The sequence below is a fragment of the Marmota monax genome, unplaced genomic scaffold (genome assembly GCF_021218885.2).
Source record: "Marmota monax isolate L192 unplaced genomic scaffold, Marmota_monax_Labrador192_F-V1.1 WCK01_AAM20220418_F8-fsc00029, whole genome shotgun sequence".
Classification (NCBI taxonomy): Eukaryota; Metazoa; Chordata; class Mammalia; order Rodentia; family Sciuridae; genus Marmota; species Marmota monax.
In genome coordinates, this window is record NW_026693024.1 from 11,340,128 (window position 1) to 11,475,562 (window position 135,435).

The following is a 135,435-nucleotide window of genomic DNA, read 5'->3' on the forward strand; positions in this document are numbered from 1 at the left end:
GTCTTGAGCCTAGTTGGTACAAGACTTAGCATCTGTTAAACACCTCCAGAGTAGAAGGGATCTCGAATTCCCTTTGCCCATAGTCAGATCAACTCTCCTTCTACAGCATATACCTTCTGGCCTTCAGGTCAGCCACCTCAGTCCAAGGGATCTCCGTGCAAGGTAAAGCAATAAAACAGGACACAATGCTCAACTTCAGGACAAAAAAAACACATCGTTTTAAATAAGGAGCACAGTCAAGACTCACTGAAGTTTCTGCACTGGCTTTTATTTATTTATTTTTCAGAACTGGCTTTTACAAAGGCCCAATTATTTCCTCTTAGAAAATCAACAGTCTGAAAAAGGCAAATTTTTTTCCATGCTTAGGAATCTTTCTGTTCAGTTGAGACAAGTTCATGTCCACTGTCTTCCACCGTCACACCAGCTTTCTTACAGAGCACCCAAGGGTCAGTGGAAAACAAACATCTAGTTCTAATTGACATTTTCTAGACAAGATACAAATGAGAAACCTTGCATGAAAATTTAGTGTTACAGAAAGTCCACAAAACAGAGTAGCTAATGTCACCATCAGTTAAATTTAAGCCCAACTTATATTAAACCTGTTTTCCTGTGTCTTGGAGAACAACTTGTTCTACCAAGATAGTCATAGCATCTCTTCTGGCATTTATTTAAAGTAACACACTTCCAGGAATGGAGGTGCTGATGAGTTAGTGTACCTCATAATCCATCATATCAATAACATTGAGGTACTGTAAGTTTTTATTTACATCCAGAATCCAGAACATTCATGGAAGATGTTTTTTTTTCCTATAAAAACAAAAACAAATGCAGTTAATGTGGATAGATACTAAACACCTTGCTTCACTCTGGGGTCTCATCTGGGATGTCCGAGTAGACTGTATCCAGAGGCTGCCAGTGACAATTCATGAGGGAATCATAGAGTTCTTCACTTCTCAACATAAACTCCTTGTTTAATTCTTCAATATTCAAATGAAGATGTGAATCTGCAAGAAGACAATAATAGACACGAAGAAAATAGAGTTTTACAGAACACGTACTGGAAATGGCTGGAAACTAGAGAGTTTGTAAAAAGCACAAGCAGGAAGAATTACACTAAAGGTTGACTTTTTAAAATTTTGTGTGATCTTTCAGTACGACGTGAAGATAGAAATTTAAGTTATAGAAGCAGCAATATCATCAAACTCAACATAAGTGGTGGAGGAGAAAAATGGAGATTCAAGTGATATTCTAGAGATGAATTCCATTCGGGGAAACAGGGAAAGAGAAGGTCACGGGTAAACCCCGAGTTCTTGGCCTAAGCACCTGGGTGGACAGTGAGCCAAACCGAGGGTTCCTAGGATCCTGCTTTGAGAAAATAAACATGCCACTTTATCTGCTTATTTCACAGATGAAGTGAATAAATTTTGTATAGTAACTAATTCAAAAGCAAACGAAGACTTGGGATGGCATGGTGTTACCACGAAGGCATTAGATCTGGGTTTGCCGTCCAGATTGTCAGATTTCCAAAGGTATCTAAGACTTTCAATGTTACAGATTTTTTTTTTTAACATTATCCTTGTTTTATTTTTTTGTCCTTGTACTAAATGTAACTAAAGAAGCCCTTTCTGTTTTAAAGTCTAAATGCATTCCAGGACTTATCCTTTGTATGCCTGATAGGGACTGAATGCCTGTGTCCCCACTTCCTCCCAAATTCATATATTGAAGATTTAATCCTTGATATGGTAGAATTTGGAGATGGGGCCTTGGAGATATAATTAGCATTTGGTCAGGTCATAAGAGTAGAATCCTGGTCTAGTGCCAATAGTGCCTTTATATGAAAAGACACCAGAGAGCCTGCACAAAGCAGAAGTCATGTGAGGACAGTAAGAGGATTGTCACCTGAAAGCCAGAAGAGAGTCCTCACCAGAAACCAAACTGGCCAGCACCTGGACTTCCAGTTTGGAGAGCCGTGAGAGAGTGAACTTCTGTTGGTTAAGCCACCCAGCCTAGAGCTGTCCTCAGCTGTAATGCAGCACCCTGAGTTATTAATCATTTTATGACAGAGATCATCAAATAGGCATTGGTGGCTGTGTTGTCTGATTCTTGATTTTGGGAGCTTCCTAACATTTCTGAGTCATGTAACCTTTGAGAGTTTCTAGTTGTGAAATTATGTTTCTATTTTTAACACCTGAACTTTCTGAAATTTTCTTTCTAAAAGTCATGCCTTAGGTTCCATCCTTCAGGTTAAAGGCACTTCTCTCTCCCTCACTCCCTCCCTGTCCCCACCCTCTTCCTCTCTCTCTCTCTCCCTCTCTCCCTCCCTCGCTCCTATAACCTGTGGACAAGAAAACAGACACAGTGTGGTCAGCTACAAACCCCATATTCTGTGGTCTAGGTGTTGGCCACAGCTCTAACAGAAGTCTATGAAAGCAAACTGCTTACATCTTCCCTAAACCCGTGGGCCTTCTAGACCTATGCTGCTGTGAGGGGGGTGGGAAGTAAAAAAAATTCCCTCTACTTCTGAGAATTTGATAATTGAATCTATGAAGGAAAACACAGTAGGCAGATTAACAGGAGAAAAAGCATACAAACTGATCACATGCATGTGTGGGGCATCATATCAAAGAAAAGTGAATACCTAAAAACACAGTGAGATCTAGAAGCTTTTTTATACTTTTTTTTTTTTTTTTTGCTGGAGATTGAACCCAGGGGCACTTAACCACTGAGCCATATCGCCAGCCCTTTTTTATATTTTATTTTAAGACAGGGTCTTGCTGAGTTGCTTAGGGCCTCACTAAATTACTGAGGCTGGCTTTGAACTCATGATCTTCCTGCCTCAGCCTCCCAAGCTGCTGGGATTACAGGCATGCACCATCTCACCCATCTATATACCTTCTTTATAGGGGAGAAAAAAGGAAGTAGACAACTTAGAGGAAAGTAAATAATTACTGGGAAAGATAAATGGGCCCTTAGAAGAATGTCTGGGTATGGTGTCTATCTTCAGCCTCCCTTCCTGTGATGTAGGTAAGCTTCTTTGGTTGATCAAATTCCTGGGGAGGAATTTCCTTTGGAGGATCTGTCCCCAAGCAGATAAAGGAAGTTCAAAGAAAGCCTTTCCCTGCACCTGCTGCTCCCCAGGTGCCCTTGGCTTGAAGTAACCAGCTCAACAAAGCAGCATATTTGCCAAACTCCTTCACTGTTCAACACAATAGCCACTAACAACAGGTGGCTACGGAATAAGGGACACAGCTATCCATGCATGGGATATGAGGATAAAATATACACCTCATTGAAAGATGATAGTTTCCAGGGGTTAGGGGAAGGAGGAAAGAGAGATTATCACTGGATTTGCTTTCAGTTTTACAAGATGATGAGAGTTCTAAAGATGGAAAGTAGTAATGGTTGCACAAGATAATGAATCCACTTAATGCTTAAGAATGTTTAAGGTGAAAAATGTAATATTATGTGTGTTTTACCACTATAAAAAATTGGAAAAAAATATATTACATTTCAAAGACTTGGCAGAAAAATGTAAAAGTCTCCTTAATTCTTTGTATTTTGACTACACATTGAAATAATATTTGGGATATTATCCTACTCAGTTTGAGCTGCTATAAAAGAACCATAAATATGGATGACTGATTTCTCGCAGTTCTGGAGACTGGAAGCCAAGATCAGGGTGCGAGAATGGTCAGGTTATGGAGAGGGTCCTCTTCTCAGTGGCAGACTGCCAAGATGTCATTTCCTCCCATGGTGGAGAGCAAAGAGCAAGGAACCAGGTTCACTAGTGACTCTTATAGGGGCACTAACCTCATGACCCCATCCAAACCTAACCACCCCTAGAAGGCACCATCACATGGAGGGTTAGGGGTCCCTATAATAATTGGGAGGAGAGACACAAACATTCATTCCATGACATAGTTAAGTAAAAGAAATATTATTAAACTGGGTGTGGTGGCACACATTTAGAATTCCAGCAATTTGGGAGGGTGATGCAGGAAGATGGCAAGTTCGAGGACAGCCTCTGCAACTTCACAAGACCCTGTCTCAAGTAAAAAAAGTTTTTTTAAAAAAAGACTGGGGACACAGCTGGGTGGTAGAGTACCCCTGAATTCAATCCCAAATAACAAAAAGAAAGAATAAAAAAGAAATATTATTAATTCTACCTGTCTCTTTAGTGTTCTTAAAAGTTCTAGGAAATTTTAAATTATCTATCTGGATGGCTTGATGTTTTGTGTTACATTTCTACTGAGGTAGAATAAGAAACAGGTATAAAGGAGACATAAAGGAAGGACAAGAAAATAGGATGTTTTAAAATATTTTTTTAGTTGTACATGGACACAACACCTTTATTTTGTTTATTAAATTTTATGTGGTGCTGAGTAGTTAACCCAGTGCCTCACATGTGCTAGGCAAGTGCCAACCTCAGCCCCAAATAGGATTTTAATTCAGAAGTTCCACGTGGTTTCCTAGGCTCACTTCCTAAGCCAGTTTCTCTTACAGTTCTGTTATTCCCAAATTTCTGTGAAATCTGTAAATCTATCTTGGCATTGTTAATTAACCCTCCAATAGATAGATGTGACATCTTGAGGAACCTATAACTTAGGGAACTTTTCAGTAATATCTTTTGATCCGATAACAAAGACCACTTCAGCCTGGGGACCCTGAGAACCTGTCTTGAGATCACTGGACTAATATCACTCCCACATACCTTTCCATACCTACTCCTCACCAAGTTTCCTTTAAAGAACAGCTGGGAACCCCCAAAACCTCTCCTCTTTCTTGAAATAGCCCACAATCTCACTTGAACATATATTCCTTGCTTTAACCCAAAGGTCTTTCTCTCTCTTGACATTGCCCTTATTCTCTCTTAATTATATGTATCTGCTTTCCTAAAAAAACCTCTGTCTATGCCTTTGACTGGCACTTGCTGAAATGTTTTTCCATCAACTATGACAAGAACACTGCTATTTCTGAGTTGAGCTCTACCTTGTTTCTGAGAACTCTTTGGACCTTTCTTTAGAGACATTTCTTTTTTTTTTTTTATGTCATCACTGAGCCATGCTACTTCAGATCTATGACTAGCTAACAGTTGGTCATTAGGTGCCAGCTTCTGCTAAGACACTTAAGAGCGATTTAGATATCACACATAGTGCACGCCTATAATCCCAGCTGCTCAGGATGCTGAGGCAGGAGGATGGAGAGGTTAAAGCCAGCCTCAGCAATTTAGTGAGGCCCTAGATAACTTAATGAGACTCTGTCTCAAAATAAAAAATAAAAAGAACTAGGGATGTGGCTCAGTGGTTAAGTACCCCTGGGTTCAATCTCTGGTACAAAAAAAAAAAAAAAAGAAACCACACTTAGCTACCCTATGAGAGGGGTATGAATGTCCCTGCTTTAAAGTAGGGGAAACCCATACACTGGAGATTTGGGGGGATTACAGAGCTAATCAGTGGGATCTGAGTCCTGGCATTGTGGATTCAGAAAGCTCACTCTTCCTATAAGCTCTTCTGCTATTATTTTTAATGTCTGCATAGCTAACGAAGGCATGGAGAATAGCTCATACTTTAACCCCAAAGAAACCCCCAGCAAGCTAAATAAGTAAATATGTAAATTAAAGTACTAAAAACTAGAACTGCCCAATAGCATGTAAAGATTTATTTTAAACAACTATTTCCTGTCCTTAAAATAAGTACTTTGAGTACCTACTCATCTGAAAATTCTGTTTGCTCCCATCTTTGATGGGGATCACAAAGGCAGTGTGTGGGTTTGTCAGGCAGCAGCTCATGTAGGAGAAAGGGACCAGAGAGACATGTGACAAGAATCGGGCAACAGCGTTCTCTGTATTTCTCCTCTATGTCTCTTTCCCATTACTTAAAATACAAGCAAAATATTTTCTTTCCTTCCTCAAAAAGGACATATTCAGAAAACTGGGTCCTTCCCTGAGTAGAAAAACTTTGTTCTTTTCAAAGTAGAACAATAGAAACCACCACCTGCCTGTCATTTTAGAACCACCTGCCATGCTCCATTTTATGCTGAGACTGGGTGATTTATAATAAACAGAAATGTATTTAGCTCATTTTCTGGTGACTGAAAAGTGCAGGATTGAGGGGCATCGCCTGGCCAGGCTCTGCTTGCAGCATCATCCCATGGCAGAAGGACAACAGGTGACAAGGATTGGCTCATCCTTATGTCATGAATCCACTCCCACAGTAACTGCATCAACCCTTGCAGAATCCTCAAGATCCGGTCACCTCTTAAAGGGCCCACCTCCCAACACTGTTGCTTTTGAGTTTGGGTTGCCAATGCCTAAATTTTGGCAGACACCATTTGAACTCAGCAGAACGCAAAGTCTAAACGTATGGAGGGAACGGATCTTAAACTACACACTGTTGTCTTAGTTTTTGGAAATGTCTCCATTCCCTCCATCCTTCAGAAACCCCCTCAGGGGTTGATCAGCTGACATTGATTCTATAGAAACAGATTCCCCAAACAGGACAAATTACTGAAGAGAAAGGCATCAGCAACTTGTGCTGGAATGTTCCAGGAAGATCTCAGTTTCCAGCAAGCTGAGTGGGTGAAGAAGCAAGAAACATGGTTAAGTTTTGTTTTCAATCACGGTGACACAAGGTTCACATTACCTTCTAGTGGGTCCTCATCTTGGTGTTCAGATGCAGCTGTGGTTTCCTACAAAGAAAAATGGGTATCTTAAGAAAAAAAGAAAATTATAAAGATTGAACATCAATACATGCTTTCTTGGGAAAAAAATATTTAGCTCTCAAAAATAAAATTTAAAAGTCTAAGCTCCACTAAGCACATTTAGGTTGAATTTTGATCAGAAGAATCTTTAAATATTATAATACTACAATTATGAAATGAGTGAACTGAGCCAACAGAAGAAAAGTCACTAAGGAGGGACATGCCTGGCAGAGGCTTCTGGCCTGTCTGGAGCTTCTGAAAATTGACCATTTAGGTCTTTGGCTGGATCCCTGGGCATCCTGACTTCTTATTCCTAAACTAGATGGCACTCTCTCCACCTGTACCCCAACTTTTGTTCCAAAACACAACCTGCAGTCTCCACAAACACATTTTCCTCATGACCCAGACCCATGGTTCAGCTAAGTTTGGGGACATTAAAGTTTTCAAGGAAATGCAGAGGCTGCAGAAGAGCAGACCAATCAATCATGGTTTTTACCCAAGAGAAGTATATTCCAGAAGCACTCCTGAAGTCAATCTCTGTTGGTTAACTCAGACTCTACTGGCGCTTCTGGAGCAGCACACATGTTACTGACCCCTTCTACACACCTGCTGGGAACTTTCATTTTCAGGCATGTGCAGCTATTCCAAGGAACTGTCCTAACCCAGAAATTAACTCCTGTAACAATGCTTAATGAAACCTCCCTTGCTAATAAGAAAAAGGTGATATTGAGAGCCAAAGATCTCTCTCTTCAGTGCATCTAAAAGTATGTCACCTCTTCACTCTGAAATATGTCTTGGTTTGGAAAATAAAAGATATAGTTATCATAAATCTAATCACATGATCTGTGTCTTTTTTCTACTTGGAAATGGCCAATATCACCAAAATCTGCTTAAAGGAGGTCTTTCCTAAAATATAAGGTCCAGGTCTCACATGTCCTCCTTTTCAATGTGTGCTCTGATAAACATGAATCCTAAATGGCCAGGGTGGGATAAGCAGAAACTACCTGGAGACAGAGCATTTTTCCCATCCAGGTCGTCCTTAAAGAAAAGTGCCTATATAAATGGTTGGAGGTAGCCTAGAGAAGTTGTGCTGATGGACCCCAAAGACCTGAGAATCATTCTGAACACATTATTTCCTCTGATCTTGGGCAAGTCACCATGTCAAAATGTAAAGGAGGGGCCTCTTTGGGGTGTTGGACTAACCCATGAATTTGGGGGGCTAAGGACCAGGCAGAACATGGTGGGGAATAAAATTATAGCATCTCGTGGAGAATACATGTCATCAGACAAGACCAAAATAAGGTCTTGGGAGTGAGAAACCCACCACAGAGCCTTCCAGCTTCCCCTTCAGGAATACCCACGAGGATGACTGGCAGATGGCAGTGTGGTAACTAGTCACTGACAGTATATTTATAATAATTAAAGGAACAAGTGCATTCTATAAGTAATAATTCAGCTAGACAAAGGGATCAAAAAAATCCAGAAGGGGATCAGAAAACTCTAAAATGATTAGAAAAATGGAGGGAAGGGTTAGTAGGGTGAGGGAAAAAAAGGATGTTAATTTTTTTTAATGTTCTCATGATTGGAAGAGAAATTTTTAAAAACAATTTCTGAAGCTGATGATATACTCATACCCAGATCTCCCTATTTAAAGATACAAAGGTAACCACTAAGAGGAAAAGAAAGGAAGATGTGAAAGAAAGCGCACTACACTTAAAGTTATGATTTTTGTTTTTTTGTAAAAAGTGATGCAATACTGAACATCTGCTAAAAAGGAGAAACCCAAACTGAGTTTAAAAAAAGAGATGAGAAATCTAAAGAGAAATTTTTACATAAGAGGCGCCTAAAACAGACTAAAAACAAAATTGAAAATGAGAGTTTGGGCAAAAAAGATGCAAAGCAAATGTAAATTTTAGAAACCAAGGGTCTAGATAGATGTTAAATTCAATTTTGATGTTAAGGCCAAGGCCATCACCCAACCACCACAAACCCAGAAGGAAAGTCCATAACCTTTTGAGTGTAAAGTGTGAATTTCCCTAAGTAACTTATGCAATCAAGCAAAGGGGACACCCCTCAACCAGAAAAAGTAGAGAAAGGACAGCAACAAGGTCATGGGACACAGACACCAGTGAACATTACAAAAGATGTTTGCCCTGAACAGTAGGCCCTGCCTCCCTTGCCTGTGAGACTGGCTAATCACACACAGATCCAGGAGAAATAAGCACAGCCCACCACGGTAAGGGAAAAGGAAGGCTTTTTCATGGTTAATCTCCTGTTTAACATTTTGAATGTTATATCCTTTAGTCCAGCCCTTCCTCTTCCAGAGAAGTTATTCTTAGCGAAACAAAACATTCAGGAACATGTTTGAAAATAGGTTGAAGGAAATTTTTTGAAGCACTGAAAACATTTCAAAAGTCAGATAAAGGATGAGATAAAAACACAGAACATCTAAATGGGAGATTTTAGGGTTTTTTCTTGGTGCTGTAGATTGAACTGCATGCTAAGCACAAGCTCTACCACTGAGCTGTACCCCAGCCCCTCGATTGGGGATTTTTAGAAAATTTTAAAGAAAGCTCTCTGCAAACAACGTATAAACAGAAGCAAGAAACAAGCCATATGTATACTATATTCTTAACCAAAGCACCCCACCTGACCCCCAAAAAGAAACAGGGCCTAACCTCACTGATTCAGCAAGAGTAAAGGGGAAAGATCTAAAAGACTTAGATCTACTCCAACAGGGCTCCCCCCCCCCCCCCCCCGAAGTGGAGGGAACGAAGAAGAGGGAGGGTATGGAGAAGATTTTCCTTACTAGAAATATGTTACTCTAGCTGGGTAGAGTGGAGTATGCTTGTAATTCCAGCAGCTTAAGAGGCTGAGGCAAGAGGATTGTGAGTTCAAGACCAGCCTCAGCAATTTAGTGAGGCCCTAAGAAACTTAGTAAGACCGCGTCTCAAAATTTAAAATAGAAAGGGCTGGGGATGTGGTAAGTGGTGAAGTGCCCCTGAGTTCAATCCCTGGTACCCCCCCCCAAAAAAATTATTCTAGTAATGGCAATATTAAAATGTTTCTAAAGGGTGCTCATATTTTCTGTTATAGTCAAACAAATCCCAAAGCTACTTCTTATCCTTGTTTAAATGTGAAAAGAGTAAAAATCTATTTGGGGATGATAATATACAATTTAGAGGGCTTGGGGTGTAGTTCAACGGTGGAGTACTTGCCTGGCATGTGCAAGGCCCTGGGTTCCAGCAACACACACACTTTAGTACCAAGAATTTAGGTCAAGAGTTCATAAGCTCATTATTTTGTTTCCAGAAAAGAGCTTTCTTTTCTCTTAAATCACTTGTAAGTCAAAATTTCTTAGGTTATGCATATGGCCAAATATATACAATTTGAGGAACATATACAGATCAACATGTGCAGAAGTTTTCAGGGACCTTTTATATCAATTATACCTCAAAAAGCCTGTTAATTTCTTTCTCCTTAGGTCATCAGTTTTACTGTCTGGTATTAAAACAGAGAGCCAGTCAGGCACCATAGCATGTCTATAATTCCAGCAAATTGGGGAGGCTGAGGCAAGAGGACTGCAAATCTAAGGCCAGCCTCAGCAACTTAGCGAGACCCCATCCCAAAGTAAAAAAATAAAAAGAACTGGGGATGTAGCTCAGTGGTAAAGTGTCCCTGGGTTCAAGTTCAAGTCCTAGCACCAAAACCAAACCAAAACAGAACAAAACAAAAACAGAGAGCCAAAGTCATGGGTGTGAGACTTTGACATGAATGTGTCAAGAAGGAAAAATGATGTTTACACCATTGCGCACACAAATGACAAGATCCATTTCAGGGAGGGTTACCTGAGGCATAAGTGAATTTCCAGCTGGGTGTTCAGAAATCTTGGGTGCAGGAAAAAGGCTGGGTCCATTCCCCCTCACTGCGCAGCTGTAGCTGTAGCAGGAAAGAGGATAAGAGAGCTGTGGCTGCTCATATCGGTCACCACTACGGTAACCCTGGCCAGTGTGGGATTCTGGCTGCCCACTCTAATAGCAGAGGAATGACAACCATGCCAACCTAGGCAGAATCACGCACAATGCCTTTTTCTTTCAAGGAAGTTTCAGGTAAGAATGATTTCTACTTCAATTGTTCAAAAACACTTAATGTTCAAAGCAATTAGTCTATCAGTTGCCAAAAGTATTATATTAGTTAGAACGTAATGGCTTTCATTTCCATTTAAAGTAGGAGAGGGGAGAAACTCACACACCTTTTCCAGCAGCAATAATAGTTATTTTGTTGAGATATGGTAAAACTTGCAAAATTCTCCCATCTGGCCATTTATCTAGAAACTTGACAAAGGAAGACGGAAATCCACAGTTTGATTCCTGTGTCAAAAATTTCAGCATGTGCTAATCCTTACAAACAGTTTTTACAACCTATGCGTCATTACATTGAGTGGCAATTCCTGCTAGGCAATTAATTTCTTGACTTTCCTGACAAGGGGGCAAGGGTGTGGTAGAGGCAGGGTGCACTGGTGTCAGCTGGGGAAACTTCTGCAAACTCCCTCAATTCCAGCAATCAGCCCCCTTCCCAAATGGCAGGCCTGGGAAGCCAGCAAAAGCGTGTGTGTGTGTGTGTGTGTGTGTGTGTGTGAGAGAGAGAGAGAGAGAACTATAGAGAACCTAGACGTCTCCACAGCACCCTTGCCATAGGTAAGAATCACTTTTAATAACTAAAACCTTAAGACAACTACCAGAATCTGATATTCTTTCCCCAAGTTATCTTCGATTAGAACTGGCATTGAATGATCTTTTTAATCCCCTGCAGGTTGAAATCATTATCCTAACCAGCTGCAAAATCAAGAGGCAGAGAAGTGTATATCACACACACACACCCTACATTAATGCAGGGACAGGATAAAATTTTAAAGAGGCCAGTCATGGTGGCGCACACCTATAATCCCAGCAGCAACCCTGAGGCTGAGGCAGGAAGATCAAAAGCTTGAGGTCAGGGAATTTAGTGAGACCCTGTCTCAAAAGAAAAAATAAAAAGGGCAGAGGGTATAGTTCAGTGGTAGAACACCACTGGGTTCAATCCCAGAACTATTAAAATAAAAGGGTCTGTGGATGTAGCTTGGTGATAGCCTCTGAGTTCAGTCCCCAGTGCTGCAAATAATAATAATAATAATAATGTTTTAAAAAATTAGAGCAATATTTCTGTTGTTCAGTTTTTGTTTTTTTAGGGCTGAGGACTGAAGTTCAGGTCTTGTGCATATGAGGCAAGTGTTTGCCACTGAACTAAATCCCCAAACTCCAGCAATTTTTTATTTTTATTTTGGTTCCGGGATTGAACTCAGGGGCACTCAATCTCTGAGCCACATCTCCAGCCCCATTTTATATTTTATTTAGAGACAGGGTCCCACTAAGTTGCTTAGCACTTCGCTGTTGCTGAGGCTGGCTCAAAATCCTCCTGTCTCAGCCTCCCATGCAGCTGGGATTCCAAGTGTGTGCCACTGCGCCCAGCTCCCGAGCAATTTTTAAAAGGTGAAAACATGATAAAGCAAGTGGTATTTCCAAACTTTAATGTGCATACAAATTACCTGGGCATGCTGTTTAAAACACAGGTCCTAAACCATCCAGATTTGGAGTGGAGCTTCAGCATCTACATTTTTAGCCAACTTCCAACACTTTGAGTAGCAAGGTGTGAAAATTTGACATAACTTTGGGTATAAGTAAGGCACTTATGGTTGGGCCATTCCCTGAAGCTTGTCAATAGCTATTCAAATGCTTAATGTAGTCTATATTGACCTATTATGTGAAAAACAATAAACATGATGAATTCAGATTATGTAGCTATTCATCAATTATTTCCTTAGCTCCCACCATCTGCAAGGCAGGACTAAGGGCAATGGTGGTAACTGGAGTTTGTATTCTAGCTGATCTCTCTGTCTTCAATAAATTTTATTGATCAGCACCTGTGGCTGACATTGCTAGATACAATGAGTTTTTCTTTCTTAATAAAAGAAATCTTGTTTTACTTGGGGCATAATAGATCCAAGCAATGCATATTCTTTCCTAGCTCCTGCCTTGAAGCTGGATATGGCCAGGTGGACTGAGGAAAGCTATGTGGACAAAGGATATTTGCTTAGATGGGAAGTCTCTTTGTCCTCCATCCTGTTCCCAGGCTTAATGCAGATATTACAGATATGAAACTTGGAGCCTTGAAGTGACACAAGGAGGAGTTATACACAAGAACATTGGGTTCTAAAGGTTTATTATTATTATTTTTGGCTTAGTCAAACTTTACTCAGGCTTCTGGCCCTTCTCTTAGGTCTATTTGTACACACAATTATAAAATCCAGTGCTAGCAAAAGAACCCCACTAAAGCAGTTTAGCCAGAACCCCTCATCCTGGATATCTGATCATGTGCATTATCTGATCTGATTCCTCACCCTCCTCCATCTCCCAGATGATGTCTGATCACCCTGGCTTGTCTTCAACAAGGATCCTGTTAGATGGGTTTAGCCAGAAGCCCCCTCACCCCTAATGCTTCATCTTAGTTGATTTTTCACCCACTGATCCTCACCTTGCTTCTTAACTATAAATTCCTACTTGCCAATGTTGAATTCAGAGTTCAGTCCAATCTCCTCCACTGCTAGGTGCGGTTATAGGGGTCCCTATACTAAACACATAATCCTGAACAGTGCTTTTGCAAGTATCAGTGAACATTATCTTTTAACAGTCTGGAAGACATACAGGTCTGGCTCCCTAACAACTAAAACTGGTTTCTTCCACTATTATAACATAACAATAAACAAAATCCCTAACTACAACAGCTTAGATAACTAATAAAACATATTAAAGGTTCTTTCTGTAAAAAATTTATTTTTTCCTTATCATTTTAGGACTAGTCTTATTTTATAGAAAGAAAATCAGAAATGTGACTATGAATGGGTCAGAGTTGAGGCCACAGCTAGAATGTGGAAGTTGAACATTGATAAGGTGTAAGGAGGTTGAGGAAGGTAGAAGCCAATGTACAATGTTAAAACCACCCAAGATGACAGGAGCTGGGGAATAGATGACTGTGAGCAAGGTTCCATGATGAGAATAGGCATTTAGGGGCCCTGGAAGTGAGTGATAGAGTACTCACAAATGTTTTACTCTTAAAATCCTCAACTGCAAACCCTGTGTACTCCCATGAAGCAGGTGAAATAAGGTTATATAGGGGTGGACAATAGACACTAAGATGTGTCCAGGGAAAGTTGGCTACTGTTATGGTTAGGATCTGCAATGTTCCTAGAGGCTCCTATGTTGAAGATTTGGTCCCCAATGCAGTAATGTTCAGAAGTGGGACTTTGGGGAAGTGACTGGATCATGGGGCTCTGACCTCATCAATGGATTAATCCACTGTTGGGCTCATAGCTGAATGGACTATTGAGAAGTGACAGAAATATAGGAAGTGAGACCTAGTTAAAGGGAGGTTCTTGGGGAGTCCTCACCCTTTTTTCTCTCTCTCTGCTTCCTGGCTGTCAGGAGGACAGCACCTTTCCTCCACCACACCCTTCTGCCAAGTTTCTGCCTTGCTATAGGATTAACAGCAATGAAGCCTGCTGATTATTGACCGAAACTCTGAATCCTCCCAAAATCTTTTCTCCTGTTTTCCACAAGTATATTGTCACAGCAATGAGAAGCTGATAGGCACCACCATCTCTGCTTCCTTTAGCTGTAAAATACAAAGATCAAAGTCCTCCGGAAATACAACCACAGGCAACCCCGCAGTCCTGCAATTTAAAATTACTACTTTTCACATTAAGAAAGGAAGGTATTTGGACAGGAATATTAGACTTTTGATACTTCTAAAAGAGCTGATTTTTCTCCACTCTATCCAGCTTTTAGCCTAAGATATCCACCTTACCACCACCACCACCACAAAAGGAAACTAGCTGGTTCCTTGCCAAATCAAAGCCAGGTGCTCAATATCTACCTGTTGAATGAATGAACGAACAAATCATTACATGACTCAAGTTGCAAAAAAACCTTTTCAATCAGTAATTTAAAATTTGGAAAAAAAATTTTTTGTTGTTTTACTGTTGATTACAGAACTTTCTATAGTTTGTTATTTTTTGGCAAATGGCAGCTTTCATGAGATTAGATTTTTTTTTTTTTAACATCCTTTTGGAAGAAAACAGGTTTTAAAGGAAATAAGCTCAGTTCAAATCCAGTTGAACAGATGTGTAATTTTGCATTGTTCTTCTTCAGTGAATATTTCAACCTGAGCAAGTTATGAACATACTACTGCCATGGCTGTGGATGAAATGAAATGCTGCTGCTTTGTACTCTGTGGAAGAGAATGTTCAAGAGAAGGAAATGTAAAAAGCAGCAGCAGAAGCAATAGTGGCTGATACTTAGTTGTGTGGCCTTGAAAATGATTCTGGACACATTTCAGCATTTATAACCAAAGACTGAGTTAGGGTGTTTACCCTTCAGGAGGCATATCTTTGAAAATGTGATGAAATTTTATCAATATTCTCCTCCTCAAATTTATAGGCACATTTTGCATATAATTACAAGGGATTCAAAACCCCTGAAATTTTTCCACAACCTCTCCCTGCCTGCTATCTTTAGCATTGTGTTAAACACTAAGTTTTCTTTTTTAAAATATTTATTTTTTGTTTGTAACTGGACACATATCTTTATCTTATTTATTTCTATGTGGTGCTGAGGATCCAATCCAGGGCCTCCCATGTGCTAGGCGAGCGAGCACTCTACCGCTGAGCCACAAACCCAGCCCAATTCTTAAGTTTTTTTGAACTGATTATGTTCATGATTCTCTAACAGTTTAAAGAGGAAAATCACTTTGTTGTGTTTATGGTGCCTATGCTACAGTCTCCACTGTAGAATCAACTATATTCTAAGATTCCTGGTTGAAGCAAAAGATGTTTTTTGAGTTGTAACGTACTCTAAAACTTAACAAATATTTCTACAGGTAAAAATCTGACAGTAAAAGGTGCTATAATCTTAAAATTTGTGGGAGGCAATGGGTTTGAAGTGGGTACTTGACTAAGTCCCACAGACCAAACCAATAGAGTTTAATCACAGTAACCAAGTTTTGGTAATTGGAGGCCTTACAGTCAATCAACGGATTAAGTTATGATAAACAGGCCAATCAGTGGACTAACCTATAACTAATTATTTTTCATGTCCCACAACCATTTTCCTATTATTGCTGTCTGATCACGTTGCTTGGAATTCTCAGAACTTGCTCTAGTTTTGGGACCTGCCCAATCTGCTAATCACAAAAACTACTACACTTATTGGTCTAAATAATTTTCCTTTTAACAACAGTAATTATCCTGTGTGCTAACTTAAAATTAGTTTCAATAAATATTAAGGAGTACCATTACTTCTCAAAAAGCAGTTGAGACTTCTTTGGGGGAAATAAGGCAGGGTGAGGGACATTCTAGAAGCAACACTTTAAAATATGTGATATTGAAAATTTTATTAAAAGTTTCTTTTCCCTTTTTGCATGAGAGACTACTACTATTGCATTAACTGCCATAGAGTAAGATGCCAAAAGTCATGTTTAAGATAAAATGAGACTTCAAAGAAACATCCTTACTCATTATCTGTCCCATGTCAAAGAGATACTTTCCCATTCCTGGGATTCTAGTAGTGTTCTGGAGGATGTCATTACAGTAAATAGAAACTAAAGTCAAATAATTTGACTTTTTGTAACAGTAACATTAGTATCAACTCAAGGAAATGCTCTGTAACAGTGAATAGATTCGTTTGTTTACAGCATTTCAGTGTCTTGAGTGATTACAGGTGGAGTAGCCAAAGTTGGCAGAATACAGGCCCTTCCTGGCGCTGCCATGACAAAGCATCAAAGCGAAATCGTTCCCACAAGACCCAAACATGCATCACTTAAGATATGTACTGAGTTAAATAGGTATGGGCAATTCAGAACACCAAAGAAAACAAAAACATTAGGAAACAAAAGCCTCTAAGCACTGAAGGATTTATTACCATTCAAAGGGGGTGGGGTTGAAGATTAGAAATGGACTTACGCAAGATCCCCTGTCAAATGAACCTGCTATGGGAGTTAGAACTGTAGGATCTAACATTTACGCTAATGGGAGCTCGTGAGAAAGCTGCAATTCCCAACACATCCCTAAATCTCTACTTAAACCTTACGATTTAAAACCTCAAACGTAAAATGCTTTTGTAAAACGTTTGCCCTTAAACTGGAAACAGGTGGGAGAGGGAGGTGGTAACTGAAATAAACGTCAGATTTCCTTCTAGACTCTTCACCAACGATGACCGTGCCCTCCTCCCTCGAGTCATCTGTTCTTTGTACCCTTCAGGTGCGGGGTCATCCTCCCTCTCCAAGATGCGCCATAACGTTGGCCGATCTGACCCCGGGGTGAAGACGCGCGAACCAAGCTAGAAGGAAAGGTGTGCCGCGCGGCAGCACCCGGCCAGGGCCGGCAAGAACCCCGGAGGCCGACTTCTAGGGCCCCAAACTGAGTCCTGAACGCTCACGCCTGTGGCTACGACCCCGGCGCTGGCACCGCCGGCTCCGGGAACCGCGAAGCTCAAGTCCCACTTTCTCGTCCTGTAACGACCAAAAACCTTCTTCCACCGCTGCCTGCACAAAAACAAAATCTAACATCTTATCACTGCCCGTGAGGAAGCATCGAGATACTGATCACACCACAACACACAACACGCGATGCAAGTAGACCTCCCACCCGCTAGGAACCGGCCCCGCCCCTTCCTGGGAGTGGCGGAAGTGAGGGGCTTGCGCAGGGTACGCCCCGTCCCTACTCCCCTAAGATAAGCCGGATTCAAAGCTTCTTAGAATTGGCCTGCTTGCTCCTAATATTTTTTTATCCTTGAAATGAGAACATTAGCACATGGCATCCTCCTTTATTCGTCGCTTGGAAAGGTCACGTGATTTCTAAACACGTCCACGGATACAGGCGCTTAACAGGCACCCTACCATGTGACGTAAATTGGAGCGCCTGCGCAGGGAGGACCTCGCTTTGCTTCCGGTTCCGCCAGCTTTCTAACGCCGCGCAGGGTTCCCGGGAAAGGCACGTGCGCGGCTGAATGGAGCTGGTCGCCGGTAGCTATGAGCAAGTCCTTTTTGGGTTCACAGTACATCCGGAGCCTCAGGCGAGTGGCGACAAAGAGGTGAGATTCGGCGAGTGGAGGGACTGCGGGAGGGGGGGGGCGGGGAAGGCCAGGTTCCCACACAGCCGAGGTAAACATGCCCGCGCTTCTGTTGATCGTCTGATGTTCACGGATGGAAGCTTGAATAAAAGCCCATCTTTTAAAACAAAATAGACATTTTGCAACATGAAATAGCATTTTCATATTATAGTAGATAAGATGGCTAAGGGAGAAAGTAAAAAAGTTGACTTCAAAGAAACCGACAGTGGTTACCAGAGGCTGGGAATGGGTAGGGAGGGTATCGGGGCGGTGCAGGGGTGCGATTGGGCGGGAGAAATGTCTTCCAGTGTTTTTTGGTGTAGCAGGATAAATATAATTGACAACAATTGTGTACTTTAAAGCAACTAGTAGAGAGGATTTCGAATATTCCCAACACAAATACGTGATGCTTGATTTGGAGTATGCCATTTACCCTGATTTTATTACACAACGTATACAGTATTGAAGTGTCACGCTAAATTTTCTAAATTTAAAATAAAGACAGTATCCACAAAGGAAGGAAGCTGGTGTTTCTGTACGTGGTGAGTTGTAGTTTGTAGATTTAAGTTGACAACCAGTGTATGTATTCAGGATCCAGTGAAAGAATATTCTGCTCTTTCATGAAGTTTCTGTCCTGATATTTTAGAAAATGTTAGGTCTGTGGGCTGGGGTTGTGGCTCGAGGGCTCACAGTGCTTGCCTCCAATGTGTGAGCACCATATGTAAATAAAAAATAAAGGTCTATCAACATCTAAAATGAGTAAGTAAATGAAATTTTAAAAAAACGTTAGGGCTGGATCAGGATCAGCTCTTTGTAGATTTAAAAAAAAAAAAGTAATACCAATTCCTTCATTTATTGGGTACTGTTATGCCAGATTCGTGGGACCCCAATAGACCTCCAGGAGCCGAATCCAATGCAAGCACACAAGAGTCTTTATTGCAAGCTGGAGCCTGGACTCTCAATCGTTCCCAGCGCAGCGGTCCCAGGGAGTGAGTCCCGGTCCTTTGTTCAGTGAGATTTTATAGGTTTTGGGGGGATACTCTGTGCATCACAACATCACACAGCAAATCATTCCATACCGCGGGAAAGTCAAACAACAACTCTTAACATTGATTAGCACATTCAATGGCAGGAACAATTTGGGTAGGGGTGATTGGTTAATGCAAGAGAGGGATTCCTTTGAACTGATTGATTTAGGCCACGAGGGGTGTACGTGCTAAACTACATGGTTTCCCAACATGTTATCAACCACTATAAACTACTTGGGGGTCATCTGCCATTCCAGGTATTTTCCCTGTCTCATGCTGATTGGAGGTTACTAGGGGGGTTGCTATGGGTCCTCACCTAGCCTAACTGAGTTAGGGACACCTGGTGCCACGGATCTCTCCTGTTATTTACAGACAAACAACTCAGCAGGGTGGGTATGTGCTTAGGAGTGCTCTGTGGGTTTTTCCAAGGACAAGGGTCACACCCCCTTCCTTAGGACAGTCCTTGAGGTAGAAGCTGCTGTTATTTTTTCATTTTTAAAAATGGAGTCACGTTAGTTTCTCAGTACTTAATGTAGGTAAGGAGGCAGTTGAAAAGAAGCCAGAAGTCCAGATCCTGCTTTAGGGACCTTCCTGACAAGGAATGATAGAGGAGGGAGACAAATACATGGAGAGAAATTGTAGCAGATATATTTTAATAGATGTAGGAATAAAGAATTGCTAACACAGTAGTCAAACAGGTAGATAGGACTATGCCTGGGACTAGAAATCTGATGTCCTAACTTCTAGTTCAGAACTATTTTATTCCTGATGCAATTCCGGGTATCTCCTGGAACCCGTATCACCGAGTACTTCTTTCCTGTGTTTTCTTTGTAGTAAAATTGTTTACTATGTTCCAAATACACAATAGTCCTCACAGCAACCCTCAGAGGCAGATAGAGTCATTCTCATTTTAAGATGAGGAAAGGGAAAGTTCCTTATGGATAGGTTAAGTGACTACTCAGGGCTACACAGCTAGTATGGCAGAGTTGACACAAAATGTCAGGGACCTCTATATGTATGATCCTGCATCAATCCCCTAACCATTGGCCATTAATGATTCTAAATCTAGATAGTAGCCTATATAACTAGTATAATTTGTGTGATGCAAATAAATGAAGGTTATTTGATTTAAAGCCATAGTAGCTCCTCCTGGAGCAGAAAAGGCCCCTTTGCCCTGACTCATGGAAGGAGTATCTGTTCCTATAGGTCTTTAGGACTGATTTTGCAGTAATACATCTTAATCATGTACAAAGAAGTTTGGTGGCTTCCCCCCTCCCCCTTTGATTTGTTTTGCTAATAACCTTCCCCCCCGCCCCATGTGACTCCTTTAATTTAAGAAGCATGTGTATTCTATCATTCTTTGACTCAACCAGCCACACTTCTCAACCCAACACAAACATGGCAGGAGGCAATAAGTTCCTGAGACCTCATCACTGGCGATTCTCTAGGGCTTAGGCTGGTATTAATGGAAACGTCTTCATACTGTTTTTCTCTTAACGTGTTTACGTCTCTCCCACTGAGGTGGAAGCTCTTTAGTGTAGGGACTTTTGTTCACTGCTAAGTTAACTACCTAAAGTAGTACCAAGCATATGGTAGATAATCATTATTTGAATAAATAAGTTCAAATAAAATTTTAAATATTTGAATAAATGAGTCATATGGAAGGCTCACGTGTAGATATAATAAGAGTTTAAGATTTGGGTGGTATTTTAAAGTACCCAGTCCTGTCACCATTATTGGGTTCTGGAGTCGTAGTACTCAGTATTGCTTCTCACCTCCTTGTATTCCTTATTCACTTCTCAGGATCTTTGTTTTAATCCATGTCATTGTGTAATATTTCTCCATTTGTAGGATCCATTGGTAGTTTTTATGGATGGAGGAACCTGTGTTTCTAGAGAACTGTGATGTGACTGGTATTGATCTCCTGTTTTACTCAGCAGCAGCAATGGACTCCTGTGGCTGACTTCACTCATCATGCTCACACGGCCTCCTTGTCAGCAGTGGCTGTGAATAGTCGTTTTGTTGTCACTGGGAGCAAAGATGAAACAATTCACATTTATGATATGAAAAAGAAGATAGAACATGGAGCCTTAGTACATCACAATGGTGAGAAGTTGTATCCTTTAAGATAATGTGGAGGTTTTATTACTGTATAGACTTCTGTTGGACTGTTTGTTATGTGTCAGCAGATTCTGTTCTAGGAGATACAGAATTGGGATCAAAAAGGTTGCTCACAGTCCTATTGGAGTAGGTTACAGTTGTCCTATTGGGAGGTAGATGGTCTCTTCTGTATTTTAGTCCTGTACACCTAGAGCACCACACTGTTCCCATTGACTGTTGTAGGTGTATGAAACTAAAATAGAGGAGGCAGACTTCCCTGCACTGGAGTTGAAGTTAAGGATTAGTACTTAACCATTCGTGGTTGGATTTACCACACCGACTGAAGATGCCTGGGAGAGTGGCAAGATCAGAGGGTGGAGAGACTGAATAGGTAAATTTTTTTTCCCTCAGTTCCAAACATTTTATGTTGTAGTCACTGAGTTTTCCAGGGGAAAAAGATAAGGGACTTATTGTGTGTTCAGGAGGGAAAAGTAAAGGTGAAACTCAAAATATTAGAATTGATTAGCTACATATTAGTTTGGGGAAACTCAGCCAATGAGGTTGGTTTCCTGCAAAGAAAGATAGAATGTGTTCCCCTTTTCCTCACCTCACTTTGATATATTTCAGAGGTCACTGGGCATTGATTTTTAGCACTTAATTTGGAGTGATAAATGTTTGCCTTCTTCACATTCCTCACCCTTTGACAGGTGTCATGCTCCTCAACAGAAGCTAGGGTTTGAGTGATTTCAACATAAATTCCTTTTTCCTTGTGTCTCCCAATCCCAGTTCATACAAGGAAGGCTTCTTTCTTAGGCTTAGAAGAAATATGCTAAACAAATCTGATCTGTTCAAATCAATATTCAGAATAAAAAAAAGATTTACTTGCAGTTAGATGGGGGAGGAATGAAGTAGGATTCCTGGTTTCCTCTCTTCCTTGCATAATTCCTGGAAACTCCTTTTTCTAACATTTAGTATTAGATAAGCTCTTTTCTAGGGAGCATATGAGTCATGGGCAGAAGGAGCAGAAGATGTGGGAGAGCAGCATTTCCAAAGAAGAAATAGCATGACAGGGAGAGAGGAAAGTGGTTAATGGCTTCTACTTTTAGAAGAAGGTGTACATGAACCCACATATTAGTGCTTCTGTCACGTGCAAAATTATTCATTGGAGGTCTCTGGTTCTTTTCAATATAAAGTGTATAAAGAATTGACCGGCAGGTATATAGATGGGAAATGTGACCCACAGGTTTTCATTTGAATTCTGTAAAGAACCGTATAGTAAATATTTGTGGACCATACAGCTTGTGTTGCTGCTGTGCAGAAGCAGTCCCATATGCTCTAACTGAATGAACTGGGGCTGTTTTCTAATAAAATTACATTTGCAGAGCCAGAATACCAGCCACAGTTGGCGTACAGGCAGCAAGTTTTTGACCCTTGAGCTATAGAGAGCAGTAGAGTAAGGTGAGGTGACACAAATGTCAAAGGAATAGAGGATTTTACTTGAGGGTAAAGCTGTAATGATATGGACTACTTTGGGACTAGAATTTGATGTAACATGTGCATACGATTTCTGGAATTTAAAAGATGTTGGAAATGTGTGGGAGATCCAGGCTTCAGTTTTGGTGGAGGGAAGGAAGTATTGTTAATAGGTTGAAATGATGATAGAAAATTTATTTACCCTGGGAAGGAGTTTCCAGAGGAATAGCTGGAAAATGATCTTTTTATAAAATTGTTCTAAATTATTCTCATGGCAGTGAATGAGCAGAGTATAAAGTCAAATCATGGTAATTCTAGGTCAATAATGATTGAATTATAGCTGATATAGATAACTTGTTATTTAGAAAGTGCGAATCATGGCTGTAAATTTTTTTCTTTGTTCTTTCCTCTAAATTAGCTGGTTAGGCAGTTGGTTTTGTTTTATTTCTGCTAAAATTATCCTGGCTAGCCATCTGGCTATGATATGATTATGGAGACAAAGTAAGAAAATGAACCAGTCCAGTTAGCTTAAATCTGTAACTAAAGCTGAAAGAATCTCAGATTATTTGCATAGACTTAAAACTGTATGTCCTTGAGCTGGGGTGTTTTCTCAGTGGTAGAATGCTTGCTTGGCACAATTAAGGCCTTGGGTTCAATCCCTAGCACTAGGAAAACCAAAACAAGCCAACAAACAAAGAAACTGTATTTTCTGGTATGAAACAATTGAACTATTTCATCTAACACTTGAAGATTATTACTAAGTAATACTTCAAGTATTACTTAACTAAGTGTAGATAAGATGAAGTTTACTTTATAATACTAGGACATTGTATGGTTCTCCCCGCCCCTGTTAGGTAAGCACTTACATTTACCTACATCCCCAGCCCAGTGTAGTACTTAACTGGAAATAAAGTTTGTATTAAAAATGAAGATAATTTTGCCCATCTTGGTTTTTCGACAGGTACAATAACTTGCCTGAAATTCTATGGCAGCAGGCACTTAATCAGTGGAGCAGAAGATGGACTCATTTGTGTCTGGGATGCAAAGAAATGGGAATGCCTCAAGTCAATCAGAGCTCACAAGTGAGTTGGCTCTTTTCCATTGGCATTCTCACTGTGCCAGTCAAGTTGGGGCCTAACTTGTTGGTTTCATTTTAGAGGACATGTGACCTTCCTTTCTATTCATCCATCTGGCAAGTTGGCCCTGTCTGTTGGTACAGATAAGACATTAAGGTAAGTAATTCTCAAAAGCATCTTTATGTAACTTTTACTATGTCAGTTGGCTGTTGTTTCTGTATTGTTCCACAGTTTCACCCATTAAAAGATATTGAGATACAAAGAAAAGGTAGAAAGTTAGCGAACTGTTTCATGATAATAGGATAAAAATGGTCCATATTAAAACATGCTGTTATGCTTCAATTGTCAATAGCTGTGAAGTGAAGAGCAAGGTGCTCCCAAAGAAGAATGTTTGTGGAGGTGAAACCTTTTGAAAATAACAATTGATATGAAATAGTAAACAGCTATGAGAATGGAATGAACTTTAATCCTACTTGATAATAAAAAAATTGAAGATGTTGCTAAACTAAAGAAGGCAGGCCCTTTAAATTGCCAGTATTTAATAAATTTGATCAAAGCTTTATCATGCTTATGCTTTTCCATTTAGTATGTTAATTGATATTCATACCATAAGCAAGTTTCTTATTTTGCAGAACTTGGAATCTTGTGGAGGGAAGATCAGCCTTCATAAAAAATATAAAACAAAGTGAGTATTTTTGTTTGAAATATATTTTACAGTTACTTGATAGGTATGAACACATGCGCATGTGTATACATTTATATCCTGCATTATTATAGTTGCCTCTGAAAACAAATGTTTTAGGTTACTTCTACCATTTTAGATCTGAGTTCTTGTAGCTCTGTCATGCACCAGCTGTATTATCTCAATAATTCTTTGAATTCACTTCATTGTCTAAAACTTAACTTTCACAATGTATTCCTTAAGTTTCTTGGGAAGATCAAAAAGGAAAATGAGTGTGAAAATACAGTGCAAATACTTAATATTTTTACTATTTCTCATTATTTTTAAAATAAGTAAATTTGGCTTTTTTAACTTACAGATGCTCACATAGTAGAATGGTCCCCAAGGGGAGAGAAATATGTAGTTGTTATACTGAATAAAATAGACGTCTATCAGCTTGACACTGCATCCATTAGTGGCACCATCAAAAATGAAAAAAGGATTTCTTCTGTTACCTTTCTTTCAGTAAGTTATCAGAAATCAGTGATGGAAGTTTATGGAGATGGTCAGAACTGCTTATGACTTTCTGGATATTATTTTCTGTCCTAGGACTCTGTCCTTGCAGTGGCTGGAGATGAAGAGGTTGTCAGATTTTTTGACTGTGATTCACTAGTGTGCCTCTGTGAATTTAAAGCACATGAAAACAGGTATTTTTTTCCCCAACCTGTGTGTATATGTGTAGTCTCAGTAAATGTTATACATGGAATCATTTTATGAAGCAGAATGTTTTTATGAACAACCACAGAGATAATCAGACATATGTGTATACAACTTCTGGAGTTTAAAAAGATAGTGGAAAATGTTATCTTCCTGGATTTTGTAATGCAAAAGTGGAGAAGGTGTGATCAAAACTAGTCATTTGCATTTATTTCAGATAAGTCTGTTAGACTTGGAGCCTGAAATAAGCATATTTGAAAAATCGTAAACTAAGTAGTCTTGAACTTTGTCCCTGGCCACTCTTGTCCTTTTACTTAGTCCCCCTTGTCCAATTTCTCCTTTCCATGCTATATTTTTCTCCTAAAGGAAAAAATGAAATACTATCATTGAATTCTCTCTCTTAATGCAATAGATATTGAGTCTCAGAGTAAGTAGTTCATTAACTTGCCGAGATTACTCCAGAGGTAAGGAGCTAGTCCAAACCCAGTTCATCTGACTTGTGTCCCTGCTTTTTCCACTGTAATTTTGAAAATTTGATGATAAAAGTGAAAAGGTGACAATGGTTATATATTAATGTGGTCCATCTGCATTTCTGCATGTTCTTCTACTTCTCAAGTTTTAATTCTCATTTTTGATTGTTTTTAGAAATCCACCTTAGTACTCAGAGTCCTGCAGTCAATGTATAGGCCTTACTTTTCCCCTGTATTGGAAATAAATCACATTCAAGGAAGCCATTTCAAATGTATTTCTAAAAGAATATTTAGTCATTTGTTTGTTCATTTGTTTCCACAAGTATTCATTGAACATCCAATTTGTAGTACTGTACTAGGATTGTTTTGTTTGTTTTTTTGTGGTGCTTGAGGTGGAAACAAGGGTTTCATGCATGTTAGGCAAGCACTCTACCACTGAGTTATAGCTCAGTTCTGCACTAGGTATTTAAAAATGAACAAAAATGACAAGACCTTACACTCTTATGGCTTTTCTATTGTATGAGGCAATAGGTTTCAAACAAGTAGATCTTTATAACAAGGGTAATTTACTTAGATAGGCTGATGAGGGGAGAATTTCAAGGGTTAAATAAGTCCTTAAGAATTATAAAAGAGTGAGATGTTTTTGTTTCTTGTTTATTTTCTCCATGGTCCCGAGAATGGAACCCAGGGCCTCATGCATACTGATGTTAAGATATACTCCCCAGCTCCAAGGAACTGAGGGAGGAAAGAACTTAATGTATTTTAGGAACAAGTAGAAGACCTCCATGACTCCATCAGAGTGAGCAAGGGAGAGGATTTTGGGGATCAAATGGTGCTTGGGTTCATTGGCAGAGTGAGGAATTTGAATTTTATGCTGTGTCTTTGCAGATTTTATTCTGTTTACATTGTGGGGGGGGGGGTGGAGTGCTGGGGATCAAACCCAGGGCCTCTTGCATGTGAGGCAGGCAAGTGTTCAGTCACTGGGCTATTTTGCAGCCCGTTTTGTGTACTTCTTAAGGAAAATTAAAGGCAAACAAACTAGTTTATAAAGAGCCAACTCATAGACCCACTACCAGCTTTAGCAGTTGCCACTTTAGGGCCTGTATGGCTTCTTTCATATCACCAGCTACTTCCTCCTCTCCCATATTCTTCTAAAGCAGATTTTAGTTTTGGGGGGCTTTAAGCCTGAGAGTAATAAGATTTGATTTCATTAAAAGAAAAAAATAATAAAGAAAACTTAGGGGGAAGAAATGGAAGCAGAAAGGCCAAATAGGTGACCTCCATAATGTAGAAGAAAAAAGCAGTTTGGAAGTAGTGGCACTGGAAATGAAGGAATTGGGTGCATCAGAGGGAACCTTGATCATCCTTCCTACTGTCTCCTCACTGCACTTCTAAGAGGTGCTTGAGGTGAGGGTTTTGTTATCATTACTTCCTGAGATTGTTTATAGTTATCATTTTGATTTATTCTTTTTTTTTAATATTTATTTTTTAGTTTTCGGTGGACACAACATCTTTATTTTATTTTTTTATGTGGTTCTGAGGATCGAACCCAGCGCCCCGCACATGCCAGGCAAGCACACTACTGCTTGAGCCACATCCCCAGCCCTTGGTTTATTCTTAATCAAACAGTCCATTTTAGCCTATAGTTGGCCTGAAAACAACTCACTGACCAGAGGGAATGTGTGGCAAAATTACATTTTAGGGCTTCATTGAGCAGTTTGCAAATACTGAAGCATTGGAAAAAAAGAGACTAGCTTATAAGTTTTATAATGATGATCACACTCTGGAGAAAAGATCTTTTATGGCATTAATATTTCTATCCTAGGGTAAAAGACATTTTCAGTTTTGAAATTCCAGAGCATCATGTTCTTGTTACAGCATCAAGTGATGGTTTCATCAAAATGTGGAAGCTAAAGCAAGATAAGGTCAGTATCTTAGTACAACAGAACATAAATACACTGTAATGCAAGTCTTGCTGCTAGTGCCATTTTAAGTTGAGCGGGGTGGAATTTTTTAAAGGATAAAGACCATAGATGTAAATTTTATAAATTTCTTCCAGGAATGATTGATATTTATACTTTTAGAGTTAGGTTCCCACAGAGCTGCCTTAGGGCTGGCATTTGTGAATCTGAGCTCAGGATCTCAGACCTCCCTCTGCATTCTATCTACTTGGTCTTTTTTTTTTTTTTTTTTTTTTTTTAATGTATTAGGGTCCTCTGTAAGGTATTAGGTGGGAGGACTACCACTACTGAAAACAATTGGGAAGGTTTTAGTCTATTATGGAACTAACAACAGCTTAGAACCAAATAACTAAAAAATTCAATTTCCTTCTGTAGATCTAGTTTATTATTTTTCATTCTTTGATATCTATTCTGTGGATATGGTTTATCAAGTGTGAGCACTGTGCAAGCCTCTCTGTTAAATCTAGAAATGAATAAGACATAGTCTATTTCCTTAGAATCTGTAATTTCTGGATACTTCTCAGAAATTGGCTCTGTGAATAACAGAATTGAACCAATCATGAATCAAAACAATAGATTATTTCTAAATAGCATGTTTTATGCTCAAGAAAATACTGGCATGCATCTTGTAATGGTGGGGTTATATTCCACAAAGTGCGTTGTAGATTTTAGCATTTTGTGAACATCGTGGAGTATATACAAACCTGAACGGTAGAGCCAACCCCAGAGCTAGGCCCTGTGGCATGTACCATTGTATATGTAGTCTGTTATTGATTGAAACCTTGTTTTGCTGTGTATGATTGTACAATAAATTTTAAATTAAGGTAACTTGGTTCTTTAAAATAATTATTCAGAATTCCTCTGTTAGATATGAGTTTCCCCCCCTTCTGTTTTAGAAAGATCCCCCATCTTTGCTCTGTGGAGTGAACACAGATGCCAGGCTGACGTGTCTTGGAGTATGGTTAGACAGAGGAACAGACACAAAAGAGAGGCCTCCTCCAGCAGCAGGGCCTTCTTCTGGTAAGTGAAATTGGTCATTTAAAAAATTCAAATTCTGTTACCTTTTGAATTGTTGAAGTGGCGGATATCCACACAATGTCACTTTATTGTGAGCCTGTTTAATTCATTAATAAACGGGGAAAACAGTCTAAATGTGCTGTCTCTTGTGTTTTGGTTAATACAGAACAGTCCGAGATCAGCAAAAAGGACTCTGGTGACGTGGTGCAGCAAGAAGACACATTAAAACCTAACTCAAAGAAATGCGTTTTAAGTGGTGACAGTAATAAGCCAGTGAAAGGAAATAGCCTGTCGGCCAGGAAAAGGAAGATGGTAGAAATGCAAGAAAAGAAGAAGAGAAAAAAGAAAATATAACTGATGCACTGAATCCCAGATTGATTGATTCCCAAAAGAACTCCTTTTTTTAATGGACTCATCTTTTAAATATATCTAAATATTATTTTTTTCTGAGTAAAGGCAAGGAATTTCTTTTTCTGGAGAAAATGTACAGCTTGGAAAACCACTTTTAGGTGTTTTTTTTAATGTGCTAAAATTATTTTTGGCACCTTTGGCCTACATGTTATTAATTATATAGAGAGGCATATATGTTAATTATAATATGTAATTTTTATTGTGTATAAAATAAAGATCTTTCCCCAAATATGGCAATTTAAAATAATGTGAAATCTTGAACATAGTGTTGGAGATCCAATCCAGGGCCTTGAATATGTTAGGCAAGCACTCACTGTACCTCTTAAGCTGCTGCACCCCCAGTCATCTGAACACATTCTTTACTAGAGATAAATAAAGATTATTTTTCAAACTATTCTTCCAAGCAGTGAATGGCAAGAAAATTTAAGGGCAGGAAAATGACAATTCCCATAATTTTTGCATCCCTTTCAGGTATCAAACTTGACTTGGCTAATCTAACCAAAGTGGTCTTAGAAAACTAAATGTGCAGTTTACTTTCAGATTCTAAGGCACTGATTTATTTCAGTCCAGCTCCAGTGTCACATTAGTCTTGGTTACTTTAACTTTGTAGTAAACTTTGGAATCCAGGAGTGTGATTCCTGCAACTTCGTTTTTGAAAATTATTTTGTGCCTATTTCATCCATTGGATTTCTGTAGGGCTTTTGAGATCACCTTGTCATTTCTATAAACAATCTTGATAGCATTTCAAAAGGAATTGTATTCAATCTATAGATCAAGTTTGGGCATATTGCATGTCAAAACCTGGCCAAAGGACATCATTTATTAAGTCTTCCTTGTTATCTTTCAAGAATGATTTCAGCTTCTAAGTTTTGTATTTTTGTTAAACTCTTTTTTTTATGCTATTGCAAATTGAATCTTTTTTGTGATTTCATTTTCAGATCATTTGTGCTAGTTGTCTCATTTTAATATGCTGTATTTTCATTTAGTTCAATGTATTTTTTTCTGTTGAATTTTTCTCTATGATGCATAGATTATTTTAAAGTTCTCAATTTCCTGTTATTTTTCTGTTTATTGATTTAATTTGATTCTATTGTGGTTTGAGAACATACTTGATATGACTGCAGTTCTTTTAAATTGGTTTCATGGCCCAGGATGTTATCTGTCATGGTAGATATTTTGAACCTGTATCCTGCTGTTGTTGGCCAAAGTGTTCTGTAATGTCATGAGATCGTACTGTTGATGGGGTTAGGTTTTTCTATGTCCTTGCTGATTTTCTGTCTACTTGTTCTGTCATTATGAAGGGAGGCATGTCAATGACTCCAACTTTAGCAGTTGTGGATTTGCTGATTTCTTCTGCCAAGTTCCACTGGTTTTTGCTTCACATTTTGTGCATCTCTACTGGGATACATAGCACATTTAGAATTTTTACTGTGTTGGCGTTTTGATTCTTTTTTCATTATGTAATATCACTGTCTGATATTTCTTGGCTCTCATGTTTACTTCAGCTGATATTTTCCAAACTTTACTTTCAGCTGGCCTATACTTTTACATCTGAAGTTTCATAGGCAGCAAATAGTTGTCTCCCTCTGCCCACTTCCCTTTTGGAGAAATGGTTTTGGTGTTATCCAGGCTGACCTTGAACTCCTGGGCTTGAATGATTTCTCTTGCCTCATACTCCTGAGTAGCTGGGACTGTAGTTGTATGCCACCACACCCAGTTTGAGTCATTTATTAATGCATTTTGATAGTATGCCTTTTAATTGTTATATTTTTACCATTTATATTTGTGTTATTAATAATGTGTTTAGACTTAAGACTGCCATTTTAATTTTGTTCTGTTTTTTTTTTTTTTTTAATTGACTGCGCCCTACCCCACACACCCAGCCTGCACCACCCCAACTGGGGATTATACCCAGGAACACTCTTCCACTGAGTCATATCTGCAGTCTTTTTATTTTGTTTTGAGGCACAGTTGCTGAGTTGAGCAGAGACTGGCCTCCAGCTTGTGATCACTCCTGCCTCCACATCTGATGGGATTACAGATGTGTACCACTGTACCTGGCCTTTTCTCTGTTTTTACTTTCCAGTAAGTTACTTGAGCAATTTTTAGAATTCCATTCTTGTTTATCAATATGGGAGGTTTTTTGGTGGGGGGTGCTGGGTACTAATTGAACCCAGGGTCTTGTGTATGCTAAGCATGTACTCTGCCACTCAGCTACCTCCTTACCCAGTACCCAATGTGGTATTGAGTATATCTCATTTTAGAGTTTTTTGTCCCCCTAACACTCAAGGATAGTACACAGCTAACTTATCACAGTATATTAGTGTTATCATTTTATCAGTTGAGTATAAAAACGTTGCCTCTTTTTTAAAAATTATTAGTTGTTCAAAACATTACAAAGCTCTTGACATCATATTTCATATATTTGATTCAATTGGATTATGAACTCCCATTTTTACCCCGTATACAGATTGCAGAATCACATCGGTTACACATCCACGGTTTTACATACTGGCATACTAGTGTATGTTGTATTCTGCTGCCTTTCCTATCCTCTACTATCCCCCCTCCCCTCCCCTCCCCTCCCATCTTCTCTCTCTACCCCATCTACTGTCATTCATTTCTCTCATTTTTTTCCCTTTCCCCTCACTTCCTCTTATATGTAATTTTGTATAACTCTGAGGGTCTCCTTCCATTTCCATGCAGTTTCCCTTCTCCCTTTCCCTCCCACCTCTCGTCCCTGTTTAAAGGTAATCTTCTTCTCATGCTCTTCCTCCCTGCTCTGTTCTTAGTTGCCCTCCTTATATCAGAGAAAACATTTGGCATTTGTTTTTTAGGGATTGGCTAGCTTCACTTAGCATAATCTGCTCTAGTGCCATCCATTTCCCTGCAAATGCCATGATTTTGTCATTTTTTAGTGCTGAGTAATACTCCATTGTGTATAAATGTCACATTTTTTAATCCATTCATCTATTGAAGGGCATCTAGGTTGGTTCCACAGTCTAGCTATTGTGAATTGTGCTGCTATGAACATCGATGTAGCTGTATCCCTATAATAAGCTCTTTTAAGGTCTTTGGGGAATAGTCCGAGAAGGGGAATAGCTGGGTCAAATGGTGGTTCCATTCCCAGCTTTCCGAGGAATCTCCATACTGCTTTCCAAATTGGCTGCACCAATTTGCAGTCCCACCAGCAATGGAAAAGAGTACCCTTTTCCCCACATCCTCGCCAGCACTTGTTGTTGTTTGACTTCATAATGGCTGCCATTCTTACTGGAGTGAGATGGTATCTTAGGGTGGTTTTAATTTGCATTTCTCTGACTGCTAAAGATGGTGAGCATTTTTTCGTGTACTTGTTGATTGATTGAATGTCCTCCTCTGAAAAGTGTCTGTTCAGGTCCTTGGCCCATTTGTTGATTGGGTTATTTGTTTCCTTATTGTTTAATTTTTTTGAGTTCTTTGTATACTCTGGATATTAGGGCGTTGCCTCCTTTTATACCCTGTATGTTACTCGTAAATTGTCTTGTAAACGTTTAGAATTGCATTAGTGCCATAATTTTGCTTTTAAAAAGCTGGAGAGGAGAAGGAAGACCTATTGTACTTACACGATTTTAGCATGTTCTTCCTTCCTGATGTTCCAAGATGCCTTCTTTTGTCACTTCGTATTTCGAGAACTCCCTTTAGCCATCCTTAGGGTAAGTCAGCTGATGTGAAATTGCCTTAATTTTCCTTTATCTAAGTATGCTTTGATTTCCTTTTATCACTGGAAACATTTTTGCTGGATGTAGGATTCTGAGTTGACAGTTCTTAAGCTGTTCCCTCTTGCCTTCATGGTTTCTGATGAAAAAAAAATCATTTTAATTGTTTTTCTTCTGTATTTTCCTCCTATTGCTGCTTTCAAGGTCTTTCCCTTGTCTTTAATTTTCAAAAGTTTAATTAATTGGTGTTTTGCTCTGGATTTCTTTGGATTTATTTCTTTTGTATTTTTTTTAAGACAAGGTCTCACTATGTTGCCTAGGCTGGTCTCAAACTTGGGAGATCAAGCGATTTTCCTGCTTCAGCCTCTTAGGTAATTGGGACTGTAGGTGTGCACCATGCCCCTTTTATCCTTTAACCAGTTTTGCTCATCTTCTTAGATCCATAGATTTGTGTCTCTTGCCAAATTTGAGAGGTTTTTAGGCATTGGTTTAAGTACCTTTTCTACTCTGCCTTTGTTCTTTTGGGGACATTGACATAATAAATAGACCTTTCCTTGTGGTCCCTCAGGTTCTTAAGACTCTGCTCATGTTTTTTCCCCAGGCTCTCTTTTCTGTGTTGTTCAGATTGGGTGATTTCTGTTGTTCTGTTTTCTCTATTGCTGATTTTGTTCTTTGTAACCGCCCCCCCCCCCTTACTGTTATTGAGCCCATCCAATGAGATTTTTATTTTGGTTTCAATTTTAAAATTTATACATGGTTCTGTTTCTTTGCTAAGACTTTGTATTTCTCTGCTGATGTGTCTGTTATTACTGTTGTTTCGAGCATGCTCGTAATTGCTTGTTGATGTATTTATCATGGCTGCTTTGAAGTCTTTGTGAGATGATAGTATGTGGTTTTCACATTGGTATCTGTTGATCGTCTTTGGTTCTAGGCATATTGAGTGATTTCTGTGGGAACCTGGACATTTTTTAATTGTGTTTTATATATCTTATTTAAACTTTTTGTGTTAATTGATTTCCTCTGACATTGCTTAGGAAGGAGAAGAGACATACTGCCAGCTGCAGGTGGAAGTGAACCTTTTGGTGACAGCTGAGCTTTCTTCTCTAACCTTCACTGCCCCCTGGAGGTAGAGAGGTTCCTCACTAAGTTCTGAGTGGGGCTTGGGGCTTGGGCTTCACTTTGGTTTCTACTGATACCATAGTCATGAGGGGGTCTTGATATCAGTTACTGGGAATGGAAGGATGAACCAGCTCTCTGCTTGGTCTTCTGACACAAGCAGGAGTGTTAACAGGCAGGCACCTGTTGACATGCGTGGGTAGAAGTCTAGAGCCTCCCCTCCCCGCCCCACACACCCACCTTTGCTAGAAGTTGATGTTGATCCATGAACTCTTTGTTAATTGAAATGCCTAGATCTACAGGGTGGAGATAGGTAGTGTGTTTGCTGCTGCTTTAACAAAATACTTGAGACCTCATAATTCCAGCCCCCCAATCCCATGCTGGGGATTGAACCCTGCTGAGTAATTTTTAAAGAACAGAGATTGGCCAAATCTGTTGATTCTGGAGTCCCAGAGGTCCAAGAGCATGACAGTTTGGTGCTCATGCTGCCTCTTGGTAGAAAGCAGGAAGCCGGTGTGTGCGCTGAGGAAAACCAGGAGGCTGCCTTGCTTTAAAGTAGCCCACCCTTGAGGTAACTAACCCAGGTCAGAGAGTGAAGGCAATTTCACAAAGACTTAATCACATTTTAAAAACCACATCTCCCAGCACCACCAACCACAGTGGCAGTCAAATTTCAGCACTGACTTGCCTTTTGGTTTATATGGTAAAGTCAGCTTAATTTTTGCAAATTAATTATTCTGTTAATCATTGGCCTTTAAAATTTCTGATAGTTTCAAGATAGGTTCAAGACTTGGGGAAAACATAGGATTGGAAGAGGTTGTTTTTTACATTTTTGGGGAAACAGTTCTTTGAGAATTGGAGAGTTGCTGCTTTGGAATCCATGTTCTCATGCCCAATTTCTGATTCAGAACATGGGCTATAGAACAAGTTGCAAAGTTGGGTGCAGGAGTCCTGGAGCAAGAGAGCCTGGGTTCAGCCCTGGGCTCTTTTTCTTACTGTTATTTGCCTCAGTTTGACCAACTATGGCAATGATAATCCCTCTCTGCCTCGTGGGATTGTTCTTGGGATTAAATATATCAGTATGTGTGAAGCCCTTAGAATAGGGCTTGGCACATTGTCAATACTCAACAAAGGCTGCCCTTTTACTACCATTATCATTATAGTAATGGTATATTTTGTCATTTGGAAAAAATGACTCCTCAGTAGGTGTTAAGTACTTGTATGTCTGAGATACCAAAGGGTGAGGAGCTGCAATGGGGGTGGTATGATTAGAAATCAAAAAGAGATAACATGATAAAAGTTCGGTATTGTTATAAAAGGTGAGTATGATTTTGAAAGAGGTTCTGTAGACTTAGGGATTTTTAGTACGTTAATAACAATGTAAATTGGAATCTGTTGTGTCAAGAGATTTTGTAGCAATTCTGAACGCCAATTTCCTGCCATTTGATTACAACTTTAAGCCCTTTCCTGGTGCATAGAAGTGAGTTGCACCTACCATCAGATCCCAGTTTATTTAGGGGGCCCTTTTGTTCCAGTCTTCCAGAATCTTGGTGGTCTCAACCATAATCATATCCATAATGATAGAGGGATGGTCTCATTGGAAATGGGAACTATCACTGCACCCTGAACTATTAAGAGTACAACCCACTGACGTTAATCATCAGTGTTGCACAACAATTACCACTACCATTTCCAAATTCTCATCACCACAGGCAGCAGTTCTGTAACCATTAGGTAACCATTCCCATTCCCCTCTCCACCCAGTCTCCTAGTAACCTCTGTCCTGCTTTCTGTCTCTATGGAGTTGCCTTTTGTGACTGCTTCATATAAATGGGATGATGCAGTATTTGTCATTAGCATTATTTCAAGGTTTATCCATGTTGTAGCATGTCTCAGGTCTTGGTTCTTTTTATGCTGAATTATATTCCATTGTATGTAGATACCTTACTTTGTGTATCAATAGATGGACACTTGGAATGTTTTTGGCTTTTGGAAATTATGAATAATGTAATGAACATTGCCATAAAAATATGTGAATGAGTCCCAGCTTTCAAGTCTGTTGGATATATACTGAAGAGTGGTATTGCTGGGTCACATGGCAATCTTAGGTCAAAATGTTTGGAGAAATTGCCAGTTTTCTGGAGTGGCAGTACAATTTTACTCTTTGACCAGTTATGTGTTGAGAGTTAACAATTTCTCTACATCCTCACTGGCACTTTTTTTCACCTAAAAAAAATTATTATAGCCATCTTACTAGGTGTGAATTGGAATCTCAGTGTGGTTTTGATTTGCATTTCCCTAATGCCTAATAATGTTGAGCATCTTTTCATGTGCTTGTTGGCCATTTATATATCTTTTCTGAAGGAAGAATCATCTGTTGAAGTCCTTTGCCCATTTTTTTTTTAACCTGGGTTGTTGTCTTTTCATTTTTGAGTTATAGAAGCTCTTTATTCTGTACACTGCTTTTAAGATCTATGATTTACAAATATTTTCTTCTCTATTACCTGTCTTTTAATGCAACCCATCTATAATTGTTCACATTCTTTTTAAACATCTTGTTGGCAAGATAGCCCACTGTCATTGCTTTCTCATGCACCTTGTAACTAGTACATAGCTAGTCTAATGAAACTAGACTGAAGTCACGCCAGTAGACTTGTGAAGGACAGGACTAGGTTCTCCTCCCAGGCCGCATATTTGATGACAGCTTGTCTCTTGCTATTTTACAAGTCACCAGCATAAAACCTAGTTACTAAATATATTTGTTCCTCTCTTCTGCCTTAATGCATTCATTAGGTCTTCTCCTTTGCTCCTGAATAGGGGTTGATAATCTAATTATGTGGCTCAGATTGCATTATTTAACTTAGGCTTTGACAGGTAGCAGGATTTTGGTGTTTTTTGTTTTTTTAATGTTGCATTTAAAAAAAACGTTAGAAAGTGCATTTACTTTTGAGAAAATTAGGTTCTATTAAAGCTTAATATGTTTGTAAAATACATAGGAAAGCTTTTAGGGTGTGTTAAGCATAAATAGATAAATGGGTTAAGATAAGTAGTAAATGGAGCCTGTGGTATACATAAATAGGACTAGGTCTAAGGTACCCAGTACTCCTACTAGACACTCAATATATGTGAGATATCCAAGCCCTCAAGATTTATAACATTACTATTCAAGAGGCACTGAATAGTCAAATACATAAAAGGTGAGTAACATTAGTCTTGAAGTCTTAATTAGATCACTCATTCTGTCCCCATGTGTCCTGTGTACAAAAACAAAAAAAAAAAAAACAATAAAGCCCATGGGTGCTCCACAGGCCATCAGACAAAGGGCAGCTGTTTGCCAGTCTTATTCTCTGATATAGCAAGTGTGTGTGGTTGGCTCGGGACACCTGAGGGTCTCTGCTCAAATCCCCTCGTCTTCAGATCTGTCTTCAGAAAAGCTGATGATACAGAGCCATGCTGGGGAAGGGGTGTGAGGAGGATGGAGGTCCAAAGACACTGTGGAACTCAGGATTTAGATAGCAGGCCTCTTTCACCAGGCTTGCAAACACACTGATGGCATTTGTTTATACCAGTTTTTCCATAGTTGCTTCTCCCGTTTTCTGGCTTTTTTTTTTTTTTTTTTTTTCGTATTGGTGATTGAAACTTCACCACTGAGCTACATCCCCAGTCCTTTCTATTTTTAGATAATGTCTCACTATGTTGCCCAGGCTGGCCTCGAACTTGCAATCCTGCCTCGGCTTTTGAGTCACCTGGGCTCCCTTTTTGTTCTAATTGATTTAATAAACTATGTGATTTAAACTTCTCAATCTAGTCTGTGAGTCTTTGTATTCAGTGTCCTCTGGGGAGCCTGCCTGGTAGTGTACTTGAAGACTTCTGTTGCATTTCCCATGTGACAATTCATGTCAAAGTACAGAATTCATGTTGGGGGTGTCAGGTCTCTGTCAGGCATGTATGGTCTGTATTTATTCCTAACCATCTACTTTGATATTTGTGTAGAAGCAAATTTTCATCATAAATCCTCTCCTTCCTGATATTATAATGTCCCATATGCCATCTCCATCTTCCTCTTCCAGTGTTGATTCAGTAGCCATGTGTTGAGTATTCACCAGGAGTGCCAGGAACTATCCTAGGTCCTGGGAGCTGAAAGGAAAAATAAGATCCTTGCCCAAAGGTCAAAAGCTAAGGAATAGCATTAATGTATTCCGTGCAATGGCCTGGGGTGATCAGGAGCAGCTTGATTGATTTTTTTTTTTTTTTTTTTTTTTGGTACCAGGGATTGAACTCAGGGGCACTTGACTACAGAGCCCCATCCCCAGCCCTTTTTGTATTTTATTTAGAGACAGGGTCTCACTGAGTTGCTTAGCACCTTGTTTTTTGCTGAGGCTGGCTTTGAACTCATGATCCTCTGCCTCAGCCTCCCCAGCCACTGGGATTACAGGCCTGTGCCACTGAGCCTGGCAGATGAAAGGGCATTTTTGATAGAAGGAGCACAGTGCTTTTCTCAGTTCTGAAAGACGCAGCTCGAGAAATTAAAGCCCTCTGGCTATCCTAGACTTCAACAAAGCGTGGCCGTGGATCTGTAGAAGCCATAGGTGTGTGACCAAGACCAGGGAAGTGCTAAGAATTCTGAGATGTCCTCAATTAAGTTGCAAGCCAGAGAATGCAGGGAGAAGAGAAATAAGGTCATTTTAACTCACAGCTTCAAGTAAAATTAAAAAAAAAACCTGCTACACATTTTTTCCCCCTGTATGCTGAATATTGCCCAACAAGGCCACATCTCATTCTACTTTTGGAACTAACCAAGGAGTAGCAAAACTATTCTTTATGGACCAACCTTCTATCCTAGGACTTGGCACACTTTGTTATCCTGTCCCTCTTATGTATAGCCAATGTGGGTTCAATGTAAATGATTTATGTTTCTTCTCAAAATTTTATCATAAAACACCCCGACCCTTTAGGTGCAGTGAACATTTTCCCAGAGGCTGTTTGGACATGTTGCTGGTGGGTTAGGGAATTTTTTCCAGGAGGTCCAAAAACCTTTTGCCTATCATCTGTGTAGCTCACTTATTTATTTTCAGAGACTTCTTAGTATCAAAAGTTTAAAGCAGGAAAAGGCAGGGAGAGGATGCAGCCAGGGTAATCTCTCCCTCTTGTCCCTGACTTTGCAGGTTGTCTTGGTTCTTCCCTCTGCTGACTACCCCTTCTCACTCTGCATCTCCTTGTCTGTCTGGTGCATGTTTATCGAACACCCGTTCTGTGCCAAGCCCTACATTAAATGCTGCATACCAGTTTTCCCTCTCATGGAGTGGGGAGGTGAACTTTGCCATGAGTAAGTCAGCATGTTAGGAGGTCTGTGCCACGAAGAAAAATATACTGTGGAGGGAAACGTAATTGAGTTGAAGGTTTGTTTTTATGTTGTTGGGGATAAATGCCAGCTCGACACGTGCTCTGCTACTAAGCTACAACCCCAACCCTCAAGTTGCATTTTTATTTTTAGTATTTTTTAAAATTGTTTTATTTCCTAAGTAGCATTTTAATTTTTTATTTTATTTCCAAAGTTGCATTTTTTTTTTTTAATAGATGATCAGGAAGGGGCTCTGCTGAGAAGGTGACAGTAAAGATTTAAAGTGGATGAGGGAATGAGCAGGGAAGTTACCTGGGGAGAGGATTCTGGGCAGATGAATCCTCCAGGAGCCAGAAGGCTGGGGCAGCAGGAGCAAGAAGGAGAGAGAAGATAGGGCTGAGTCATGCTCAGGGCTTCCTAGGCCATGGCATAAGATAAAGGACCTACTGAAGAGTTTTAAGCTCAGGAATGACAGAGTCAGACTTATAACACGAATGCTGTGGACACTACTGCAAACACACTAAAGAAGTTAGGACTGCTCTGTCATTTAACAGTGTGACTTTGTACTATCTGCCTCAATTTCCTCCAAGAAGAAAAGCAGGAGCTAATCCTAGTCCTTACTGCATAGGGTTGGTGTTAAAATTAAATGAGTTAATCTATATAAAGCATAGATTAGGATGGCATGTGCATATGCTGATATTACATGGCTTCAACATTAGATCAAGAAGCATGTGCCAGACAGGTAGATTGAAAAAAATAGGTGATTTTTTTTCATACTCTTTACTAATTTCTTGGAGCAAAGTTTATTGAATGGATCATTTTGCTTTTCAAACAAAGCTATAAACTACTTCTAAAATTGTAGAAATTGAAATTGTAGATACTTGATAGCCATGAACCGATTTGAAACATTGCAATTTGGGACTTGTTTTGGATTTTTTTTTTTTTTTTGGGGGGGGGAGCTGTTCATCTGTAAAGTCAAAATATTCAAAGCTTCAAAAATGATAATGCTTAAATTGAAGGTTATGAGATTATGCATATCAATAATGGTAAGGGATGAAGGAGGGAGAAGTCATGGACGACACTAAATTTGTGTGTACAGTAAACGAGTGAATGAGTGTGCAGGAAACGCAGAGAAGGAAATCTGTAGTAGGAATAAAGAGAAAGCCATGCTGTGGACTCGTGACCCACAGATGTATTTAACTTACTCGGTCTCCCCCTTAGGTTTCTTGCGTGACCTCACTCCCTAAAACAAACAGAAACACTGCTGCGAGCCTCATTTCTCAGCCCAAGGCCACCACGTTCTCTGATGGTTGAAAGCGGCCCCTCACGGTTATCGGTCCTCCCCGATACCCGCATCTGGCTCACACCTCCGTTAATGGGGCCTTCAGAGTCCAGCCTCTGCTCTTCTCCTGCCTCCACCTTCAGCCCTGCCCAGCGCACTTGACCTGGCGCAACACGCGTGTTAAACGCTCAGTCTCCGGCTTTAGTCCACTATAGTTTGGAGCTGGGTACTGGCCTTAACCCGCCCGGCGCAGACCCAACTCCCCAATCTCCAATCCAACTCCCCAGCACAGCGAGAGCCTTAATGCCCCGCCCATGCCCCGCCCCCTGGACTCCTCCCCCTGCGGTCCCCGAACACTGCGCGCGCAGCCACTTCACGCTTCAAACTCTGCCCCGCCTCCGGGAGGTGGCGCGCGCGCGCAGAGTTCTGGCCTCAAGCCCCGCCCCTTCCCGGGCCTCGCCCTAGGCCCCGCCCCACCCCGCCCCCAGACGCCCAGCGGGCGCCGCGACGTCCCGAGACCTTGGTTCGGACCTGCGTCTACTGTCCCTGCTGCTCGTGCGCCTCGTCCGCCGGTGCAGACCTTCGCGAGAGCTGCTCGGGTACTCGGGGATTATTCTTTTTTATCCCAGTTTTAAGTTTTGGGAAGACGCTCTCCTGCCAGCTGCTTTTCGCCCCCACCATCCTGGCGAGAGCTTTAGGCCGCGTCTAGGTGCTTTTCTCCTTGCGCATTTTCTGCTTTCCTTAAGATGGGTTGGGAGTCCTCCGGGCTCCTGAGCTCCGAGCAAATGCTCACCTGTGTAGCGCTGTATTGTTTCGTTTCCTGGAGATTCCCCCCGCCCCCGCATTTCTTAAAAAAGTGCCACTTCAAACCCATGACACGGCCTGACCTTTAGGCCTCCCCTTTCTGTGGAAACTTAATTCTTTAAACAGGACAAGAGGGGTATGCGTTGCTTTCAGTCTCGTTAGGCTCCATGAATGCCAAACGTTTAAGAAAGGTAGGAGTTAACTTTTTTAAGGGCGCAGCGTTAAAGGTAATTATGGCTCGAATTTCCGTCTTTTATCGTCCCCTCTTCACAGTCTAAGGAGCAGTGAGTTAGATCCAAAGATTCCAAGTTTTACAAGCCTTGAGTATTGAAGTTCTTGGGGGCAGAGACGAAAAGTAGCATCCCACTTGTCCGCTAAAGAAATTAAAAAATAGTTGAACTTTAGGCTCAAAGAGTATTGGCTTTCTGAGTTAATAATAATGGTTAACTCATGAAAATGGTTAAATCGGGTATCTGTCCAGAGAATCTTGCTCACTTTCTTGTGGGCCTGTTAGAAAGGAGCTTGTTGCAAAAATGGTTGGCATTGAGGTAGTGTTTACTGTGTGTCGGACATCGGACATCCTGCAGTGCTCACAACAGCTTTAGGAAATTAGTGCCATTGTTATCTTCATTGGAACTGAGGCTTGGAGAGGTGTAGCCTGAGACCCAGTTAGCTACCAAGGTCTTGAGCTGGAACTTGTACTTTCTTCTGACTGTTGGAGATCCAGGCTTTTAACCACCTCTGATCCAGCCCCTTCTTCACAGGTGCAGGCCTGGAGTAGTCTTGGCTGATTGCCTTGAGAGTGCAATGCAGAAGAACACTGGCCCAATGTAAGTGCACAGTCAACGGCAGTGGAATAGCCAGGGCCTTCTAAAACCAGAGTTCCATCTGAAAAGAGCCCTAGAGTGGACTGCCTGGGAGCAGTATGGGGTATGAGTGGGTCACTGAACACATGGCTAGGAGCCTGGATTTGAGTCCTAGCACTGCCACTGACTAGTTGTGTTGACTCAGTCATTCACCTCTCTGAGCTTTACTTTGACTTATATAGTGGTAAGATTTGTCTGGAACCATGACTTTAATGATTTACGTGGTTTTTGTTGTTGTTGTTTGTTTGTTTTAAACATAGTTGACACTCATTTCTCCGTCTTTTATTTTCAGGGTGCCTTTACATTATTTTGGCTTTGGCTATGCAGCACTGGTTGCTACAGGTGGAATCATTGGCTATGCAAAAGCAGGTAAGAACTGTCACGTAGCTGCTTAAATTCTTCACGTTGTTTCATTGGAGAGTGAGCCCCTAGGCTCTCAAAGCAGCAATGTTGTGGGGCCACTTTGCCTTAGGCCCCAGAGCTTGGGTGCAACCAAAGGAGTCAGACTTCTGTACTTGCCTTTTGTTTATCTGGCCAGGCTGAGCCAGGCCTCTTGTTTTTGCTTCTTTATCTAACGATAAAGGCAGGGGTGGTATGGGTTGTTATTATCGTTGCCTGCCATACATCAGCCTTGACCCCAGAATGCCATCTCTGCTCCTTTCGAGTAGGATGAGACCTCTGGTCTTCACTTACTCTTTTAAGTTTTGTGCTGGGGCCAGAACCCAGGGCTTTCTTTGCTCGTGGTAGGCACATACTCTGCCTCTGAGCTGTAGCCCTCACATAATCATTTTTGAAGTCTCCTCATTAATCTACATGGGGGGGTATCAGTATGCTTGTTTGCCTGTGTCCCCACTTGGCAAGCATGCACTGGGATTCTTATTCTCTCATTCTCATTCTCTCTCGTTTGTAGTTGATTGACCCTATTTCCCTTTTGTGATTCTCATAAAGTCCCGCCTGTGCACAGCCTGTAGTGGGTTGATCAGCCTGTAATGGCTGTTTAAGAAAAAGCCTAACCACAGATCCACCTAGGAGGGAAGGGCGCTGCTTCCTTTCTTGGATGGAGATGACCATTTCTCCTTAGATTGGAAGAGCCCTACTGTTAGAGGAGAGCAGAATGGGGCTTGAGACCCTGACTTCTCTGGTAAGATGGACGTTTTCCTGCTTAAGGACTCCTTGGTTAAGAACCATGTGAAGAAAGCTTCTCTTGCTCTGCTCCCCTGGAGGCCAGGGGAGACTGGTTGATTTGGCAGATGAACCAAATGTCAGACATCATAATACAGCCATGTGTTTGCTTCCCTCCAGGTAGTGTGCCATCCCTGGCAGCGGGGCTCTTCTTTGGAAGTTTAGCAGGCCTGGGTGCATATCAGCTGTCTCAGGATCCCAGGAACATTTGGGTTTTCCTAGGTATGTCTGCCCTGATGTCTCCATAGAGCATGTCTGTATCCATTCTTCGTTTTACCAGAAGGCCCTGGTTTGGTGGGATGTGGCAGATTCTTCACACTCACAAGTTTCCTGTCTCTGCCAAGGCCTAGGCAAATTTTAAAATGGGGATTTGTGCTGGTTTCTGTTTATCTTTCACGTATGGAATATGGAGAGCGTTTCATGTCTATCTTCCCTGAAAGACTAATTTTAAGCTTGCACAAGGTAGTATGTATCTATTACTCACTGCAGCTGGGTATTAACCACAGTCGGCTTGAGCATTATTGAATTGTCTGAGGTAGCTTTGCATCCATGTTGCATTTTCCTATTTGAAAATCGCCTTGCTCTTTAGCGATCGGCTAATTGTGTAAGACATAGGCCTTGCCTTCAGGAAGCTCTCGGATCTAAGGAAGTCAGACACAGATGTAGAAATGTGGAACTGTGAGCAGTCCAGGCAGGGAGGAGTGTGGGGAAAGGGAAGATTACTTATCAGGGTGGCTTTGGACACTTATTTGTTGGGCTCCACCCAGGTGTCAGACACTGCGAGGATGCGAGTGCCTCCACAAGCCCACAGTGTATCAGGTGCTGCTCTGGCCCTTATGAGGGTGGGAGGGAGGACAGGCATGTTCACACAGTGGTCTGTGCACATCTCCCTGGGGAGCTCCCTTCCCAGCAATGGCTGGCTGGAGACAGGCTGGGAAAGGAGGATGTGCCTGGGCTCGGCTCTGCTGAACAGCTTCCTCATTCATGCTCTGGACTGACTGTGAGCCTGCTCTCCCCCATCTCATCCTCCACTCCCAGCACTCACCTCCTACCTACTTAAGGGAAAAACCAGTGGCCTCCGGGTGGAGACTGCCCTGCCTCCGTGAGCCTCCAGGCCTCCCTTGCCCTGTTCCCCTCCTCTCCAGGGCAGTCCCTCCACCTGGGCTCTGATCTCCTCCCTACTTTCCAGACTGTGCACTATCAAGAGTCCCTCCTGTTATTTGTTTTCCCCCTTTTTGGTGGATCCCTCTTATTGGTGCTCAAATGTGCTCATCTCTCCCCCATTTAAAAAAGCAAAAGGACCTCTGGTGACCCACTTCCCTTTACAGTTGCTGGCTTTTCCTTCTTTTTCAGAAACTTCTCTAAAAATCCATTTGTACTTCATCTTTATTTCTTTCCATCTCACACGTTGTCAACCTGCTTCAGTCCCCATTTTTATCCCCCTTGTCCGTGGAATGGTGTCCCTGAGGCTGCCAGTGACCTGCATTTGTGCAAACTCTACTGTCAGTCCTCGTTTTACATGGGCTGTTGGCTGTTCCCAGCACGTGTGACCTGTCATTTTCTGTTCCTGATTTTTCCTTTTGATCTTCTCATTCTCCTGTGTACCCATCTTCCTTTCTATCCATTAAATACTGATTCCTAAGACCTGGCTCATTTTGTCTTCTTTATACTCTCTTGACTTGACAATGTCATGGAAGATCGTTCATAAACACCAAAGACTCACAGGGAGTCACCAATGACGCCCTCCTAGCTGTGCTCCCATGTCAGCAGCTAGCTGGCTGAGTGGTCTTTAGCTGTCTCAGGGCATCTGCCTACACCTGGCTGCATGATCTCACTCACTAGGTCTTCTCTTCCTTTATTTGGGTCTTGGTTCTTCTCTTCCCGCAGCCTGTCTGGTATGTACTGGCAAGTCCTGTTAATACCAGTAGTACCCTAAATTGTCCCCTTCTCTATCTCCACGGCTACCTTCTTACCCCCAGTTCTTCCCACCTCTTGCCTGTATTCCTGAAGGAATTGCTTCATTGATACCCGTGTCTACCTTCTGGTTTCTCTACGGTTTGTTCTCTGGACACAGCTAGAATTATATTTTGGGCCTACAACTCTGCTCACATGTCCCTCTGCTTAATAGCCTTGAAGGGCTGCTTGCTGTTAGGAGTAGGACCACAGTCTGGTGTGGCCTTTGGGTCTGCAGGTGGTCAGGCCCCTCCTCCTCACTAGCCATGTCTTCATGGGTGCCACAGCCACTTTTTGTTTCCTTGAGTGCACCGCGTTCCTCCTCCCCACAGTGCCTGTGACACGCTCTTTCCTCTGCCTTGCCTGAGCTCCCTGAAAGCCTGGTCCCCCATTATGTTATGTGTGTAGCATTAATTGTACCCAGAATACAAATTTTACTTACTTTTTGTATGATTCTTGAGTGTGTGTGTGTGGGGGTACTGAGGGCTGAACCCAGAGTCCCTCTACCTTTGAGCTACGTCCTCAGCCCTTTATTTTTTTGAGACAAGGTCTTGTTAAGTGGCCGAGGTTGTGCTCCCTGTGCCTCAGCCTTCCTAGTAGCAGGAGTTCCAAGTGTGCGATGGCTGTTACGTGGCTGGCTTGTGTGATTCTTTACCCTGGTTACCCCTGCAGACTCGAGACTCTCTGAAAGGGTAGAGACCCTGTTGATACAGTTGCCTTCTCAAGCACCAAGTGCTCTGCTTAGCAGTCGTCAGTGTTTGGATAGATCCCCAGCAGAAAGATGGAGAGGGAAGAAACACAAGGCATGAAAAAATCATGTAACATTTTGGACAAAACTAAGGCATTTATGGCTAAAGTGTGCGTTTTGCAGAAGAGTTTTGGGAAATTGAGGCCAGAAAGGCAGGCTGGGCCCAGGTTGTGAAGGGTCTTCTTTGGTCAGAATTTGTGCCTAGACCTTTAGAATGAGGGCAGCTGTGGAGCTGGCCCCGCCTGAGGCAGGAGGAGAAAGTGCAGGATGGAGTCAGGGCTTGAAAGCAGGGTGGGACTTTTGGCACTCCAATGCTCTTCTAGAAGATGCAAAGACTTTTGACTCTCTTTCACCAGCTACATCTGGAACCTTGGCTGGCATCATGGGGATGAGATTCTACCATTCTGGGAAGTTCATGCCTGCGGGTTTAATCGCAGGGGCCAGGTATGTTGCCTTCTGTTGCTCTTACTTACCAGGATGCCGTTCAGTTTATTGCCAGAGCTACTTTATACATTCAGAAATTTACATGTTTGAGTAAATTTTACCTGATCCTAGATGTCAACTCAAATTAATTCATACATAAATAGGACAGGCTTCAAGAGCAGTTATTGATTTATATGTCACAACGGTCTAAGGATCTTCATTCACTATGGAAATGGTTTTGCTTTTAAATTGCTCTCTGGTGGTCCAGGTGCCTTCCCACGGTGCAGAAGCCTCAGGGTAAAGCTGTGACTGTGGCTGCCACGTGGCTTTCAGCCCGGGCTTCACATTTCTTGGTTGTATACTTGTTCTTTGATACTGAAAATACTGCTAAAAGGAAATTCTGATGGACTCCTCTGTTTTGTAATCAACTTTTATTATCAAAAACAAACACAATTGTCTTAAATATTGTAGTCCTTGCATATAATAAAGACATCCTGAAGGCAAGGGAATTTTAAAAAATCTGATTCAGAAAAAGTCATGGTCCCCATCTTTGGTCGTAGTACGCTGTCTGTCAAGCAAGGGCTGTAAACCGACTGGAGATTTTGCACTAATTAGCTCTGTGACCTGGGAGAGCTTGATTTCTCTTGCCTTCAATTTCTTCATCTCTTCATGTTATTGGCAGTTGGATTGGAACCACATGCTGTTCTCAGACCTAAGTGCAGTGTTGCTGTGTGGTGCTGTTTCCTTTTTCTGGTTTCTTCCCAGGGAGGATTGTTCCACCTTGGTACCTCCCTTCCTGTGCAGCTGTGAGGGAGAGCTGTGACCTGCAGAGTACTAGTCCCTTAAAAAATGGTCACCTGTTCTGTCCTTTTCCTGATGTTTTTTGTTTGTGTTTCTTTTGAACAGTTTGCTGATGGTTGCCAAACTTGGAATTAGTATGTTAAATAGACCCGAACCATAGGGTCACATCCCAGCTTCGACTCACGAAGAATTAGAAATCTCCAGACTTCCACTGTTCTCAGTGTATTGAGGGAAAGAAGTGCAGCACATTTACACGCTCTGACATTTTACTTCAAAAAACAAACCAAAACAACACCAAATTCGTTGGGGGGAAAAATTAGTCATTACTGTCACAGCCCTTCAAAGGTGGCGACGATATAGCACAAGAGCTTACTGGCTCCTTTGTATGGTTCAATTCATTGATGAAATCAGGGTGTTAAATGTGAGGTGTCAACATTGGGAGTCCTGAAACCCAGAAGAACAGTATGAAAAAGTGTCATGGTGAGATTTCAGATGTGTGTTCTTTTTTCATTTTACAGCACAGCCCTACTCTGAGATTATGTAAAATGAAATATCAGTGAAAATAAATTTTACTATAAATAACATTTTCTTTGGTGTCTTCTTTACCAGAGCTGTCAGAAATATAGAAGGAGATTGGAGATTGGATAGAAATATAGAAGGAGATTGGAAATATAGAAGGAGGTAAATGTGAAAGTTTTTTAATTGCCCATTTTGAATAAGGACCAAGGATAGTTATTTTGGTATACATTGCCTGCGAGTTTGTTTTAATAATGATCTCTGAGGATTTCTAAGATAAGAACTATCAGAAGGAAAAAAAAGAAAAAGAAAGAAATTTTGCCTAAGTAGTTCATCTATAAATGTGAAACTGAAAGACCTATCCAGAGCTTGAATTACCTAGCATTGGACATAGTGACTGGATACTGGCACATTTTATTTTACTTTATTTGAATATGTTCATTATTGAGAATTAACCTACTAACCTTATCCCCTGTTTGGTTTTCTTTCTTTTTTTTTTTTTTTTTTTTTATAGTTTTGTTTTTTTTTAATTACAGTGCTGGGAATTGAACCCAGGAACATTCTACCTTTGAGCTACTTCCTCAGCTCTTTTCATTTGAGACAGGGTCTTGCTAAATTGCCCAGGTTGGCCTTGAACTTGGCAATCCTCCTGCCTCAGCCTCCTGAGTAGCTGGGATTATAGTCACACACCACCAGGTGGTTTTTCCCTCTTTAAAAAAGGAAAGGCTAGCCAGGCATGGAGGCACACACCTAATCCTGGCAACTTGGGAAGCTGAGGCAGGAGGATCACAAGGTTGAGGCCAGCTATAACAATTAAGCAAGACTCTCAGCATCTTAGACCATCTCAAAAAATTTTTAAAAGGGGCTGGAGATGTAGCTCAGTGGTAAAGTGCCCATGGATTCAGTCCTCAGTACCAACAAAAGGGAGGTGGGTACTTACTTCTCTCTTACATTGGTTGAATTGAGTGTTTAATTCAGGCACTTAGGTATTTGCTTAAACTTTTTTTCTTTTTTTGTGATACTGAACCCAGGGATTTGGGCATGCTAGGCAAGTGTTCTATTGCTGAGCCACCTCGAGCCTGAAAGTGGCCCCAGTTCCCTCATCCTTTTTTAATGTGACATCCTTTTTTAATGTGTACCTTCACCTTCCGGCTCTCCAGACAGGATGCTGCTTGACAAGGCCGCCCTTAAACCACAGTGCCTAGAACTTTGTGAGGGATGTGACCAGGGTACTGTATTCTGGATATACAGTTCTGTTAATGTAGCCAAGAACAAAATGAGAATTTGGGCAGCCCCATCACAACACTGACTCATTAAGCTTTTGGTCTCTTGGGACCCAGGTGCTATGGACAGTGATCACTATAGTGAAATGATTGATGGTTGATGGCAAACACTTGCAAATACTTTAAATTAGAAATGATTCCCCGGTTTCTAATTTGAATTGCCTTTCATCATATAGTTAGTTGTACCAAATTCATGATTTAATGTGGGAGCCATTCTGAATGATTTGCGCCTTCCATCCTGAAGCGAGAGGCTTTGACCAGTCACTACCTTTTGTAGTGACCTGGATGTTGTCCTGGTCCAGGAAGTAGAGGGTGTGTCTTTAGATGTGGGAATGTCACCCTTGGAGTTGAGCTACACTCACCTGTTCCTTTGTAATACTACCCCTTTGCCCTGTTTGGGATAGAAGTTTCCATGGAAATGCCCATTGGGTGTCCCCTTCTCTTGCTCTGCCTTTGGGTGTGGCCTTCCTAGATGTCAGTCAACCTGTTGACAGCAGACATCAGGAAGCTAGACCCAATCCCCTGAAACCTGACCCCTTGCCTCATTTGAATGGCTCCTTTTCAATAAAAGGGTTCAGCACGTGGTGCTCTCTTGCTCTCTTTCTGTGGACCCTTAAGGTCAGAGGAGCCGCCACAGGACCCCAAAGAAAAAGGTATCCCTGCTTCTTGTGTGGTTATTTCGTGCAGCTCAGTTCTGGAGTGACCCTGAGTGTTTTAGTCGTAGGAACACGACAGTTTAAATAAAGACAAGGGCTGGGAATGTAACTCAGTGGTGAAGGGCTTGCCTAACATGTGCAAGGGCCTGTGTTTGATCCCGAGCAACACACACACACTGATTTGTAAACAGTTCAGTGGTGTGAGTTCAGCTTCCTGCCCTGGAGAGTCAGATTACTTGGGTAATGTGATAGGTCGCTCTTGCCCAAAGCAATGGAACCATTTGATTTTAGACTAGAACTTCCAGATCCATGAGCCAGGCAAGATACACCTTTTCTCTAAATGTTGGTCCTGTATAGAATAAAGGAAAAGGGGCAGAAGAAGTCAGGCAAATGCCTCATTGTCCTTTGGATATTTTAAAAATAGATGTTTATGGACATGTATTTGGGAGGAAGGAAACAACTGGTTGAGATCCTGAGTATCACAATGGTGGGGACACCTGGAGGTGGTGCAGGTGTTTCTGAGTGGTATGGGCAGGGCGTGTAGGGGGCGGCGTGGGAAGGTGGCCTTCATCTTTACACCTGTATCCCCAGACACTTCCACTGTGTGCAGACCAAGGGGAGGTGACTCAGTTGTGACTTACTGCCCTCTGCCAGAATTTGGATGTGTCCCCAAAGGTCGTGTGTTAAAGGCCTGGCCCTAGTGGTGGTGCTATTAGGAGGCGATGGAACTTTTAATAAGTGAGGTCCAGTGGGAGTCCTTAGGTCACTGGAGGAGTGCCCTAAAAAGGGACTGTGGCATCATGGGACCTTGGCCTCTTCCTCTTCTTCCTGGTTCATGAGGTGAGAGATCTCTTCCACCACATGCTCCTGCATGATGTGCTTCTCTCACCAAAGGCACAGAGAAATGAAACTACTTGATTTTGGACTGGAACTTCTGGATGGTGAGACAGCTTGGGCAACTTAGCAAGACCCTGTCTTGAAATGAAAATTGCTGGGGACGTGGCTATGTGGTAGAGTGTTCCTGAGTGCAGTTGCCAGTACTGCAAGAAACGACTGTTTCTACCTGTATATTCTTGTAGTTCACCAAACTTATTTTTCACATGGAAAGAAAGCTTATTTAATTGGACATGATATATAGCTGCTGACATTTAAAGCATATTCAGTTCTTCATCATGACTTCTTTACAATTTATTCCCTTTTAATTTTTTTTTTTTTTTTTTTTTTTTTTGCCTTGTACTGGAGATAAACCCAGGGGAGCTTAACCACTGAACCACATCCCCAGCCCTTTTTATATTTTGCTATAGGGTCTCACTAAGCTGTTTAGGGCCTCACTAAGTAGCTTAGGCTGGCTTTGAATTTGAGATCCTCCTGCCTCAGCCTCCCGAGCTACTGGAATTACAGGTGTGCACCACTGTGCATGACTTAATTGTATTTTCAGTAGATATTTTAAATCTGTTACAATATTAAATGATTACTGAATTTCAGTCGTATCATAGACCTCCATTTCTTTCGCATTCATTGTTGGTGTTTTATTGGTTTCTTCAGGAGGTATTGCAATTCCCTCATTGCTCATAATCCTTATTATGTTCATGCATTTTTGTCTGTGCATTTGCCCTGTCTTGGCCTTTACAGGTGCTCTGTGGCAGGGATAGACTTCACTGTTTAGTGAGCCTGGAAGGACCACTTGGTGACAAGCCTATTGTGAATTCTGTAGTTGGCTGAGCCACTAACTTCGCTCTGATGCTGGGTGAGATCATTGGCTGGGCTTTGCTTTGAGGCAGAGCTGGGTACAGAGATGGCTCTGGGTCAGTATAGATTCCCTGGCTGGGCATCTTGCTGTTGGGGTCTGCAGTTGGGCAGGGCTGCAGGCTGGACTCCAAGGTTAGGTTGTTTCTTTGGATGGGCAGGGCCAGAGGCTGTGCTCCTTAGAACTGTGCAGTCCAGGATTGCCTCCCGGGTGGAGCCCTGGTGTACAGGCTTTTGACTGAGCTGAATGGCAGTTTGACCTCCTGGATCAAGCTGGCCTCGCCTCCTCTTTCTCTGAAATATATCGTGGCAGAAGTCTCCTTGCCTGGGTGAGGTCACTGGGGAGGCTTTTTGGCTAAGTGAAGCTGTTGCTTGACTTCCTGGATCCAGCTGGTCTGTCCCCTTCATTTTCTTGAAATGCACAGGGATGGGCATCTCTTTGCCTGGGTCATTGGAGTGGGCTCTGAGGCTAGGCAAGGAGACAAGCAGTCTAGACACTTAAGCTAGGTTGGAATTCCCACTGTGCTCTGCAGCTCAGCTTCACAGGAGATGCTGGGCTGTGAGGTTCCCGGTTTCTCTAACTGGCACCACAGCTGGCAGGAACTGGTAGGCATGAGCAAGATGCACACCCAGGTCGCCTTGCCCGCTGCAACCCTGGTGGTCTAATCATGCCCTTTCCTCTAATATTTCCTAATGAGGGGGGCTGGAGTGGGCTTCTTGGGAGGCATCTCAGAATGCCAGGGACACTGCACAACTGGCTTTGCTTCTCCTTTCCCCTGTGGAAACAGTGGCCCAAGGACATCTGCCTGGTGGTGTGTTGATACCATTCAAAGTCAGGATCATTCCCCCAGTGCTGAAGGTGAAGGCCAAGGCAAGGGCAGAAAGTAACAGGAGAAAGAGACACACACTCTCTCCTCTGGAGAGGAGGGAGCCCAGAGCTGGTGCCCCAGGGAGTGGGGGTGTTTTGCCCTTTCTAAATTTTAGGTTTCCTTTCTTCTCATGCCTATGTGATCAAAAGGCAGGAAGAGAGCCTTCTAGCGGGTGGTTGCTTGTGTTGGAAAGTGCACGACCCTTTACCTCCCCTGGAGGCTGTTAACAGGGTCCTTGGGAAGTGCTGTCTACCTGTTGCCTTTTCTTTGATAATGAGCTACCTCTCCTTTGCCCTGGTCTCACAGACATGAGCTGTGGAGTAGGCAGGGTAAGGCTTCTGTTGTGGATTTTGTCCTGTTCTGCAGGCCCTGTGGTGTCTCAGGCGTGTTCACATGTAGTGGGTTTTCAAAACGACGTTCTGGATGATTGCTACTTGAACCTTCTGAGAGGTGATGGGGAGCCTGAGACGTCCTAGTTCAACACCTTGCTGATCCTGCTCGCTTAGGATTTTATTAGCTATACTTTACTGAGTCCTCTGGCTTTACATTAAACTTAGAAATAATGGGGGTTTTGCTGTCACTGTCGAGATTTGCCATTGTCCTTGAGACATGAGACAAAAGCAATAAAATGAGTACTAATTGAGAGGTACAAATGAATAGTAGGAAAAAAGATGTTTTGTTTTTTTAAGTAGGTTGTTCATTATCTGCTAGAAAATCCAAGACCAACAGCTAAAAATCTATAAGAATAATAAAGTTCTATAAAACAGCAAGGAACAATGGCAACACCAAAAACTAATGGCTTTCCTTCAGTAGCCACAACGTAAGCCTTACTCTGACTACTCCTACAGCACTGTAGCACCCAAGTTCAAGCCTCTCCATGGTTTACTTGTTTTTGTTTGTTTGCTTAGAGCTCTATAGTTATACATAGTAGTTGGGATTTTCTACTTGTTTCTTAAGCTTCTAATTGGATTCCTTATTTCCATGCTTTGGCCCTATGATCATTCTTTCCACAGGCAGAGGTGTACGTGAAGTGTAGTTAGACTCCTGCACTTAGAGCCATTCAGAAGCCTCTCAGTCTGTGACATCCCTCCTCTAGTCTCTTTATAACATCCTGTTTTCTTGGGGCTGGGGTTGTGGCTCAGTGGTAGAGCGCTCGCCTCCCATGTGCTAGACCCTGGCTTCGATCCTCAGCACCACATAAAAATAAATAAGTAAAATAAAGGTATTGTGTCCAACTACAATTAAAAAGTAAATATTAAAAAAGGTCCTGTTTTCTTCTTAGCACTCTGATAATTTGAAAATATGCAGCTTCTGTGTGTCTAATTCCTGCCTGAGGATATGTTCCATGCGGACAGGGAGACCCACCCTCTTGTTATTTCCATACATACTACATTAGGAGAAAGCCACATCAGTAAATATTTGCTGGAGAGATTGCTTAAATATTTTTAAAATGACAATTTTTGAATAGCTGTAGATTTACTGAATACCTGAGACAATTTATTCAGAACTCCTAGGTACTTTGCACCTAGTTTCCCATTGTGAACATCTTACATTATAGTATGTTGCATGTTATAGTTAATGACAAGTCCTTTTTATCTAGAGTCCATATTTCATTCAGATTTCCTTAGTTTTAAACTAATAGTTTCCCTTGTGTGTACTAAGCACCTGCTCTATTGCTCTTCCGCTGACCTACACCCCAGGCCTAATATCCTGCTTCTCCTCAGGATCTGCTTCAGGGCACCACGTTGTATTAGTTTCTGTTTCCTAGGCTCCTCTTGGCCTTCGCAGACTCTGCGCACACACACTTACTACTGCTTTGAAATCTACCTTTAAAGTCTTTTTATTTTAGGGCTGGGGTTGTGGCTCAGTAGTAGAGCGCTCGCTCTCACATGCAAGGCCCTGGGTTTGAACCTCAGCACCACATAAAAAATAAATAAAATAAAGGTATTTTGTGCAACTACAACTAAAAAATAAATATTTAAAAAAAATATTGTTTTAGACTTTAATCTTTTTACTTTTTTTTTTTTTTTTTTTTTGTATCAGGGATTGAACCCAAGGTGCTTAGCCAGTGAGCTTCATCCTCAACCCTTTTTATTTTTTGAGACAGGACCTTGCTAAGTTTGAACTTGTGATCTTCCTGCCTCAGCCTCCCAAGCCTAGCTTTTTACTGTTTGTTAACTCTATTTGAGCAAAAAGCTCAAATTTAACATATTCAGTATGTATGCCTGATTTTCCACAAATGGATCAAGTGTGTAGTTTTTTTTTTTTTTTTATCTCAGACCTGTTTGGCTACACTTACATGTTTTAATATAGAGATCTGTCATTGTCCATTTTGAAGGGTTTTTCATTCCATCTTTTATTTTTCCATTTTAAATAATTGAGTGCTTAGAATATTCTTGACTTTTAAGTCAATTGATATGTTATTACATTTTAGTTTAGTAATATTGTGGAAAGAAAATGTGGCCACTTTGGAGAATTCAGTTTTTGTGGCTTACTATAGGGCCACATTTTTGTGAATGCTTCACGTGTGAGAGAAGAGCATGACTGGGTGAGGGTTTGTGTGCCGCATGCCTTGGACAAGCTTCGCTCTGTTGTTCATGTTCAGGTGACTGAGATTAGGCCACCAGCTCTGTTCTCTGGGACAATCCCCCCCATTCTGATCATGGTCATACAGTTTTTTCCCCAAACTTATGAGATCGTTGCCTTATATATTTGTATTGCTTTAATATTTTATTTTGGAAATTTTCAAACTGGCTGAAAAGTCTCAGCAGTTCTCATAAACACCCTTATGCCTTTCCCTTATTTCACCAGCTCACCAATAACATTACCACATTCTCTCTCTCTCTCTCTCTCTCTCTCTCTCTCTCTCCCCCCCCCATCTATAAACCAGATCTTCCAACAAAATATTAGCAAATCTGAACCTATATGTATATAAAAAGAATTGCATACCATGACCAAGTGGGATTTTACCAGGCATGTGAGGTACATTTGAGAATAAATTAATGTAACCCAACATATATCAACAGATTAAAGCTGAAAAATCACATGATCACATCAATAGATGCAGAAAAAAGGATCTGGCAAAATTGCACACCTTATTCATAACAAGCTCCCCTCCCCCACTACCAGAGATGAGGAATAGAGGAGAACTTTCTCAATTTGATAGAACATGTCTGTAAAAATTCTACAGCCAACATCATACTTAATAGGGAGAAATGAGATGTTTTCCTGCTAAAATAAGAAACAAGGCAAGGATGTCCAGTCTTACCATTTCTTCTCAGTACTCACACCAGAAATCGTAGCTAATCCAACAAGACAAGAAAGGGAAATAAAAGGTATACTGACTGGAGTGGAAGTAATAAAACACTTTTTTCTTGTAGATGATATGATCATCTGTAGAAAGTTCCAAAGAAACAACAAAGAAACTCCTGGAACTAGTAATTATTAGAATATAAGATTAATATAAGAAATCAGTTGGTCTCTTACATCCCAGCAATGAACAATTGAAATCCAAATTTAAAAATGCAACACCATTTACATTAGCACCAAGAACTCCCACATACACACCTATGTATAAATCTAACAAAACATGTACAAGATCCGTATGAGAAATACTACAAAACTGATGAAAGGTACCAAAGAAGACCCAAATAACGGAGAGAGATTCCATGTACATGGCTAGGAAGATACAAGGTGAAGATGTCGGTTCTTAGCCAAGTTGATAGACTCAACCCAATGCCAGTCAATATTCCAAGTAAGTTATCTTCTCGATGTTGATAAACTGATTCTAGAGGTATTACGGAGAGGCAAAAAGCCCATGATTATCAACACAATATCAAAGGAGAGAAACAAAGTCAGAGAACTGACAGTATGGTGTGGTATTAATGAGAAGAAAGACAGGCAGATCAGAACAGAATGAAGGGGGCCAGAAATAGACCCACATACCTATAGCCAATTATTCTTTAACAACAGAGCAAACTAATTCAATCGAGAAAGAATAGGCTTTTCAACAAAAGATGCTGGAACCAGACATTGATATAAAAAAGAAGACACAGAAACTTACATTGTTTATAAAAATTAACTTAGAATGAATCAGAGATCTATTTATATAAATGTAAAATACACATCTATAAAAACACCAGATGATAACATCACAGAAAATCATAGGTGATCTTGGGTTTGGTGAATGACATTTTTTTTTTTTTTTTTGGTGGTGCTGGAGATTGAACCCAGGGCTTTGTGCATTCAAGACAAGCACTCTACCAGCTGAGCTATATCCCCAGCCCTGGTGGTGATATTTTAAATATAGCATCAAAAGTACTTATCTATGAAAAAAAATTGAAATTTACTAAAAATAAAAACTTCCTCTTTACAAAAGACACTGTCAAGAAAGAAAAGCCACAGACTTAAGAGAAAAAATTGCAAAAGACATATCTGATAAATGACTATTTCCCAAAATATAAAGAGAACTTGAACAGAAAATGAACAACCCAATTTAAAAACTAGCCAGAAGATCTGAACAGACACTTCATCAAAGAAGATATTTAGATGGCATGTAAGCATGTGAACAGATGCTCCAAAACATGTCATTAGGGAATTGTGAATTAAAATAACAATGAGACACCACTGTATACCTATTAAAATGACCAAAATCTAGAAAAATGACACCACCAAATGCTGTCGAGGATGTAGAGCAACAGGAACTCTCATTGCTGGTGGGAATGCAGAAAGTCATAGTCATACTGGAGGACAGTTTAGCAGTTTCTTACAAAACTAAACATAGTCTTACACAATCTAGCATTCATGCTCCTTGATATTTCCCCCAATGAGCTGAAAATGGATGTCTACACAAAAGCATGCATGTAAGTGTGTATAACATCTTTATCCAAAATTGCCCAAATCTGGAAACAACCAAGATATTCTCCAGTAGGTGAATGGATAAACTGTGGTACATTTGTTCATTGAAATATTATTCAGTGATAAGCAGAAATAAGCTCTCAAGCTTATTGGAGGAACTTTAAATGCATATTGCTATGTGAAAGAAGCCAATCTAAAAAAGTTAACATATGATTCCAACTATATGGACTTCTGAAAATGGAATGGTTACTAGAGACAGTAAATAGATCAGTGGTTGCCAGGAATCTGGGGGGAGGTAGGGAGGGATGATTGGGTAGAAGTGTTTTAGGGCAGTAAGCCATTCTGCATGGTACTATGATGGTGGATACATAACATTATACGTTTTGTCAAAACACTTAAGAATGTACAACATGAAGAGCTGACACAAAATATGGATTTCAATTATTGTGTCAATATTGGCTCATCAGTGTAACATGTACCACAGTGACATAGAGGTTACTAGGGCATATCCGAGACAGGAGGAGGAAGAGGGGATACATGGGCACTCCTTTGTACTTTCTGATGAATATTTCTATAAACAAAACTGCCCCCCCAAAAGGCTACTAATAAAAACAACAACATTTAGGTCTCAGGGTATAAAATTTTAAAATGTAAAGAAAATACTAGTTAGCCATATTTATTTAAATATCTATTCAGAGTTTTAGTTTTTCAGAAACAAAATAATTTTTATTAGCTTTGGGACATTAAAACTTTACATATAACCATTACTGACAGGTATGTTGCCCTTTAGATTTCAGCATGAAACCTGAACAGTTGAATCTTCTATACAAAAATATCATTATTTTATAATGCCTTTGGATAATGCCCACAATATTAAACCAGTTACATTAACATTTGTTACAAAGCCATAAAATACATAAAAATGTCAGCAGCTGATAACATTATTTTTGAAAAGGAATATACAGTACTAATGTCCAGTCCATAAGGTGGCAGGTTTAAATAGAATAGCCCCCTAAGTTCAAAATGTCTGTTTTATATACCAATTTGAGAATAAAACTAAGAAAAAAAGCTGTACTAAGTGAAACCACTGCTATGGCAACTGAATCCATCTGCTCTGTCGAGCGAACACGAAGGTCAAAGCCGAGTCAGTGGCCTGCAGTGGCAAATGCTGCTTTGGGGACCGGCTGGCCCACTTCATCTTTGCCTGTGGTAGGAACATGGAAAAAAGTATTCTGCAAGTCAAATGAACAAGCATCAAACACATTTCAAAAACTTTCTTGATGCAATGACAAGAGAACCTTGACGTGTTCAATGTGAAGTCATTAAGCCACTGGGTCAGACACGCCACCAACTCACAGCCCTTGTGTTGGTCAAGTTCAAACAATGGGCTTTTTCTCCACTAAAATCTAGTGGAGAAGACATCTTCTATGTTAAGTGGAAATTTATTTCCAAGGAAACATACTGCTCAAGATTGGAATTGTCATTGAGCTCATAGTGTCAAAGTAGAAAAAAAAAATTTTACAGTCCTGCCATTGCCAAAGTGGGAGAGCAGAGCAGTAGCCAAGCAAGACCCAGAACTGACAGCTCACAGCAGTCCGCCTCACCACCAGGAAAAAACAAAATAAAAAACCTCTCAGCTGAATCACTGCAAAGTGATAAAATATCACATTGCGAGGCCAATATACAACAAAGGAAAATCAACACTTGAAACACTTATTTTCTGGAGGCATTTTTTAAAAAGAAGCTTCTTATTGTACTTACTATCTGTTAATTTGTAGATCAAATACTTGATACTTTGGCAAATAGTTTATTCAATACTTTGTAAAGTCCTACCCACACAGCAGCACTGTGGGCAACGATGCTAAGAAAATGCATTTCATTTCCAGGAAAGAAAATAGGAGATGATTTTTGCTCTTTGAAGTACCCACTATTGCATATTTCTTCCAGATCTCAGTAGAAATAGACATCTGTAGACATTTCCCAAGGTCAGAGACTTGCACATACTCTGTGGAGCAATGCTAAGGGTTCTCACCAGAGGTCCTACCGGTGGCCTCCGTACTTGGCCACCCAGTCTGTCCTCCCGTGCACTGAAGGGACTGGCTGTGCACGATTCAAGATATTTAGATTTTTTGCTGTAGGATTGTAGGTAGGTCCTGAAAATGGCCCCCGGCCAGTTTTTGTGTTCCAAGCATATTCTGAAAGAAATCAGAATCAGAAATTAGAATGTTATTCATTTGATTATCAAATTAAAAACAAGTCAGTTCATCTTCTCATTTTATGGGAGAAATTCAAATTTACCTTTAAAAGATTAAGATTTGAGATTTTTTTTTTCTAATTTTAAAAGCAAAAATTGTAGTAGTACAGTGGCACTATTAGGATTTTCGGTAGCTTGAGAGCTAACGTTTCTGATTTATCATTCTGCTGCTGCTCTATTTCCAATAGTTCACATTAAGACAGGCAACATTCAAGAAAGAAGAGATTCCTGGTTCAAAGTCAGTGAGCAGTACCCACAATGCAATATTCAAATGCAGCATCATTACAGAAAATATATTTGGAATTGTGGGTCCTATAAAACCTTGGCTTCATGGAAGTACCCATATAGGGTCCTATTATAGATTTTTTTTAAATGAAAATATGATTTCTAGAATTAAACTTCATTTTTCTTTTTTGGGGGCAGGGTGACGATGTCAGGGTTTCTCTCTGTTGCCCAAGCTGGCTTCCAACTTAAGATCCTCCTGCCTTAGCTTCCCAAGTAGATGGGATTATAGGTGTGCACCACCATGCCTAGCAAAAAACTTCATTTTTTTTTTAAACTGGGAAAATTATGGGTCATAACACAACTCCCTTAAGTGATGACATGTTCTAGAATCCCAGACCTTTAATCACAAGTTTTGTTTTATTTATGAATTTGACTGCTTAAAAATTTGCAAAAAAATTCAAATCTGCTAAATACTTGTTATCTCAACAATTGATAAGGTAAAATTGCTTAAACATCTCAAATAAGTGACAAAACAATAAGTCATTTTTACAGAGAACATTCTTCTCTTACCCCTTCCTTACTTCAAATTAGAAGCCAGTTTTCATAGACATTTTATCTGCGGGATGCTCAGTCTTTCCATTTGGGATTGAACCTTTTCACACTGACTAGTAGCTGCCATTCTGGGAGTACACTGAAATGAATCTACGCATTTGACACGCCTCACCTGAGCATTATCAGATCTACTGGCATGGTTTCCCTTGTTTTTCTTACACTTTACTGTAACACTGGGTAGCAGGAGCAAACCATGTGAGTACGTGGCTCTAACCTCAGCTTACAGTGAACAAAGCATGAGTGCAGAATGCCCTGGACCAAAAGCTGCCCTGACCACTGTGTAGATTGGCTGGGGCCGGAGGCCAACAGCTGTCCAAATGAATGGGCTGTCGGGTATTTCATCCCACTCTTACGAAGTCTAATCTCTCAAAGTCATTCAGAAGCTGGCTAAAAAAAGCAGGGAAATATGTAAGGCACTGTGTTTTCCAAGAAAAGCCCTTTCATTGTAATCAGTGGAACATAAAAAACATCAATCAGTTAAATGATCAAACTCACCCAAGAGGGCCACAGGTCAAAATGGCACCGTGGGCAGAGCAGAGAGGGTGTGAGGTTGGGAGCAGAGGGAGAGGGAGAGATGATAAGCCTGCCTGATTTCGGGGAAGGGGAAAGGGAACATGGTCTTAAGATAGTGGGAGAGGTTCCTGGGCTAGAAGTGAGGGGTTTGAGAAGTGCCAAAAAGAAAAGCCTTCTTCCAGGTCTCGACAGCCTCTGTCAAGTCCTAAATGCATTTAAGTCCAACTGTGTTCAGGCCGACATTTTTTAAAAACTTCTTAGAAAAGGAAATCATTTGCCAAGAAACTGGAAGTATTGAGATTTAAGATTCCTTTTCTAGAAATCATAGTGTTTTGGGACTCAAGCACCCTCAAGAAGAACCCAGTAGCTGACAACAGAGCCCAGATATCACCGCAGGGCCATAAATGCCCAGCTGGACCATGACCTGCACGTCACGGTCTCCCAGGAGCCGGGCAGTTAGCCCCATCATGTCGGGCTGTATGTTTATTATAAAAATTGCATTTATTCTACCAAGGGCATTTAACTTTTGTAGAAAATGCAAAAGGGGTTACAAAGAATTTTATCAATGCCACGATATAAATCAGATATAAAACTTCTGTACGGTGAAGACCATGGTGAAGCGTTTGGTAACAGAGCTAGTGTACACAGAGTGCTTAGCCCAGGCCCTGGGCACCCATTGGTGCCTGTATAAGAAGTCACTCCTTGCCATTCTGGTTGTTACTTTCAAAGCAGGGGATGAGGATGTATTAGGAAGTTTGTGGGGAGAGATTAGTTTGACTTTTCTTCTCAAAACTTGAGGGTGAGGAAGAAAAGCAGAGAGGGAGACTATGAGAGGAGAGAAAAAAGTCGAATAAATATGGTAATGACCTGGTTTTACTTTCTTGTGGGAAACTGCCACCCAGTGGGCAGACTGGAAGACACGTCTCCTACAGAACAGTGTTTTCCTAAGTATTTGCCTGGACCACTTGAGAGTGATTAATATTTACTTCTTTTTGTTTTACCTCTCCTCCTATCACCGTCTGTAGGAAAATAGGATAAGCTGAGTAAATGAAGAGAGGAAAAATTATGAGAAAGTATTTACTTTAAAAATGAAAACAGGAATACACATGCTAATCTGAGAATTAATAAATATATAAAGGCCTTGAATATCTTATAGATTTTTTTAAGACCCACTCAATTTCTAAGAGCAGGTATCCAGATAACAGAATGCTTTGACATGATTTTCTGCTTTTATATTAAAAATTGCTGCTAAGTCATGGTGAGTGACTCATTGAAAGGCTGACTTAAATATTTGAGGAATTCTAAAAATGACTGCTATATAGAAAATGTTTACTTGTATAGATAGATTTTGTTTCAGCAGAGAGGTAATGGAACAATTATTTTTACAGATAAAGCAACTGAGTACTATTTAAGACTTTACAATATGGTAAGAAAAAGTTAAAATGATTTAGTGTTTTTTTTTTTTTTTTTACATTTTGAGCTGTAATAGTGTGAACTTTAAAGACTGGAAATTTGAATCCATAGTTTCAATATATGATCCTGGTTAGTTTAGGCTGAGAATACTCTGGGGGTCAAATTGTAAATGAAAGGACAACTTTTTTTTTTTTGTTGTTCCAGGGATTGAACTTACTTAGGGACACTTGACCTCTGAGCCACATTCCTAGCCCTATTTTGTATTTTCTTTAGAGCCAGGGTCTCATCGAGTTGCTTAGCGCCCCACTTTTGCTGAGGCTGGCTATGAACTTGTGATTCTCCTGCCTCAGCCTCCCAGGCCACTGGGATTATAGGTGACATCTAGTATCTTTACCCAACTTCTGATTATCTGCTTATGCTTATTTTAGGTGCTTCACTAAGGATATCTATTTTAGATTAAAATAATTTAGAGAACATTCATAGCCAGATCTGGGGAGGCTCAGGCACAGATTTCAAGAGTGAACCTCTGCACATGGCTGTCATATGCCATGCCACCAGGGAGCATGTGACTCAAATGTGTCATTGTAGAATGGAGGAACAAACCCTCCCTCACCTAATGCTGCCGCCCAACAAAGGCCAGGTGGGAAGGTTTTGCCACATGGACTCTGTCCTCTGAGGGAGCTGCAGAGACGCACGCTACTGACCAAGCCTTTGCTCTGTGCCAGGGGCGTGGGCAGGAGAGCGCTGACCCACGCCTCCTCTCACATCCTGGTGTGTGGCAAGGCCCGCTGTTCGCAAATGGACAAACCCACTTGTTTCTTTTCTTTCTTTTTGTGTGTCTGCATGGTACTAAGGATTTAACCCGGAGCACCACCCCTGAACTACATCCCAGCCCTGTTTTTATTTTATATTGAGACAGGGTCTTTGCTAAGTTGTAGAGGCCGGCTTCCTGTTTGCAGTGCCCTTCCCTCAGCCTCCCAAGTCGTTGGAATGATAGGTGACAAGCCCAGTTTCTGTGATGGCTCCACCAGGGGTGTGACCTTGGGTAAGTAGCTTAGGTCAATTTCCTCATCCATAAAGAGAGCACCACACCCCCTGGTGGCTTTGGGGACTAAACGACAATTTCACAGAGCCCTTTGTGCCTGGCAGACAGTAACCACTTAATTAGAGGCAGCTCTTCTTTTAATTATTAGACTTTCAAACCATATTGTTAGAAGAAAAACAGAACATTTTGACAAAACCAGCTAGAACTCCGTTAATAAGGTGACACTGGTTCAACAGCCTCACTCAGAACAAGTGACTGTATGAACTTTTAAAAGCTCTGCTCTGCTCAGAAATCTCAAAACCACCTCTGAGTCGCTCTTACCTGAGGCTGTGGCACCGAGAGGTGCTAAGTGGATCCTCTGGCCAGCCGACCCCACTTCTTTTTTGAGAAAGGAAGGATTGTAAGTACTGTAACTCCCAAGATTTCCTAGTGGCGTATCCAAAGTTTCAGAGTCAGAAGGTGAATATTTTAGGGTGCCAGAGAATAACTTTGACTACTACCCCCATTACTTCTAAACGTTATTTTCTGAGCACCTGCTATGTTCTAGGCACTGTGCTGCACTTGCCAGAGACTTATTCACTCCCTAGAACAACCCTCTCAGATGTACAGTATACACACTGCGGGTTCTGCAGTGCTAAGAGACTTGCCTGGGTTCCCACAATTAGTAAGGGAATGAGCTAGAAGCCCAAGTCAAGGCCAAGGTATGTTCAGTTCACCCCAAACACACCAGGCTTTATGATGCTAGTTCTTAACATGGGGCTGCATCTCCTGCCAGGAAGCGCTGTCCCTGATGTGTTCTCCCCCTTTTTTCATTTTGTAAGACTCTTAGAAGTGGACTTATGCTCCTAAGGTTGTTGTAGGGACTGAATAAGATGCATGCAAAGCATTTAGCACAGAATCTGGTATTCAGTGTCCGTCTTCAACATTGTGGTGACCATCACCACTGTGGACCTTTCTTTTCACCTCCAGTACACATTTTGAATCACATTCTTTTACTTTTGGAAGAGAAGTTCGAAGCCATGATGGTATTCAGTAGTAGCATCAGGACACATCAATTGTTCTCATTCTCACCATTGAACACTTCCTAAGTCGTTACTGTGTGACAAAATTCTATGTGTAGTTGTATTGTAATGCCTAAGTAAACAGGCTTTCCTCCATTTTATAGATGGAGAAACTAGCTTAAATCACTTGTCCAAAACCAGAAAAGCTTGTAAGAGACAAAAGAGGGACACATCAGACACTAAAAGCAATGCAGGAGCAGTTACGCAATGCAGAAAGAAGCTGCTGAGGGAAAAAAATGAACAGAAAGTTAAGTCTTCTTAAATTATTTTGGCTTATTATTTGAAGTCCTGTGAGCCACAGAGTTTTGAGTTGGAGTTAGTGGTTGGCATTATTGAAAACAGTGACATCAGCTCCCTATGAAATCCACCATCTCCATTAACTTGACTGAAATGGTTGCTAATGCCCAAGATAGGAATGTCAGAATCAAAAAAGTATTAAAGGAATACTGGTCACAAGATTAGAAAATATTCTTTTAATTATTTTCAATAGAATTATTTACTTGATTTCTATAAATTGCCATAGTTAATTTAAGAAGACAAGCATAGAGCTTTTTCAGAGTGAGTCAGTATTAAAATCCCAACTATTAAAGGAAGATAATACAGACGAGAGGAAATGCTTCTCTTTCTTCCCGGCCTGAACCACCTGCTGAAAGCTGGTCACCTTGGCCTGTCCTAATGGGATCAGGTGGAGGATGAGAGGGAAACTAGGCGACAGAGTCAAAGAACAAGCCCAGAAATTACCTTGTGGCTCCTCTAACTTTTCAGGAAAACTTTCATTGCATGATAGTTTTTCAATTGGTTTAATTATGCTTTCTTCTAAAGAGAAGGCAGGTGGAAAGAAAGAGCGAATGGTAAGGAGAATGTTACAGGAAAAGCAGGGAAAATGAATCAGGTGATTAATGAAAAGATCCAGAATGAGCCCTTGAAATGGGAAGACACTCCCCTGTGTCATCACGGCTTTCATCTGATGCCAGGTGTGTATTTCCCTGAGACTCAAGCTTCATTCTAACTGATTTGTGTAAATGGTTGGTTCTGTGAATGTCATTTTATATACCCGAGAAAAAATAAGTTAATTACAGGCCCCCAGTGTAAGACACCTCAGCTTTATCAGATGGGTGAGTCTTTTCAGAGTCTAAAAACACTGTGGAAAGTCTAGGTGTGTCAATGTCCAATCAGAACACCTCACTGGACTGCTCCCTCATGAAAACTGCAGTCATCAAACTTGTTTGGTCCAATGCCACCCACATTTTTAAGGGTTCCATACCTCTTCACACACTTGTTGATATGTAAAACTTTTCATCCTAAGTTTAGGAAGAGGATGTTCTTTTTCCTCCTTTTAAAAAATGTTTTTACTTTTGAGACAGGGTCTCACTAAGTTGCCCCAGCTGGCCTTGAATTCTCAATCCTCCTGCCTCAACCTCCTGAGAGTCAGGATTACAGGCAGGCACCACCAGGTCCGGCATGCAAGAGGATGTCACCGCCGGCATATTGTAATTGTCAATATCCACATAAAATCAGTGCATTTCTCCTTCAAATATAACCAATGAAATCTAAAGACCATAGTGATTTCATGCCCATATTATTGATGTAAAAATACATGAGCAAGTTCTTTTTTCACATATTTTCATTCATACTTCAGCTTCCAGTTTTTATCCAAATATAATTTAGTTTTAAAAGTCTTTAAATTGATCACTCAAAAATCCATATAAACTTGAAACAAAGTCTGAATTAGGTTAGTTATAATTACAATGATTCATTGTACATAATTACTAAAAAAGATGAGTATTATAAATTTTGATAACTAAATATGAAAAGTTTTCTTAGAAACATCTCTTAATAAGAAAGATGAGACTTTTTCCAAATAGCTTATGTTTCAGCAAATGAATATTTGTTGTCGGGACCTCACGGGGCTCCAATACCAGTGCTACTTCTCTGTCTCTGTCTCTGTCATTTATGGAGACAGAATCACTGAGAAACCTTTAAACTCAAAAGGGAATGAAGGGTGTTCTGTGACAGCCTTGCCGATATATTCTTTGTACTCTCTTCAAATTTATGGACCAAGAATCATAGCTCAGATAAAAGGATTTAACTACCTGTCAATTAACAACCCAATTAGGTTCTCCTTTAATTTTTAGAAAGCTCAAAACTAGAAACCCCCTGCCATTAGAAAGGATTTGCTTCACAGGTATCTGGGATACTTAACTTTCTCAACTCTGACCTCAACATATCAAAGTATCCCTTTGATTGGCACCCCAGATATTTTACATTGGGGGAAATAGAAAAGTCAGAATCTTTTCTCTTGTAAAGCAGAATTCAGAAACACCCTGCCAATAAGGCAGATCCATTTAGGAAGGAACCCAGATGGAAGATGAGGATCTGGCAAATGATTCCCTTAGCACTCTTTGTGCTCAATAGTTCATAAGCTTTGTGTATCCCTTGCACGGCCACACCCATCTCCATTGGAAGAAGGTAGGTGCCGTGTATTTAAAAGCAAACATCTGTAGAAGGCAGACTACGTACATTTACATTTTAAATCTATTCTTGCATTACCTGCATTACTCCTTTTGAAAGCAAATTCAGCGCCAATGGGTCCCAGAGACTTAGGAAATAGCTGATTATTCCAAGCATATGGGTTTATATTCTTTCCACTAGCTACGAAGGATACATTCTTCGGATTTACACCTTAGAAGAACAAAACAGTCATTTCAAAGATTAGCATGTGATCATAAACTTGAAGGAAAAATACACATGTTCAAACAAAGACTAAACATACTATGAAGAGAGAGAAATTTAGGTTCACGTGTAGCTTTCGATGAACCCTAACATGATCCCAAGCGCTTGGCACACATCTGAGCACGGACAGAACATACTTGCTATAGCGCAAGTAATAATGAACATTTGGCCTTCTTGCTGAATGACTCATAAAAATTGAGGGGGCATAAACATTTTTCTTCAAAACCAAGACAGTTCCAGGTCACTCACTCGCTTTTGTACACTAGGGCAGACCCTGGGGGACAGACATAAAGCTGGAGCTCAGGGCAATCCAGGGACTTCCAAAGCAGACATGAATGGAGCCTGCCAGATGCTTCTGTGTCCATGGGATGTCATCAGACCCACAGTTTATCACCTGTGGACTGGGAGCAGGTGTTAGAAATGTCCTCTGAAAAGAGGGAAGTTGACATTAGTCATGAATTGCTGAATCTATGAAGTCAAGACAACCTTGGGCTCTGGTACTCGAAGTCAAAGGAGGTTGGTTGTTTAACGTGTTTCTAAGAGATTTGAAAACGGGAGTTTGCAGTGGCACTCTTGAGATGCTGAAGACCTCACGCTGCCCACCGCGTTAGGTGCCCATGGTGCTGTCATCAGCCAGTGTAGACATCACATCAAACTGAGGACTCCGTGATTTAGGAAGTGGTGACTTTCCAGGCAGTACAGGCTTTTGCTTTTCACAAATGGAGTTCCTGGGAAGGCTTCAGAGTTATGAATAAGATACACAATAATTCTGTTTTGAAATCAGAAATACTGAGCCTCAAAAGCCACCTGTCATTGGTTCTCCAAGGAAGCACTCCTGGTGGCTAAATCATGTCCCTTTCTTATAGGATATAATGCCTGTGGATTCTGGCTTCTAATAAAACACTTACAAACAGAATATAATAAGAAATTACCCAATAAATAAGGATGCAGTAGGTAGCAGTTAGTCATATTCAAAAACCTTTACTCAAAAAGAAAAGTGCAAGGTAGAGAAAAATATAAAATCTCTTTAAGTGAACCCGGTATACATAAATATAGTTCCATAAAGAATGGATCCTGAATATTTATTATTTTAATCCAGTTAAACTTTTTAACATCCTTGAATAGTTTTTTTAAAAATAGATACATACACTATTGAAGATAATTGGTTTAATTAAGATAAAGATTACAACTTTATTGGAAATATATCCTAGAATTGTAAATTATTTATCAGTGTATTAGCTTTTATTGGACACCTATATACCTAACAAGAAGAGGCAGACATTAAGATAATTTGATATTACTTTGATGCATATCACATGATGACCATCTCTTGCCTCTCAGGAGATTTTACAATCAGTTAGCAAATATTCACTGAGTACCCGCCACATGCCAGGCAGTGTGTGTGGCATTAGGGAAAAAGCAATGAACAGAATGGACCAGTTCCTACTCTCTGGGCTCTTACAACCTAGTGAGGGAGACGTGTACAGTCATAATTAAATAGGGAGTTAGCAGTATGCAGATTTTCTGGAAGGATCTGGGGTGAGGGAGGTAAATAAGAGGACAACTGAGTCTTTCTTTTAAAAAAGCAACTTTAAGCTGAACTGTGAATCCTGACCCAGGGGTGGGGAGGTCAGGGAGAGGTGGCAGTTTGGGCTGAGGGCCTGAGGTGGGAGAGAACTCAAGAGAGAGTGCAGCATGGGCGCAGCTAGAACAGGGTGTGGAACGACAGGAGGCTGGAGAGCAGAACAGGGACAGGTCACACAGGACTGTGCGTCATGTTAAGAGGCAAACGCAGAAGTGCCACAGGACACTGAATGAACAGGTGGAGGGAAGAAGGTAAGTGATATGTGGGGGGAGACAAGGATCCTCCAGCCAGGGTTTTAATCATCACCCTAGGTAGGTGTATGACTGCACACGTGGTGCGGTGCAACTCTACATCATGTACAGCCAGAGAAATGAAAAGCTGTGCTCCATTTGTGGACAATGGATAGAGATGCATTAGCTGTCATAATTAGAACAACAACAACAACAAAAGCGCTATGGAGTAAACTGCTCTGCTGGACAGCAGTGGTGACATCAACTGGATCTAGGAGCAGAGGGTGACACCAGAAGGTACCACTGAGACCATTCCATTGCATATTCTATTTGCAACTCCCTTGTGATAAAGAAGTACCTAAGGCTTACAGGGTAAACCGGTGGATGACTGCGGTCCCACTGAAAGAAACAGAGAACTGAATCTCAAAGTCTTGTTCCAAGTACACAGCTGGTCAGCAGCAGGTCAGTAACGATGACGCATGCTTGTGTTCTTTCCCTGAAGGCCAGTGTCACAGATCTGCAAGTCCTTGTGCTATAGTATCATGCTGTCCTGTAATCATAGGGTACATTTCTAGAGCTCCCGTAGTCCTAAAGGTCGATGCTTAGTAAGACCTTTTATACTTGGTTTTAGGGTAAAGAAGAGTCCACAATGATATTTTTATCCCTGAAGACATTCACTTATGAAATTAACTATGGATTTAAAATGTCAAGGATTGCTTCTTATCTGGGTTTTATCTTCTGCATGGTTACTGCTTCACAACAGGTGCTCAGTAAATGTTTGTCCAAGTGACTGAACTGAGCCCAATTCTAGTTTCTAACCTCTTCCAGCTTCCAACAGGCCATATTCAAGGTAAAGAATGCAGCCGGGTGACAGGAAAGCTGAAGCTTAGATTTTAAGCAATTTTTTTGTAATTTTGAGTCTAGTTTTTAAGTGTCAATTACAGCCATACTTCTGACCCCAGGGAATTTGCAGAATTTGTTAGATTTTTTTAGTTAAAAAATAAGTGATCAGACAGTTCTTAGATACCATGAAATATAATCCTGAAAATTACATTAGGAAGCAGAATATGAAAATGTGTGCTTTGGGTCCACTTACCCTCTGCCAACAATTTATAGTAGTCACCCTTCAATAAGTCAGAAGACTGATTTGTAAATTTCAGTCAGAGAAGTGGACTATCTTATTTAAACAGAGTGTATTTCCATGAGACTCTCATCTCCCTGCCCATCCAGGCTGAGTAGAACTCTCATGGTTTCAACACCAAACTTTACAAATCTACCGGTACCCAGAGATTACAACACAAGTGTTTTTGCTGCTTTTGAAAGTGCACCCCAAGCCTTGTGACCTTCAGTCTGAGGCCTCTGCCTTCCTAAGGGCTCCCATCCCTGGCTCAGCCCCTCCTCCAGCACATTAGCGCTCCTCCCTCTTGAGGGAGCATCTCCAGCCACCTGCAGACCTGCTCTAGGTCCCCACTGTTGATGCTCCCTGCAGTCCATCCTAGGTTCATTTCTAAATGCCTCCAGAAGGTATCTACAGAGTCTCCAATTCCTCAACTATCACCTGCTTTCAACCCACACTTCAAACAATCTCCCTCCAACCTCCCTTCTAACCTCATCCAGCGCAGAGGGGCCATCTCCAAGACAAAGCATGCCATCTGTGTGACAGGTTTAGATTTCAAACAGTTCTTTGTACTTTTGAGTCTAACTTCCAGATTGAAACTAACTCAAGGTCACCAGGGACCTCTCTCTCCACTGTCAAATTTAATTAGACATTTCTATCCCTCCTTATCCAGCTGCTCAGCAGCCAACTACTCTTTCTGATGAATTTCCCTTTTGGCCTCTGGAAACCACCTTCTCTGGCTTTCCGACCCTCATCTCGCTGGCTGTTTTCTTCCTCCTCTACCTCCCCAGGAAAGCCCATGTTCCCCCCAGTCTCTCGGTGGGTGATCGATCCTGTCTGGGTCTGTGGAGGTACAGACTGCCTGCATGCTGGTGATTCCCAAATCTGTTTTTCCGGGACCTTGGTCCCTCCTCAGAGTTCCAGGCTCTTCTGTTCCACTCCCACGCCACCTCTCCTTGGTCTGTTTCCCAGGCATCTCAACTGCAATTCCCCACAAATGGGAGGCACAGCCTCTTCCCTACCCAAACCTGTTCCTCCTGAGTCCTTCCCATCTCAGTACCTGGCTCCACCATCCACCCAAGATTCAAGCTCCAGACAAGCTCCTTTCCTCTCACTTTCCACCTCCAATCCACCAGCAAGTCCATTTCCACCCTTTAAGTCATCATTGTCTTTCTCTAGGTGACTGCAGGAGCCTCCCAACCCAGCTCCCTGCTGCTTTTCTTGCCCCTGGGTAGTCTATTATTGATACAGCAGACAGTCTTTTTAACACAAACATCAGGTGCCACTCACCTCCTGAAGTGGACCAGGGATAAAATGCAAATTCCTTCCCCTGCCCTAAAGGCTGAATTCTGCTCTCCCCTCAGCTCAGGGAGCTCCTGATGTTAAACCTTCTGTTCTTAAATAAACTCTGTCTTTCAGACCCCTCCCCCTCCCCAGCCTGCAGCCAACTTTGGTTCCCCTCCTCTGCACCATCACTCCATCACTGTTTCTTACAGTGTATGTTCGCACACACACACCCCTCTCTCTGTCACACACACACACACACACACACACACACACACACACAAGATGGTGAGCTCTATGAGAGTAGTGTTTATTTCTCCATCACTGGGAATCCCCAGCACTATAATATACACTACTTGAAATGAGTAAACCACATAATGTCTGCAACACAGGTATTTTTAAGAGGCACAGTTAAAAGGGACATCAACAAAAAAGAAATGGGGAAAGTCAGGAAATGTCTTAGTCATCCAAGAAGTACGTTTATAAAACAGCTGATAAATGCTATACTTGGCTAAGTGAGAAATCTGTATCCAGCTTTGGGGAGCTTGCAGAGAAGAGTCCTTCTGGGGTCTTAATCCTCCTCCAGAAAATCCTGAATGAGACACTAACAATAAAGTTACCCTGAGACCAGAGTGGGGTTCTAGAAGCTTCTGTATAGTATCTGCCCATGAGAGAACCATGACTTTCTTGGACTCTTTAGGAACCTAAGATGAAGCATCCTGAGCGATGACTGACAGTTTTAGTCTGATTACAAAGGCATAGTGGGCAAATTCTCGTCTCATAACGTAATGACATGAAGATTTTCTGTGCAGAAAATTAGAACTCCAAAACTCTTTTCTCAGTTCAAGAACCAAAATAGAAGGTCACAAATAGCAGTCTTTCTCAAATTTTGACTTAATGAGAATGAATAGGGATTTTAGGTCAAGAATATATTTCCTAAAAAAAGTTTCCAATTTTTCAAAAGGGATCAGATAATGAATAGTAAAAACCTAGCAAATACCATGTTCATGTCTTACACTGATAAAGATTTTACTATAGAGTAAATTTTCTTTTTTGAAGGGGGGGGATACTTGGGATTGAACTCTGGGGTGCTTGACCACTGAGCCACATCCCTAGCCCTATTTTATATTTTATTTAGAGACAGGGTCTCACTGAGTTGCTTAGCACCTTGCTTTTGCTGAGGCTGACTTTGAACTCACAATCCTCCTGTCTCAGCCTCCAAAGCCACTGGGATTACACGTGTGTGCTACTGTGCCTGGGAGGAGTGAATTTTCTAATCCCATCCTTACAAGAATCAGACTATTTTGATGAGACACTTTTTTACAAGTAATAAATGTTTTATTTTCTCTACTTACCTGGAAGGTATCTTGATTGTTTCAAGTAGTACTGTTTAGCCACTGACGCAGATGACAGTTGGGAATCAGACTTTAGGTGAACTGCAGCAGGTAAGCTCTTGTTTTCCTCTGTGGAGTGGTGGAAGCCTGAGGGTACTGCCTCTGGGAGCCTTGAAAGTCAACAGAAGGTGGCTATAACGCCAAAATCAAGAAGTTCTCCCCTACCTCTCTGCATCCTTTCAATCAGCCAAAGCGACTCACTTTGAAGGCTGCGTTCAGTCCTCTGGATGATAGGAATGCTGATGACATCCCCCCGCTGTATAGAGACTAAGTGGCACACAGAACTGTTTCTGATACTGGATGATATGTGACACAAAGCTTTGTAACCGAGCAGCAACTGCTTGTGTATGATATGTATCTATATTTACTGAAGTTGCTGCACTTTCAAAATGTGGGACGGTGGTGAGCTGGACAGGAAGGCAGTAAGAGCCACTTTTCCATGTAGAAATTGAGGATTTTCAGCTCCCAGGCTTAGCTCTGCCTCGTTCCCAAGGCCATCTTGACCACACAGCAGTACACAAGGCAGCCGTCACTACCTGAGGATGGGCTGTCATTTGTTTTGAGACGCACACTCTGGGTTGTGAGGAGCCTCAGGACTGACCTCTTCTCCTTCACCCTCTGACTGACTTCTTACTTTGCCAGGACCTGCATGTACTCCCAGCCGGTCCCCACCTCCAAGAATCTCTGGCTACTCTCTAGAAATCCACACTGCCACAACCTACTCATCAAGCCACCCGTGGGCAAGGGACACTGACTTGGTTGGCCTTTGAACTTGGGCCACCCCCTGTGTGGGAGCACTAGTCACAGGTAGGACTGCAGTGGAACACCTCCCCTCAGCCACTCTGGTTATGCCATCTAGGAAAGTTCTATTCTCAAATCTGCTCAGTCCAAAAAGACTTCCTTGTCAGAGTGGCCTGCCACAGGCAGAAGTGTGGAGCTCCTGTGGGTGCCTCACAGTCGCACCCAGGACATTCTTGCCTCGTCCTACAGGTCTTTGAAGATCTTGTTCTGCTGTGGTGTATTTGATGGGTTGAGGACAGGCTAAGTCATGTTTAGGCCTTTGCTTAGTACCAACTACGTATTCAATAAAAGTTTACCAAGTATACATGTCTACAGGTACAAATAGAAATATAAATACCTTGCTTTTATTCACTTTTTAAAAGACAACTGTTAAACAAAAGGTGTACACTTTAGTATTTGGCACTCTGTATTCTTGATGGGGAAGCTCTGGCTGTCTGAGACTCTGAGCAGGGAACAGCAAGGCTGTTCACTTCACCAGGTATGTGGGCTCCATTGTGTAATAGGTGGTGTGGCATCAGTGAGGGAAAACCTTGGGTTTGAATTAAGCCTCATCTGATCTTTGGTAAGTTACTCAACCTATCTAAATATCAGTGCCCTCTTCTGCAGAGATTTTTAATGGAGTAAAAAAAATTATGAATAACCCAATGCAGTGGTGCATGCCTATAATCCCAGCTACTTGGGAGGCTGAGGCAGGAGAATTGCAAATTTGAGGCCCATCTCAGCAACTTAGGAAACCCTGTCTCAAAATAAAAAAGGATGTAGCTCAGTGGTTGAGTGTCCCTGGGGGTTCAGTCCCTGGTACCAAAAAAAAAAAAATTATGAGAAAAGTTTAGGGAAATGGTATCATATTATTAATAATAACCATATGCCTAAAGTTGTATAGGACCACTAAAAGGTACCAGAAAATAAAAATGTGGAAGAAATGCCCACATGAGCATTTTATTGTCATACAGTTTTTATTTTACTAAAGAATTTCAAGAGAAAAGGGATCACTGATGTTGAGAAAATGAACCAATTGTTCCCTTACAAGAATCAGGCAGATTCTAGATGTTAGCTTAGGTCTTGCTTCAGACCTTTACCACCCTCAAAAAACATGAAGAAGTTCAGTAAAATTAAAATGAAGTGGGTTTAAAAGGTTTTCAGGTCATCTACATGCACCACCAAAGTTCTTCAAACTCTTGGGCTCCCAGATACAGCTAATTAAAAAAGAGAACTATGCAAATCACTGCACATTTTCAAGATTTGATCTCTATCTATACCATCTGATTTTCATCACAAATGGAATAAATTTATTTTCTTGTTCCTTGCCAATAGTAGATAGAAAATTATATGTAGAAGATGGAACGTTGGGAGGGTGGACTACAGTTAAAGTATTTCATGGTGTGACTTGATTAATTAAGCTTTTTTAATATTCATTTTTTAGTTATAAGTGGACACAATATCTTTATTTTATTTTTATGTGGTGCTGAGGATCGAACCTGGTGCCTCACGCATGGTAGGCGAGCGCTCTACCTCTGAGCCATAACCCCAGCCCCAATTAACTAAGCTTTAACCACTTCAGTCCATAAAACACACTCTGAATCATCAAAAAAATTATGCAAAATTTTTATCTTTGGGTTTTGCAAAATCAGATAGTCCTACAGAACATTCTAGTACATCTAAAAGAATACTCAACACTAACCCCTCATGCTCCAGGGTTTTCAAATCACTATGCTTTCCAACAAAAGCTAAAATACCCATTCCCTCTCTCTCTCTCTCCCTTTCTTTCCCTCTCTCCCTTTCTCTCTCTCTCTCTCTCTGAGTCTAATTTTTTGCACAGGCTGGTTTCAAGGGATCTCCTGTCTCAGACTCCCAAGCGCCTGGGATGATGGGTATGCACGACTGAGCGCTGCCTTAATGCTCTATTTCTAACGTAGGGGACAACATTAGGAACCTAAGGAACAACGGAAAGCCTCTTGAACTGAAGGCACCAGGCTTCTGGTTTCTCCCTTTGTTTAACACCCCCAAAGTTGTTACATCTTAATGCTGTGCAAGACCGGAAATATTTTAGACGGGGGAACTTTCTTGCCTAAAGTTGGAGAGGGATTAAATGTAAATGTTTTTCCCTCAATTTTGTGTATTTTAGGGAAGAGGACCTATGGAACCTGAGGATCTGGAAATTGATTAAGAATGATCCCAGCATACATAATATCCTTTAGAGATTCATTATCTATCTCTTTGGGACATGTGTACCCCCTACCCCAGGTGAAGAATTCAGCACTGCACAGTGCTAAGACGCTATTAGATAATAGGTGACTCAGGACACTTTCTCCCTATTCCTCTTCTGGTCCAAAGATGAAGAAAACAAAGTATTTTCCCAAAATGTTCACTAAAATTTAACCCATACTAACTTCAAAGCTGAATAATGATCACCTAAATAATAATAATAACATAAATCATAGAAAGAAAAGGAACTGCTAGAGATGTTTAATTCTCAGAAAAGGTTCAGAAAATGGTCAAAAGATGTTTGAACACAGAGGAAACTGAGAACTCATCTGAACACCATCAGAGGAAACCATCAACTCTGTGAACGGTGTTCTGCGTCTGCACACTGGCGTGGGAATTTCAGATGGGTGTAATGATGACCAAGAGTGAGCTGGGCCTGCTGGCAGGCACCAGTAGCCCCAGCTCTGGGAGGCTGAGCCCAGGAGCTGGAGACCAGCCTGGGCAACACAGCGAGACCCTGTCTCAAAAAAATAAATGCACCAGAGCATCATGAAAGCCGAAGAGTAACCCTTCCCTACACACATGCAAATCATCATCCATTACTGTGAAAACCTAAGGTTTGTAGCTTTTCAGAGGTAAGCAGAAAGATTCATGTTTCAGAGAAGAGAATGTTAAGCTACCTCTTTGTCCTTTATGGTAGAGTTCATAAAAGGAAATGAGTAAAATAAAGTTGATGCGTGGTAAAAATATTTTTTCCTGAGAAACCTGAGATCTTACCGAAGTGGAGAATCTTTTTTCCTCTTTTCTTTGAAAACACCCATGCTTGGCTTCTTGGAATGGGAGGCTCCAAAATCACAGTCCTCAAACTCTTCCCAGCAGTCTCCAGCCTTGAGGATAGTCTGACCCCAACGCCTTCTAGCACTTTTATGAGCCAGTGGACCATTTGGCTTCTGTGGGAAAATCAGTCATCATAATCCTCAGTCCTTTGCTGAACGCCTTTTACACAAGCTAGTCTATCAGGCACTAAGAGTCACATTCTCAAGGAGCCTTCATCCAGTCCTGTGTCTTCTAAGACCGGGAACCCATTCTGAGAAACGCACCCTGAGGTGATTCTGTCATTGTGCAAACATCACAGAAGGGACTTACACAAATCTAGATGGTCTAGCCTACGACACAGGTAGGCTGTAAGGTGTCGCCCATTGCTCTTAGGCTACGAGTACAGCACGCTACTGTAGTGAATACTGTGGGCAGCTGCAGCATAATAGTTAGTACTTGTGTATCTACATACATCCCAACATAGGAAAAGTACAGTAAAGGGTTTGGGGGTGTAGCTCAGTAAGAGAGCACGTGCTCAACAAGCACAAAGCCCTGGGTTCAAACCCCAGCACCAAAAAATGGGGTGTGGAGAGACAAAAATATAGTATAAAAAATGATTCAGGGCTGGGGTAGAGTGCTTGCCTAGCACATGTGAGGCACTGGATCCGATCCTCAGCACCACATAAAAATAAATAAAGGTATTGTGTCCATCTACAACTAAAAGGTTTATTTTATTTTATTTTTATTTATTTTTTTAAATTTTTTATTGTTGGCTGTTCAAAACATTACATAGTTCTTGATATATCATATTTCACAATTTGATTCAAGTGGGTTATGAGCTCCCATTTTTACCCCATATACAGATTGCAGAATCACATCAGTTACACATCCATTGATTTACATATTGCCATACTAGTGTCTGTTGTATTCTGCTGCCTTTCCTATCCTCTACTATCCCTAAAAGGTTTATTTTAAAAACGAGACACATGATACACAGGTTCAGGACGCTTACCATGAGCAGAGGCTGCAGGACAGCAAGCTGCTCTGGGTGAGTGAGTGGAGAGTCAGTGTGAAGACTGGGACATTACTGCACACGACCACTGACATTTTAGACACTGTACACTTGGGCTATGCTAAATTTATAAAACATATTTTTCTTTCTTCAATCATAAATTAACCTTAGCTGACTATAACATTTAACTTTAAAATCTTTAAACTCTTTTGATTCTTTGCAATAATACTTAGCTTAAAACACAAACACATTCTAAATTAACAGGAATTTTTTGGCTTCATTATAATCTTCTGGGGCCATCATCATACTGTGGTGCATTGTTGACTGAGACATCGCCATGCAATATGGGAATGTATTTAAGGAGATAACGTGCACATTTAAAAACATTAACAAAAATAGGTAGCACCTGCCAAAAATATGACATGTGTTCAGAGAGAGGAGAAATCTGAATTTAGGAGGAAGAAAGACTTCCATATTTAGGATCTGGTTGACTTTTTATTGATGTAAAGGATCCAGAAAACCAAGACTTGACTGTGTCTCTTTGGGCAAGTGATTTCACTTTCCAAAGCCTTAATGGCCTTCTCAAGTGGGGACAGCCTTAAGGAGGGGGACATGGAGACAGATATTTTCTAGTGTCCTTCATGATTACCTCTCCCAAGTGCAGAGGCATACTTGAAAGAGCAACAGTCATCTTGCCACCAGAGGCATGAAAGACACCTGCTAAGGGGTGGAGCTTCTTTGGAAGCTGCAGGAGCTCTGGGTTGCCACCATCCAACTTCAAATTATGTGAGAAAGACAATCCCTATGGGTTAAGGCACAGCGTTCAGGTTTGTGTTAAAAGGCCCTGAATATAATCATAATGCACAGAGGGAAATGGGAGGGATAGCTTTAAGTCTGAGTGTCTCAGAACAGTGGCACCATTAACAGAAAGATGGAATGAGGAACGAGTCCTGGTTTTAGGAACGAGACAATGAACTGGTTTCATACAAATTTAAAGGCAATTAAAAATTGGGGAACAGAGCTCAGAAGGAAGGTCAGCTATATTGGGAGGGGATGGGCGGGCTATTGCGTGAACCGATAGCACCACGTGATGATGGCAAGCAGTGGTACTTGCCAGTTTCTATTCTGTTATTTTTGTGGCCAGGGAGAACCATCTCCAGACCGCAGAGAAGAAAACATCTAAAGTCCAGATGAGTGGAGTTAAGAAAGATGACAATTAGTTGCATTCTGGGCTCCTTTCATTTGAACTCTGTGTTAGGTACCAGTGCTGAACAGGGTCAGCGACACCCAAGTGATCCTGTATGTCTGACAAGACTGCAAAGGGACAAATATAAATAGTTTTCAAAGTCGAAGGTAGATTTTTGCAAATGTCACATCAGTAAGTTTGATATAGAATAAAGGCAAAGATTTTAAAGTCATCTGTTTGTGAGCACTAAGGAAAAAAACCTGGTGGATCTGTAGGCCACCGTTTTCATAAAAAGCAAGCAATGAATTCATTAGATGGGTATGTGTGGACTTCATTCAACTTGGGGACAGAATGTTTCATATCTTTACTAATACAATGTAGTAGTGAAGCAAAGGTGGGTCAGGACAAGGGGCAATCATTGGACGAGTACCATTTCAAGGATCAGTGTTAATCCAGAAGATTCTAGTGGCCTGCTCAAGGGCTCACTGCATTCTTTTCATCATGAAGATAGAGGAGGAAAATAAAAAACAAATCCGTAGCTGGCGCCAAGTTACACAGAATGGTTAGACTGAAAAGTAAAAGTAAGGGTTCAAGCATAATTAGAAAATTGGGAGGTAAAAGCGACGTCCTGCAACTTTCTCAATCCTAAAGATCAAATGCCCAAGTAGAGGTATGCAACATGTTTCGCAGAAGCAGGTATAAAAAACATAGATTTAAAAGTTTTAGTTGAAACAATGCTCAAATCCAATTCTGGAACTTGTTAGCTATGTAAAAAATTAGGGTTAGGTTATTATTGATACTTGAACTTGTGTGAGAAGGCACACACAGGGGCTTAGCATCATGCCTGGCTTTTAGCTACTTCTACATGTAGCTGCTCAACATATCTGCTTCCTTCCTTCCCTCTCAGATTGCATCAATGTTTGATTTGTCTTCTAAGAAAATAAAACAACAACAACAACAACAACAAAAAAGACTGTAACCCTTAGTGGCACCAGTGGACCGGTGATTCCAGACATCCTGTTTGTCCTCCCTATCCATCCTTGCTCTAGCCTGGGCAGGAAAAAGATGGGAGGGGACTTGGAGGCTTGTCGGTGAATGACATCACATGCAGAGCTCTTGAGGAAACCAGGGCTATTTCTCCTGGAGAAAGGGAAGGTAATGTAAGGGCTATTTTCGGCTCTACCTAAAAGATAGCCTTTCTAGAAGAGTGTTTAGCTTTTATTAAAAGCCAGGGAAAACCAGAGTTGAAGTCAGTATAATAGGCAGAAGTTTCTAAAGTTCAGTACTTTCTCAAAGATGAAGAGGACTCCTCAGGATCTTGGAGGTAGTTTTTTTTTTTTTTAATTTTCAATTGATCTTTTTTATTTATTTAGGAGGTAGTTTTAAAATAGTATGGTAATCACTCTTTCCTTCAACAAATATTGAGAATGTACCATGTGGCAGGCAGCACTTTAGGTTCTGGGATGTATTGATAATAAAACATTCCCAACCTCAAGGAGCTTGCACGCTAGGAGGAAGGGCCAGGTAATACACAATAAACACACCAAACAAGTAAGAGTATGTTAGAAGTGATCAGTGCTGTGGGGAATGGGAGGCTCTCACTTACTCGAGGATGGTGAACTGATAAGGAATTAGATAAAGTGTTGTTCAGATATTTTTCAGTCCTAACCAAATGCAAATGCATGTGGGGGTGTATACCTGAATGGGCAACTAAAACCTTCCCACACCTAATGAGCTCCTGGATCTGCCTGGAAGTGGGAAGAGGAAGTTTTATACTATGCCTGACCCTTAAAACCCATTCAAGTGCATTAGAACTTAAAAGCAGTGTGAAATTCTTGTTAAAATTCCTGAAATTTAGAATCAGGACTCTTGAGTACCCAATTATTTTCAGTTCTTCTTTGAGTTCTTTTGTATGGATGTAATTGTTCAAGGAAAACTATAGCATGCAAACTTTTTAACTTGCATTCAGAAAGTTTTTCTTTCATACATATAAAATGTTCTCTCCCATCGTGCGCCTCTCAGAGGAGGCAGGAGCTTTAAAACAGGATGATCTTTTATATCTTCCCCAATGTTATTAGACCTGCCTGGCACTCAATGCATTGGCTCAATCATATGCCACTTACAGTTGGCAGGTTTTTGACGATGCTAGGAAACAGTGTTTGTGGTGGTCTCGGTTGACTCTGTTGCTTTGGAGGCTGCTGGAGGTCCCCGTCCTGTGGCGGCTGAATGGACTGCAGTGGTAGGTGGCTGTGCTTTGGCTGGGGCTGTCCGACAGTCTGGTCGGTTACATCTGGCAGAGGCTTGGGGTCTAGGTTAACAGGAGCTGGCTTGCATTCTAATGACTGCAGCTGCTTATTTAAAGTCTGTTTTGATTCCAGAAGATGTGAGGAAGGGCCTAACACCTGTCCCACTTGAAAATATGGGTGTTTCAATGCCTATAACAGCACAGAAATATTAAATTACATTAACATTTAGTTCATCAAAGTGTTTCCAAATCTAAATTATGTACATCCTTAGCTTGAAATATGTTGCCCACCCTTAACAATGCATTCCTAGTGCTGTCTTAAAAAAAAAAAGTGTGTGGGGGATGAGGATGGATGTAGCTAAGTTGCCCCCAGGCTCTCTTTGAACTTGTGATCAGCCTCCTGAGTCACTGGGATAACAGGTGGGCACCACTACCCCTGGCTAAGTCCCCCAGATTTTAATTCTCAAGTAATCAAATCTTATGTGTGTTCCCCTTTGTGATTTCTCCTATTACTTTAATATCCATGCTCTTCTTACCCTGAGATCAAATGCATGTCCTTTCTTTTAGTTTTTAATGACTTACTTAAAACACATACACACACACACACACACACACACACTGATTTATTTGTGAAGTATGGTGAGAGGTAAGAACCTAAATTCACTTTTCCTGAAGAGTTAGCAAACTGTCCCAGTGAACTGTCATTCACTGAACAGTCCCACCTTCTCCCTGCCATTTGTGACACCGTGTTTATCTTATCCTGAACTTAAACGTTTTATTTGTCAATTCTTATGCAGTACTTTCACTACTATCATTATGGTCACTTCAAGGGCCATTTTTAATAACTGCAGGGCAGGTGTCCACCTACATGCTCTCTACTTGCTTATTCTTGTTCAATCCTGCCTTGACTTTCTTTCCCATTTGTTCTTCCAGATGGCCTTCAGAAAACATATTCTTAGTTTATTTTAAAGTTTAAAAGAGAAAAGTAATTCTTAGGTAATTTTCACATATGATTTATGTTTAATGATTAAAACATAATGAAACTCATCAATTTTTTAACTTATTTGCAAATAAAAACTTGTAAAGACTCTGAGACTTGCAACAGTCACAGAGGAACAAGGGTGTGCCCCAGTGCTGCCCTCTTGTGGGAGCTGGAGGCTGAACACTGTTACTCCATCCTCTGGAGAAATGATTACCCAAGTGTGAAGAGAGGGAGAATCCCACGCCTCAACCAAAGGAGAACGTAGGAAAGTCTAAAATGACAAATTATTGAAGAGATGCCTTTTTTTGCTACCCATGACAAGGTCTTCCAAACTTGTCTATCGCATGCCTGAATTGTCTTTAGAGATCCATCCCTTTCAAACTCAACCTCCTAGAAGCTTCCTCATTTGAATCCCCAAACAAAATCACCTTCGTGCTATCTTTGCAATTCTCCCAAGGATTTTCTCTGTCAAGAAGCTGATCAACTATACTAACTGGATGCCCTAGGGATGCACTCTCTTGGTAATCCCTGGTTAAGCGTGTCTATGCAGGTGAAAACATCCCTGACGTTGATAAAACTCAAAAGTTTAAAAGTTGTAACAGGGAGATTTGCCTCACCTGGCTTGCTGTTGGTCGTTTCTTTGGATCCCAATTCAACATTTCAGTCATTAGCTGAATGGCTTCATTACTGGCATTGGGAATAAGGGTTTTTAAGTTTATAGGAACACACTGAGGAAAGCGGAAATTCATAGAGGATGCAAGCTGGTATCCTTCTGGCCAGTCACTCTGTTTAAAAAATATATATGTGGGGGTGGGGAGCAAAAAGAAAATTGTTTTAGTAATCAATTTAAAGACACAAAAGTAATTCAGGTATGAAAATTTGAATACTGATTCATATAAATGAATGTGAAATAAAATATCAGCCTTTATTTCTGATTAGGTTCTACCAACCACATAGAAAAAAAGAACATTGAATTGAGAGGGAAAAAATGAGAAAGCTCCATGTTTCACAATATTACACTCTTGTCTGGTTTTGGATCTTGATGATGACACTGGTGACTTTGAACACATAGGACAAGTGCCTTATAAACACTTGATCCTAGAAAGATCCTCATTATATATTATATATTGCGTCTATAATGTGAAGAATTACATAGCTGGAAAATAATAACTTTGTTAGATTTTTTTTTTAATATTTATTTTTTAGTTTTCGGCGGACACAACATCTTTGTTTGTATGTGGTGCTGAGGATCGAACCCGGGCCGCACGCATGCCAGGCGAGCGCGCTACCGCTTGAGCCACATCCCCAGCCCTTGTTAGATCTTTAATATCTACATTTACCTCTCTAATATTAACTATAAAGCACGTACTGATTTAATTAGGATGTAATCATACATAATTACACTACTAAGTACATCCCAGAAAGTAAGGTTCACCTGAAATGCAATATTAATTAAAAAGTGCCAACTACCCCTGGCGAAGGTATGTAAATGGAAACAAGAAAGGGTTAAAAGAAAGTAAGTCCAGGGCCCCAGGGATGTTGGTTGATGCCTGGGGACCTTCACAAAGCAAGGGGGAGTCTCAGCCAGTCACCAACCCCAAGTCACACTCTAAAGAGAACTGTCCCTTAGTTCTTTTTTTAAAATATATATTTTTTTTTATTTTATAAGAAGCAATATATCAATTACCATGTATAAAAGGAAGGAGAAAGGAACATTACAGTGATTATGATTGACTTCCTTTTTTATTTGAGATGGGCTGGTTTGAGTGAGGTTACTTCCATTTAGTAAGTATTATGGTGTTGTCTGCTTCTGAGTTTTCAGAAACTTTCTTAAAAGCAAAGTTTTGCAAACAAAACCAAGAATCTTAAATAGAACCATTCTGAAAATTTCTTTTTTTTTAAATTTTTTATTTGTTTTAATTAGTTACACATGACAGTACAATGACCTTGACATATCATACATTTGAATCAGATGTGATATAATTTCTCATTTTTCTGAGTGTAAGGAAAGGCAGCAATCTCTTACTCCATCTGGTGGGATTCTGGCTTCTGGTGATCCTCATCCTACTCCATTTTAAAAATGATAGGATTGTGATAAAATCACTGAAGTATAAAACTATTTGAAAATGAAAAAAGTCAGGTACCTAGCCAAAAGTGATAATCAAAAAGTTATAAAATTCAAAGCAAAGTAGCAAGTTGGAAGTAATGTAAAGTTAGATCAAATAAGAGTTACTTTACTCACTTTCTTGGGAGTCCCTAAAACTTGGCAGATTTTGAAGATTTCATCAATTTCACTTGTCCCTGGGAACAGAGGTCTTAGGGTATAGAGTTCGGCCATGATGCTTCCCACAGCCCACACGTCAATGGGAGAACTGTACACTGAAGATCTTAGTAAAACTTCAGGAGCACGGTACCTTTGAAAAACAAGACAAAAACCAAAAAGACTGTTTGGAATATGACCTCACAGGTGGATGGGCAGTAGAACAGAACTCTAGTCATTAGTTTCAATCAAGGGATACTTATTTTCTCCTGTGTGCCAGGCATGTGTACATGTGTTAGGATGGGCTAGACATGATACATTCACAAGGGGTGGGCTGTACAGGAACGTATGAAATGCCCATGGAGCCTGAGACAGGAACTCAAATGAATAACAGGGAAATAAGTACTCTCTGTTATTTTAAGAAAAAAACATACCCCAAGCATCATGTCCAGCATATATTCACATGAAGGGTAGGAAATGAAGGTTAACAAAGATTATCCCTGAGTAGTACATTTTTTCTTTCTTTTTATCAGTTTTAAAGTGCTCATACCAAACTGGGAATGGAACCACCATTTGACCCAGCTGTCCCACTCCTCAGTTTAGACCCAAAGGACTTGAAAACAGCATACATTAATGTTTATAGCAGCACAATTCACAATAGCTAAACTGTGGAACCAACCTAGATGTCCTTCAGTAGAGAATGGATAAAGAAACTGTGGTATATATACACAAGGGAATATTACTCAGCATTAAAAGAGAATAGAATTATGACATTTGCAGGTAAATGGATGGAGTTGGAGAATATAATGCTAAGTGAAGTTAGCCAATCCCAAAAAACCCACTGCTGAATGTTTTCTCTGATCTAAGGATGCTGATTCATAGTGGGGATGGGGGGGCAGCGTGGGAGGAATGGAGGAACTTTAGATAAGGCAAAGGGGAGGGAGGGGAAGGGAGGGGGCATGGTGGTAGGAAAGGCAGTGGAAGGAGATGGATATCATTACCCAAAGTACATGTATGAAAACACGAATGGTGTGACTCTACTTTGTGTACAACCAGAGACATGAAAAACTGTGCTCCATTTGTGTACTACCAACTGAACTGCATTCTGCTGTCATAGATAACAAATTAGAATAAAATTTAAAACGTGCTCATACCATCAATCCAATCTTCTCTGTAGACAATAATATTTTTTAAAAAAATTTTTTTTAGTTGTAGGTGGACACAATACCTTTATTTTATTTATTTATTTTTTTGTAGTGCTGAGGATCGAACCTAGTGCCTTACACATGCTAAGTGAACACTCTACTGCTGAGCCACAACCCCAGCCTAATAATAATATTTTTAATTGAGGAAAATATGTATAAGACCAAAGGTACCTGGTAAGCCCAGCACAAAGTCTGCTAACTGGACAATATTTTCAATTCTAACTTTTTTCCTCCACATTGAAATGTGAAAATATTGCAAATACTTTGTAGTAGTCTTTTTGTTTTCACCCAGAGTTCTTTGACAAATATTTTTAACAGCTTTCCTGAGAGATGATTCACATAATATACAAGTCACCCTTTTAGCTATGCAATTCAATAGCTTTTAGTATATTCACAATCAATTTTAAGACATTTTCTCTATCTTTCTTATCCACCTCTCCCTTGATATCCTGTACCCAGCCCTAAGCAGCCACTAATCAAATTTCTGTCTCCACTTGCCTACTGTAAACTAATTTCCTAACGACGGAATCATACATGATTGTAACTAGCTCCTTTCACTAAGCATAACATTTTCAGGGTCTGTCCATATTGTAGCATGTATCAGCCCTTCATTTTTTAAAAATATCTTTAGTTGTAGATGGACATAATACCTTCATTATTTTATTTATTTATTTTATGTGGTGCTGAGGATTGAACTCAGTGCCTTACACGTGCAAGGCAAGTGCTCTACCATTGAGCTACAACCCTGGCCCAGCCCTATCTTTTTATTGCTGAAAAATATTCTATTAATTTGCCACATTTATTTACCCATCCATCAGTGGAAGGATGTTTGGGTTATTTCTGGTTTTGGCTGTTATGGATAATGCTTCCATGAACATCCACGCACAAGCTTTTGTGTGGACACGTTTTCTCCTGGGTGTACAGCTAGGTGTGGAATTTCTAGACCACATCGTGCCCATGTTTAACCACTAAGGAACTGTGGCCTTTTCCAAAGCCTCTCTATCATTTTACATCCCAGCAGCAGTTTATTAGGATTTTGCTGATTTTGTACATTCCTATCAATACCTGTTATTATGTTTTGACAAATATTTTTTGAGAGACAAAATTGATTTATGTTTTGCCAAACTTAGACACAGAAACATTTAAGTATTCTCACTTCCATTCCATGTCAATATAGAATCTAAATTTATCCAATTAAAAATAGGATCTCATTCCAAAGAATCTTCCCTCAAGAGACTTTCCAAATGTAATTACACATTTAACAAAATACAGCTACTACATTATTTGAACTTTTATCATTTCTTCAATTCCTCCCTTGCTTTTGTAGATAAATATTGACTTCCCGTCTTCAGACTTTGTTTTCAGTAACTGCAAGTTGCTATAAGCTTGGATTTTTGGTCCTCTATTTATTGAAAATTCTGATTAAAAATTTCCAAGTGATTTGAAACACAACGCAACCAAAATTTAAAGGACTTGTTTATGAAGAAGCTAAGATGCCATTGTCAAATCACCTAAATTGGGTTACACAGTAATTCTTCAAAGTCAATGACAGACAGCAAGGAGAGAAAGCACATGCTGCCATGCTCCAGTTCTTCTTAGTGAACTTCAGTATCCTCAAGACTTTGTAGTTCAGTTATTCTCCCTCGGTATGTGTGCGGATGATTGGTAAATTCTGGGGATGGTTTATATGTTGACTGGCAGCTTGTGTGGATGCAGTTCCAAACCAGACCCACATCATAAGCAATCCTTGCCGCTTCCTTGGTTCCTTCTTCATTTGGTAAGAACATTGTTTCTTATGAAGTTAGGCTTGTGTAAATTTGTATTTGTATTATCAATGTAAAAACAATACTTTCATTTTCAATGAAGGATTTTTAAGTTGAAATTAAGGTAGCATTCACAGTAATGTCAGATTTTTCCCCTTTCACAGAATGAGCCTATTAAAAGTTTCATTTGATTCTATGAATCATAAGGAAAAATTAAAAGTCGTTGCTAGAAATAAAGTAACTGAGTTTTTCCTTTGAAGCATTTCCACTCGTTTTAAAATGGCATCATTTAACTGTGACATCCTTCCTCCAATAAAGCACCTGTACACGCCCAGCCAATCACTTCACCTTTCCACTTGCACAAGATGGACTCAAAGAGGAGAGAAATTAACTCAGCATTGCGTCCTAGAATAATGTGAATTCATCAGAAGCTGCACGTGCTAATGGCTGGCCTTAACAGTCTTCTAAAATGCTACTAACTTTTCAAACAGATGCTAACACCGCCTGGGGAGAGTTGCTTTACTCTAGCTCAGCGACTATGTCCCCTGTAGATGGCAGATGTCACTGAATGTTTTGTGTAAGTTCATCAGCAACTTCTCTTTTAAGAAACAAAAAAATACTTTTTTTAAAAAAACTAAATATGCAGTTTTCTTTTGGAAAATTACTGTTGATAAAAGATTTCAGTGCAAAACGATTTCTTAAGAAAGCATCACCAAATGTATTCCTCACTTCAGGGTAGTTTGAACAAAGTACCACAACCCAGAAAAAACAAGAATTTACCCCCTGTGTCTGGAGGCTTGGTATGGCTATGGTCTGTTCCAGGAAACTCTTCCCCCAGCTCCCAGTATTGCTCTGGGCCATCCTTGGCTCAGGACATACCACTGGACCTCTGCGCCTGACTGCTTTCCTGGGAGCCTTCCCTTCTCCTCCCCCTGTGCATGGCTATCTCTGTGTAACTTCTTATGAGGACACCAGTAAGACTGGATTAAGGCCCACCTGACCCCACTAAGACCTCAGCTTAACCCAGTTTAGAATAAGATTACATGCACATGTACCAGGACTAGGACTTCAATATATCTTTTAGGGAGACACAATTCAAACTAGAACAATGAACAAGAAAATGATTGTAGATTTATACTTTGTAATAATCACTGTAGAAAGAATATTCAATTTTTTTGCGTGTATATGTGTGTGTGTGTGTGTGTGTGTGGTTTGAGGATTGAACCCAAAAGTGCTCTACCACTGAGCTATATCTAACCTTTTTTATCTTTTTTGAGTCAGGATCTTACTAAGTTGCCCAAGCTGGCCTTGAACTTGTGATCCTCCTGCCTCAGCCTCCTGAGTCAGTGGGGGTACAGGTATGCACCACCCTGTGGGCTTCAAACCACTTCTTTTTTCTTTTTTTTTTTAAATATTTATTTAATGTATTTTTAGTTGTAGTTGGACACAATATTGTTATTTTATTTATTTATTTTTATATGGTGCTGAGGATCGAACCCAGGGCTTCCCATGTTCTAGGCAAGCGCTCTACCACTGAGCCACAATCCCAGCCCCCACTTATTTTTTTCATTACATATTTTATTTGGAGATGTTTACACAAGTTCAGGGAAGCTAAATTTTTGAGACAGCGGATGTTATTAGATTATCGTCAGTTTATTACAAAAGAGATGTGGAAATTCTTTACATGATGAAAGATTTCAGAACTTCAGTGGAATGGACAGCTTCATAGGATGCCATTTCAACAGTGATTTGTTTCCGTCTCCATGCTTTCCAAGAATGTCACCATCTCTAAATAAGAAATGATCCTTGTCATCTAGAACACTTTGGTGCCTCCATACTTCACACTACCTGGCTGAATCTCCCACCCTTTCCTTTAGAGCCTGGTCCATAGCTACTACCATTGCTTGCAATACTTTTCCTTGAGATTTTTCTGGAAGCATAATGCCTCCTTTGGTTACAGTTTCGGCTACACTCCTTTCAACCAATACTCGGTCAAAAAGTAGAAGAAACTTTCTAAATGCTTGTCCGGCCGTGACTCCTGCTGCTGAAGTTCAGACTCTGCTCTTGTGCTGCTGCTGCAAAGAGACCCCTCAAAGCACTTCTGATATGCCCTACAGGTACACAGAGGAGTGATGACCTCCTACACTTCCTGTGCATCCATGATGCCACCAACTGGCACCTCAAAGCTATGGCTTAGGCCGTGGCACAAGTGACTGGCCGGCAGAGGGAACAGTGTCAAATACTTCTGTTGCCACCCACCTTGGAAGAGGTAGCTGAGGACCACTCCTGGCTAACACATTTGTCACAGTCTTCAGGAAAGGCATAAAGAAAGATGGGAAATACCTGGCCATTTTTCATATTTTGCCATGTGTCAAATGCAAACTTGGCTCACTGATCACATGTCTCTAAGTTTATGGAAAAGAGCCCAGAGGAAACAGGAAGTGTGTTGATAATGGCACCAGCGGGGACTGTCCTGGGCAAAAGAGACACACAGTCACTCTATCCAGGCTCATCCTCAGACCTCTCCTCTAACTGTACTTGTTCCTTTGGTGATCTCAGCCAATCCTGAGAGTTGAAATACTGGGGTCTTCTGAACTGATGTCTCCAGCCCAGCCTTTGCCCTTGAGCTCTGGATCACACATCTAACCATCGCTTTGGCATCCACTGGCTGTCATCTCACTCAACCCAAAACAGGACTGTGCTTTTCCTGCCAAGGCCTCCGTAGCACTCCACAGCTCAACGAGTGGTGACTGCATCCTTCCAGATAATCTGGACAAAAACCTTGGAGGGTTTGATTCTTTCCTCTTATCCCGCACCCTGCTTCATGGGGGAAACACACACAGAATCCCACAATTCTCACCATCCACATGGCCAGTGGGTTCAGGTCACCATCTTTCCCTGCCCAAATTATCTGTCTCCCTGCTTCTGCTCTGATTCCCTAAAACATGCTTTCAACATGGCGGCCGGGGTGATGCCTGTAAAACTGGTAGGTCCTGGCATCTCTTCACACAATCTTCCTGGAGCAGCCCCTCTGGCTCAGATTCAAAAGCTGGTCCCGACAGTGACCTACAAGGCCCTGTGTGATCTGGCCGCTCTGCAAACTCTCTGACCTCATTTCCTACTGCTATGCTCCCCTCTCATCCTGTGCTTTACAGAACTTACTAGGGGCACATTTCTGTCCCAGAGCCTTTACTTTCACAGCATGGGTTCAGTCTGAGAGCTCCCACTTGCCCCAGCACCTCCTCCAGGCCTATTCTCAGTGAGACCCTCCATTAAATTAGCAATATTACCCCTCTCCCCCCATCTCCCACCAACTCCCTGTCACCTCTTCATATTTTACCTCTCCATAATTGTGTATATCACTATTATATATATCACTTATATATATATATATATATATATATATATGTATGTGCACATATATATTCATTCTTATTTTTACTGAAATATAATATACATACAGGAAAATGCACTTATTATGAGAGGTGAGCTTGATGAATTTCCACAAATCGAACACACCCATGGACCCAGCATCAAGGTCAAGACGCATGTTAGCCTCTCAGAAGACCTGTCACGCACTCATCCCATCACTTCTGCCCCTTCACCTCTGCCCCATTGGGTGATACACTGTACTACTGTGGATGGATATGCAGGTAGTTTGCTATTACATGTCTTTGGGTAAACAGGTGGGTCTTCCTGTTGGGACTCATGATATTTTTAGCTTGTTTCTAAAAAGAAGCTGTAGTGTGAGCAGTATGAAGCAGACATTTTTCTTTTCTGTTTTGTTCACGTCTGTGTTCCCAGTGCTTAACATAATATTTGGCACATAGTAGGTATTCAATAATATTTGCTGAATGAACAAATGAGATTCTTTTTCTTTTTCTTTCTTTTGTAGCAGTTCTGAGGACTGAACCCAGGGCTTGGCCCATGATAGGCAAGTACTCTACACTGAACTACATCTAACCTAACCTAGCTTTATAAATCAACTTTGAGACAAGATCTCACTAAGTTATCCAGCCTGGCCTCCAACTTGCAATCCTCCTGCCTCATCCTCCTGAGTAGCTAGGATGAAATCCTTTTTCTTTCTCTGATTTTACTGATCAGAATATATGAACCACTGCTTCCCTCTTTCTAAACAATACAAAATTAATTTCTATATATTGTTTTAAATACCCAATATGGAGCCTCCAGAAAGATAGATAACAATTAATCACAGGAAAACTTCAATATAAACTTGAGCCTCAGGAGAGTTGTATAGAACTACGTACCATCTGGTAGATACATAATCAGTATATGGTGGCTGTGACCTTAATTCTCTTGCAAGTCCAAAATCAGCAATTTTCACAAGTTCTGGACCCATGCAAAGCAAGTTTTCTGGTTTCATGTCCCTATGGAAAAAGCCTTGGCAAAATAGAGAAGAAAAACATAATAAATCCTCATGTTCAAACAGTTTTATTTGATTCACAAACAAAACACAACGGAATCTCTCTACTGTAATTAAACAAGGTGCTGGAAAAACGACCGCATTTATTGATTAAAAATGATGAGATGCAGGGATGCTGCTTTCAAAGTGATCTGGCAGGATCTGCACCGTCTCCACTAACGGGACAACCTTAATGAAAGCTATTGCTGTCACTACTGGGTAGGAGATGAGGAGTTGAGGCCCAGAGGGAGGAGCCTGACACCTAGGGTCACTTCCTCATCAGCCTTAAGTCCTGTGACACAGTGCAGTATAACACAAAATACCTTGAGAATAATCACTGATTTCAAAAAGCCATGGACAAAACAAATTATTTTAGCTCAATTCTCCCCAGTAGTTTCAGTAATGAGAAGCCCAGTGTTTTTATTACCAATTCAATACACAAGATAGCCCAGTGTAGTGGTGCACTCCTGTAACCCCAGCAACTCGGGAGGCTGAGGCTGGAGGATCATAAATTCAAAGCCAGCCTCAACAATAGCGAAGTGCAAAGCAACTCAGTGAGACCCTCTCTCTAAATAGAACACAAAATAGGGCTAGGAATGTGCCTCAGTGGTCTGGTTCTAGTACCCCAAGTTCAATCCTTGGTAAAAAAAAAAAGAAGAAGAAGAAATATATAAGATAGATGGTTAGTTACCCAGGATAATGGGAAGTCCAAAAAAAATGAAGCAGGAAACCCAAAGAACACGAAAGCCCTCCTAGCAGATCAGAGTCGCAGGGAGTCCTTTCCTAAGAGTGACCTCAGGTTTACTGTTGGACACTGATGGCTTGGACTCTGAGGCCATGCCAGTTGGAAGAACTGTAGGTGTTTTTTATGAGAGGATTTCGTGCAGCTTTGGGGCTAGGATTTTAAAGCCTAAACATTTTTAATCACTTCAAAGCCAGTGACATTAATCCATGAAATCTTAGCAAACTAACCAATTACGTATTTATATAACTGAGATTTTCCTCCGTGCATTCTAATCTACTGGCAATATTGTCCAGTTTTAACAAATTATTGGTCTTGTTCTTAAATTGCTACTAATAAAAAATCTCTTTTTTCTCAAAGTATTACATCTGAGTTGCTTTACTATAGCAAACAAAAAATGGCTTTTGTAAAAATGTCTATTGTCCTTAGAACCTTATTTCTCAAATCACTGTGTAGTCAACTATATTAGTCAACTCTGGATTATTCAGCCACAATTTTTAAATCCTAAGCTAACTTTCTCCTTAAATCCTTTATTGCTTAGGTTATAGTTAATAATAGCATAAATAAAGTCAGGCATATCAAGAGTTACATTGAACAGAGTTAAAAATATACTGAAAATTAGCAACTCATTATGAACAATTAAAATAGCATGTCATCCTGTATTTCTATGTACTTAAGAAATTATTGATCTTTAACAATGAATTATACTATATTATTACCAGACAAGACATGAAGGAAGACTGGGGAGGCTGCGTTTGCCTGCAGCAATGATATGATATACACTTTTCCAACTTAATGCCTAAATATCTAGTGCTTCTAAACAAATGTTCTTTAAAAATAAACATGTTAGATTTTTGAACTAATGATTATTCTGGTTTGATAGGTATGCAAAAAACCCTACATAAATTAAAATTACATAAATAAGCAATTCATAGACAATAGAAACAAGCACCTGCTTTAATTTCACTCAGAGAATAATGTAAATCCTAACAATAATCATGAAACATCACACCACAGGGGCTAGACGCTACTTAAAAGTTAGTGACTGCTGACACTAGAACAAAGAATCCCAGTCTTTCCCAAAAGATCTTCTCACTGTTAATGTTTCTGTTGCAATCAGGGGTCATAAGATTGCAGGATGAGTTAATTATGATGACTAAGACAACAGGCTGATGAGCAAACTATTAGTTATAGAATACAGATACTCCATATAGGATTATGATATTATAAAGTGTGTGTGTATAGATAGGCACATACCCCATTACTGAACAGTTGGCATATAATTCTTGTGTGTGACCTTGACAATACAGAGACAGGGAGATCAGACTGAAAAGACACCTACCATGTTTATGGATAAACGCCAGCCCTTGCAATATCTGATACATAATATTTCTGATGACTGACTCAGGGAACAATTTGTTTCTGGAAGAAATGAATACATAGTCATGAAATTCTGTTAGCCTTTCTTGGCCTTAAGATACTGGCTAATGGTGTAATTTATAGATTCATAGTGTTAAAGGTCATAAATTTAAAGTGTGTTCTGATATTTCATAAAAACTCAAATCCAACAGTGAATGTATTTCATATATATTCAATAGTTAAATTCTTTTTTATTGGTTCCTTTTAGTTATACATGACAGTAGAATCCATTTTGATAATATTATACAAGCATGGAATATTTCTTATTCTAATTAGAACTCCATTCTTGTGGGATTCACTTAGGTATTTTCATATATGAAAATAGGAAAATTATGTCAGATTCATTCTACTGTCTTTCTTATTCCTATTCTCCCTCCTTCCCTTCATTTCCCTTTGTGTAATCTACTGAATTTCTCTTCTTCCCCTCTGCCCCCATTCCTGCACTATATTGTGGTTTAGCTTCAGCATATCAGTGGAAACATTCGATCTTTGGATTTTGGGGATTGGTTTATTTCACTTAGCATGATAGTCTCCAGATCCACCTATTTACTGGCAAATGTTATAAAGTCATTCATCTTTATGGTTGAGAAATGTGTATATATATATATATATATATATATATATATATATATATATATATATTCCACAATGTCTTTATCTATTCATCTGTTGTGGGGCACCTAGGTTGGCTTCATAGCTTAGCTTCAATAGCTAACTTCTAAACTGTCCCAAGAGGAACAAAGTAAATTGCAAAACTGAATCACTATCAGATAAACCAATGGTCTAAGAAATCTGTATTATGTAGGCTCTAAGAGTTTTAAGGGGCATGCATATTTCAGTTTTATATTGCATATTAGTAACTATTACTGTACTTCTGAAGTCCAATAGAAATACACTAATAGTTACAAATGTAAGTCACTAATATACTTGGTTTCTAGTAGCCACGTTTTTAAAAAAGCAAATGAAACAGATTAACTTTGAAATTTCTCTAAAAATTTTTATTTTTAATTTATTTTTAACTAAAAATTATACATATTAATCTATTTCAATATGCAATCAATGTAAAATGATTAAAAATTTTCTTTTTTTTTGTACCAAGTTCTCCAAACTTGGTGTGTAATTTATTGTATGTTAATACCACAGTTCAACTTAGGTATTTCAAGAATTTTCAACTTAGGTATTTCAAGAATTCAGTAGCTACATGTGACTAATGGCTACAGTATTAACAGTGCAATTTTAATTGTGTTCACATAATGTCCATAGTAAGATTTCAATAAGGACTAAATTAAGGCTGCAAAATATGAATCTCTGCCAGGCCACCAACTGAAGTGACCAACAATTAATATTTTGACCTTTAGAGATTCTGTCTACAGGTTTAATAATTAAAATGAGAATTTCCTTGGGATTGGTAATTATCATTCACTTAGACATTCTCACCAGTGATTTTATTAGGTCCTTTCTTGAGAGCTACTTCAGTTCTTTCTCCATTCTTTTTGGCAGAGCTGCATCGGGCATGGGGCATGCTGGGAAGCACTGTACCCCTGAGCTAGGTTCCCAGCCCTAAGATTAGATGCTTTGATAAGATGCTTGAGAGGACAATAAAGATAATTTCCTTACTTTTGCCTAAGGCCAGCTTTATTACTGAATATTATAGTATGGGTAGACTTAAAAAAAAAAGCATATATATATATATATATATATTTTTTTTTAAAGAAGCATATATATTTATTTATATATAAATATTTTAATATTATTTATATATAATATACAAACATATATAAAATCAATAAACAAATATAATACATTACACATTATTTAATATTATTTATATATTATATATTATTTACATAAATATATAATAATTATTTATATATAAATATTTTTACATAAAAATATTTACCTTGACTTCTGTAGAAGGTGGCTATGTCCCAGCTAGTCCTTCAGTATAAAGAGCTACCATTCAATAAAAATAATAACTAATGGGGCTGGGGTTGTGGCTCAGCGGTAGAGTGCTTGCCTAGCCCTTGTGAGGCACTGGGTTAGATCCTCAGCACCACATAAAAATAAACAAATAAAATAAAGGTATTGTGTCCAACTACAACTAAAAAAATATTTAAAAAAATAATAACTCCATTATTTAAATCCACCTCCTGGAGTGATAAATCTATATATCATAATGTATGGCATATTGAAAGGATCCAAGAAATTCATGGAAGAAATAATATCCAAAATACAGTTTGTATAAAATTAAGACATACCTGTCTTTCATTAATTGATAGAGGTTTTCTTTCATATATTCAAATATAAAATAAAGATGGTCATTTTCTCTGATAACTTCTTTCAGTTTAATCACATTGGCATGATTAAGTTTCTTCAGAGACTGCAAAACAACAAAACATTTAAATTCTTAAAGCAAATTTATAGAAGTTGGAAAAATCTTATCAATGCTAGGTATGATAACTACCTTAAATAATTTTCCATTTCATTTAAATTATTTAGTGAACTGTATTTTAATATCTCCATAATCTAAAAAGAATCTTAGAATATCTGCTTAAAGCAAGTAGCAAATATTTTAAATAATGAATGCAAAATAAACCTAGTCAATAATTTCCACCAAACATTTTCAATCTGTCACATTTTCTCAGTCTATTTAATAGGTCTAACTTTTTTTCCTGATTTAGCCATGTGAAACTCCATGTAAAAGTCTCCAAAAATTGTGCCAATATAAGGAAATGGTATGTTATAGTTTGGAAAGTTGTCTTTCTTTTGATAATATGAATTTAAAATGCTCTTTTAAAAGTGAGAGAACTTTCAAATATGAAGATAGTTATTTTCTGTTCTCCACTAACATCAGAGCAAGAAGAAATGAGAAATGTCTCCAAGAAGGTAAAGGGAAAGCAGACACAATTGTCTTTGGAATGCTTCCCACAGAGAACAGACTGCTGTCCTAGCCACTGTCCCCAGGTCCGCCGGAGAAGGAGTTAGGGCTTCAAATGCTTTCCATCTCTAAGATTTACCTTCACTTCTCTCAAGTTCATACATTCGTCCCAAGAATAGAACTTTCTCTTCATCCTGAAATAAATAAAGAAAACGTTTAACATACAGGGTGGAGGAATACAAGGTACAAATCTGGGTAAGCTGATACTTCTCTTTTTTGTTTAGTTTCTTAAAGAAGATCAGCTCCTCCGGCCTCTCAAGGCTGTTGGTAAAGGCTCTTGCCTGTCTGGTCTGACATTCTGCTTTAGCACAAAGATGCATTACCATTAATCTTCCTTTCCAGGTGAGTCCTTAACAGTTTCCTAATCAGTTTAGTTATGCTTTGCTCAAAGAGCCTCTTCCATATTTCCTTTCTTTTTTGGAACTTAAAAGATGAATATAAGCAGGAGCAGTGGTGCACTCGTATAATTCCAGTGACTCGAGAGGCTAAGGCAGGAAGATCACAAGTTCCAAGCAATATGGCAAGGCCCTAGGCAACTCTGTGAGACCCTATCTCGAAAAATGAAAAGGGCTGGAGATGTGGCTCGGTGGTAAAGCACCCCTGAGTTTACTCCTAGTACCAAAAAAAAAAAAAAGAAAAAAAGAAAAGAAAAGAATAAGCAACACTGTACCTCAGAGAGGGACGGGGGAAGAATCACAGTTTTTTTTTTTTCCAACTTACAGAAAATTTTTATTAAATGATATATTGATGTGCAGGATTTCATTTACCAGATGATTCTTTTATTTTTATTTATTTTTTATTTTATTTTATTTTTTTTCATTGTTCAAATACTAAAAGTTTATTGTTTTTTTTATAATTTTTATTGTTGGTTGTTCAAAACATTACATAGTTCTTGATATATCATATTTCACATTTTGATTCAAGTGGGTTATGAACTCCCATTTTTTACCCCGTATACAGATTGCAGAATCACATCGGTTACACATCCACTGATTTACATATTGCCATACTAGTGTCTGTTGTCACAGTTTTGGTAGCAAACTTAGTCAGTGATTTGATCAGACAACTTTTATATCATTACCTAGCTTTAGAAAAGAGGACCATAAAGTTAAATGGCTTAAGCTGCGAAGACTCAGAGCAAGAAGGCTTTAGAAGTAGCTTGCTTGCTTCCTTTAGACTGGAGGCTGAGCCAAGCCTTTCCTGGATTTTGTCCTTTTCTTTCCCTCTTCCATCCCAGTGTGGATACCATTAGAGATGCATACCAAGAGTGAGTGTATTTAGAGTAATCAAGCAATTCCATTATGCATACCATAGGTAGAAGCTGTGTTTGCATATGAATAGATTTGTAATCTGGTTCAATGTCAGATACGAGATGTGTTCTAAAAGATCCTCAAGAAGCTTAGTGCTACATTATTAATTAGAATAAATCTCATAATCCAGAGCCTCTACCAGGGTATAACACACAGTGGAGGAACCGGGAAAAGAGCCGGCAGCACATTACGGTTAAGGACACAGGATGTGAGCTGTGGAGCTGAGTGGCCTCGCAGCAAACCCTGGCTCAGCAGCTCACTAACTAATGACCTTGGATGAGTGACGTCATGGCCCCTCTGTGCCTCAAATTCTTTAGCCATAAAGGAAAAGTATATTGCATAATGTTTAATTCAGGACTCAGTAAACAGTAGATATTCTTATTTTCACCAGTTATCTATGATTGACTATAGGACATGTAGCACATCACTGTTATTATCCCTAAAATACCCTTAATGAATCAGAAATTCAACTCTAGTCAAGTACTAGAAATTTATGAAGAAATGAAATCAAGGGTTTATCAGTGTACCGAAAGATACTTTTCAGTATTACAGATTCATAAAATTTCTTGCTAAAAATATAAAAGTTAAATGTAGCATAATACTGAATTTAAAATAAAAATCAGGGCTGTGATTGTGGCTCAGTGGTAGAGTGCTCACCTAGCATGTGCGAGGCCCTGGGTTCAAAGACCCTCAGTACCACATAAAAATAAATTAAATAAATAGATAGATAGATAAATGTATTGTGTCCAACTACAACTAAAAAAATCAATTCAAAATATAGCTAGAAAAGAAAATTCACTTAGTAGAATGATCACATGTATCCCAAACTGCATTTATTATCTGCTATGATTCTTAAAAAACAACTTTCTAAGATTAAAAAAAGTATCTAATCTTTTAGAAACCAGATAAAAATATACTCAAAAACTTTTCATAATTCAGTAGTAATTGACACTTGCAAAATCTGTATTCTCTTCTTCCATATTTACTAATATGGTTCTTTCTTTCCAGCAATTACTATTTCTCAGCAATGCTTCTTCTTAAGGTGACATATGTATCTATCAACTACAAATACAGATATTCCTTGCACAATAATTATCCCAAAGACAATCCAGCTTCTTGGTATAGCTAATAAAAGGCATTTCCTTTTAGGTTCCTGCCATTTTCTCTCATTTTTCCATTTGTCTGCCTTCTACTATGTACCAGAAGAATGAGCCAGTCAGAGATGATTGCTGTGGTATTTCCTATCTGTTAGAGGATCTAGACTTCAGACAAGTGAACACAAAGCACAAGCAGAAATGAGTTATAGGGACCCTGAGCGAGAACAGCAAGGAGATCTTTTAGATCAATGGTCAGGCCATCTTGATAAGAGAGTATGTCAGCTGAGACCTCGAAGATAGAAGGTACTTGATACGAAGACGAAAAATAAGATTCAGGCAGACAGAAACAGCTAGGAAGAGCTGGCTGTTAAAGGAGTGGGAGTCCAATCCAGACCAGTTGTTATTTCTCTAATGCCTTGAGCTAATTTTCATGGCTACTCCCAATAACTCCTGGTAGGAAAATGATCATGCTGCTCTCCTAGGTCACCCTTCCTGCTCTGCTGCTCCTGCACGGCGCTCACCATCTGTGAACACCTTCAATAATGTACTTCTCTTTTCCCAAGTATAAGTTCCTTGGGAACACTCTTAGATGCCTACATCTGGTTGTGGCGCATGACAGGTGCTCAATAAATATTTGCTAAATGACTGGATGCATTTCTGTACCCACAGGTGGCTCACTGAGGACATAAGTTCTCACACCCAGGAACACCTCAGAAATGGAGTTGCCTCCCAAGTCCTTCAGGGTGGAAGCTTCATGAACATTGATCTCAATGAGGTGAAGGAATCTTCCTCCCCTGCCTTGCATGCACTGTAATGTCACAGCTTTCGAAATTTGAAGTGTCTTGGTTTCCCCCTTGTTGTTATTGTTTAGAGACAGGGTCTCTCTGTGTTGCCCAGACTGGCCTTGAACTCTGGTGCTCAGGAGATGCTCTTGTTTCAGCCTCCTGAGCAGTGGAGCCATTGTGCTCCGCTGTTATAGTTTTTTTTTAATGGCAGCAGATAAGTGGTGCCATAAATTAAAATCCCCCAAAGGGCCTCTTCAAAAAAGAACCTTTTATTTTATTCTTTAAATTCACTCACCCTCAACACATTCCGGTCAGTTCTGACTGCATCTCTAGACTGATGAAAAGCTTTTCTTATGAAATTAAGTACAGTTGTGTGTGCTTAAGGGATAACTTCTGATAAGTGTGTCCTTCCGTCACTTTGTACTTGTGTGAATGTCTTAGAGTGCTCTGACACAACCTAGATGGTGGGGCCTCCTGTACACGATGCTCTTTGGTGCAGACCGTGTGAATGAGGTCCATGCAGCGTGCTGTCATATATACGGTCCATCATTGAAAACGTCATGCAGCATAGAACACCAATTTCTTTCCCGCACTCATATTCTCAGATTGTCCCACCCCGTTGGACATCTCCATCACCACACACACCCCCGCTTCTCCTGGCCACCTCTGCTGTGCTAGCCCTTGTCCTCCACTCTGCTTTTCAGCCTCGTGGATAACTGAGTGTGTCCCATTCTAACAGCACCCACCCCCACACCAACTCCTTGTTCCTCTGTAAAAGGTTTTTAGAATGAAAAATACCTCCTTCCATATAAGCAACTTCATCTCAAGGGGACATGCTTACTGTCTACTTTGAAGACCAAGGACCAGCAGCTCTTCTCCATCTGCACATTCAGAATGTATTCAGCACAGAATTTATTTTATTTGGGGGGGAGGAATGGATAGATTCAAAATGTGTTAGACCTAGAATTTTTATGGCCTAAATTGAGACTGCTGAAATTTTTATGCCATCAAGCATAAGATGATGGTCCTGATCGGATATTATGGGATGTGAGTGGTTTGGGTAAAAAATAGGGATGCACAGAGAACAGAAATCAAGGGGTCTGTCATCTACCATTTTCAGGTGAAGTTCATTCCTTTGCATAGGAATTTATGAGAAAATGCAAAGTCTTCTCGAGTGGCTCTTGAAGCAACTTAAGGTGAGCTCCACCCTGAATCTCCCTTCTGCAGACTGAGGAGCACCCACGCGGACAGTCCTGCCGGCGGCCTGGCTTCACAGTCCCCCACTCCAAAATGTTCTCTTCTGTCCTGTCACAGTCACTCAGACACATTTGATCATCACAAGGGACAGCTCTTGAGTGGCTGCTCTCCAAGACCTCACCTTTAAAAATGTCAGACTCTGGCTGTAACCCCGGCCCTTCCACCATCATTACCCCAGAATGCGTTCACACTCCCCCTTTTCAAGCTTTGCTACTCCTGCAGTTGCCTGCTTGGCTCTGCTGGCCTCTCAAGACACCCCCCTCTCCCAGCTTCCTGCCACTCTTGCTGGGCGTCCTCTGGTCTCTGCCTTCCCTACAGCTGGTGGAGATGGGGAAAAGTCACCTCAGTGCTCGAAGAGGCTCCGCTTCCAAGTCTGTCCACAGAATCTCAGGGGGACTCTCACTGGTATCCGGCAATTCTTCTGTGACTTCAGTTACCTGGTTACACATTCTTCCCAACTATCCAAAGCCCAGTACCGCTGTCACCATCCTTCCTTCTATTCTTTGCTCTACTGCAGTCTAGCTGATCTCTTCTACAGTTTCATTGGACTGACATTTACTGTGGCCACCAGCTATGTCATAGTCCCCCAATCCAAGGAACAACACAGCAGATAATATGGTGTGGATACCAAAAGGCCATTTCTAGCACTTTACTTTTGCCTTCCACTATAGAGGCTGGAAGAGTAAAAACTGTCTCCTTGCATGTCCTTGAAGTAGGGAGACCAAGACCCAATTCTAGCCAATAACATGAGACGGAAGTCCTTAGGGCTCTAAGAAAGAAATAATCCTTTCTTAAAGGATAGGAGAAGAGTTTGCTGGTATTATTCTTCCTTCTTCCCATCTTGAACATAGATTAATGCCTAGAGGTAAAGTAGCCATAATGTGGTCATTAGGTGACATATTTGAACAACAACAAAAAAGTGTTAACTGCTCAGTATGAAGAAGATAGAAAAGATCTATATTCTTTGGGTACCTTGTTGTATCAATAAAAGAGTTCTGGAATCAATACTTCAGATATGTCAGAAAAACAAATCATTTATCTAAGTCATCATTTTTTAACTTATGTGTTTGTTACTTGCAGCAAGATGCATTCCTAAACAATACAGATGCATTTCAGTCACTAGCTATTACTTATCTTCCAGTTGAATACGTCTCCTTTTAAAACATCTTTCCCCTGGGGTTATTTTCTACACTCTCTGGCTCCCCCCTATTCTCTCAGTGTTCTTTGTAAAACTCTCTTCCAGAGCCCACCCTTTATATGCTGGGGTTTGTCAGTCATCTGTGTGAGGACTTCTTTGCATCTCCCTCTATAGAGTTTCAATTGCTATTGCAGACTAATTCAGGTTAAGTATACCTTATCCGAAATGTTTGAGACAAGAAGTATTTCAGATTTTGGATTTTGGAATATTTGTCTATGTATGATGAGATATCTTGAGGATGAGACCTAAGTCTAAATATGAAATTCATTTATGTTTCATATATACTTCATATATATAGACGGAAGGCAATCTCATAAAACCTTTTTAGTGTGCCTGCATTTTAGCTGTGATCTCATGTAACTCCACGCATGAAGTGACTATGGAATTTTCCACCATCATATCCTATTGGTGCTCAAAAAATTTCATATATGGGATTGTTTGAATTTCAGATATGTGGATTAGGAATGCTCAACTGATAATTCCAAATAACCAAGCTAGAGCTTTGAGCTTTTAAATGCAAATATAAAATTTGGTTTGTAAATCTGGTTACCTCTATTCATTTTAATAATCTTTTCCCTCCAAGATTTCATACACACTATTCTTACTGACTGGATCATTCTCCCCCACCCCACCTTTTTTTTTTTACATACACGCATGCTGGAGATTAAATCCAGGGCCTCGTGCATGCTGGGTGAGTGCTCTACCACTAAGCTAAATCACCAACCCATCCCCCTCCTGTTTTTTTGTAATTGTTTTCTCATTCTTGAGTGTGGGAAGCCATCCTGACACGTGACTGGGCGACTCCCGTTAAGGGTCTGAGGCTTCTGGCTGTGTCGGAATTTTCCCGGCCCTTTCCTGATGAGAGAACCCGTCCGTGTGGGGGTGTGACTGACCACTGACCCCGGGGGCCCAATCACTGACCCTGACCTTGGAGTGCAGTCCCCCCTCAACCTTCATTGGATGGAATTATCCCCTGAATTTCTTGTTCCCCAATAAAAGGCTACTCCCTGGCGGGTTCACTCTCTCTCTCTCCTGCTAGCCCTGAGTAATCCTTGCTGCCCTGCTGGGCGGTTAGAGGTTGGAGCCAGAGAGGGGAGCCGTCTCGGACCTGGCAATAGAAATAAGGTAACTGAGTCTGTGTGTTTTATTTCGATCTCTTCTAACTAACTTTATGCCTAGAACCTCATTAATGAAACCATTGCGCAGGCCGCGTGGTAGACTTGAGGTCTCACTTTCTATGGGAAACCTTTTATAATACTTTTCTAGCATCACTTCTCTGTGTTCCCTAGGACCCAACAGCCCACCATCATAGGATTTAACATACTTTATGTTGTTGGCTTCTTCAATATGCACAGTAATGTGTCTCCCTTGTCTTTATTTTATCCTGAGCACCAAGTAAAATAAGAGTTTAGCAATTGTGTGCCGTGTGAATTTTTAAATTTTCTCAAGTCTTCCACAAGACTCATTCATTTCTGCTCTATCCTTGCTTCAGAACGCTGATGGACAGGGGATACTTAATGTGGCAGACACCCTGAGCTAACTATCCAAGAACCCTTCTTCTCATCCTCTTTATGGACAGAGCTCAGCTTTGCTACAGGGATACAAAATGTCCAGCCAGGTACTCAGTTTCCCAGCCTCCCTTATAGCTAGATGTGTCATGTGACACAGTCTGGCCAATGGGAAGTAACCAGATCTCCTCTGGATAGGACCAGGGGAAAGATTTTGCTTCTCAAATTTTAAAAGAGTAAAATAACTAACTGGCCTCAGCCCTTCCCGTTTCTTCTTCCTTGGAACTCATACTTAAAGCCTGGAGCAGCTGCAGCTATTTTTGGAAGACAGAAGAGCCTACGTCTGTGATGATATCATTGAGACAGGGTACTAGCCTGAGCTGCCTACTCAAGACTTAAAAAAGAAAATAAAAGCAGGTTGAGATCTAATTCACATATTATAGAAGTCATTCACTTAAAATATATAACTCAATGGCTGACCTGTGCCAAGACTTTTTATTATGTGTGAAAAATAAACCCCTATTTAAGTTACTTTTGGCTGAGGCTTTTAATATTTCAATCACCAAAGCATTCCTAAATTACACCTCAGGGCTCTTCTTATCCCTCAATCTATTTGACTTCTTAGAGTATTGGTCCCCTCATTGCTCCCAACACTTTACCTAGGTCCATGCAAGTGAGACCACAAACACACGTTTTTACCACACGAACAAAATAATGAGCATTTTGTCACAGAGATCCGAATGTGGTGACCTTCCATGATACCACAAGACCCAACCCCTTTCCTTTCTCCGGCGTTCTTCACCAGAAGTCACAGTTGTCAGGAATTTGTGTGTATCTTCCAGGCCTTTAAAAATATTTTTCTAAAAAATCTACTGTGTATTAAAAAGTACTTCTTTGTGGGTTTTCACATAATCATTTTAATCTACAAATGAGGAGAATTTCATCTCATTTCTCTAACATGTCCATTTCTTTGGTTTCTGCCCAAATACTCTAGTCAGGAGCTCCAGGGCAAGACTGACCAGCACAGGGACATGGCTCACCTGGGCTCAAGGCCAGCTTTCCTGGCCCTACTTCTGCTGAATCATACAGCTTTTCTCAGACTAGGAAAGTTTCTTTTTATTCCTATTTTCTGAGAATTTTTCTTTAAATCATGAATAGGTGCTGAATTTTATTAAGTCGCACTGATACATCTTTCTTTTATATTATTGTACAAGGCCTACTTATTTATTAATAAGAACAATCTGAAAATATAGTTTCCTTATTCATGTAATGTTTTGTACAATGATATTTTTTTAATTATTTTTTATTTATATATGACAGAGGAATGCATCAGAATTCTTTGTGTGTGTGTCTTCATACATGTACTTTGGATAATGATGTCCATCATATTCCACCCTCATTTCTACCCCCTGCCTCCTCCCTTCCCCTCCCACCCCTCTGCCCTATCTAGAGTTGGTCTATTCCTCCCAGCTCCCCCTCCCTACCCCACTATAGGATAATGATATTTTAAAATATTTGTTAAGAATTTAAATTTTAGATCGTCCTACTTCTGGGGACATGGTAATCAGTCTCATCCTGGTGGAAGCCCACTGCCATGTCGTAAGAGGCCCACGTGAAGAGGAATGGAGGCCTCATCAACCAGTACAAACTCACCAACCCCGTGAGTGTCATGGGTCAAGTCGTGTCCTTCAAACATTCCTAGGTTGAAGACTGAATCCCCAGAACCTCAGTGTAACAATATTTGAATATAGTTACAGTCTTTATAGAGGAAATAAAGTTAAAATGAAGTCATTAGGTTGGTTCCTAATCCAGTATAACCAGTGCCCTTATACAAAGGGGAAACTTGGACGCAGAGATAGGGATAGGGAGATGATGCTGCCAAGGAACACAGAAACAAGACGGCCTCCGAGAGCCGGGAGAGAGGCCTGGGACAGATCCTTCCCTCCCGGCCTTCAGAAGGGACCACTCCAGCAACACTCTGACTTTAGACTTTCAGGCTCCAGAATGGTAAGAAAATTAATGTGTTGTTTAAGGCCATCCAGTCTGTGATTTTGTTACAGTAGTCCTTTATGGTATGGAAGGAATTGTGTCCCCACCTCCCCCAAAATTCACATGTTGAAGTCTTCACCCCCTAGCCCCTCAGACTGTGTCTGTATTTGGAGCTAGGGTCTTTAAAGAGGTATTTAAATGAGATTCTTAGGAAGGGCCATTAATCTGATCTGACTGGTGTCCTTATAAAAAGAGGAGGTTATGACTTAGACACACACAGAGGGAAAAACCTCCGAAGACACAGAAAGATAGCCATCTGCAAGTCAAGGAGAAAGACCTCAGAAGAATCCAACCCTGCCAGCACCTTGATCTCAGACTTCCAGCCTCTACAACTACGAAGAAATAAATGGAAACAAATTTGTCTTATTTGGCTGGGCATGGTGATTCCCACCTATAATCCCACCTAACTGGGAGGCTGAGGCAAGAGGACTGAAAGTTTGAGGCCAGCCTGGGCAACTCAATAAGACCCTGGCTCCAAATAAAATTTAAAATAGAGCTGAGAGTATAGCTCAGTGGTAGAAGCCCTGCATTGGATCCCTAGTACTAAAAAACAATAAAATTCTGTTTTTCAAGCCACTCAGACTGGCACGGAGCCCTAGCAGACTAATATAGTGAGCCTCACTGAGAGTTGATCATCCAGCTCCAGTCAAGCCTTCAGAAGACTGCAAGCTTGGTCAATATCCCCGTGCCAATTCCTGAGAAGCCCCAAGCCATAACTACCCAGTCAAGTCACCTCTAGAATCTTAACCCACAGAAACTGTGTAAATTAATAAATATTTGTTCTTATTTTAAATCGCTAAGTTTTATGGTATTATATTATGCACTAACAGATAAATACAACAGATTAAAAAAAATAATTAACAATATTTAATGCTATTTAACTGGCATGCTCAGGAAAATATCCTATGCCATTCTGAAGTCAATTTCACACTGAAATACCACCTTACGTTGAAGCCTATTGTTTTAAAAATAATACTAAGTTCTACTCTGTATTCAACTTAATTTTTTTTATTATGGTGCTGGGATTGAACCCAGGACAGTCACGGCACATGCGAGGTAAGTGCTCTACCACTGAGCAATACCATCTGTCATCAACTGATGAAATAAACACCATTCATTACTTTTAGGTTGAGTCTAAATGTATTATTCATAAAGAGCAGAGCACTTCATGCTTTTCATTTATCAGTATATCTGGAAAAATCAGAAAATTAAAGAAATGTATAATAGACTCCACAAAATATTCCCTTTGTCCAGAATAGCATCGCTCACTAGTCAAACAAGCATGGGATCTGAACTAGACCGCTCTTGGTGCTTGTTGGCAATCTCAAGCAAGCAAAGGAGAGCAAGACCAGAGCTGCACACGTAAGAATGGCACATACCTCTTGATGGCCACCAGCTCCCCAGACTCGTTACTCTTGCCCATCAGCACACTCCCGTAGGTGCCGTCCCCCAGCTGTCTCATGGTCGTGTATCGGTTCATCTTGGAAAAATTATGCAGCAGACGTTGTGGACTGAAATGACTTCCTTGTTGAATATCAATTTAAACACTTCTTTATCTTTACTCGCTTTTGCCCTCACTCTGTTGTTGTTACAGTGGTGACAGGTTTGTCATCCTTAGATTTAGGCTCTGCCTCAGGATTATGTAGGTTCATGAGACGCAGCAATAAGGAATCTGGCAAAGAAACACTGCTTCCATTCTTATGAACACCCTATAAAAAACAAGAGGAAAATGCGTTTTAACTCAAGTGTCTCTGCAAAACATGTACTGCAACCTGGAGCACAGAGAGAAATCATCAATAATGACAGTACCATTCGTCAGCAAGTCATTTGTGTTATGTGGAAGGAAGATCACTGGCAACATCCATTCGTTGAATGCTTCATTCACTGTGCTATTTATCTTATGATTGTGCAATATTGGTTAATGATTTATTTGATTCCTTTTTATTGGATATAACCTATCTTATTCTCCAAATAAGATCCTGAAAAATGTGACATATAAACAGTATCAAGGGCTGGGGATAGAGCACAGTTGGTAGAGTGCTTGCCTCACATGCACGAGACCCTGGGGGTTCGATCCTCAGCACCACAAAAAAAAAAAAAAAAAAAAAAAAAAAAGAAAAGAAAAAGAAAGAAAAAAGAAAAAAAATATCTATTTTTGAATTAATTTTTGCATCATTTTAAATTTAGCATAATAAATTTAAAATTATACCCTTTGTAAAAATATTCCCAGATGATCAGCTACCCCAATTAGGTAAGGTAAAATATAACTAACCCTCTCCCCCACAAAGCAAACTTGTTTTACATGAAGAAAAGAACATTATTAAAGAACTTCATATTTCATTAAGGTAAAATGCCACTTTTACATTAAACCAAGAAAAAATTATGTGCTAATTAGGAATTCGTATCACACTTGATTCATATCAAGAAATGAGAAATAGAAAACTGAGGTTTGAATCTCAGCCAGCTTTCAAATCCCTGCATCACGGGCAAAACTTTCAATCTACTGGACTTGAATTTACGTAACTATGCAACAAGGTCATTTCAACACTAAAAGACCCCGTGAAACTATAAATATGTATTTTCTAAACACTTTGAGCCACCCCCTCAAACTCAGAGTAGAACAAAAGCTTAGTAAATCAGCTTTCTTTTTTTTTTTTAAACCATTATTTCATTATTACAATGACACTTTGCTCCAGTGACACACGTGAGTGGCCCTTAGATGGCAAGAGCCAGGTAAAAATGATTTGCTTATTTTATTGCTTGTGAACTGTGATCAACAATGAAGTCAGCAGAGCTATAGGCTATATCACTTCTTATTTTTTTATATAATTTTCTCCTATTTTCCAGACCTTTAATTTAACTTTAAAAACCCTTTTATTTGGAAATAAGTTCAAGTTTACAGATAAGGTGAAAGAAAGAACAATACAAAGAGTCTAGATTTACCCATTATGAACGTTTTGTCCCATTTCCCTTATTATTTGAGCACCTTGCAACCTTTTTTTTCCTGAACCATTTAAGTTTAACTTGCATGCATCATGACCCTGTACCCCTACTAAAGATGAACACAACACTTACATAAATCAATCCTACTCCAGTTTTCTCAGTTGATTCAATCATACTCTTTATAGCACTGTCCCCCTCTAGTTCAGGATAGAATCTATGATCAGTTTTTACATTTCATTGTCATCTGGCTATAAAGTTTTGTGGGGGAGGGGGTTAGTTATATAATTGCATGATTTATTTGTCTCCAAGTTAGGAAATTTTGTGTGTACATTGATCAATTGTTTGGTGGCTATAAAGTCTGATAGTGCATGACCAATTACAAAAGTAGAACATAAAACAGTACCAATCTTAAGTGCAAGGAAATTGTATTTGATTTTTCATTATAATTTGAATGACAGAAATTTACTTTTAAAATATTTTTGAGAGTAAATAAATTTGGAAAGAACTTCTTTATACATCTTTTTGAATTTCAAAAATAAGAAATTTATTATTAAAAGAACAAGGGACAGGGTCTAGATTCAAACCAGGTATCCTGCAAGTGCAAGCTTCCTTGAAGATGGATCCGGAGAGTGAATTTGGAACAGTCCTTTGGACAGCACTTTACCAAATGTAAAGCTTCCACTTCCTGGTTTATTTTCCAGTTTGTATCCTACCATCAGGAATGTCATTATCCGACTGAGCAGGAAAGAATCATGAAAGATTTTGGGCTGGAAGAGTTTGGAATTTTGAATGTTTTGGGGATTTGGGAATATTTACATCTTCATAATGAAATATCTTGGGAATGGGACCCAAGTCTAAACAAAAAATTCACTTATGTTCCCTATGCAGAGCCAGAAGGTAATTATATGCCATTTCAGGGTGCTTGTATCTTGACTATGACTAGTAACGTGTCGTCAAGTGTGGAATTTTCGACTTGCGTTGTTAATACTCAAAATGTGCTTCAGGTTTTGGAGCATTCTGGATTTGGGGTTTTTAGATTAGCAATGCTCAACCTGTATTTATGAAGCAGTTAGCACAGTATTGACATACACTATCCAGTAAAGACTCATGAACCCTATGTGAAACTCCTAGGGGAGGTGTGTTTTGGAATCCAGAAGTTTCCATATTTCATAAAAGTAATATAGTACATATACCAGTGTTGTGATATATTTTCAAGCCATATCTTAATATACCTGAAAAAACTACATGAAAAGAATACTAAATAAAATAGGTAAAGACTATAAATGGCCTCATGCCATTTAGTCTTGCTTTCTTATGAATGAATTTACTCAATTTTATTTTATTATTTTTTAGTTGTAGATGGACATAATATCTTTATTTTATTTATTTATTCTTATGTGGTGCTTAGAACCCAGTGCCTCACACATGCTAGGCAAGTGTTCTACCACTGAGCTATAAAACCCCAGCCCCTATACAATTTTATTTTAAACATTTTAATTTTCAGAGTTTTGTGGATTTCAAAATCACAGATAAGAAATTATAGATCTGTACATATTAGAAGGTAGAGGTATCTTTCAGGTTTTACTAGGTCCTAATTTTATTACTTCCTTAAACAAAGCACACACCTAGTATCTACCTCACTGCAATAACTAATCAGTTTTCTCCCACTGTTTGATTTTAGTTCTTCATTTTAAGGAAATATTTTTCAATACATTCCTATTTATCATTCTTGTTTTGTGTTTAGAAATCTCTCATTCTTTTTTTAAAATTCTTTGCTTTGTTAAAAATTACTTGTATTCCTCATTGAATTTTAAAATTTATGCTCTTTATCCATTTTATTTTAATTATGATTATTAGTGCATACTAATTGTGGCATTTTCATACATGCATATAACATACTTTTATTCTACTGAAATCTCTTGTTCTAAGACTTTGTGCTTAGTTGCACATGGTTAATATCAAAATATAAGCACCATTAAAAGGAATCACTGATTTTACAATGCCTTTTATAATTTGGTACTTCATTTAAAGATTATTTTTTCTCTCACTATGGCACTTTCATTTCAACAAAATAAAATTAGAGAAATTGCTTCTCTATTACATGTGGGAATTTAGATGCAATAAGGATATGTTGTAGTTGTCAAAATACCTAAAGATTTCGAACTCAAGCTTTCTGGAGAAAGATACACATGTACAGAGAAGTAAAACAATACTGTTTTTCCTGTTCACAGGAAATTGATGGAAGAATTCTGTGGGGCCTTTAAATGGCAGAGAGTTTGTATTAATTTAATAAGTATCCTACTTCACATAGAGAATAATCTCTTCAAAGGTACATGGAAAATAATTTAAGCTATGCTAACTCTGAAACCAGGATCTTAGAAAAACAAAACAAAACAATGAAAACAAAACCACAACAGTAGATTCCATTCCTATGTAAGGGTTACTTCATTTTTCTTAACTTAAGCCTAAACTAAATATCATAACAAATGCCAGCAATAGTTTGCTATTTGCCTTTGAAAAAGCAAAGTTTTTATAAGTGGCCTTTATTTATACATAGACACTGATTCAAAATATTAAGTTGTTAATATGGAAAAAGGTAAAAATCTTTGTACGTTATTCCAAACTAAAACACATGTTTTTCTTAATTTTCCCTGTATTTATGAAGCAGTTAGAGCAGTATTGACATACACTATCCAGTAAAGACTCATGAACCCTATGTGAAACTTTTGGGGGAGATGTAAATGTATTATGTGCTATGATTTAACAAAACCTGTATTAAAACTTATTTCTTATCATTTGAGAGTTTGTTAAATCAGCATTTTGCAGATTATCACCAGCACATTAGATTGCTAACCACTCTTGCTAAGGTGACATACACCTGTACCTTTTGTAGAAATGTGCTCTTTGTAGGTTTACTGGTCCTTTCTGGTTAGATAGCAATATAGAGAATATATATCATATTCCTCATGTCAGTAATATGGTGAAATAAAACCATGGAAGGATAAATGACCTGTCTATGATCAATCAGAGAATCATTGATGGAGTTGGCTTAATTCTTGCATTAGATTTGAAGCCGTTTTTTTTTTTTTAAAGTCTAGTCACCAATTAAAACAACTGGTTCTTATGCAGTTATGATCACTGATGCAGCGGAAGGAACCAAACCATCCATGCTCTAAAACCCCACAACTTAACATTAAAATTCCTAACCCAGCTCCTCACCCTGAACCACCACCATACTGCTGGCTGGTGGGCAAGCGCAAGAGGTACGACTCCCTACCCTGAAACCTGGGGCTGTACCTGGGTCTTCCAGATACCTGGAAAGACACTGAAAAATCCCAGAAACAATAAAGGGAAAGTGTGAGATGTTAGAACTTGGAAGGTTAAGGGAGAAGGAGTCATGTAGAACTCCCCTCATAAAAATAATTCAGAACTGAAGCCGAATGATGGCATCACCTCTTTTTTTAACCAAATGATTTTCATGATAATGCTTACTCAAGTAAGGTCCTGAGAGGCGGAAAGTAACTAGGCAATTCTGGGAGAGGACATGCTGCTTGAAAAGGAATGGAAGAGGAGCTACTCCCAGAAGATGATTATGGTGGACACCAAGGCAGGGTGGGGGTTGTTATTTAGGAAGTGGAAACAAGTGCAGAGGTAAGAGGGCCACCAGAAACAATCAGCATGTGCCCAACAATCTGAAGAAAAGGAATTAACTGCCTCTCTCTTTCACCCAGTGAGAGCATCAATCACCATCACCACCACTACCTTGAGGTGAGAGGGTGACCCTAAATCTGCACCAGTACATCAGTAAACAGAACACTGAGTCACTGATGACTTTCTGCATTGGCCTGGAAGCCCCACCATTTTGGGAGGGGCTGTTAGGGAAACTTCATCCTGCCTACCTAACCGACTTGCAGATAAACACGGTTTATCTGAAGTAACGAAGGTTACTTCAACTGAGGAGAGCTATAGGTCAGAGAATACTTAAGAATTAGGGAAGAATAAATATGGAACCCAACTGTTTCCCAGCTTCTTTCTTTTGAGGGGTGAGTGGGGAACATTATGGATATGACATGGATTTTTATTTATTTGTTTGTTTTTGCAGTGCTAGGGATTGAAACCAGGGCTTTATGCATGCTAGGCAAGCACACTACCACTGAGTCACATCCCTAGCCCTGTCACATCGATTTTCTAAAATGTTTTGATTTGTAGGTCTGGAAGAATCTGCCCAGTTTAAACCCTACCTAACCTTTAAAAACAAATTCGTATACTGTGCTCTCAAACATAAACTCTAGAAAGGCATCTGCTGAGCCATTATAATCAACAAATAAACAGCTCTTTGGGGTAAGAAGCCGATTACTTCAGCTTTCCTTTCAATCCTCTGAAATATAGGGACAATGGCCTCGTGTTAAGAGGCATGGACATAGCCAAGCACTGTGCTGCATGCCTGTAATCCCAGCTACTGAGAAGGCTAAGGTGGGAGGATTACAAGCAGAGGTCAGTCTGGGCAATTTACTGAGAGCGCCATCTCAAAAAAAGCCAGCAGGAAGGGCGGGGCATGGATATAAAGGCAGTTTAAAAAATAAATATTTCCATGTATTTACTCACTGATAGCACATATACAACTGCTTTTATCAGTGCAGTATTGCAAGGTCCTAAGCACATTACTAGTTAAAACTAGTATATGTAACTAGTATATATAACTCAAAACAGACGCCTGTGGTTCTCCACTTCACACATAATACTGCTCTACAAGTTACATCTATTCTTCTTTGTTGAGCAATGGAAAGCTAGTTCTGCAAAATAAGGATGTACTAACATGATTGCTTATGTACTTGAATATCTGAAATATATATGCAAAAAAAACTAAGAAAATGTAATACAACTATTATCCTCAATTAAGTTAACAGAATTGTTAGCAACTCAGAATTTTCTACAAGAGAGCTACAATATTTATAGACTTTTCTACAAGTTAAACGCTTGTGATTTTTTTTAAAAAGACACTTATTTAAAGAGTCTCAATAATAGACTTTCACTAGTAAATACCCTCATAATTTACCCCTTATTCTAGTTTTCTTATTTTTATCTAAGTGTACAATTACAGTTTAAGTGCACAATTACTGTGAACTTGGCCTTTATTCTCAACAGCTTTGTCCAGCAAATAAGGGATTAGATAAGATTAAAGAAGATCAGCACAGAGGGCAAATGGAGGTTAACACCTGTGTCTGCTAATCACAAAATAGACAAGGTTTAGAAGTGTTCAACTTGTCATGGAAAACATATTATCATGGTATCATTTCAATACTGGCATTAATGTTGTAAAACAGAACTGGAATTAGCATTTTTAAAAAGACCAACTTTGTTAATGAGCAAAAAAGATGTCAAATTAACTACCTTATAAGTTTAAGAAATTCGATGATGGGTTATTATAATGGGAAACAAAGACTCTGTCCTAAAAAAAATAAAAGCACAGTGTTCTGTGTGAACATTTACAAATTATTTAAAAACTAAAAGAAACAAACCCACACCTAGCAAGAGATCAAGCATCCTGCCCAAAGCCAGCTGTCTGTGGCCTTAGTGAAGGTGGCCTCCTTCAGGTGAAGCTTCTCCTTCCCCCACCGCGATTTTGACTCAAGGGGTTGGATCTTTTTCTGGTCAAAATTAGTCTGATAACTTCCAGTTCCCTCTATGAGAATTCCGTTATCATTAGAATAAATGCTCATTTTAAAAGATTAAACACAACTACATAAATCTCTTTGTAGAGTTGTAACTATAACCACTAAAACCGCCCCCGGACCCTCAACTCTTGCCTGCCCCTAAATTAAAATGTCTTATTTGCAGTATTGGGACAGTTTTGCTCTGATCTTTCTCCGCAAACCAGAGCCCTTAAAGGCTCCTGAGGCCGGTGTCACGCGGTTTGCAGCGAGGGCGTCGTCCAGACAGCCGCGGGCGGGGGCTCCCCGGGCACCCGCACCTGCTCCAGGACCCTCCCAGAGGAGGGTTTGGCGGGACGCCCCCCAGGGTCTCCGGGTGCCAGGATTCCGCTTTTACCAGCACGTCATTTAGGATGCACCGGCGAGGGCCGGATTTGGACCCCGTTTCTTTCTTCTCCCTCCTTTTAAATTTTGTAACCGCTCTGAACAAATCACTTTGGCTTCCTTCCCGAGGCGCAGTCCCGCCCCTCACTCCCAAAGGTAGTGTCCCCTCCATCCCAAGGCTGCAGGGCAGAGAAGGAAATGGGGTTCTGGAGAAGTTCGGGTCGGGGGTCTCTTACACTGAGGACAGCCCACCGTAATCCTCCACTCCGCACCGTCCCCCGCAGCGTAGACGGCGGGAAAGTGGTCCCGGGGGCCTGGGAAGCCTTGCTTGCCACCCGCGCCGGCGGACCCTCCCCGGCCGCTCCGCCCTCCCGGGACCCTCCTCCCGCCACTCCTTCCCCTACCGGCGTCCAGGTCCGGTCCCTCGGCAGAGATTGGCCCCGATAGGACTGGGCGCCGACGGGGCATGCCGGGCGGCCGCGCAGGACAAGCTTGGGCTGGGTTGGATAGAGGATGGTGGCCCCACAGCCCGCTAGGGATTACCCGCCCGCGCCGGCCGCTTACCTCTTTCGCTCTCCTGTGAAGCTCTGGCGTCCTGTGTGTTTCATCTCCTAGGAAACCGCGGGGGCACGGCAGCCCGCGCACAGCCGGCCGCTTACACCCCGCCCACAGAGGGTGTGTCCCATCAGGGTAAGCCCCGCCCTGTCAGAGCAAGCCCCGCCCCAAAATGGGGCGTGGCCCACAGACCACCTGGACCATCCTTTAAGCTTATGTTCTTGTCTGTTTTAAGGGTTTGAAAGAGTTTGCCTTCTCAGCCAGTTCTTTATTAGAGTTTGGTTTTGGTATTGCTCAGATTCATTCTAAAAAGTCTTGATTCTTTAAATCTGGTTCCCAGTCTGGGCAGGGAGAGGGAAGGGCGTATGTTTGCCTCCTACTGTGCTTTATTTGAATACTTTCTGGAGAAACCTGCTCTTGTATTGCAGTTCCTTATATTGGTCAATTTCTCAAGTATATAGTTTCTCCTGGCTTGCATTCTGAGTTTGTTTTCATTTATTCATTTAGAGAACCCACTCAGTACCAATCACAGGATTAGCAGCAATAACAAGGTAAATGGATGAATGTTGAATAAATGATTAAATAGTAACTAGAGTTGTGCAAAGAGAGCACACTGTATTGCTGCAAAAAAAAAAAAATCATATGGGCTGGCAGAAAGGTCCCATGAATCAGAAGCATGGGAGTTGAGACCATGGTGTATTTATTTAGTGATTTTTTTTTTGAAGTATCAGTCTTGGATTTGGCACTAGAATAGTGTCAAGGTAGAGCAGACAGACACACTCTTGACTCTCTCACATCATAGAGTGAAGTAGGCAGGCAAAATAAAAGAACAGGTTCAATCATAGAGACCTCTATGTCCATTTAGTCAGCCTAAGCCTTAATGTGCACGAATGAAAGGAACCAATTTCCCACAGAGAAAAAAGAATTTCCCACAGAAAAAAGAAAAGGGGCTATTGCTACTGATTGGGAAGAAATGACAAGGATCCAACTTACCAGTGGTGATGGAAACAGGACAAAGAGGGACACAATTCAAGGAATATGTCAGAGTTAAAATGGACAGGACCATCTGGCTCAGATGAGTGGTATTCAGTGAGGTTCATGAAAAGCGAGATATATTGAGATATAAATTGACAAAGCTATATTGGAAGAGGAGAAGTTGGGGATGGAGGGCATGAGAAATTACAAGCCCAGTTTTGAAAATGTTGAATTTGAGGAAAACCCATTGGAAGTTACAAAAAAGGTAGTTTAAAATATAAATTTGTAACTTAGGTTCTGTTAGAGGTGGAAATAAAGGTATATGGGGATGCTGTAAACAAAGTCATAAATATGGATGAGATAAATGGCAAGAAGAAAAGAGGGCCAGGATTCTGGAAAATGTCATCTTTTAAAAAGTAGTGAAAGAAAAGTAGGGATGAGAGAGAGAAAGAATGAAAAAGAAAAGTTAGAGAAGTGAAAGGATATATCTGAGACATACGGCATTTCAGAATGAGGAAAAGTAGATTTTTTTAAAAAGACTGAAAGAAATGAGGAAAACAAAAAGAAGATGGATGGTAGACTAGATAATCTAAAGAGCCCTCTGGCTCCATAACAACTAGCTCATACATAAAGCATAATTTTTATCATATTGTTGTGATAGGGAAAAATAGAAAGTCTCTAAATACTCCCAACCCCTTCTACAAGATATATGATACGAATCAGGAGCAATACTTTGTATATAAATGGCAAATGTGGTCTAAAGACAAATCCCATTTCTGCATAGCAACCAGTGGACCAAGTCTTAGGCTAGTAGCTGAGTTAAACAAAAAACTAGAAAATTAATCAGGAGACCTAATTGGAATCATTGCAGCAATCCATTATCTACAATGTCTACTGTGTAAAGTTCAATATTTCTTTGCAGAAGTTTCACGTGTCTTTAGAAAACATCCCACTGAAGGTGTACTATAAAGAACAGCTTTCTCAAGTTACTTCCATTGGGGCTGGGTTATGGATCAGTGGTAAAGTGCTGGTCTCACCTGTGTGCATACTGGCTTCCATCCTCAGCACCACATAAAAATAAATAAAATAAAATAAAATAAAGGTATTGTGTCAATCTACAACCAAGAATTATTTTTTAAAAAGTTACTCCCATTTATGTTTGTGTTTGGTCTATATAGTTAAGGTGAACATATAGTTAGGTACACATTTCTAATTGTATTCAATTTTAAAGCCCTCTCCATTCATGTAGTAGAACAAATATGGTAGGAAGTTTAAAAGAAAAAAAAATTACAGGGAGAGCAATAGCATGTTTCTGCATGAGAAGGCTCAATACCTTAAAGATGCCAATTTACCTGTACTGATCTCTAGATTCAGTCAATTCCAATCAAAATCCCTACAAGGGATTTCCCAAGAATTTATTAAGCTGGTTCAAATACTTAAAGAACACAGGCCCAAGAGGTATTAAACACTCCAGAAAGAATAAACTGGGTGAGTGAATGAGTGGGTAGCCAACCTGCCCTATTGGACATCAGATTTATTGTAAAGAAATAATAGATTATATAGTGTAGATGCAGGGATAGAGAAATTCTCCAAAGGAACAGAACAAAGAGCTCACATATAAACTCAGGCACATAGGGCAATTTGGAGAGGGACTCGAATCTCAAGGGAGAAAATAGACTATTCAACAAATGACAGAATAAGTAACCCATGTAGAAGAACTGGTATATACACACAATAGAGTATTACTTAGACATAAAAAGAGTGACTTTATGACATTTTCCAGTAAATGGATGGATCTGGAAAGTATCATGCAAGTGGAATAAGCCAATCTCAAAAAAACCAAAGGTTGAATGGTTTCTCTGATATGTGGAAGCTAACCCACAATAAGTGGGGAGGGATAGAAGAGAAGTTCAGTGGAGCAACCAAAGGGGAATAAAGGGAAAGAAGAGGGGGTAGGAATACATACATATTCACACAGGTACAACTAGGAATACATCACAGTGAATCTCACCATTGTGCACATCCACAAGAAATTAATTAAAAAAAAAAAAACTATGGGTAAATGGCAGAAAGATCCATAGAGGGAAGGAGAGGTACTGGGGTCTGAATTATAACAAGATATAGCCCATCATTTTATAGTTATGTTAAAGAGGATTCTAGTGTCATATATAATTCAAAAGAACCAATTTAAAAACCTGGAATTTGTTCTCTATTTCACACCTAAGCTTAAAGATGCTTGTACTAACTGGATTTGAAATAATTCAAGATAAAAAATTGTAATAAATTATGCCACATTTAAAGTGTGAAAAGAATTTAATCAATAAGGAAATATTGTATGTTTTATGGGGTACAACATAGCTGGTGAACATGTGCATTACTTTACATGTTTCTTGTCTGTTCTTTTAGCACTTTTCAAGAGCACAGTGATGTACCATGAATCTCTTGAACTTTGTCCTCCTATCTACAGGAATTAGCATCCTTTGCCAAATGTCTCCATAATCCTCTCACCTCCAAACTCTGGTAACTACCATCTTACTCTCTGTTTCTGTGAATCCAGCTTTTTCACACTAAAGACATAAGTGAAAGCATATGGTATTTGTTTTTCTGTGCCTGGCTTATTTTACTTACGGACATCCTACAGTTGATCCATGTTGTTGCAGATCACACACACACACACACACACACACACACACTCACCCATGCAATATTATTCAGCCTTAAGTTATAACCTTAAGTTATATATTGAGGGGAAGGATGGGAGGTAGGAAAGATGGTGGAATGTGATGGACATCAATTCCCTCGGTACATCTATAAAGACACAAATGGCGTGACTCTACTTTGTGTACAACCAGAGACATGAAAAATTGTGCTCCATTTGTATACTACGAACTGAAATGCATTCTGCTGTCATGTAAACAAATTAGAACAAATAAACAAATAAATTAATTAAAAATATTCATTGATTCCTAATGCATAAATACTTAACATTACAATGGGAAAAGCTTTATAAATATTTAAACAAATATATTGAAGAATAATATTTCCGGATTTTGGATAGAGAGTGATTTATTAAACAAGAAAAATGCCAACTCTAATAGAAAAGTAATGTTAGAGTATATTAAAGGGACAGGGCTGGGGATGTGGCTCTGTGGTAGAACACTTACCAAGTACTCATGAGGCCCTGAGTTCAATCCCCAGTATCAAAACAAACAAACAAAAGATTATTAATTCAAAAGAAAAGTGAAAGAAAATTATGAATGTATATTTCATAGTAAATACTAAAGATGAATGTGTTAGTCAGCTTTCCATCACTGTGACAAAAATACCTGAATACTTAGAGGAGAGGGAAAATTTATCTGGGGCTCATGATTTCAGCAGTTTAATCTGTGGTCAGCCAACTCCATTGCTTCTGGGCCCAAGGTCTCATAGCAGATGGAGGGCATCTGCTCCATTCATCACAGCCTGGATGCACAAAGAAGAGAAGGGGTGAAAGGGGAAGGGGCCACAGGGATGAAGGACCCTCCCAGGGCAAGCCCCCAGGAACCCACCTCATCCAGCATTCCCCACCTGCCCACAGTCATCACCCAGTCAGCTTTTAGGGGACAGCTCATATCCAGACCGTAACAACGAATAAACCTAATTGACTGACAGGCATGTGGGCAAGGATGTAGTGGAACAGGAACACTTACGTAGTGCTGGTGAATATAAATTGACACAAGTAAATTTTTTCTTCCTGGCAATACTGGGAACCACACTTAGGATCTGGCACATGCTAGGCAAGCCCCATACCAGTGGGCTGTATCCCCAGGCACAGCCAATGTCAAAGTTGAATACTCAATTACTATTTGACCCAGAAAATCCACTTCCAGGGGAATTTTTTTAAAAAAATTCCCAGGCCACACCTCAGATCAATTAAATCAAAGTTTATGAAAACAGAACACTGGCATTGATGTGATTTAAATATCCCCATATGTTTCCAAAGTGCTATCAAGGTTGAGAATCAACTCTCTAAAGAACTCTCTTAGATATGTGCACGAGAAATCATGTACCAAAATGTTCACGTATACAGTATTAGTAGGAGCAAAAATGGAACACAACCCAACTGTCATCAACAGGAGAATGGATATATAAATGATGATGTAGCCACCCAAAGACTTATTACAGCAATGAAAAAGAACACCACAGAGTCACCTTGGAGATGATATTGAGTGAAATATATAAGCTGCACAAAGCTACATGTAATGTGGTGTGCTAACATTTTTATAAGCCTAAAATACAAGGAAAACCAGATGAGATGTTATTTAGAGATTGGATCAGGAATTCATAGACCATCCCCAGATTTGGAGATTTGCTGGAAGGACATCTAGGACTCCACATAGAGTTGAACTCACTGCTAAGAAGTAGAGAGGAGTCAGGGAGATGAGTTAGGGGCCATTTACAATTGCACAGTTAAGGTCTGATGATGGATTAGGGTGGACTGGAGTAGAAAATAGAGAGACAGCAGGAGATATTTGTGGTGTTTTATTACAAATCAACCCTTAGATAGATTTGACTGATGGATATAAACCCTAGAAATGCAAGTCTTTGCTTAGAACTTCTATGACAAAACGCATTACCTCCTCTAGTCCCAACTTGGGATGGTTTCAACTGGCCAAATTGTCGTCCTTTTGTTGAATGGCAACATGACATTTTGTAGTTCCTATTACTTTGAGTTTTATCCATTATGGTCTGTAGAGGACCTCTTGTTTTTACCTGTCCAGAATCTGCCCTGTTCAGTATTTCCTCGATTTTCCTTTGGGCAGACTCTCCTGACCCATTTGTCTTGTGTGGCTCAGCTTCAGGGAAGGGCATGTGAGCCCCTTAGTCTCAGCAAGTGGCTTATTTAGATAGGACTTGATTCTGAGCTGCTGGGGAAGAGGTACTTCCTATTTGCTAGGAAAATGAGGCCCACTGGTTGGAGGCTTTCTTGCTGCATAAGGAATGGTCTTCCTGAGAATGAGCACAGGGAAACTCAGGAAGTGAGATTGTTTCTAGAGGTTGCTTTTGAGTGCCTGGACAGAGCTGGAATCAATCACTGCTCTTTTCAATGAAAATTCCTCTTTCTTCTTAGTTGTTATTGGGTAGCTATCAAGTGTCCCCGAAAAGCTCATGTATGAGACAATGCAAGAAAGTTCAGAGGTAAAATGATCGGGTTATGAAAGCCTTAACTTAATCATTGCATTAATCCCCCAATAGGGATTAACTGGGTGGTAACTGCAGGTAGGGAAGGTGTGGCTGTAGGAGGTGAGTCTTTGGAGGGTGGGGAATGACTCTGGGGTATATATTTTGATCTCTCTGCTTCTTGGTGGCCATGTCAGGAGCTGTTTTCCTCCATCACATTCTTCTGCCCTGATGTTCGGCCTTATCTGGGGCCCAGAGCGATGGAGCCAGCCATCTATGGACTGAGACCTCTGTAACCACAAGCCCCCACATAAACTTTTCCTCCTCAAATTGTCTTGTCTTGGGGTCACAGTAGCAAAAAAGCTTACTAAAACATTAGTTATTTGGCTTTTATTTCATTTTACAATTGTAAGTGTTCCTAACTTATACAGGTCCATAGAGAAAATGTTTCCTCCCACATATTAATTCTTCTAGAATTTGAAATTGTCCCATGTCTCCACACCTTCCCTCACACCCTATTACTATTGCAGAGTAAAGGGTCCTCTCTTAAGCCTGTACAGTCTTTCATCTCATGCTTGATTTTCTCCCCCAGTCTCAAAGGCAAGCATGTGACCTGATATTCAGACAGTGACTGAAGGTTCAGAAATTTCAAGTTCAGTACATTTTAAACTGTATTGTCTTGTCTTACTTTTTCCTCAACTTTCCACTCTGATGCAACTAACATCAAATGTTGTTTGTGGATTATCCTCTATCCTCAGGATTTAAATGAAATTTATTTTCTATTTAAGCTCATGATTAAATTTTAATCGTAAATTTAAACAAATGTTTACATGATGTATTAGTCAGTTTTCCATTGCTATAATGAATGGCTGAGATAAATAAACTTAGAAAGAAGAAAGGTTGATTTTGGCTCATGGTTCCAGAGGTTTCAGTACATGGACCTGTTGCCTTTGGGCCTGTGGCAGCAAAGGAGCATGTGACGAAGGAGTCCTGTTTACCTCCTGACAGCCACAAGGCAAAGGGGATACTAGCATCTATAGCCCCTTCAAGGGCAGGCCCACCATAGTGACCCAACTTCTTCCCACTCAGCCCCACCTATGAAAGGTTCTGCTACCTTGCAGTAATGTCACAGGCTGGGGACAAAGTCTTCAATACTTGGGCCTTCAGGGGAATTCAAGATCCAAACATACATGGTCATAATTTTGAAAATGATCGTCCTCATACTTACGCTTACCTGAGCAAGAATGCTCACCCTTTTTGCCATCCTGTAGAATAGCCAGCATTATTGTTTTCTTTTTCTATTCTTGTCAGTCATTAGTTAGGGGATGTTGGTTTTAAGAAAGTAAAAGGAGGAGGATGGGGAGGAGAAGAATTGCACTATTATTTACCTGCTAGATCAGCATTATTTTTTGCTTGTATGGGGAGTTGCTCAATGGGTATAAAGTTCCAAAACATATGCAGAGCTTATTTTAAATAAAAGAAAAACTACTTCATATCACCTTGTAAATAGGGTTTCTACTAAAGCAAGAATAGTGGATATGTTGATTTTTACCAGAGTTCATGGTTTGCTGCTTTTTTCCATTGCAAGAATGTCCATGCCATTCGAAGACACACAACAGCACCTCAGCTAAGTATCACTGCAGAACTGGGCCCCTCTGCACCTGCCTCATGGCGGTCCCTGAGGTGTCAGGCAGAAGTCAGAGAGGGTCCATATCGAGAAGATCAAAAGGCAGCAAACCCAAAACACTAGCGACTGGAACTTCAGGACAAAACATCTGTGTGGGTGACTCCTGGAGTCTCCTAGGGCCACCTGGCAGGCTGGGAACCTGAGACCTGTCCTGTCTGTCAATAGGCTGCTGCTTCCCTGGTCAGTTGACTTCATTCCTTTCACAGATAAGTCTCCAGGTTGTCCTGCTTAGGAGGAAGTCATAAATTATGTCACCTCAAGTATGTTTGCTTCTGTCAAAACGACTGTGGAGCTGATCTTTATCATGTTCCTAAGTCCAGCAACTTTGTTGATAGGTCTTATTCACTGACTTAGAAGATTTTACCGTAATATGATATATCACCAAGTTTTTGCCCAAAATGAAGTCCAGGGCTCTGAAATAAAATTTAAGACCTACCACAGGGACATAAAGACAAGTCACTAACGAAATTCTAATTTTCGTTTCCAGTCTCTATGATTTCTTACAATGCACGATATGATTCTCGAATTAGGTCACAAGGGAACATCTGCAGAAGGTTGTGTTAAAACAACAACTCAGGAAATTCATGCAGCTTTTTTTTTTCAATACAGAAGATAAATATGGCCTTGATACTTTAAAAACTATACAGAAACCTTTGGTAGGTATAGTTTTTAAATGGCTTCATACTGAGATTTTAGAGGTATTGATTAAGATGTGTATTTTTGTTCAGGGAGATTAATAGTCGTTTGTAGAAGAAAGTTTGCTCTGTTAAATTTACCCGTTGTGTAAATTTTAAAAATGCATCTTTGAGAGTTCAGTGTTTATCACCAAAACACTCTCTTAGTAGGATTAAAGGACATCTCTAAAGTTATTTCATTGCTGGAGGAATATTCATACAAAGGCTACTATTTTGTTCTGGGAGATCTAAAGAATTCACCTTTAAAAAAATTTTGAGGTAAAGCTTGTCAGGAAATGCCAGATCTTATGTGTATGGCTCATTGGGTTTTTAATGAAGGTATACACTTAAATTACAGCCACCCTGACCGTGACCTAGAGCCTCCCATACCCCAGGAAAGTCTCTTGTGTTGCTGACCAGCCTTCCTAGCCATCATCTAATCTCTATTATCATAGATGAGTTTCACCTGCTTTTGAACTTAATGGAAATGAAATCATAGCGTTCTTTTTATGCCTGACTGCATTGGCACAACACAAGATTTTGAAACTCATCTGTGCTATTGTGTGACCAGTAGTTCATATCTGAAATTGCTAAATAGTATTCTCTTGTCTGAATTTACCATAATTTGTTAAGTCACCTTCCTATGGTTTCACATTTAGTGAATAGAAATAAGGCTACTATGATAATTCTTGTACAAATGTTTTTGTGGGATTTTTATTATTTCTTTTGAGAAAATACCTAGGAGTGAAATTTTTAGATCATGATGGGATATATGTTAATTTTTTTCCAAAATGCTTAATAGTTTTCCAAAGTCATCATACCATTGAATGGTTCTACTAACAAAGTGTGAGATTTCAAGTGTCTCTACATTATTGCTAATATTTGTCATTGTCCAAATAAAAAAATTAGATGTTCTACTTTCTACAAAAATCTGCTTTAATTTATATTTTCCTGGTGCCAAATAAGATTGAGCACTTACATTTCATTTTATATACATATTAACCATTCCGGTGGAGGGTGAGAGGGTTCCCGGGGAGCGTGTGTGGAGTGTGCTAGTGGAGTTTCGGCAATAAAGAGTTGCTCTTTGAACACACAAGTGCTTTGTGGCGGCTTGGTTATTTGTGCCCAGCCAAACTGCGGCTATAAACATTGATTTGCCTGTATACTATAGTATTCTGATTTTCATTCTTTGGATAAATCCCAAGGAGTGGGATAGCTGGGTCACATGGTGGTTCCATTACTGGGTTTTTGGGGAATCTCCATTCTGCTTCCCATAGTGGTTTTACTGATTTGTAGTCCCACCACTGGCATGAGAGCACCTTTTTTCCCACATCCTCACCAGCAATTAATTATTGTTTGTGTTCTTGATAACTGTGATTGTGACTGGAGTGAGGCAAAACCTTAGTGTAGTTTTCATTTGCATTTCCCTGATTGCTAGAGATGTTGAGCATTTTTTCATATATTTGTTGGCCATTGAGTTTCTTCTTTTGAGAAATTTCCTTTTTAGTTCTTTTGCCTATTTATTGATGGGGTCGTTTTTGGTTTTCTGCATTAAGTTTTTTGAATTCTATTTATATTCTGGTTATTAATCCTCTGTCAGAGGAGCAGCTGGCTAAGATTTTCTTTCATTCTCTAAGCTCTGCCTTCACACTCTATTTCGGGGGTGGGGTACTGGGGATTAAACCCAGGGGTTCTTACCCACTGAGCCACACCCTCTCTTTTTATTTTATTTTGAGTTACTGAAGCTGGCTTTGAACTTATGATCCTCCTGCCTCACCCCCACCCCGACCCCGCTCCAGTCGCTCGGATTACAGGTGTGTACCACCATACCTGGCTGCATTCACGTTCTTAAACATTTCTTTTGTTATGCAGAAGCTTTTAATTTAATGCCATCCTGATTATGAATTCTTGGTTTTATTTCTTGAGCTTTAGGGGTCTCGTTGAGGAAGTCTGTACCTGCACCTATATAATAAAGTGCTAACCCTACGTTTTCTTTAGTAGTTGCGAAGTTTCTGGACTAATATCTAAGTCTTTGATCCATTTTGATTTGACTTTGTGCAGGTGAGAGATAGGGATCTAATATCATTCTTCTACATATGGATATCAGTTTTCCCAGCATCATTTGTTAAAAACACTATCTTTTCTCCAGCATATAGTTTTGGCATCTTTATCAAGTATCAGATGACTGTAAGTATGTGGGGTTGTCTCTGTGTCTTCTATTCCATTGGTCCTTGTGTCTATTTGATGCCAATACCACGCTTTTTTTGTTACTATAGCTCTATAGTATAATTTTTTTAAATACTTTTTTTTGTTGTAGATGGACACAATGTCTTTATTTTATTTATCTATCTATCTATCTATCTATTTATCTATTTATTTATTACTTATTTATGTGGTGCTGAGGATTGAACCCAGGGTCTCATGTGTGTAAGGTATGTGCTCTACCACTGAGCCACAACCCTAGCCCCTCTTTAGCGTTTTTATAGTTTTCATTGTAGAGATCTTTCACCTCCTCAGTTAAATTAATTCCCAAGTATTTTATTTTATTGAGGTTATTGTGAAAGAGGTGGTTTTCCTGATTTCTTTCTCAGAAAAATCTCTAATGGACTAGAGGAAAGCTATTGATCTACGAGTGTTGATCTTGTATCCTGCTATTTTGCTGAATTAATTTATCAGCTCTAGAATTTTTTTTGGTGGAAGATTTTGGGTCTTCTAGGTATAGGATCATGCCACCAGCAAACAGGGTTATTTTGACTCCTTCTTTTCCTGTGTGTGTCACTTTGATTTCCTTCTTTTGCCTGATAGCTCTGGCTAGAGTTTTGAGAACCACATTGAATAGAAGTGGCAAGAGTGGACATCCTGATTTTATAGTAAACATTTCCAGTTTTTCTCCATTCAGTATGACGTTGGCTTTGGGTTTGTCATAGATCACCTTTACAATGTTGAGATAAGTTCCTTTTATCCTTAATTTTTACAGGATTTTTCACATGAGTAGATGCTGGATTTTATCAAAGCCTTTTCTGTGTATATTGAGATGATTGTGTGATTCTTGTCTTTAATTCTATTGAAATGTTTGTTTGCAGCTGCTGAATCTGGCAGGTTAGATCGGATAGGTACTCCATTTTCACAGTAACATTTATTTTCAATAATGTGAAAGCAAAAGTGAAAGGTGAGAGAGAGAAAGTGAAGAAAATACATCCCCAGATCAGATGGATCATCTTCTGAAGCCATCTAGTTGGGGAGTCCTGGGGACACTTTCAGGATCCCAAACTCGGAAGGCCCTGGCAGAGCATCCTCTCCATGGGTGAGACTCCAAAGTCTTACTTCCATGGGGGCTCCTTAAATATGAATTGGAACAAAGAAGACACCATTCGCACAGCCTACATGGCTGTACTTAATCCCTTCAAGGACACTGAATCCCCCAAGTACTGGCCAGATCTATGAAGGGAGGGAGCTTTTATCTCAAGTGAATGTCTCTGAGTTCTAGTCAGCTGGACCCATAGAGAAGTCTGCATTCTGTAGATGTTGTGTCAAGGATATGCAAAGTCACTGCAGGCACATGAACAGGGAAGATCTTAAATTTCCTTAATCCTTTATCTATATAAGTGCTGAATTACATTTATTGATTTGTGTATGTTGAACGAAACTTGCAACCCTGGAAGGAAGCCCACTTGGCCAAGGTGTATTATCTTCTTGATGTTTTTGAATGTGGTTTCTAATATTTTTATTAAGAATGTTTGCACCTATGTCCATTGGAGGTATTTGTCTATAGTTTTCTTTCATTGTGTCTTTGTCTAGTTTTATTATTGAGTTATACTGGCTTCATAGACTATATTTGGGGGTGTTTTCTCCCTTTTGATTCTGTTGAATAACTGGAGAATAATTTAAATCTTCAATCAAACTTGAATACTGGGAAAAACCCCACTCGAAAGTGATATATTATTCTTTTTGCATAATGCTGGATTTAATTTTAAAGTACTATTTTTCAATTATGTGCATGGGGATATTGATCTGAAATTTCTTTTCTTGTAATATTGCTGTCAAATTATCATATCAGGCTGTCTGGACTCCTGACAATGATTACTTCCTAATCATTCCTTCCTCTTTTACTTCCTGACAGAATTTGTGTAAGACCAGTATTATGTCTTCCCTAAATATTTGCTTAGCATTCAACAATGTAGTCAGTTAGGCCTAGAGATTTCGTTGTTTGAAGGTTTTAAATAACAAAGTCAGCTTCTTTAATAATCAGGGTTATTTGTAATGTTTATTTCATTTTTTGTCCATTTTGGTAAGTTTTCTGTTCAAGGAATTTTTAACTCAATTATTTAATTTTTTGACTTCCCATTGCTTATAAGATTTCCTTGTTGTCTTTTAAATAGCTATAGAATGTATCTTTGTTTTTCCTTCATTTATGAAAAAATATTTCTTCTAGATACAGAATTCTGATTTTTTTTCTCATTATCCCTGAAGAGAAATCAGAAATTATTCTTATAATTTTTCCTCACTCTGTCTAAAGGTTTTGAGATTTCTCTTTTTGGTTTTGATTCTTCAGATGTTTGAAAAAGATGAGTTCAATTATATTTATCCTTCTTAAGGTGCATGGAGCTTTGTGTCAGTTGATGATTTTCAGATTTGGAAGAATTTTGCCCCTTATTTCTTCAAAAATTTTCTGCCCTATTCTTCTGTTTTTCGCCCCCAAAGGTTACTGAGGCTGTTTTTGTGAAGTTTTGAAGGTACTTTTCTCTGTGAATAAGATTGGATAATTTGGAAAAAACATATTCAAGTTTACAGACTCTTGTGCCATCTCCAAACTGCTATTAAACCCACCCTGTGGTTGGGTTTTTGTTTATTTTCTTTCAAATACTTTACTTTTCAGTTCTGCAATTTTTGTTTGTTTTTGCTCTCTTTAATTGCACATATTTCTGCAGTGTAGTATGATACTTGGATACATGTGAATGATGTGGGATAATCAAGTCAGGGTGATTAGCACTTCCATCTCCTCAAATGTGGATCATTTCATTGTTTGAAAACTGGTGAACTTGTCTCTTTTTGTTATTCTAAAATACATTATAAATTGTTAAAAAAACATAGTCACCCTGCTGTGCCGGAGAGTGTGAACCCTGATTTCTCCTATGAAGCTGTATTTTGGTAGCTGTTATTCCACGCTCCTCCAGGCTCCACCTCCCCAGCCCTTCTTGGCCTGTAATGACCACTTCACTCTCTACTTCTATGAAATCACCTTTTTTAAGCTTCTACTTGTCTTTCTGTGTCTGGCTTATTTCGCTTACCATGATGTCCTCTCGTTCTATCCATGTTGCTACAAATGACAGGACTTTGTTCTTTTTAAGGCCAAATAACATTCCACTGAGTATGTGTAGCACATTTTCTTTATTCATTCCTCCTTGAGTGGCCCTTGATTAAGCATGCATACATTTTGGCTATAATAAATATGGGTAGGTAGCTATCTCTCTGATGCTAATTTCATTTTCTTTGAGTTTATACCCAGTAGTGGGACCACTGGATCATCCAGTACTTCTATTTTTCATTTTTGAATACCCCCTGAACTGTTTTCCACAGCAGTTGTACTAGCTTACATCTTCACTCCCTGAAAGTGTCTCAGAGTCTCTTCTCAGCATCCTTGCCAGCTCTTCTTATTTTGTTCTTGTTGCTGTTATTTTGATGATAGCCATTCTACCTGGGTTGAGATGAAATCTCATTGTGGTTTTGATTGCATTACCCGGATAATTAGTGATACTGAGCATTTTTTCATATTCATGTTGTTCATTTGTTTATTTTCTTTTGAGAAGTTTCTGTTCAGCAGATCATCTGCACATTTTCAGTCAGATTTTTTTTAACTGTTGAGCTGTTTTAATTTCTTATATATTCTGGATATTAATCTCTTATTGGAGGAATGGATGGCAAACATTTTTTCCTATTCTGCAGGTTGTGTCCTTGGTTGGTTCCTCTCCAGGGCAGAAGCCTCTTAGTCTGCCACAGTCCTACTTGTCTATTTCTGCTTTTATTATTGTGCTTTTGGGATTTCACCCCCACCCCCACCCCACCCCCCAAAAAGAAGAAACAAATTCATGGCCTATGATGATGTCTTGTGTAATTGGAATCTTTTAAAGAATTTCCATTTTAGATAACTTCCCGATGAAATTCTCCATGTATTTACTCACTATGACAATATTTTTTTTTAGTCTTTGAATATCTATAAAAGCTGTTTAAAATTTATTGTCTTCTACATCCAGCATCTGAGCCATCTCAGAGATTCTTCTATTGGTTGTTTTTCCTTCTATCCTTGTGATATTTTTACCATTTATTCACATGTCTAGTCATTTTTCAGTCTCTTTACTATACATTATGCATAATATATTGAAGAGGAGTCTTTGGGTATTTATTCTCTCTCTTAATAGACTGTTGATTTTTACTTTAAGTAGTCATTGGTCTTACAAAAGAAATCACCTTGAACTTGTCCATGCTTGGTATTATACTTTAAAACAATGAACTTTGGTTTTACCATTAGTTTTAGGGAAAATTCCTTAGACTTAGAACATAACCTTTACCTCCAGGCGTGACCCTTCTGGGGTTTCTGTGGTGAGCCTATGGTATTCCCAGAATCCTTTCAACTGAGTCATATGCAGACTCCAAATTGCAGTGGGCAGCAGGTGAGATTCCTGCTCTGTCTTTGCAGCTTTCCAACTGTTGGTTTACCTTGATATTCTTGGAGTCCTGTCTATTTAAGCATGCATGGTTCATGGATCAGCCAAAAAATATAAAGTGAATTCATATACATACATACGTAGGGCCTCCTCTTTCCTAAGGTTCATCCCCTTGATTTCCCGCTACTTTGGTAGCCCCCTCCCCCACCCACTCTACTCTCTGGCAAGTCAAAAACACTGTGCTGTATGTTCCAGTTCCAGCTGCTCCATTCCCCAGGAGCTGGGGAGTGGGCAGGAGAGATGCCATAAAGGAAGGAACCTCAGCTATTGCGGTTCCTGCTCTCAAGGGTCAAATTCCCTCCAATTTCTACCTAACATTTGTAATTTCTCTGGAATCTTCAAAGAGTTTACATGTATGTTCGACTAGAGTCTACAATAGGGGAAGAAGGGGCTAGTCCAATGCAAGCTACTCCACCATTTCCAGAACCAGAAATGCAAAATTTACCTGTAACTATGGTTACCCCAAATATTTTTAAAATATTTTAAGCATTTATGGCTTAAATATTTATATTTGTATCTTTGTGACTTGATACGCAGATCAATATGGAGATCGCTGAAGGAGGAGAAGCTTGGTGATGTGGGGAAGGAGAGGATCAGCAGGAACTCGGTTTTGAACCTATGAAGTTCCAACTATTAGATTTCTAAGTATTGACTAGGGTTGGATATATGAGACTCGAGTTCTAGATGGAGGCACAGACTTAGAGATTGCAAAAAGGCAAAATATGTGTTCTCATTCTCTATATAACTTCAGTTTGCAGTTGGTTTCATATAAATAATATTCTTGGGGTTCCCCTGTATACATTCTCCTTTGTGTTTTTCATGAATTGCTTCAGGCTCAAGTAATCAAATTTTCAGTGGTGAAATCTTAATAGAGTTTTCTTTCAATTCCCCCTGCAGCGTAGAGTGTTTATGTTTTAAAACCACCAGCATATTTCTTATCAAAGATTGCCGAATATCCCTCAGTACACGATTGTATCAAGACAGCGGCTGACCTAGCAGCTTCGCGCTGCTGCAAGACTGTGCACTTCACGTTTGAGCTTTTCAATTTCTAGGAAGACAAGCAATCTCAAAGAAGATGTCACGACCTGGCTTCCTCAGAACTCCCGACTGAAAATGCTTTGCAAACCTATCATTAATTAAGAACCTCTGAACTTCTTTGTATTTAAGATCTGCAATAAATAGTTGAGAAGTAGAACAAGAAAAACTTAGCTTGTATATGCCCCCCGTGCTTAGAAAATAATGTGTTTTACTAAAAATATCTTTTAAAAAGTAGCTTTGGTGTTCCAAACAGAGGTTTGAGTGGGCCAGTGCTTGCTGGTGTTGTATTCATGGGTAATTGCTACATAATGATATTTTATGTTTGAGTAGCATCTGACAATCTACAAATGCCAAGTGTAGGTCGGTGCTTCCCGAATCTCTAAGTCTGTGTCTCCATCTACAACTTGAGACTCTATATTTAACCCTACTCAATACTTCACTTAGAAATCTAACAGTTGGAACTTCATAGGTTCAAAATTGAGTTCCTACTGATGCTCTCCTTCCCTACATCACCAAGCTTCTCCTACTTCAGTGATCTCCATCTCAGTTGATGGCAGTTCTATGAATATGTAGTGTCTTGCCCCAGAATGCTTTCTCCTTTTTCTTCACAGCTGCAAAGTTTCAAAGCCTTTACCTTTATGGTATGGCATGAATTCAGCCTATCTCATCACCCCTGCTGCCCACAACACTGGTCCTAGCTACCTGCATTATTGCCATAACCTTCTACCTCCTCCTTCTATACTCAGCCCGTTCTCAGTCAGGGGTCAGAGTGAATCTGTTAAAACACGTATCAGATCATACCCTGCATCTGCTCAAAGCCCTCCGAGGTTTCCCATGTCATTCCAAATGAAAGGTATGGGTCATTCTAATTTAGAATGACAGAGCCTACCTCATCTCTGACTGTTCCCCACTCCCTCACCCTGCTAGAGTACCCTGGTGTTTCCCAACATGCAAACACTCGCTGTTCCCTCTGCCTGGAGTCCTCTTTACCCCATATGTCTACACGGCCATCTCTCACATCTTTATCCAAATGTCACGTTCTTAGTGAGTCTTTCCTCTGATTCTCTATGTGAGTTTGTACATTTCCTCCTTGCACACTCTTCCAGTTTCTTTTCTTAGTCCATTTGTATTGCTATAACAGAATGCCATAGACTGGATAACTTATAAAGAAAAAAAATATTTCTCATTGTTCTGGATGCTAGGATATCCAGTATCAAGTCACTGGCATCTGGCAAGGATCTTTTTGTTACCTCATCCCATGGAAGAAGGCTAGAGAAAGAGGGAGGGTAAGAGAGAGCAAGCACAGGCTGAATTCACTTTTATGACAAACTCACTCCTTGATAAGGACATTAATCCATTTACAAGGGCAGACCCTCAAGGTCTGACCACCTTTTAAAAGTCCCATCTCTCACTACTGTTGTATTGAGGATAAATTTGCAACACATCATCTTTAGGCAGCACAAACCATAACACCTTTCCTGTTTTATTTTCTTCCTTAGCACTTACCACTAAATGCCATACTATTTATTTTCTTATTGATACTGTGTGACATATTGCCGATGTCTATACCTAGAATATAAACTCAAGGCAAGGATTTGAGCTGGTGATCTGCTACTCTATCTCCAGTGGCTTGACAGTGTCTAGCATGGAGTAGAAGCTCTAAACATATTTGTTGTATGAATAACACAAAGAAGTTTTATACATACTGCCATATTTCATCCTTACCACAATTCCATGAGATGAGTTTGCCTTATCTTCATTCTACTGGTGAGGAAACTACAGTTAGGATGATTATAGGACAATCCAAGGCACCTCGTCAACTTCAAAGATGAAAATCTAATGCAAAATTTATAATTCTGGGCTCAGAGATGTTTCCATGGCACCATACTGCTCCACTCAAAAGTCAAGACGAGTGTGGCCCATGAGTCATCTCAGTCCAAAGAATAAATGCATATGTTGTATTTCTATGCCAATGGAAGAAGGAGTTGGGGCATCTATAAAATAATATTATTATGTACTTCAAATGGAGGTGAGATTTCCATAACATAGAGTTGACCATTTTAAATTCAACAATTTCGTGGCATTTTATACATTCACAATATCATACAATCATCGCCTCTGGCAACGACAGTCGTGGTGGTAGACTTTTTCTCCTTCCTTTCCTTCTTCCTTTTCATTCTTCCTTCCTTTCTTCCTTCTGCAAATAATGCTATGATAAGTACAGAGAACCGAGCTAAAGAAAACTTAAATAATTCAGAATTTCTCTTATGTGTCAGTTTTGTCCTTTGTAAACTAACATGGATTCTTTTCTACCATGACCACGGGTCTATTTTGGGTGTGCTGTAACCAGTGCAGAATGCCAGACTGCCACTTCTAAGGCCTGAACATTATCACTTTTACTTAAAAGATCATTTTCATTTCTAAGAGTTCATCACACTCTCAACTACACATGGACACATGTATTTATGGTGACCTGTCACTTACTGAGTTCCTGATTTACACTGAGCAACGTGCCTTATGGGATTAAAAAATACATACCAGTCTTAAGAAGTTTATAATCTAAGGTGGGGAGAGACAGAGAGGGAGAGGGCGGGTTAGGGAGGGAGAGAAAGAGAGAGAGAGAGAGAAATTGAGAGAGATCTTTCAGTTGGATATAAACAAGTTAGGGTGGATTTCTGGAAACCATAATATGGAAGGAATTGAAGGCTATTGTCCTAGATAAGAAAAATTAATAAGAGAAAAGAGCACTGTATTCAAATGCTTCGGGACATGGGATGACAAACAGAATTATTCTGCATGGTTCAGAAGATAAATCTAGGACAAACAGTTGGCTTTTCACATGGAGGTGATTTCAACTTAGTGTAAGTTAAAACATTTTCATCAGTTGAGCTGTTTAGCAGTAGAACGAGTTCCCTGTCTCCTTGGACCTGTTAATGATTTCTACAGGTGTTTGTTGAATACCTACTATGTGCCAGGCACTGTTTTTGACCCGAGTAAGTGATCAATGAACAGTCATGAATTTGCTGTAATGGAGATTATTTTCTAGTGGGACAGAGAAACAATATGTAAAAATTTTAATTTCCACAAAGAAAATAAATTTCCCCAAAGCAAATAAAACAGGGCACTGTGGAAGAGAGTGTGGGAGGGGAAAGGGAGGGAGGTGAGCAACAAGAGATGGGTGGCCAGGGAACGTCTCTGAGAAGACATCCTCTCACCTGAGACCTAAAGATTTGGCCATACGAATCAGCCATGCAGATGTCTTAGGAAAAGACACTCCGGGCAGGAGGTACAGCCAGGGCAGGTGTTGGAGGGCCCTCAGTCTATGACCCTGTGGTGGCCCAAATTGATGTCTCCTTGGCTAGGCTGTGGGGCCCAGTTGTTTGGTCAAACACTAATCTAGATGTTGCTGTGAAGGTGTTTGGAAGACACAATAAACATTTCCAGTCAGTTGGCTTTATGTGCCCTTGATAAGATGGATGGGCCGTATCCAATCAGGTGAAAGTGTTGAAGGAAACTCATTTTTCCCAGAGAAGAAGGAAATCCGCCTCAAAACTGCAGTATCATCAAATCTTGCCTGAGAGTCTAGACTGACAGCCTGCCATACTGATTTCAGACTGGACCATCCAGTCATGTGAGCCAGTCATGTAAGGCTATTTATATATGTGTTAGAGTCTGTAAACAAGTCTGGATGGCACCTGGCAAAATGCCAGAGGGAGTGGTTTGAGAAGTAACACCAGTGAGCCATTAAGTGTGGAGATTCCTTATTGGTTGACTGCTGTATCGAGTTTATGTTAAAAGATAAGCTGTGTGGAATGTATAAATACCTTTGTTGTCCTACAATAAAGGCTCCCACTCCTGCTGTATCAATCTACACAAGTTGTTCGTCACCCCCCCCCCCCGTTATTTTGCCGCAGCAGGACTGCGGCAGATGGTGGCCCGTACGGGGAGCCCCGGGACACTCGGGGGTAAGTTGACGAAAAAAGCTGCCCGTCCGAAGATAGGACGGGAGCAAATCTGCTCGTCCCTAGGC

At 40.0% G+C, this 135,435-nt stretch overlaps 4 protein-coding genes, 1 long non-coding RNA gene and 1 pseudogene across 12 annotated transcripts; 3 read left to right on the plus strand and 3 right to left on the minus strand.

The window, feature by feature from the left end:
• Positions 1–247: 247 nt before the first annotated feature.
• Positions 248–17,447, minus strand: CUNH6orf52 (chromosome unknown C6orf52 homolog). 3 transcript variants are annotated; one of them, XM_058582391.1, is made up of 5 exons: positions 17,041–17,447; positions 12,284–14,406; positions 10,548–10,638; positions 6,642–6,687; positions 248–1,004 (listed from the first exon to the last, which is right to left on the minus strand). In XM_058582391.1, the coding sequence occupies exons 2-5, from the start codon at positions 12,343–12,345 to the stop codon at positions 862–864; spliced, it is 342 nt and encodes a 113-aa protein (XP_058438374.1). In that variant the 5' UTR covers positions 12,346–14,406; positions 17,041–17,447; the 3' UTR covers positions 248–861. The 3 variants fall into 3 exon arrangements, with proteins under 3 accessions (XP_058438374.1, XP_058438373.1, XP_046309282.1); XM_058582390.1 differs by having other exon boundaries at positions 16,751–17,447; XM_046453326.2 differs by lacking the exons at positions 12,284–14,406; positions 17,041–17,447 and adding an exon at positions 10,952–12,267.
• A 278-nt stretch (positions 17,448–17,725) lies between these two features.
• Positions 17,726–29,860, plus strand: Pak1ip1 (PAK1 interacting protein 1). Of its 3 annotated transcripts, none has more exons than XM_046453541.2 (10): positions 17,726–17,879; positions 20,863–21,031; positions 23,460–23,580; positions 23,656–23,730; positions 24,207–24,259; positions 24,615–24,760; positions 24,845–24,942; positions 27,248–27,347; positions 28,280–28,403; positions 28,567–29,860. In XM_046453541.2, exons 1-10 carry the CDS (start codon positions 17,796–17,798, stop codon positions 28,752–28,754), a joined length of 1,158 nt encoding a protein of 385 aa, XP_046309497.1. In that variant the 5' UTR covers positions 17,726–17,795; the 3' UTR covers positions 28,755–29,860. The 3 variants fall into 3 exon arrangements, with proteins under 3 accessions (XP_046309497.1, XP_058438375.1, XP_058438376.1); XM_058582392.1 differs by having other exon boundaries at positions 28,280–28,402; positions 28,557–29,860; XM_058582393.1 differs by having other exon boundaries at positions 20,866–21,031; positions 28,280–28,402; positions 28,557–29,860.
• A 10,860-nt stretch (positions 29,861–40,720) lies between these two features.
• Positions 40,721–47,606, plus strand: LOC124098626 (transmembrane protein 14C). Its single transcript, XM_046453512.1, has 6 exons — positions 40,721–40,844; positions 41,814–41,879; positions 42,208–42,284; positions 43,218–43,319; positions 46,155–46,242; positions 47,128–47,606. Exons 2-6 carry the CDS (start codon positions 41,857–41,859, stop codon positions 47,180–47,182), a joined length of 345 nt encoding a protein of 114 aa, XP_046309468.1. The 5' UTR covers positions 40,721–40,844; positions 41,814–41,856; the 3' UTR covers positions 47,183–47,606.
• A 10,018-nt stretch (positions 47,607–57,624) lies between these two features.
• On the minus strand, positions 57,625–115,205 carry Mak (male germ cell associated kinase). Of its 4 annotated transcripts, XM_046453515.2 has the most exons (15): positions 114,999–115,150; positions 106,996–107,325; positions 96,492–96,546; positions 95,733–95,854; positions 93,398–93,477; positions 91,159–91,291; positions 83,905–84,076; positions 82,280–82,447; positions 80,559–80,870; positions 76,199–76,371; positions 72,377–72,525; positions 66,623–66,754; positions 64,814–64,888; positions 63,333–63,437; positions 57,625–59,144 (listed from the first exon to the last, which is right to left on the minus strand). In XM_046453515.2, exons 2-15 carry the CDS (start codon positions 107,094–107,096, stop codon positions 58,990–58,992), a joined length of 1,932 nt encoding a protein of 643 aa, XP_046309471.1. In that variant the 5' UTR covers positions 107,097–107,325; positions 114,999–115,150; the 3' UTR covers positions 57,625–58,989. The 4 variants fall into 4 exon arrangements, with proteins under 4 accessions (XP_046309471.1, XP_058438378.1, XP_046309469.1 ...); XM_058582395.1 differs by lacking the exons at positions 64,814–64,888; positions 114,999–115,150 and adding an exon at positions 115,159–115,205 and having other exon boundaries at positions 57,626–59,144; XM_046453513.2 differs by lacking the exon at positions 64,814–64,888 and having other exon boundaries at positions 57,626–59,144.
• Positions 88,341–89,540, minus strand: LOC131424498 (10 kDa heat shock protein, mitochondrial-like; annotated as a pseudogene).
• LOC124098628 (uncharacterized) lies at positions 99,212–103,479 on the plus strand. Its single transcript, XR_006853642.2, has 2 exons — positions 99,212–99,594; positions 100,725–103,479. It is a non-coding gene; the product is annotated as an uncharacterized LOC124098628 (long non-coding RNA).
• Positions 115,206–135,435: the final 20,230 nt, after the last annotated feature.

What these genes read in the sequence shown, in the direction of transcription:
- Pak1ip1 (XM_058582392.1), top strand. Translation starts at nt 17,796, where the DNA reads ATGGAGCTGGTCGCCGGTAGCTATGAGCAAGTCCTTTTTGGGTTCACA. An exon ending in AGCCTTAGTACATCACAATG is followed by an intron (nt 21,032 to 23,459) that starts GTGAGAAGTTGT and finishes GTTTTTCGACAG; the next exon opens with GTACAATAACTTGCCTGAAA. An exon ending in AAGTCAATCAGAGCTCACAA is followed by an intron (nt 23,581 to 23,655) that starts GTGAGTTGGCTC and finishes GTTTCATTTTAG; the next exon opens with AGGACATGTGACCTTCCTTT.
- LOC124098626 (XM_046453512.1), top strand. Translation starts at nt 41,857, where the DNA reads ATGCAGAAGAACACTGGCCCAAT. An exon ending in CAGAAGAACACTGGCCCAAT is followed by an intron (nt 41,880 to 42,207) that starts GTAAGTGCACAG and finishes TTTTATTTTCAG; the next exon opens with GGTGCCTTTACATTATTTTG. An exon ending in GGTTTAATCGCAGGGGCCAG is followed by an intron (nt 46,243 to 47,127) that starts GTATGTTGCCTT and finishes TCTTTTGAACAG; the next exon opens with TTTGCTGATGGTTGCCAAAC.
- Mak (XM_046453515.2), bottom strand. Translation starts at nt 107,096, where the DNA reads ATGAACCGATACACGACCATGAGACAGCTGGGGGACGGCACCTACGGG. An exon ending in AAAAAAGATTCTCCACTTCG is followed by an intron (nt 72,526 to 76,198) that starts GTAAGATCTCAG and finishes TTGACTTTCAAG; the next exon opens with GCTCCCAGAGGCAGTACCCT. An exon ending in AAAGTTAGAGGAGCCACAAG is followed by an intron (nt 63,438 to 64,813) that starts GTAATTTCTGGG and finishes ATACGCCACTAG; the next exon opens with GAAATCTTGGGAGTTACAGT.
- CUNH6orf52 (XM_046453326.2), bottom strand. Translation starts at nt 11,022, where the DNA reads ATGGCCAGATGGGAGAATTTTGCAAGTTTTACCATATCTCAACAAAAT. An exon ending in GAAATTCACTTATGCCTCAG is followed by an intron (nt 6,688 to 10,547) that starts GTAACCCTCCCT and finishes TTTTCTTTGTAG; the next exon opens with GAAACCACAGCTGCATCTGA. An exon ending in AGATGAGGACCCACTAGAAG is followed by an intron (nt 1,005 to 6,641) that starts GTAATGTGAACC and finishes GTCTTCTTGCAG; the next exon opens with ATTCACATCTTCATTTGAAT.